The sequence below is a fragment of the Rhododendron vialii genome, chromosome 4a, assembly GCF_030253575.1.
Source record: "Rhododendron vialii isolate Sample 1 chromosome 4a, ASM3025357v1".
Classification (NCBI taxonomy): Eukaryota; Viridiplantae; Streptophyta; class Magnoliopsida; order Ericales; family Ericaceae; genus Rhododendron; species Rhododendron vialii.
Window position 1 is genome coordinate 12644517 of NC_080560.1, and position 142120 is coordinate 12786636.

The following is a 142120-nucleotide window of genomic DNA, read 5'->3' on the forward strand; positions in this document are numbered from 1 at the left end:
GTTCTTCTATTTTAACATGTCTCCCTACATCAGTTAATAAGGGATGACCCACATTGATGTGATGTTTATGGAGGAAGGATTAAATAGGAGTTGGGGGAGCTGTTGTCCCTTTAAGGGACAGCAGCCTGCTGTCTCGGCCAAGGGGGCCGTGCTCCGGTCTTGCTCCAACAATTGGAAACGTTCACTTCGTAGAGCTCGTCAAGTTGAACTAGTATGTAAAAAATCAGTTCAATCGGATATCATTAAGTGCCTAATCGAAACCTTTTTGTTTTGAAAAGAATGGATCCAAAACACTGGATCAAATCTACTAGAACCCATTATTGGCAAGTTATATGTGTTCCGATCGGGCACTTAATGATATCCGATCAAACTGATTTTTTTGCATACTTGTTCAACTTGACGAGCTCTACGAAGTGAACGTTTTCGATCATCAGAGCAAGACCGGAGCAGGGCCCCCTCGGCCGGGACAGCACGCTACTATCCCTTCAAGGGACATCAGCTCCCCCCCCCCAGTCCGATTAAATAGTAGTTGGTTTGAATGAGGTATTAAAAATATGAGGGATAAATTAGTACTTGGTTTGGATGAGAGATAAAATAGAGGGATAAGGTTATTTTGTAGTTGAAATAGTGGAGGAGGGGGTATTATTTCGGCCTTATCAGGCGTATTAACTAATAACACCCCAAAACTCACCCATAAATAATCCCCCCCGCATGGGGTATTAGCTGGTACAAGAGAACAAAGGGAAAACCTAATACCCCTGTGTTTTTGGGTTGCCAAACCAAGTGATAAACCTGCTTTATGGGTTGCTGGATTTAGGTGTGATGATCTGTAGGTTTTTTGTTTTGTTGATGTTTTTTCAGTTCTTTCTGTTTTCTCCCTTGTTGAGGGGGCTTTCCTAACCCCTACGTGGGTTTTTTGTTGGTTGTTTGGCTAGTGTTGCACTAATCGGAGATGTTCTCCATCTGTTTTGCGCATTACATTGTGTGAGGTTCTGAAAGTTCGGCGTGGTGTTTAGGCCTCTATTGTGGTTGTTATATTCCCTCTTTTGGGATGACTGCCCTTTCATTGTTATCCTTTTGTTATCAATGAATATCATCCTATCGATTGAAAAAAAAAAAAAAACTAATACCCCTTTCAATACTCCATCCAAACGAGCCCATACAATTGGAATGACTTTTCTTTGTTGTGATGCCGTTGGGTTCTTGATTCCTTTAATTTTAAAAAATTTCTATTCAAAAACCAATAAATTTTTTTTGCCGATAAAAAAAGATTAAGAGAATTAGTTAAGGAATAAACTAATCAAATTAAGCACTTGTACCCATACTTCGTAGTATATTTTAATTTCATGCTTCAATTAGCAATTTTGGTATCGTTTGACAAAAAAAGAAAGAACCAAAAAGTTAACAAATCAATGAATAAAAATAAAGACCTTAATTTCTTAAGCAGAAAATTCATTTGTGTTAGGATCAAGCGCGTACATCTTACCATGATCTGCAGGTATTGATAAAGGCACAACTTTATTTCCTTATACTAAAGCGTAGCAAGCTCCAAGCCCCAGTAATCTTGGTTTGCCCATTCTTCCTTCACTCTGAGCCATGAGTGGTCAATTGAACACCCTTTCACCAAAAAAATTTCCTAGAATACATGTAATAATTTTGGTTTGCCCATTTTTTGAACACCCGGTCATAATAATCTTGAACACCCATCTCTAAAATAATTGAACGCCAGACCAAAAATAATTCAACACTCAGCCCACAACCCAATTAAGCCCAACAATCCAAGTAATTCATATTTGAACACTTATTATTCTAGTTCAAACAAAACTCACAATCATAATGAAAGAAATTAGAAAAATAAGAAAGGCATTTTTGTTGACAAATGTATATGAGTATATTTTTAAGTTTCTCATTTCGTGAGGTAGATAAAAAAATTTCCCAAATAGAGTTTTTTTTATTGCGCTATTTATGCTAATATATACAAGGTTTTGCACATATATTGGAGTAGATCAGCCAGTAAAGTTAAGGTATTTTCTTAACACCCTACTGTAAATTTCCGGAGCCGCCACTGCTTCAAGCGTCACAGTTCGATCCATGTGAACAGGATGCTGGCCCGCGACCAACAGTTTGATAGAAATTGAATGAGTCGAACCCAATGTCACATAATGAGCGCGAGCGTAAATACGTATCTCAAACTTAATACAGAACGTTTACCTTAATTGAGAGTGAGAGCGAAAACTATGCATACTGAAAAGATATGTGACTAAAGGCAAACCAAAGGTTGTATAGCGTGAATGAGTCCGCTCTCGGCTTCTGTTCCAATTACCCAATTAGAGATGGCAATGGGACGGATCGGAGGCGGATATTGCAATATCCGAATCTGAACCCTCCACCCGCCCCGAACTCCGAACGGATATGTTTTTGGTCCTCCATCCTTGCTCCGAATGAGAAACGGAGATCCGATCGGATATCCAAATCCGAATTTAAAAGAAAACATAGTGGAATTTCCAGAACAGATTGGTTCAGTTGGAGTCGGAGATCTCGTGCGAGAGAGAGATTAGTAGATTACAGAATGCAAATATATATATATATATATATATATATATATATAGAGAGAGAGAGAGAGAGAGAGAGAGAGAGAGAGATTACCCTGGTCGACACTCGACGGTGGACCATGGAGTTGAAGAACTGGGTGTGTTTTGTTTTTGTGGTTAGAATCCTAAAAGGTAAAAATAAGAGGTATTTTAAAATTGGGCATTTGGGGCGGATCGGAGGCAGACTTACCTCCAAATTCGAATCTGCTTCGATATCCAAAAAAATCTCTGAATATCCGATCCGTTCGGGGCAGATAACAGATCAGATTTGGACGGGTCGGCCGAGATGGGCATCCCTATACCCAATGGTCAAAACCTATATTTGTTTGAAAGAGTTTTTCAGTCACTAATAAATAATAAGAAATAATCAAACAAAAAATATACGTAATAAATGATCAAAGAGTCTTGCGCGTAAGAGTTGGCTGTGAACTGGTCTAAAAGGGTAATGTTGGAACAGAAAGTCTGTCCACACATACATTTTATTGCATAGATTGTGCATAGTTTTTTTTATGGGATTCACCACGGGTTTCACACAAACAATCTAAGTCATTTATTAAATGTAAAACACTTTTTCAAGGGTGTCTGTGAAAAATCAGCTCAATCCGATACTTATAGATGCTCGATTCAATTATTTAATTTTTCATTATCCTGAAATCTTAATGAAAAATTAGATAATTGGATCGAGAACTAGTATATATCAGATTAAGCTGATTTTTCACGGAGACCCTTGAAAAAGTGTTTTACATTTTATGTACGGCTTGGATTGGTTGTATGGGACCCTTGGTGGGCCCCATAAAAAAATCTGTGCACAATTGTGTGCTTTTGTCTGTGTGGGTACGTAGCAGCTTTCATGTTGGAATCTCTTTGGATGTGTGTTCGGCTTATCCAAACTTAATACAAGACGTTTACGTTAATTAAGTTTGGAGTTTAACATAAAAGTCTCTAGAAGAGGATATTTGTTTTTGTTTACTATGTTTACTAATTCTAACTCAGGTAAAATAGTCAAAGAAATAGGCTAGAAATATTATTTGTTGGGAAAATCTCACTTTAACCCCCTTGAGTTTGAGGACTGCTAGTGGTACCGACGAGTTTTATACCGATGGGTTACCAATGGCTCCGCGGGGCCTACTACGGATTCTACACGAATTATCCGAAATGCTCAATAATTAAAAAAAAAAACTAGTATCTTGAATGAAAAAATAGAAGATTAAATCGACCACCTATACATATATATCGTATTGAGATAATTTTTCTCGGGCCCACTCATTTTTTTTAAATTATTGAATATTTCGGATTATCCATGTGGAACCCGTAGTAGGCCCCGCAAGGCCGTCGGTACCCCATCGATAGTCATTTGGTCGGTACACTTATCATTTCACCTTGAGTTTTGGCACTTTAGGAGTCCATGTGTTTCTCTCCCCCTCCCTCCCTCTTTCTCTCTCTAAAACCCTAGCCACCCCCAATGTCCTTCTTCTCCCTTCCCCTCCCCCCAATGGTTCACACATTTAGACGGCGGTGGGAGGGAAAAGCCTCTGTATTTTTCTCTTTGTTTTGTTTTTTCTATTCTCTTGTTTGGATTCCTATAAAAAAAGAAGAAGGGAAAATAACAAAATGAATTTGATTTTCCTCCTATTTTCTCTCCAAATTTTCCTCTACTTTCTCTCTTAATTATTTTCTTTTCATTTCCACAAGTTTCAAGTAGAGCATAAAATTATTGTAGGAATATTGACTGGGATCGTGAATTTCTTATATGTATTCTACTCACACACACATATATAGATACATGTATTGATAACAAAATAGTGAGTACATAAATATACCATGTACATACATATCTGTATATATATAAGCCCGTGAGATCAAATCCACAATACAATGATATCAAGGTCATTGAAATTTTTTTGGCTATGGTTATTAGTTTTAAGATAGGTTTTTTAAAAGAAACAAATTTTATAGAGTTGAGTATTTTTTTGTCTTTCAGTCATTTTTTTTATTTTTTAATAATATTTTTAGTTTTTAAAAAAAGGTACGCTATATATATTTAAAAAGTAAAAAATAGATAAAAAATCATTTAATGCAAAAAAGCACGAACGAATAAATTTTTTTGAGAGGAGAGCCACTCGTCCACGAATGACAAGGGACTGTGTGGTAATAACTGAACATGAAGGATAATTCACACATTGCCCAAATTCCAGGGGTCAAAATGAAATTTTTTTGCCCACCGGTTTTTTTGGATTTCGTCTCCTTATTTTTCCCCAATTCCAGCACACACCCAATGGACGAAGGCAACACGGCTCATGAAATCGGTTCCCCGAAGCGTTCTTTTCTTGTCGGAAAAAACACAAATAACTTTCAATCCAAATCTTCTCAAACATCTCACAATTCTCTCTCCTTCACCTCTGAGTAATCTTTAACATCTCTCAATCATTAGTACTTTCCAGTTTTGATGACTTGTTTTAGGAAACAGCTGCTCTATTTTTGCATTTTCTGAGGAATTTAGTCACAAGTTCAGGTTTTTATCTTAATTTGATGGGTATTGAATGATGGGTATCTGCTTTTTCGGTCAAATAATGATGCGGGGTTGGGTATCTGAATTCTTTTTTCTGTACCAGAGCTTTGAACTTATGATGCTTTTGGATGAAAATTTGTGTGGGCATTGGAAGTAGATGATTCATTGATTAAGACTTCTGGTATTTCCATTAGCACTTTAATATATGTGAATACTGTTGCTAAGTTTTGCTATGAATCTAATCTGTACTCTTTCTTGATGTTTGACTTTTTCTGTTCCTTTATGTTTTTGTTTCATATGAATTATTTAATTGTGCTCTTCGTAGTTGAAAGAATTGATTTATTTGGTTCCTCTTTCTTGAATTTTACCTTAGGGTGGTATCTGCTGCTATTAAGCATTGATTTAATATGAATGAACACTATATCAACAAGAGCGCGAGTGCGAGTGCAAGTGCAAGTGCGAGCTCAAGTTCAAGTTTGAACAGTAGTTTCCAAGATACGGAGGATGACGAAGTAATTTCCAGAATACTAGCAGAAGAATCTCCGAGGAATGATGGCAGGCTTGGGAAAAGACTCTCCCATTTGGACTCGATCCCGGTATCTTACAATTTTAGACAAGCTTCTATATTATAGTTAAACCTTCCCAGAATTAATTAGTTGGAAATTCGTTTTTATAGTTAAACCTTCCCAGAGTTAATCTACTCCTGTACAGATTGAGTTTTTATCGCATTCATGGTATTTATATTACAAGTGCTAGTCCTCCATCATGATTTTTGTGTAATTTGTTTGGTTAGTTATTTGTCCATTTGTTGCTGATCCATGAAACTGAAGAAGCGTATGCCTAGTCCATCTAAGTAAGCCTTGTATCATGGAAATCTCTCTTTTATCTTTATTTTCCACCGATGTACACCTGAGACTGAACAACTTGTCCTAACTAGGCATCACTCAACTGAACTTTGGATTTTGGACATTTCTAGTTCAGCCATAAGCCATATATTTCATGAACATAGGTCTGAACTTCCCAACATCTGGCCTTACCACATGTTTCTACATAATACAGCAATTGTAATATCACCTTTGTTTTTGTGAACTCATGCGTATCCTTAGCGTTACTATGTTTTCTGAATGGAAACTCTTAGACTACTTGTGTGGTCAGCAATGAAAACAAAAAACATATGGAAAACGAATTCAAGGATACAGCGTTGTTAACTTGCCAACTAGGTACCTCTGTCGTGATTCACCCAAGGCAATATCAACTTCACTTAAATGTGGATATCATGGTAACATGGATTGTCCTATACACAAACCTTGAAAGATCTAATAGCAACCCCACAAATCGAGAGTCTCATAGCAAACTGTGGGTTTGGTCAGTCTAGCATGGATGGTGGTTGGTGGGAGTGGTGGCCGTTGGGTGGTAGTGGCAAGGAGGAGGTGGTGATGGTGATGGTGGAAGAGGATGGGGCAAAGGAGTAAAGAGGAAGACAACTAGGTGTAAGAAGACAACGGAGAGAACTTGGACAGAGACTGAAAGAAATGGGAAAGGAGTAAAGATGAACACAACTAGGTGCACAAGGCAGCATGTCAGATCTCAAAATTGCTGGGGAGTCATGTCGGTGGGCAGGCCTGCACCAACACAAGTGCTGGATAAAGTCAATCTTGTCCATTTTTAAAATTGTTTTTTGCGGGACCATTATGGTTGTTATATTAACCTAGGTGTGTATGGACGAGTAGAAGGAAAACAGCCGACCAAATCTTCCTTCAGCAGTTCAGTGTGTGGTGTGACTGTCATTCTTTCATGGTGTAGCTGTACAATTATTCTAAACACCAATAACCGTTATGGAGATGAGTATCTGGCATATATTAACAAATGAACCTTCTTTTATCTTTTTTGTTTTCTGGATATTAAAACATTGCATTAGCTATCTGGAGTGTATGTCCTGATTAGTTCATTGCTTTGGCAGCTCACTCCTCGCATTAATGGGGAAATACCTGACGTGAGTGATGCAACATTAGACCATGAGCGGCTCTCCGAAAGGTTATGATTTATCTCTATTTCTCTTATGCATTTAGTCACGATTGTTAGGAGAACTCCTAAATTCCTAGTTAAAACTTGAGGGTTATTAATAGACGCCGTAGATGCTTCTTCACTCCTTAGCTTTTCCTTGATTGGTTTTATGATTGACATGCTTGTGCATTCTTCAGAGTTTCTAGAATTGGTTTGAAATTCCTTGTAACACTTTGAATGTCATTGCCACTAGGTCTTCAAGTGCCCTTGTGCAAACAGTCTCATACTGTCTTATACTTGTGTTGCCAGTCTCTTCATTGACCTCCATTGCGCAGAGTACTATGTGCTAAGTGAAAAATTGTATATATGTTTGGGGTTTACTTGATGATTAAGATTCCTGGTGTTGACACAAAAGGTCAAATTGATGCCAAAGTTTTTGGAAAGACTCTCTCTCAAAGTGAATTCCACCATGGAGTAAGGAGCAACAATTTGGTGCCAGAAATCTAGCTCAAGTACAGCACCACACATTTAGCACATAACAAAAACCAACTGAAGGTCATTTTTCAGAAAGTTAAAGTTCGTAAATTGCAGTAATTGTGTTCCCTTAAAAAGTTTGATTCCTCCAAAAATTGACAAAGAAGTTGAAATGGAGGGAGTACTAACTGGCATAGTGGCATAATTGTCAGACTAACAGTCAGAGTTGGGATTTTGTGCTTCACATCCTATGCATATCTTTTTGATTTGACAGTAATACCCTTGCTGTCATTCAGATTGGCTACATATGGTTTAGCTGAACTGCAAATGGAGGGAGATGGCAATTGTCAGGTTGGCATCATACATTAGTTTCATATTAGTATTGACAGTAAACTGCATCAGTTGTGCATTGATTTACCTATGTCCATCATCTTTACATAGATAAATACCTTTATGTTCTTGCACCAATTTGTGCTTAGTTGCTTACTTCATTTTTTGTCGCAATCTACTACGTAATTTTTATGGTTGACTTATTGAACAGTTTCGAGCCCTCGCAGATCAGTTGTTTCGCAATCCAGATTATCACAAACATGTACGGAAGAAGGTTGTCAAGCAGGTGTTTCCAGGAAACTCTTTCATGTACTTGCGTCGCTAAATACTCATCTATGTACTGTGTAGTAAATGGGATACTGCTTGCTGATAAAAAAAAAATGGGATACTGCTGACAACAGGAGTTAAATAACTTAAATTTAGTGGTAGAGGTTGATACATTGCTCTGCCTACCCCGGGTTTGAGTACAACTTGAACTTTTTCTTTATATTTTCGTGATCTACAAATGCTCATTATGGGTATTCGTTTTTCTTGAGCAGTATTCGATGACTTTCATGTTAGAGTCGATTTCTTTGGATTGACTGTAGACCTATTCGTATTGATCTTATGTTGAAATGGGTTGGGATTTGGTATTTGCGACGTTCCAAAAGTTTTCCTCAACATCTTCCCATTATTTACTTCATGTTAGACATAACTTCACGTGCATTTTATAACATTACCATTTCTCTTCAAGCCATTTGTCCCAAGTAGTTGGGCTTGTCTATGTGGATTTTGATGATTTTATTCCTAATCATCCCCTCTATTTAGTTTAAGAAACCATGTCATGTTTTGTCACCTCAGCTGATGTCCTCCTTAACCCTCCTCTCTCTTTTACCACCTTCCATGTGTATCAAATCAATCCTCCTTACCGGTGCGTTAATTGGTCTATCTCTTGCCGACATATTTATGGGTTACTATGTATATTTATGCATTTGTATAGGTACGCTAGTTAACTTGTATAGACAAATTTGAGGTTACAAACACACACACTTAGCAATCTTTAATCTTTTAGTCAATTTTGCAGTGGCGGGAAGTTCATTGGTTTTGAGGTAAATACTAAATTCTTAAACTTTTTTCAGCTGAAGCATTTCAGAAAGTCTTATGAAGGTTATGTCCCAATGAAGTACAGAAGCTACGTCAAGAAGATGAAAAAGTCAGACATCTGGGTGATGCTAATTCTTTTCCTGGGAACTTATAGCATGTTTTCTTGATTATTGTTTGGTTTGTAATCTACTCCTTATTCAAATTCTTCTTTGGCTCTAGATTGGGAGAATGGGGGGATCATATTACTCTGCAAGGAGCTGCAGACTGTGTAAGTCAATTTTACAACTTCTCACATTATTTTCGAGTTTTAACTTTTAAGAGGCAATTTTTGTACCTATGGTTTCTGCTTCTCTCCACCATCATCATTTTAGTGTTTTCTTCATTGTTTGAACAATGTGGTGTTATGGCATACATGGAGAGAATAGATGATGGGATTGATGAGTTGATGACATGATTAAGCATTGGTTGTTTTGTAACACTCGGTGGTCGGCACTTGTTATGTACTGTTTCTACGTGTTCTTAAACCTTGGCAAGTGTACTTCAAACTTGCTCAAACTAGGTTCGTGTGCTTTTAAAAATTGTGTTGATGAGCATATCCTTTCGTGGTTTTAAATTGGGTGTTTTGGTAACCTGCAATAGATATTATACACTGCATTTTCTTCAAAATGATCATTCTATTTTACCTACAAGGCTGTTTCACTTTCGTACTACTTGGGCTACCTCCAAATAAAAGTTTCAACTCTTTTACCCTTAAAAATTGTTATGGACCTTTAATATGACCACGTTTAATATGACCACGTCAAGCAAATATACCCTTAGAAAATAAATATCCAAACTCCAAAGCAAACTTATATTTTTACGTGCAGTGAACTTACCTACGAAACACAAAATGAGCCTAGCAGATATCTTAATCAGATGAGATCCTGAGAGCTACATGAATCCTCTATTGTTGTGATTCTTTTCTAGTTCACATGCTCTCTAAAACTTTATATGTTGTATTGTACTTTCACAAGGACTACATTACTTAAATGTGTGCACTGTTGATTAGTGCATTTTTCTCTTATATAATGTCTGATTATTACTCTAGTGATCTCTAGCTCTTTCTTTGGATATTTTGCAGTTCGAAGTGAAAATTTGTTTGGTCACCTCTTTTCGAGATACCTGCTACATTGAGATCCTTCCCAAGGACAAGAATCCTTCCAGAGGTTCCATCTCATATTGTGTTTAAATTTTATGCCCATTTTCTGTGCATTATGTGAACTGGTTTTTGATCAATTTTTTTAACTTTTTGTGTATTGTTTGCTTCTACAACAAAACTTAGTTTTACCAAACGACATTGCTTTGTTATTGTCATTAAAATCTGGGTTTGAAAAACAAGTTTCTAAGTCAAAATAGTGCAATGAACCTCTGTTGCTCTGTTAATTAAACCAAGAGACTTTTTAATCCAAGCATATCTCAACCAAAAAATTTCAACTTTATTATTCAAAATTAATCTACGGAGATTAGTTTGCTCTGTTATTGCCTTTCCTTTTCTATTGAGTTGGATTAGTCATTTTATGTGCATATATCTGTATACGTACTTGTGTATGATTGGTCTTTTCTCTCTCCAGAGATATGGTTGAGCTTTTGGAGCGAAGTACACTACAATTCGTTGTATGGAGTCGGAGGTAATGAATGCACCTGCACGTTTTATTTCTCTTTCGCTCAGAAATTTCCAATGACAATGTGTAGTTCAGTTCAGCTGATTTATGACAATATTTAGTTCACTTCAGCTGACTTGGATTTTCCCCGCCATTTTACAGATGTTCCAACTAGAGCGCCGAGGAAAAAGCATTGGCTTTTCTAGGGCTTTCCGGCTTGTAATTAGTATGAAAGATCAACTTTTTGGATAGTCTACCTTCATCCAAATTTGGCAAGTCGAAATTACACACTACATGACATTCAATTGTTTTTCTTGCTTAATATATAAGGAGTTGGGTGTGCTGGGAAAATAGCTTTCCAGAACTTGTACATGAATAATTGCGTCTCACTTATCCTCTACAGCATTGTAACTTCCGGCGGTGGTAAATAGAAATAAATTCAGACTGCCACGCTCATTTGATTTTCCGGTGGAATAATATGTTCTCTCTTTTCCGTGCATGAACTGAGCCGCCATTTTGGCAACGGTCTTTAGTATTTAACGTTGCTGGTCCGCTAATCTCTTTTGACATTTTTTAAGAAGAACCCTTTAAGCATGTCAGTTTACAAATATTCGGAAGATTTCAGAACTTACAAATACATGAGAGTTTATATCCTTTGAAGGATCAGATTGAACAATATGCACCCTTTCACAGTCATAGTTGTCCTTCACTACTTGGACTAGCAAAAATTGTTCCCCGTCAATGGAAAGGTAATGCACAAAAGCTGATTGAGAAGATTGCTGCAGAAACATCAACAAACGCTTTTATTGAATCAGTTTTGGCTTCTATTTGGAGAATGCAAAATGAAATATTGCAGTAGTAGTTGAGGAAATGCAGGTACAGAAACAATTTAGGTATTGCAGGTTCATACCTATTGGTAGGGATGTCGATGGTGTCACGCACTCCTTTTCTAAGAGAGCAGTGAGAGGGTTGGGAATTGCGACGTGTGTTGTCCGGGCAAAACGACATTGTTTTGCTTCATTCACACCCATTCAACAAATTACCTACAATGTCGTTTGGCCTCCCTTTTTATGGGCAAGAAATTACCTACAAATTCTGAAATAGCTCTTACCGCTATTGCATTGTGCTAATTTGTTGAATAGGTGTGAATGAAGCAAAACAACATCGTGCTGTCCCTTAGGGGCAACAGGCTCCCCAGGTTGGAGGGTTGGCTACCTAGGATGACCACTTGAATCTTCCTATAATGGATGCAATCTCTTACTATCATCTTGGATAAGGGGGGGAAAAACCAACATCAGGACAATTCAATTCAATGCTATCCCATTATTCCTTTTCAGACATTTTAAACATTGTTAGAAATTTCCAGCAAAATTAAATGAACTTCCCTTGACGCCCAAAATATTTGCCGTGTAAATAAATTGGAACTAACTGTCAATCTAAAAACAAATATCCTGGAACTGATTCCTTCTGCCTTTTTGAATCCCAAAATGTTGAATGTGAAACAGACAGCATACAGAGGCCTCATCGGATTTTCAGATGATCAAGGAGTCACGATCTGGAATCAACCTCACACAAATGATCAAAATCCTAGCATACAGCAGACAGCAAAAGACGATCTATTTTCCATTGATGTGACATAAATTACATATAGGATACTTCTTACTGTATCTAATACTAAGCAGGAGACAATCTATATACACGCTCTCATAATGAGTACAAAAAAAATATAAGCAGCAGAGTCTGAAGTAGAGCACACAACCCCACCACACTCTCCAACTACCAGATTCCTAATTGCCTGCTTCAATCCTCGACGCAGACCTCTGTAGTTCTCATTTCTGAAACGGCAAGCCAGTACCATGTTAAAGCTAAAACAACAATTTCAAAACTCAAAACACTTAAAAACAGTCTACGTAAAAGATTGCCATATCAAGTGAGCATCTTCTTGATTTTATTCAGCTATTTTAATCTAAAAATTGCAGCAATGACATTTTTGTGCCCATTCACCACAGTTATCAGAAAATTCGCATTCAAAATAGGCTTCTCAAAATTTCCAAATTCAAAGTGCAATTCATAAGATGGGAAAGATAAAAGTAGGTTTATAAAAAGGTTCCTGCACCAATGACAGTACCAGCCTGAAATATAGTTGTTATCCAATTCTCACCCATTGTAAAACAAGCAATTAGATATTAGCATACGTTAGTTATAGGGTAATAAACAAAAGCTCCTAAAGGAGCTTTTGATGTTTCATTCTTTCAGAAAGGGAGGAAACAAGGATGAACTACATGACAAAAAGTACTAACAAGGACAACGTTGCTCATATAGCTATCTCAAGAGAAAGCAATATAAGCAAAGTTGCAAAGTCTACAAAACCCCCACGTGAAAAAAGCAAGTTACCAGTAAAACAAAAAACGACAGACTGCACTGCTGAAGAGATGAAATAAAACTTTTTCTCAAGGGAATCTCTCCTCCACCTCCAGCGCCCTAAGCCATTGCAGTGATAGCTTTCTACCTGGAAGGCCCTAAGACTTTCTTGTGGCGGAGCTGATTCTCAAAAATCTAAGCATTTGGGCTATTTACCAAGCTAAACCACCTCGTTCAACCTAGAGATACTAGCCTGCCTTGTTTCTACGACAGATGACATGAAATACTGATGTTCGTTACCATAGCTCTTTAGTGCTTTCTGCACAAGATGCATTACTATTTACTTAATTTGCGAATTAGTGTATCGCACTGTAAATATAGGTCACAACCAGAATTCCCAAAATAGAACCCCACACTTCGGGACATAGGTACCACAATATGGAAAAACCTGTCTCACGACACTAAATTTAGCTATGCAAAGATTGCTTCTAATTCTCTATTAGTACATTTAAATGATAAATATACAACTAATCTGCAATATCAGTATCAGGAATTATAGCACCACTATATATAGCATGAAGATACCACGAAACAAGTTTAAGCTCATTAAGCACTGGTGGAAGAGCAGCATAGACTTACCTCGCCATAAAGTTAGAACGACTTTTTCCTCCAAGTATTGTCATCACCAAAGCCACCACGACTAGAACGAGTATCACTAAAGTCACGACTGTCTCTGGTTGAGTGAACATCACCAAATAGACCAGAACGACCTGAGCCAAAGTCCCCACCACCACTTGACCGATCAGAGCCACCAAGGTTCCCAAATCTACTGGAACGGCCAGACCCATAACCACCAGAATTGCTTGAGCGGCTTGAGTCAAGTCCGCCATACCCACCACCCGATCGACCAGAACCAGATGCACCATAACCTGAACGATTGGAGCCAGGTTCACCAAAACCACCACCACGACCAGATGAGTGACCACCATAGCCGCCACCAGAACGACCAAAACCTGAATCACTAAATCGACTCCTGCCATTACCTCCATAAGAGCTGAAACGGCTTGAACCCATGTCACCGAACATGTTGCTGGGTCCACCCTCAACAGAAATCCTTGGAAGCTGATATTAAATGGAAATTAGTCAATATAGCTGTTAGAAGATACTCCTATCATTGGTGGAATTTAAGCCATTCACACACAAAAACTCAGAGCAATTATCAGTAGCGTAGTACAAGTCCAACCAACACCAGAAAAGCATAATGCCATAAGACCACCACCCCCACAGCATTAAGAAGCTTTGAATCGTCCAACCCACCCAAACTTCAGCCTTGTGACATTCTAGCTTCCAACCAGAACTCCACACTCCAGTTGGACTGAGTTTGTTCCAAACATGTTGGACGAATAGCTTAGCATATAAAAGTGCAGGACACCCAAGCATAAAATAGAAAAGTACCTCTATGAATTTACATCCAACATCCCGCTCGATCAACCTCACATCCCTTACTTGATTTGATGAGTAAATGAGAATCGCGTTTCCCTTCTTGCCAGCGCGTCCTGTTCTGCCAGATCGATGAACAAAGATCTCCGAAGTGCTTGGAAGTTCATAGTGTATAATCTGCCCAGCGAAAAAAGCAGGCTCTTAATAAACCACAGGAGAGAAGATACAGAACACTAGAGTGGCGATGACAACACTTGAAGTGCAAAACCACTAATGATCCTATGCACCAAAATATTGGACCAAAGATCTGAACACAATTTCAATTACAGAAAAATTATGCACCAAAAAAGCAAATTCAAGTTGAATTTTTCACAGGCTAAGTTGAGGCTCGCCTCAAGGCTCCAAATCAACACGAGGTGTCCAAAAAAAGCCTCAAGGCTTTCATTTACCATCCCAAGGTGTATGCCTTACCTTTGGGGCAATAGCACAAGGTGCCCTTTTTGAGCATTTTTATGCATTTCATGTGAGGCATACGCTTTTTTTGAAAAAGATGGTAGAGAGAGAGAGAGAGATTTTTTGAAAAAGATGGTAGAGAGAGAGAGTGAGAGAGAACCTGATAGCCTATGGCAATTAATGAGATAGATGACTAAAGTCATCAGGCAATGGCTATGCCTAGGAAGAGCACTAACATAAAGAAGAGCTATGTTCTTTTTTAATAAACATTGGCGTACTATTTAGAGATGACATATGAAGATAGATTTAGCTTGTTAGAGTAAATCAGCTTTAATTACATACATATACATGTATTTCTAAGTTTGGAGGAGGTCTTATAATTTTATTTAGCATCTTATTATTCCATCTCTGTTCCATAATTTTTAAATGCCATTCCAAACTTTTCAAAACTTAGGATTAACATTCTAAATCAGTGCCTCAAAGTTTACAACTCTCCGCATGAGGGATAAAATGCCTCGCATTGCGCATTCGCTTTTGAAAACACTGGCCACATCCACCATCTCCACAAACCAAAACTTCATCAGACCTTGCTCTATTGTTGCAGAGAAAACACCCCACAACCGCAAGGTGGGACCAAGGAGGCCACATCATGAATGTAAAATCAATTGATAAACTGAGGCACAATAACAATAGTACTAGCCTATGGAGCACGGGTACGGGTACGAAAAACGGCAAAACCTCAAAAAAGTAGGGTACGGGTACGGCGAATAGATATATAATTTTTTTCTATTTTTTATTGCTTTAAATGAAATATAAACCCATTTTACCAACAAAAAGTAACATAGATAAAAGTTCGAAGTTCATACATCAAGTTCAACATGCCTAGATCAAAGCTAGACGAGTTCCTTGTTCCTTACATACCAACAGTACTTACAAACATTGACTCAGTGTAAACGTGTATGTGTATATAAAAGAGAGAGAACTTACGTCTTCTGTTCCGATTTGGAGCCCTAGACCGCTGCCTCTCTCAGTGACTCAGTAAACGTGTATGTGTATATAAAAGACAAAAAAATTACACAATAAGCCCATATTTTATAATTATTTACAAAAAAATCCCTAAAATTTTGAAAAAAAAATCATTTTGGGCTAAAACGTACCCATGCCGTACCCATCCTGTACCCTTGCCGTACCCTTGCTGTACCCAAAATTATCAAAAATACCCGATCAAATTTTGCCGTACCGGCGCCGTACCCGTACCCGGTACGGGTACCGCGACATTTCTGAAGTACCCGTGCTTCATAGGTACTAGCAAATAAGTGGGGAAAGACAGAAGAGAACAACTGTGACAAGATACTAAAATACCAAAATCACGATACATTCACAGGGCACATCATATTGCTTCACCCGCACCATGGACTGCCAGATATACTTTTGGCACATCAAGAGGATAGTTTTCCAACTTCTAACTTTCTCTATCATGTAATTATTGGGTCTTTTCTTATTTCATTTTCTCCTGAGAAGAGAAGGGGCTAGCATGCAAGGTGGTTAAGATTGAGGAAACAAATATTAAGTCCCCTGTAAGACATCAGCTTCTCAACCTTTTGTACATGCTATAGCATTCCCATTAGAGTAACAAGGAACAACAAAGGAAATAAAATGCCAAACGCACCAGATCAACATTTGGTACATCAAGGCCGCGAGCAGCAACGTCAGTGGCCACTAAAACATTGAAGCGACCATCTCGAAATCCTGAAAGAGTTCTCTCCCTCTGATTTTGTGAAATATCGCCATGCAAAGCTTCACATTTGAAACTTCTTTGCATAGAATATGCTAATCTGTCAGCATCACGCTTTGTCTGTGTGAAAACAATGCATTTACCTCCTTTTGCATGTTCCTAAGGCACATATCAGAAGGGAAGGATGTTAATAAAGATAGAAGTCATTCAAAAGTTTAGTGTAGGGAGGAAAACAGATTAGATCTCAACACGGGGACAGGAATGGACATTACAAATTGGATTCATACCGTTATCAGAGGTCCAATGATTGATGATTTCTCAAACATCTCAGACACAATTGCATATAGAGAAATTCCATCTGGCAGCTTCTGATCAGAATCCCCTACCTACAGTTCACATTTAGCAGAAGCCGCGTTAGTAATCAAATTGTAGTGGACATGTTTTCCTCTTTGCAGCAGCTTAAGTATGCAACACATTACCATTACATATGTCAAATTACACAAGAAAAAATAAATAAAGAGCAAAATTTAACTACATTGCGCATTTGATACTAGGCGCATATTTCACTTAAATTTAGGCCTCAAGTTGGCAAGATAAGTACTAAATGCCTCGTGAAGAATTCAAAACCCTTTTCACTCTAGCTTTTGAATCTGTCAGACTCGCAAAATATGAGAAAGTGAAGCGAAAGCTAAGGTCAGATAATACGATGCTTTTAATAGCACAATAGGCATCTTCACAGTGACCAGTACAAAGATTATCTCAGTGAAGAAGGTTTTAAAACGACCAAAAAGAGGTTAATTCAAGAAGGAAAAGTTGAACAAACAATAAAGCAAACCCGCACACTTACAAGATCAATTGTTAATGGATCTTTTAGGTACTTTTGGGTAAGTTTCCTAATCCAACTTGGCATTGTTGCTGAGAACATCATGCTCTGACGTTTCTTTGGCAGATACTCTAAAATAGTCTCGACGTCGTCCGCAAAGCCGACATTAAGCATCTGATCAGCTTCATCAAGAACAAGAAACTGAATTTCCGATAAATTCAAAGCACCTCTCTTGATCAGATCTATAACCCGTCCAGGGGTGCCAACAACCACATCAACGCCATGGTCAAGCTTACTCATTTGCTGTGAGATGGGCACGCCGCCATAGACACATAGTGAATCCAACTTGGGAGCAGACTCATAAAATTCCTTGTCAACTTGGCGAGCAAGCTCTCTAGTTGGGGCCAAAAGTAACGCCAAAGGATTTCTTCCACATCTATAGCATATAAATAGAATTTTTTGAAGAGTGAAGCAGATGTCACAAAAATATGCAAACTCAAATCAAGGGAAAGAAGAAGAAAAGAAAAGGAAAGATCACACAACCAACTCTGGAACAAAATAAAATGAATATATGTGCAGGAAATTTTCAAGAACCAAGTTCATCAAAAGAGTCATTGAACAAACCCATGCTTTTCATTGAACCGAATGATCTTATCCATGATGGGAATGCCAAAAGCAAGGGTCTTCCCTGTTCCTGTCCTAGCGCGACCTACCATGTCACGTCCTTGCATTGCTGGTTCCAGCACAGCTTTCTGCTCAACGCAAAGATTACAACAATAAAAACAATGCTTCAGTATTTATACTCCCCAGAAGGGAAGGGTATGTTAAATGATGAATCTGAGCTACAAAAGTGATTGAATAATTTGTATGTTCTTGGTATTCGGGTGGTGGATAAATTACAAGTTGGACAAAGTCAAGGTTGTCTGCCAGCAACATCGGAAAGATGAAATAAGGCAAAACATACTGCACCATGGAAACCACAACCAAGATTTATAAATCAATCGCACTTGATTTAGACACAAGCCAAAACAGTGATTCATTAATTTTTCAACAAACATGCATTTTAAAGATAGAAAACATATTTTTTTGTTCTGTGCTGCTAAGAACTTCCCAATAACTAGAAGCTTCAACCTGTTTCTGACATTAATTAATTTTGGGTTTGGGGGACATGTGCCCTCAGTCTCTTGCTCTGTGACACTGCCATCGTAACTTTTACCTCTCTGTTTTACTTTTTAACAACTTCTGTGAAATGAACTCCATTATCATATTGAATTAATCAATAGAGAGATAACATTACATTACGGAGCCATTGCTCATTCTATTCATATACAAACTAACCGCCTCAACTGACCAATCACTTTACAGCTTAGAGTTCAGCTCAGCGTCAGTGCACTTTTTTTGAATAATCAGCTCAGCATAACTGCCCATCAAGCCTAAACTAACTAACTAACTTACATCTAACATATCAAAAGCTAATAACCAAGAGCAAGTCCGCGCTTGGGCCAAAAGGCCAAAACCAACATTTGGAATCAAGATTGGTAAAATCCCCAACACCCTTGTGCCAAATTCAATGCCAAATTTCGGCAATGCCATTCTTGATGTCAAATTTGGCAATTGCCAAACTTGCCAAAACACCCAAGCCATTTGATTTGCATCGAAAATGAGATGGGTTTAATGGAATGGTCAGAATTTGAGATTGGGCCAAAATGGCACCAAACTGGTGCAACGGCATTGCTATTTTATAGCTTTTTGACACTTTAGGAAGCTTAAAAATGACTTTGGCAATATTGTTTTGGCACCAACCGGCGAACTTGTTCTAAGCTATCTTCTACTTGAATCACTTCACAGCCCCGCGTAAAGTGTTCCAGCATTCGATTCATTCGCACTTGTTATACTTGACAATATTGTCCACCATTAAAGATCTCATAAGAACAATTGTACGAATAAGCTCATTTTGGCACAATCTCACTTTGATTTGCATAAAAAATGAGATGGGTTTCATCGAATGGTCAGAATTTGAGATTGTGCCAAAATGGCACCAAAACCGATGCAACAGCATTGCTATAGTTTAGCCTTTTGACACTATAGCAAGCTACAAAGTGACATTGGCAATAAAATTTCGCTCATTTCGGCGCCAATCGATGAACTTGCTCCAAGTTATCTTCTACTTGAACCACTTAAGCCCCGCGTGAACTGTTTCAGCATTCGACTCATTTGCACTTGGTATACTCGACAATATTGTCCACCATTAAAGATCTAATAAGAACAAGTGTAAGGATACGCTCATGAGCAACAAAGTTACCAAAAATCAAGTTCTTACAAAGAGTACAATACTGGGTTTTGTGAAGCCACATCCGGTCTAATTTCCCACTTTGCTGCCTATTTGAGCTATGGATGTATGCAATTACACAGTTAGGGAACCAAGTAAAAATCTCTCGTGTCGTGTGTGTTTATTGGCTCGGCCGATTTCCCAACATATAATATGTTGCATGGACTCGGGTGTGAGTATGGGGTGTATGGGTACGGGGACACGTCCTGAACAATTGTTTGTAGTATATACTGAATAATATTTTTAGATTATGTACCCTAAATTATATTTAGGAATGTTTTTAAAGGAGTTAAGAAAAATATGTTTTTGCTATTTCATGTCCACGTGAAATACTCGAAACATTACTTTTCTAGCTAATTTGATATTCCTTCTCCGTAAATATCATGACAATTAGAGGATCCGAGTGTACAAAATTGATACGGGTGATACTGTTGGGAATGCCTTGTATTCTTTAGTCCCACATTGGTTAATTATGTTGTTCCCGTTTTTGTAGCCTATTATAAATAGGGCTATTGGGGAACTTTTAAAGTATCTTTTGGGCTCTCATATTGTGGTCTTTCTAGAGTTACGGATTATAGCCGGCTCTTTGTATCTCTTCTTCACGTAGGTTAGTGAATCCTCTCTCTCCTCGCCCATGGACGTACCCATCTTGGGGAACCACGTATATCTTGTGTCTTTGTGATTTCTTGTTTAGTTTTCAATTTCTCGTTCTTAGCTTGCATTCATAGCGTTCGTTACAACAAACTGATATCAGAGCCGTTGGTTGACGATCTATGGGAAGACTCTCAGCGCACCATTGAATGGGTTTGCATAGAAGACACTCGTGGAGCGGTATAAAGTCCAAAAAGGTGACTCGGCTCGATGTTGGAGTGCTATATTGGATGGCTCATTGTCGATGGAGTTGACTTGTCGGGGAGCATGGTGCTGGTGAATGAGCACATTTGCTCTCAATGGAGTTCTTGTCGGGGAGCATGGTGCCGGTGACTAGGCACGTTGGCTCTCAATTGAGATGACTCTGAATTGAATCGATTGAGTGGGTGCAGAATAAGCCCAGTTCGGTTCGGGAGATAGGGTTGAGAGTATTAGATCAGAATCAAGGGGGAGCTTGGATGCATAGAGAGGTTAAGGCCCAATGTTTGGTTCACACATGAGAGGGAGATTTGTTAGAACATGTGTGAACGTTGAGTCCCACATCGGATAAACAGAAAAAGAGTTGGACCTTAATATACAATTGAATGGCTCACCACTTATAAGGCTTAGCCTTTTAAATGAATATGTGTCATTTAGTGTATATTGGATTCAAGTGATGTGGCGGACACTTTGTCGTTGCTCCCACACAAATTGGGCCACAAACTCCCAACAGACACATCCGGGTACTTGAGCTAAAACGAAGGACCCATGTAACATACTACTAGATAATACGTACTACAAGAAAATTAAAAGACATGGATACCTGAATTGGGAAGAGCTTAGTGATTCCCTTCTTGGCCAAAGCGGAAACGATATGCTCGGAGATCCCAAGCTTAGATATCTCCAGACCATCATCACTAGTACCAGTCCCGTGGCCTCTGGACTTGTCCTCGTCCGCCGCGAAATCATCCACAGCGAACTCGGGCCGCGACGCCGGGACCGAAGCCCTAAAATTGAAGGCGGGCCCGGCGTGAAAGCTCCTTCCGCTCAACGCTCCTCCGAAGCCGCCGCCGAGGCACCGCCCGATCGACGCGGAGTTCTGGACGATACGACCGCTGCCGGAGAGTGCATTTGCGGAGAGAGCGAGGTCAGGTTCGGGGGGCGAGAAATGAGAGCGGGGGCGAATGTGATGGTGAAGGAGAGATTCGAGGGAGAATGTTACGGCGGCAATCGTTGATCGAGTCGAAGCTGATTTTCTCAGAAGGACGAGACCACTCGTCATCTCTTTCTTCTTGTTCGACTTTGTGGTGGGTTTTAGTTAGAGAGAGAGAGAGAGAGAGAGAGAGAGAGAGAGAGTTTCTGGTAGGGTTTAGTGAAAGGGAGCGGAGGAGGTTGCAGCAGCAGCAGTTAAAACGGAGGCGGTTGAGTTATTAGGATTTAGGAGATATTTTTCGTTTTGCTATCAATAGTCAATCATTGACATTCCCATTTTGTTTATTTATGTAAAATTACTAAATTACTTTTACCTTAAAGTCATTATTTTCTGCAAGGACAATTCGGTACTTTAACGTGAATAAAAAAAAAATGTCAATGAACAAAAAGGGAGTGTTGAATTCATTTTCGTAAAAAAAACTTATTCACTTCATCCCATAAAGTTGGTCCCTTAGGAAATTACGTATCATTTTCAAATTTAAAAATTATGTATTTACAAAAATAATTTTTAAAATTTTTTTCAACCGTTCAAAAGATCTCATCGAAATCTATCAAATAAGATTCATATTGCATCGGAATTTTTCCCTTAATTTTTACTAAATTATGGAGTAGTATTATTTTATTAGTTCACATCTTTCGGTTTGACAAGAGAAATCAGGAAAATACTCAAATTTAAAAACAAATTAAGGAAAAAAATAACTAAAAAAAATAGTGTCAATAACTCAATGAAAAGTTAGTTCAAAGAGGTCCTAAAAATTCTTTTTACAAAATTTGAACCCGCAACACTTAGTGTTGCTATATATACAACCAGTAGGCCAACCTCATAGCGCTTGGTTCTAGTTAGGGTCTGATTGATCAAGTTGATTTAAAAGTTTAACAACTTGTAAAAAGTATAGTTAAATTAACTTAGTTACGAAACAACGAAATCTCAAGCGAATATTAATCAATCGATCTCAAGTAATTGGAAATTCTGAATAACAGTTCGTTTGAACTTAATTTAAAAGCTTAGTAAGTTGGGTATAAATAAATAAATAAAAATTAACAAGCAAATAAGAGTTCGAACTCGAAAATTTTAATTTGGTTATCCACCTAGTTCCAGTACCCTCTTCAGCCATCTTTACAATTCACGCCCAACTTTTGTCTTGTTAATTGATCGAGTGGTAAAAAACAAGTTTGCTAATTGTAGCTAAGGGCAAGATGTGTTTGTCTTTTCTTCTCTATCTGTGGTAAATGTAACAATTTTTCCATGAGCCCCTCCAGATGGGAGAGGATCCGAATCCATTTAAACATCATCAAAAGAAAAATTAGTAAACGGTAAGCGAAAATTTAATTTGCCAAAACCGAAACGCCATTTGGCACAAGAAAATGAGTTTTGCCCAATTCAATGAAGCATATGCTTTTGGATTACTCTGGTCCGATTTTAGCAATGGCGAGAGTTTCGCCGATGCGCAAGTCCAATGGTGGTCAAATAGCTCGAGCTATTCTGAGAAAACGGCAAAATTTGCAAACTTGGTACAGTTTACGTTCTTACTACTTCGTCGTGCTTTGTGAACGAGGTTTAGGTTTGAGCACTTTGTCTCTCAAGTTGCCAACATGACTACAGAGTATTCACAATGCCATGCATGCAGGGAGTAACACCACCTTTATGAAACCATGCCAATTGGTCTAACTCCGCGGATCAAAAAAAAAAAAAATGGTCTTACTCCAAAATAGTATTTCCTCCGTCCCTTCTTAAATGTCCTACTTCGTAACTCCAACTTATTAAAAAAACATCATCATTATACCTTTCACGTCAACTTTTTCCTTCACTTTCCCTACTTACCCATCATCATTACACTTTTTACTCACTAACTTTTCAAAATGAAATCTATTTTTAGGGACAAAATAGAATATACCAACTTTTACCCACTAACTTTACCAAATGGACACTTATTAAGGGACAGCCCAAAATGAAATACTGGACTATAATAAGGGGACGGAGGGAGTAATGATAATTCGTTTTGCTGTTCAAAGCATGACACAAATAAAACACAAAAATCGCATGTAATATTCATTACAGTAGATTGTCAACTAACCAACTAGGTCTAGCCCAATCGATGACTCAACCACCTTTGAATAGTCTCATCTGAAATCAACTCAGATTCTCGAACAGATGTTGGTTGAAGATCTTAGGACACATTCTTTTCTTGTGTTTACTTCGTTCGTAGTGTGCGGGGGGAGGGTGTGTGCGTGCGCAATTTTGGCGAATCGGGAATCACAGAAAAATACGAAGGAACTGAAACAACAACTGATTCCTCCCAGTGAAATGAATACATTATGGTCCTATTACACCAAATTCTCATCCAACGACGGCTGTGTTGGCAAAAATAACTAGTAATTCAAAGCATCAGTAAAAATAATAATCCGTGTTTCAAAATATTCATTCACATGGGACATTTTTTTTTTTTTTTCCCTCTTATCTACGAAGAAAGGGACAATTTGTAAATATTATCTTATAGTGACGAACATAATCATATAACCAGCTGATCACCCCCTCAGCAACTGCAAGCAACACCGATAGTCCAGAAATGTTCGTTTCAATTTTCAAAGCGGACTTCTATAGCTCTCATTCCCGAAACTGCAAGGGCATGAACGAGTACGTTAAACAACAACTTCAGAGAACAAATAATTCAAAGTTTGTCGTTCACCAGCTGATTGTGGTCAGTCCTTTTCTCTGAATAACACATTAACCATGGCCAGATTATTGCGCAATTGAATTGTAACGATCACTTGTGAAAGAGTAGAATGAACTTACCTCTGAGAAAAGTTAGAATGATTTCCTCCCATATTTATCATCGCCAAAGCCACCACTGGATCTGCTTGGGAGAAAATCGCCAAAACCGCTAGAACGACCTGAACCAGAGTTCCCAAAACCACCCGAACGACCAGACCCATAACCACCAGAGTTCCCTGAGCGGCTCGAGTTAAACCCACCAAACCCACCACCTGATCGACCAGAACCAGATCCACCGAATCCTGAACGACTGGAGCCATAATCACCAAAACCACCAGTTGAGGGACCACCGTAACGACCAGAACCTGAATCGCCAAATCGGCCGCCAGGCCCGCCACGGTTTGAACCCATGTCATTGAAGATGTTGCTTGTTCCACCCGCAACAGAAATCCTGGGGAGCTGAAATTAATATGCAAAATCAGTCTTCTATTCCTGATAAAGAATTAATGATACAAGTTCCTATAAAAGTGATAGAATTTGAAAACGCACACACCCACACAGATCCCCTCCTAAAACTATAAAGGGGGAAGCCGTCTAAGTTATTTCCATGAAGTTCCGAAATGATTATTTACTCCACGAAGCATAATGCTTTAGCTGAGATTTTGGCCGAAGTGATCCAAAAATAAACCCAATGATGCTACTTCAAACCAGATTCACATTAGTGCAGGAACATGTTCGCGAAAAATACAGAGGATATTAAAGGGGTGTTTGTGTAATTGTTGACCTCGTATCATCACAAGCTTAAAGACCAGAAGCTCCAAAGCATTTTCTCAAGCTTTCAATTGTCCAACCCAGTAAGAGACTCGGAGCATTAAACATTCAACACTCCAATAGGTTTGACGAAGTTCAAAGCAGTCGGTCAAAGGAATAGCTTAACATGTATACAAGGGTACAAAGATAGTATTCCTCGTAAGAATAATTGCATATTGCAAGTGGAGTGAAGTGCAGTTGGTGCCTCCCTTATATTCTCATGCACGTGGGTAGGTTCAATTCCCCTAAGCACCCCTCCCCCTTCCCCTCCCCAAGGATAGAGTAGATTAGGTTTAACGAATGACAAAAGAAAAAAAAAAAGAATTATTGCATACCTCTGTAAATCTGCACCCTACATCTCGCTCAATACTCTTGACATCCCTCATTTGATTTGATGTGTGAACCAGAATCGCAGTTCCCTTCTTCCCAGCACGTCCTGTTCGGCCAGATCGGTGAACAAAGATCTCTGAAGTGCTTGGAAGTTCATAATGTATGACCTGTGCAGTAAATAAAGAATGTTTAAGAGGACAGTCGAAGACAAGATACAGAACACTGCAGTGGAATTCGATTGTCGGAATAACTGATTTAGTATGCTTGAAACACAACATTTCTAAAATCTTGAAGATCACACGAGGATGAAAACTTGGTGAAAACCAATCTACATCCACATAAGTAGGAAAAGACAAAAATGAGGCAATATCAGAGAGATCAAAGTATGATAGAGGAAGATTGTTATTAGAGCCACATCATGAATAAACAACAGATGAATTGCAGGATGACCCCTTCACATTTTCATTTGTTTCAGTTTGTCACCTTGTCTTGTTGGGAAATGGGAGTGGCAGGCAGCATGTATTGAGAAAGAAATGAACTTAAGGTCACGTAGGACAAACAGGTTTTCATCTTTTTGCAAGTGTGACTAAAAAAAATACCCATTAGTACAGCACAACGATAAATTCATCAAAATAAAACTCACTAGATCAACGTTTGGTACATCAAGGCCACGAGCAGCAACATCAGTGGCCACTAAAACATTGAAGCGACCATCTCGAAAGCCTGAAAGAGTTATCTCTCTCTGATTTTGTGAAATATCTCCATGCAAAGCTTCACATTTGAAACTTCTTTGCATCGAATATGCCAATCTGTCAGCATCACGCTTCGTTTGCGTGAAAACAATGCATTTACCTCCTTTTGCATGTTCCTAGTGCCAAACAGGGAGGGAAGAGAAACGTCAGTCAAAGTCAAGGACTTATTCCTCCATTTTGCAAGGAAGAAAAAAAAACTGAAGGAAAAAAAATCGCCATATTAACCAGGCTGAATATCAAGATGAAACAGGAAAGGAATAAAGCATTGGATACATACTGTTATGAGAGGTCCAATAATTTGTGGTTTCTCAAACATCTCTGATGCAATTGCATATAACGAAATTCCGTCTGCCAACTTCTGAACAGAATCTCCTACCTGCAGTAAAGTTGAGCACAAGCAAGTTCTCAGTGCCTCAGTGGTAATTTCAGAGTACAAATTATAGGGAAATGCAGTGAAAATATAGCATAAGCAAGTTCGCAGTGGTAATTTCAGAACACAAATTATAGTCAAACGAGTTTCCTTTTGTGCAATAATAATACTATGGCTTAAGGGCAGTAAAAGTTACTGCCACAGATGTCAAATTACACATGAAAGAAAGATAAATATCCAAAAATCATCATTAAATTTCACAACCAACTGAAAATAGCTAGTTTTTACTACCCAAGTTTAGGCACCAAGTTGTTGAGTAAGTACAGTCCATCATGAATAATTGAATGTAATCAGAGTTGCAAAAGAGTACATCTAAAGAACACTAAGCGAATACTAATCTTTTCAAAGAAAATGGCAACGTTAACCTGTGAAGAGGATAAACATGATGTAGTGAAGATGGACCAGATGGTAAATAATATGAAAGCAAAAAAAAAAAAACTCATCAACCGCCTAAAAAAAAGAAGCAAATTCACACACTTACAAGATCAATTGTTAGTGGATCTTTTAGGTACTTCTGGGTGAGTTTCCTTATCCAACTCGGCATTGTCGCGGAGAACATCATGCACTGACGTTTCGCTGGCACATGTTGTAAGATAGTCTCAACGTCATCCGCAAAACCCACATTAAGCATCTGATCAGCTTCATCGAGTACAAGGAACTGAATTTCAGATAATTTCAAAGCACCTCTCTTGATCAGATCTATAACCCGTCCCGGTGTACCAACAACCACATCAACACCATGGTCAAGCTGGCTCATTTGCCGCGAGATGGGCACACCTCCATAAACACACAGTGATTCCAACTTAGGAGCAGCCTCAGCGAATTCCTTGTCAACTTGTTTAGCAAGCTCTCTAGTTGGCGCCAAAACCATAGCCAAAGGATATCTTCCACATCTATATGGCAGGAAACAAACTAAATAACCGTGTCAAAGAACTATATATCAAAACTCAAATTAGCAACAAAAACTAGTTAAGAAACAAGCACTAATAATACCACAAAAATCCACACCACTCTGCCTAGCAAAAACAAAAACAAAACAAAATATACTTGTGAAAGAAGCGAAAAGAGGAAATTATGGTAATATATGAATAAAATTCATCAAAAAGTGATTTTAAGGTAGCAAACCCATGTTTTTCATTGAACCGGAGGATTTTATCCATGATGGGAATGCCAAAAGCAAGGGTCTTCCCAGTTCCTGTCCTAGCACGACCAATCATGTCACATCCCTTCATGGCTGGTTCCAGCACAGCTTTCTGTATACACAAAAAAATGCTTCGGTAGTGATACCCTGTATACGCAATGTCAAATAATGAAGCGGAACTAAAAAGAATAGATGGTTTTTATATTATGATTTCAAAGTAAGAGACCAAGAGAGAAACCTCTCTCTCTCTCTCTCTCTCTCTCTCTCTCTCTCTACTGTCTGAGCCAAAAGGATACATGGTTTTTCAATAGAGAAAGTCTGCAAACACAACAACGTGTGCAACAATGCACGCAACACATGTTGATGTAGCACTGCAGGATTAACGATTCGATAGACCACTACTTTGCAATCACGAATCATTCAGTGCCACATCTAAATGTCGTGTAAATTGTTTGCTTGTGAATTTAACTCACAGATACCCAAACCGTGACCCCATTTTCTTTGTCCAAGGATTACATGATCATTATTAAATAGAAAATTAGTCTTAGGTCCATTATGTGAACTTCACAAGCCCACAAGTCCACTTATTAATTTTGTAAGGTCTCAAGTCCATTTAGGGTACCCTAGAGTAGAGTAGGGTACCATAGGGTTTAAACACTTTCATAAGATTTTAGGATGCACTTTTTTGGGTTTAGTCACTTTTTTGGGTTTAGTCACTTTTATAGGGTTTTAGGGTGCACTTTCCTATTATAAGGTTTTAGAGGGTTAGGCACTTTCATAAGGTTTAGGGTTTTAGGCACTTCTATAGGATACCCTAGGGTTTAGGTTGTGTGGACTTGTGGCTTCACAAAATGTGGGCTTATGAAATGTCTACAGTGGACCTATCACTAAATCTCCCATTATTAAATCCCCGTACACTCGTCCCAAGAATCAGGATACCAAGATAACTACCTACTCGTATCGCAAAAATTCAGGATGAAAAATTGCTGATTTTGACCATGAATACGAATATGATTCCTTAAAAGGATCCTCAGGCATACATCATGTTGTGGAAAATGATATATTCGAACTACGGAAATCAAAACGAAATGAAATGGTGTGGATACCTGAATAGGGAAGAGCTTAGTGATTCCCTTGCCAGCCAAAGCAGAAACAATATGCTCCGATATCCCAAGCTTAGATATCTCAAGCCCGACATCACTAGCACCACCACTACTACCCCCCTGACCTCTGGTCTGGTCCTCGTCGGAGAAGTCAGCCGCCGCCGCGTACCCTGCGTTCGACGCCGGGACCGAAGCCCTAAAACTCAAACCGGCCGCCCCGTGAAAACCTCTCCTACCCGCCACTCCATATACCCCACTGAGCCACCCAATTGAAAATTTTCCATTTTGACCATTTCCAGAGGATTCGTTTGTGGATTTGGCGAGGTCGGTGCTGGGTTTTGAGAAATGGGAGTGGTTGTGGCGGCGGTGGAGGAGGGAATCGACGGAGGACGTTAAAGCGGCGAGTGCCGATCGAGTGGAGGGTGATTTCCTCAGAAGGACGAGACCAGTAGCCATTTTCCTCCTCGTGGTTGTTCTTGATGGTGGGATTGGAGCTTTGTTTGGGTTCCACAGCGAGAAACCCTAGTAGCGAGGTTTTATTAGGGTTTTAGCAAACGGAGGAATTTGACGGAAATGGAATGTGAAGGGAAAATTACATAACAGCCCACCATTTGATGGAAAGGCCCCGAATCTCTCGTCCTCCGGCCCTAAATAAATGTTCAGCGCACACATCTAAGTCTTTATGCATTTTTGCAAGGGATATGGTGGGCCAAAGAGAATAAATTTTATCCACTGCCGGTATAAAACCTTACTTTTTCACTATCGCCTATTATGGGCCCCACTGAGTCTCTATTGTTGTGATCTAAATTGTTTGTATTTTAAGACCCGAAATATAGTATTGTTATGCAAAAAATCAGTTTGATCGGAAGTCGATAGATATATCAAAATTTGAATTTTGGTTTATAAAATGGTCAATCTGATTTTTGTCAATAATAATAAAAATAAACTATTCATTTTACAAAGCAAAATTCAATTTTTGATACTCCTATCGATATCTGATTAAGTTTATTTTTTGCATGGATACACTAGTATGTGAGGTCTACAAGATGAACGGTTCATATGAACAATAAACACGCGGTAGGACCAAAAAAACTGGTGATGAAAAAGTAGGATTTTCCTCCGCTGGTAGAAAGAATTTAATCTCTATGCCAAAATAGGAAGTGGGTTAGATAAATAAATGTTCAGAGCACAAATATAAGGTTTAGTTTTTGAAAAGTTTTTTGAAAAATAGTAGGGGTAATAAGTAGAGAGAGATAGAGAGAGAAATGTTTGAAGTATGAGAAATCTAGAGAGAATTTTTTGAAAAATTTCTTTTTGAAAATGGAAGAGCACATGGCATAAGTTTTTATGCATTTTTGCGAGGGATATGGTATTAGGCCAAAAAGGGAGTGGGTTGGGTTTGGGTATAGGCCCGAATACAAATGTGGCCTTAAGTCGCCCGAATGTGGCTATATAAATTATGGACTTGTTACAAGTAGGAGGGTCAAACGAATGGGTTCCGATTCGGGTGATTTTTTGGATAATTCGATTCTCGGGCCAATTAACGTGCTTTTCAACTAATTTCGAGCCCTGAAGTTAACGACCGAATAAACTTCCATTTACACCTTGACTAATTCCCATTTGGTGAATTTGAGCGAGTTGTTAATGAATTTGGCTCTTTTAATGGGTCACATCTATTACAATTCAATTAGCCATAGAATTGTTAGTCTTCTGAAACCCAACCCATTTAGAAGGGGAGCGAAATTTAACCAGCCCATCGACCTAATTATATAGTATATTCACATTTATAATTACATATCCCACATGGTTACACATGGGAAAAGGAGTTAGGACAATAATAATTTCGGTGTAATTAGTAAATTTGGTATGGCTTAGTGAGTTTTAGTTTGATTTTAATCTATTTTATCTCATCATACCTTTTTGTCGATGATATCTCTACCGTTTCGCGATTCAACTGGTTTGGTTGCATGAGTCATTTTGTGTCTTGATGTTGTAAATTAACTCGACTTTTTTTTTTCTGCTCAGCGAATTAACTCGACTTGTTTGGGAGTCTGATGTTCCGATAAAATTTTCTTTTATTAATTAACTTGACCTTTTCTTTTTGTGTCTTGATGTTGTGAATTATCTCATCTTACCTTTTCTTAAAATTATATCAAGAGACAAGAAAAAAAAGTTCCATAGACAAGCTTCAAGGGAAACATATTTTCCAAATCTTGAAATTGGCACAGATTCTCATCCTGCCCTCCATTATTGTCTTTGAAATGTTTGCTTCCACAACAAAAGAGTTAACACTTTAATTTTGTGTGAAGCATTGATTCTCAATTGGCAAAGCAGACACATCTCATCAACTAACATAATCAGAATATCTTTATTTAGGTGTTTTCACTAACTAACAAGTCTGAAAGTATTGCCACGTGATACTCGGAACACTTAACAATCATATATTTTTGTGGGGGCAACGACTAAGTCTTTGTGTCTCATGAGCATCACGTGGCAGTGCTCCTGTACTCCCCCGAAGACTGGATTATTTCTCATAGACAAGTATAAAAAACTAGAGACCACTCGACGACCACGTGGCAGTGCTCCTGTACTCCCCCGAAGACTGGATTATTTCTCATAGACAAGTATAAAAAACTAGAGACCACTCGACGACCCCTACTGATACTCCTCACCAATCAGTTTCCCTTGCCTAGCATGAGACTTTCGTCTTTGGATTTGTTGGGTAAGTCACTCCCTCCAGCAAAATCCAATCTCCGGCCACTGTAAGAGAGAGAGAGATGGGGGCGATAACAGCCGCGATAGGGGACGCGGTGTTCACTTCGATGTGGGTGTTCTGCACTTCGGCACTGGAGGCACTGACATCAGTCATAGCCTCTGCAATTGGGGAGCAAGGGATGGCGGCGCTCTTCATCACCACCGTCCTTAACTTCATTCTCCTCTCTGTTTTCAGCGTAATCGGCGACGCCTTGGGCGGGGCCAACTCCAATCCCACTGGTATGGCCGCCTTTTACATCGCCGGCATCGGCCATGACTCCTTGTACTCCATGGCTCTCCGCTTCCCTGCTCAGGTCTGCTTCTATATTCTATTTTCTTCTCAGTTTTAATCTCCCGCTAATAACTATCGCATACGTTAAAAATCATACTAACGTATGCGTATCTTTTTGGGGTAAGTTAAACCTTATAAAGCAAACCAACCAAAACTAACAATAGGTCAAAACCACAGTATAATCAGAGCATACTATCAAGCTAGGGGATGGGCAAGCATTATGCATCCGGTGATAGCTTACACTAAGGTATTTCAATCAAAACCTGAGTTCTCTATAGCTTTTTTCAATAGCCTTTTTTTTCTCTCAATCCGAACTAATTTTTTGTTTACTCTTTATATGGTTAGTTTATGACATTTGATAACTATTAGTGATTGAAGTTCCATTGAGGTTTTTGATTTCTGGTTTCTAATATGTTCTTTTCATTTCTGCAAATATGTTTAATGTATGTGATGGAGGATCTATAGTAGAGCTATTTTAACTTTTTTATTTGGTATTTACTGGGATTTCATAAGCAAATTAATTGTTCATTGTCGATAGTTTAAAAGTTTAGTTGGGAGAGTGCCATAAGCACTGGTAATTCTCTTTCGTGTTACTAAGAAGAGGATCACATATTACATACTAATAAATTGATTTAGTATTTGAGCCACATACAAGCTAGCAAGTGCCATAGACACGGGCAATTCCAATTGGGATGCGTAGTGCCATAGGCATAGATAAACACTAGTTTCTATTATAAAATAGAAGGGTGTGAGGACAAGTTGTTGCAACGGCTCAGATTTGTTTGATCCAAGAGTTGATGTGTGTTTTCTAACTCTCTTAAGAAAGTGCCCACAATTTTTCAACTATTTCACAAAAATATCATCTCTTCTTTTTACCCAGTTTCTGTCATTGGCATAATAAGTAAAAAAAATAATAATACAGCTCTTGTCATTTAGGCTCTCTCTCTCTCTCTCTCTCTCTCTCTCTCTCTCTCTTTCTCTCTCTCTCTCTCTCTCTCGAATCCCCACTGAGGTTTAAAAATCCTGTCGGAAGCTATGCCAAGAAACATTCCTTTCGATTATCAAAAAAGAAAAAAGAAACATTCTTTTGGAATTTTTGATTTATTCTGGCGAAACTGGTTGAAGAAAGCTGGGCCAAGAAAGCTCCATGAAAGCAAAGGTAATGGGTCTAACAAAGAAACCATTTTTTGAAAGCCGTGTGAAACATTCCTTTGGGAGTTTTTTGTGTCTATTTCTTTCCAGGGTGTAAGTCGTGTTTAAATTTCAATCTAGCTATTGTTCTGGGTGGAATTTGTGCCTGTTCCGAGTGTTCAAGAAATTTTGGTGATTTTTTTGGTGTGGGTGGGTTGTTAAATGTTACACATAATTGAGTTTTGTTATTTTGACTCCTCTTGACGTTCCGTTTTGAATGATAGTTTAGTAGTGTGGTCCGTGCCCAGGTCCATGTGTTTTCAGACCCTTCTTTTCCTTTTTCTCCCTTCCTTTTTCTGTTATCATTGGATTGCCCGTACCTACATGGGTAGAAATTGATGCAAATCTTGACAGAAATTGAACTTCAGAATAGTAACTTCATGGGTACATAATTTTTAGCAAATTGAGCCAATTACATAAGACAAAATATCCTAGGACTAAGGTTCCAGGAAGTAAAAAAAAAAAAAAACCATTTTGCATTGCTGCGCTAGCTTAACATTTCTCCACAAGCATAAACGGCCTCAAACTTGCTCAATAATCTGGGTCCTCAAAGTTTGAGCAGACACACCAATCCCTTGAAAAATGCCTTCGATTACGTTCCCTCCAAATCTAGGAAGTCGGGGCAGCCATGGAAAGTTTACAGATATGATTAGGACAGAAATCAAAAGAGGAATACTACATACACTACACACTTCCACTACACCATCCACTACACCATCCACTAAAATATCTGTGAGCATACATTCAATTCAGTTCACTAGCCAAACCAACACAGGGGTGTTGAATGTTATTCTTGTAAAGCAATATCTGTCAAACCACTTGAGAATATGAGCTTTCAAAAAACAAATGCTCATGAGATTAATTCCTCCACATATTGGCAAATTAAGCAGACACATTCCATCAACTAACATAATCAGAATATCTTTTATATAGGTGTTTTCACTAACTAACAAGTTGTGGACTACCATTTTTTTATTTTGCCCTTGTTCAAATTTGTTCATGTTTGTTAGTTTTTCGCCAAACTTTTATGTAATATTGGTTCGTCTTGTCGAGACAAATCGAAAAAGTAAAAAAATTATGAATTTTACACAAGTATTTTGGAAAATATTCAACAAACAGCTCCAGTAAAAAATTATAACTTTTACACAAAGTATTTTGAAAAATATCCAAGAAAAAACTCAAAAAGTTCAAACTAACAAACACGGAAAAATTTGAACAAAGACAAAATAAAGAATTTGTAGTCCACAACTTGTTGTTCAGTAGAAACACCCCATAAATTAACGTGTTTTGTGTATCATAAGATTTTCTACTGTTGCTTTCATATTATCAACTGATCAGAATCGGAAGGTTTAATTATTTTTTTTTATAACAAAAGCCGTTGAAGATGTGTATGTAACTGTGATAATCGGTCAAAAACTTCCCAGTATTTCTAATTTTGAGGAAGTGCTACAATACACACTTTTTATTTGGGTGTGTATTATATGCATTCTCATTGAAACACACCAAAATGATATGATTCTCAAAATGTTATGAATGTATTGCTAAAAAGTTACGAATTATATTGATAAAAAGTTACGAATTTTTAATATAAAAGTTGCGATGCGAAATAAAATGTTATGAATAACCTGTCCTACAAGTAATTTTTTATGAGGAGGCACAATATGAATCACACAATAAGCGTATATGATACACACTTTAAAGGGGTGTGTATGGAAGACTTTCCCCTAATTTTGCTTTGTTCTTATTTTATTGGATTTGTGACATACAATGACAGTTTGGAACTGTAGATTAATCGCGAACCGTAAGTCCGTTGATTGATTCCGTTCAATCCATAAGACATTTGGTACGGATTTAACGGTTTGTTTTTTTTAAAATTTTGAACATATTAGGCCCCGTTTGATAAGGCTCTTACCTCTGGCGATGGGATAACCAATCCTATCTATACTAAACAAATGTAGTTTTCAAAAATAAAATCAAGCTTTCTTCTTAATTCTCTCTCCTATGTGTCATTCTCCTAATAAAATGAATTTTCTTTCTTTTTCCCTACACTTTTGAAATGTCAAAAGTTAAATATAAAATTTTGAAAAAAAAAAACTTTCAAACTTTCTTTTCATGCTCAAACATTCTCATTAAAACTTTTACATATTTAATGTTACATCATAAATGAATAATGAGAGGTAAATAATATTTTAAAAAACTTTACCTGCAACAAAAAATAACATTAAACATAACAAAAAAAAATTTTGTTCCCCGTGCCTAGCACGGGTAAAACACTTGTGGGACTATGAAGCCATTGTGGGCCTCTTTAATAGCAGGTTTCATTTCGAGGGGATTGGTAATAAGGTGAGATTAGTAATTTGCATATTTGTTTTGCATGCAATTAAACGATAGGATTATTATCTAAAATGTTTTTTTTATATGGATAGGATTAGATTGAAACTGTCTATTTTCATTTTTATCCGTGTGTCAAATTGAAATAAAAATGAAGTAAACATTAAAAAAATATGATTAAAAGATTAATTATACAAAATTAATTTTCTTAGATTGTTTATATATTAAAAATTATGGTTAAAAAATTAAGTACTTCAATTTTCAATTTGTTTGAATCAGTGCGAAGATCTTATTTTTTTGATTATTTTATCCTAAAGGGTTATGATTATTTTTTGTCTCTAGGACTTTAATAATCAAGTATCTGTTTTACAGGGTCCTAAATAAAAGCCCTAGAAACAAAAATTATTTATGACCCTTTAGTATAATATAACCAGAATAATAAGATCTTGGTACCGATTCAAACGTATTGAAAATCAGAACAATTAATTTTTAACCATTTTAATACATAAACTGTATAAAAAAAAGTTGATCAAAATAATAAGATCTTGGTACCAATTCAAACGGATTGAAAATCAGAGCACTTAAATTTTTAACCATTTTTTAATATATATAAAATTGTATCAAAAATAAAATGCTAGTATAATTTTCTCAAAAAATTAATTGCTCTAATTTTTCAATCCATTTGAACTGATTCGAAGCCTTATTATTCTAATCATATTATTTTAAAAGGTCATAATTTTAATTTTTTCTTTAGGATTTTAATAATCAAGTATATGCTTTTTAGGGTTCTAAATGAAAGCCCTAGAAACAAAAATTATTTATGATTCTTTATAATAAAATGATAAATAAAAATAAGATTTTTGCATCGGTTTAAACGAATTAAAAATTGGTGCACTTAATAATTAAAAAATAAAGTGTTCTAATTTTCAATCCATTTGAACCAGTGCGAAAATATTATTTTTCTGATCATTTTATCCTAAAGGATTATGATTAATTTTTTGTCTATAAGGCTCTTATAATTAAGTATCTATTCATTATTTGAAACCCTATAAAACAAATATTTGATCATAAAAGGATATTTTAGTCGGCCATCGCCAATCCGGGACCGGATTAGTAATAACACACCCCCTCTTGGGTTGGCTAATCCCATCAATCGGGGAGATTGAGTATCCCACAATACCTAATCTGGGCTCACATAAATCAAGCCGAACACGTTATTGAAGAATCAGATCACTTTGACAATTCCATCCCATGGCCCAAGCGGGCTATCAAACAGGGCCTGTTTGTAAACCAAAAGTCGTCCGGACTACTAGTCCTATAGGATGAATAATCCAGGTTACAGGGGTATTGCTAGTACCCTCCCGGAGATAGTATTGGTAATTCCCTCGGCCAGGACAGCACGTTGCAGTGTAGTGTCTTGACCGAGGGAATCCTGCTCTGGTCTCGCTTCGATGATCGAAAATGTTTATTTCGTAAAGCTTGTCAAATAAGTATGTGAAAAATCAGCTTAATCGGATATTATTAAATGTCTGTTCGGAACACATATAACTTGCCAATAATGGATTTTAGTAGATTTGATCCAATGTTTCGAATCCATTCTTTTCAAGACAAAAAGATTTTAATTAGGCATTTAATGATATCTGATCAATTTGATTTTTTGCATAATTGTTCAACTTGACGAGCTCTAGAAATGAACGTTTTTGATCATTGGAGTGAGGTGAGACCGGAGCGGGGCCCCCTTGGCTGGGACAGTATGCTGCTGCCCCTTAAAGGGACATCATCTCCCCCAACCCCGTAATTCAATCCCTTAACGATGCAATGACCAAATTGTCTCTTTGTTTGGGACCCCTATAGAGCATATTCTTGATTATGAAAGTTTTAGAGTCAAAAATTAATTATGACACTTTACGATAAAGTGATCAGAAAAATAAAAATCTTCGCATTGATTCAAATGATTTGAAAATTGAAGCTCTTAATTTTTTAACCATATTTTTTAATTAATAAACAGTATTCCCAAAATTAAATGCTCTAATTTTTAATATGTTTGAGCCTATACGAAGATCTTATTTTTTGATCATATTATTATTAAGGGTCATAAGTAATTTTTGTCCCTAAAGCTCTCATAAGTATTTGCTCTTCATTTAGTTATATGGCTATCTTAGGGTTTGTACATGAGAGCCTTAGAGCAAAAAAATACTTATGATTTCCTTTAAGATAAAATAATTAGAAAAATAAGATTTTCGCACCGATTCAAATGAATTAAAAAATTAATAGCACTTAATTTTGGAAAGATTGTTTATTATAATTGAAAAATATGGTTAAAAAATTAAGTTCTCTAATTTTTAATCCGTTTGCACCGCTGTGAAGATTTTATTTTTCTGGTAATTTTATTCTAAAGTATCATAATTTTTTTTTTGTGTATACTATCAATCCAATCATATTCCATATGGAACAAACATGATATTAATAATCTATCTAAAACAAACAAGCAAATTATCAATCTCATCTTACATCAATCTCATTTCATTACCAATTCTAATATCAATATCATCTCTTTACGAATTTCATCCATCTATCCTCGTTAATAGGACCAATCGTCCCATGTGGTGTGCACCCCTATTGCTCCCACAAATGTGAAATTATACAATAGTTTAGAAGTATTACCATGTGATGTTCTGGACTATTCAACAATCACATATTCTCGTGAGATCGACAATAAGCGTATGGGTCTCGTGAGCACCAAGTAATGGTGCTCCCGTACACTCTGAATACTGGAATATTTCTCATACGTAGTACTACAAAACTATAAAAAACGAGAGACCACGCGACAACCAATGAATCAACTCCTCAACAATCAGGCAATCAGTTCCCCTCGCCTACCACGAGGCATTCGTCTTTGGGTTTGTTAGGTAAGTCACTCCCTCCTTCCCTCTATCAAAATCCAATCTCCGGCCACTAAGAGAGAGAGAGAGAGAGAGAGAGAGAGATGGGGGCGATAAAAGCGGCGGTAGGGGACGCGGTGTTGACTGCGATGTGGGTGTTCTGCGCGTCGACACTGGGGGCACTGACATCGGTCATAGCCTCTGCAATTGGGGTGCAAGGGATGTCGGCGCTCTTCATCACCACCGTCCTCATCTTCTTTCTCGTCACCGTCTTCGGCGTAATCGGCGACGCCTTGGGTGGGGCCAGCTTCAATCCCACCGGCACCGCCGCCTTTTACGCCGCCGGCATCGGCGGCGACTCCTTGTACGCCATGGCTCTCCGCTTCCCGGCTCAGGTCTGCTTCTCTATTCTATTTTCTTCCCGGTTTCAATCCCCCCATTTATTTAGGCTGGGCTTAGATTTTTCGTCCTAATTTTTACTTCACATCGTTGGACGAGGAGAATCAGAAAAATTTATATATGACGACGCGAAATTCACTGGAAGAAAATTTCCTAAATTTCCAAATATTCTCACGTATTTTACCAATTTTCATGTTAATTAAGAAAAATTCTATGGGATTGTGAAAAAAATTCTTACAAATTCTATATTTGTGGGGTAAAAATTCCTAAAATTTCAAGTTATCAATCATTCTTTAGGTTGCAAACTGGTAGTATAGTGTTAATTTCGTAAGCAGGGCCGCCTCATACTTTTTAGGAGCCCAAAGGGATCTTAACAACAGGACCTTTAATGCAGTTTTATGAAAAAAATTTACGGAGATAAGTCAACTTGGAAAGCGAAATTATTTGTATTAAACAGGTAAAGTTTCACAGTTTGTTGTAAAGTTTGTCATTATCTGTTCAAGATAACTTTTTTGTGTGTGCATTTTTAACAATAAATGTACATAATTTGGATGTATATTTTTTTGTCAACTATAATGAAGATCACACAAATTTTTCTTGGAAAATTTTCAAGTCAAAAAGCTTGCTCACCTTTTTGTAAAGCATTGTTGAATCAAAGAACGTCAAAGAGTCAAAGAAAATAACCAAAAGTCCGAACTTGTGTTTTCCTTTCATAATAATATAGTACTTCTGATGTTTACTGATTTTACTCTTGAAGAATCCTCTACGGAACTGCCTAGTGGAGCCTTGAAAAAGGCTGAGATTCTAGATAACAACTTCACTTGGGGGGCAGATGTTTTGGTTGACTTTTCCTCGTTTGTTTGATAATATTGATTGATAGTTCTTCCCGAGAGTTTGCCTTCAACCATTGATCATCGTCGTTGTCGCTAAGAAATCTCCTTTCCAAGTTAGTGTATCTGCTTCTAATGCGAGTGGAATTAACTGTCACCACGTGGTGTGACACTGTATATCGCCTGTATTGTTAAAAATTTAATAAGATGTGCTATTAAGCATACTGAAAGTTGAAGAGAGAAACAGATGAAAATACGACCACTTGAAATGTTCAGAACTCATGATTACTTTGTAGGTAACTAGCCTCCTTATTGGTAACTTTATTCTCCTTTTATAACCATCGGCATTTGCATCTTTCCATAGACCCGATGGCGATCCTGTTTTTTGATATACTACGCCTTATAGAGATTTGAAAATCCTTCAATTGTCAACGATAATGACTTGCAGTAACGGGAGTAAATCAGAGTATAATTTTCTAAGCATGTCATTTATTGAATGCTTTTAGAGGTAGATTAGAAACCTCTAACTCATGGTACAATAAGGTTGATGCAAATGATCATGTGCCGAAGAATGAACATGAGATGAAAATCTTACTTTGTTTTTCACAACAATTAGTGATTGCTCTTTTGTTTCCTTGGCAGGCAGCTGGTGCAGTGGGTGGTGCCTTGGCAATTGTTGAAGTGATGCCCATGCAGTACAAACATATGCTTGGGGGACCGTCTTTAAAAGTTGACTTGCATACTGGGGCCTTGGCGGAGGGGGTTTTAACCTTCCTAATTACGTTTGCTGTCCTTTTTATTGTGCTCAAGGGTCCCAGAAGCCCATTGTTGAAGACATGGTTAATTTCAATCTCAACTGTAGTGATGGTTGTTACTGGCTCCAGTTATACCGGACCTTCCATGAACCCTGCCAATGTGAGTACTGCCACATAATTTTGTTCATAAGGTTCTTTGAGGACTAAACAAACCATGAAAGTTCATTACATGACATTGCCTTGCATCAACTGATGGTTCGCTAATGCCTTTTTGTGTCCCATTAGCTCTTTTTTTCCTTTGTTTCATTTTTGATGGCACTAATTGAGTCACAATGACTCTCTGCCAGACTTTTGTGGCATTGGTCCTCACCTTTTTTTTAAGTGTCAATCATGAGATAAGATGCTATACAAATGCGTATATACTTTTGACGAGATGTCTGTATACAAATGTCAATCATTTAAGAATTTTTTTGTATGTTTTCTGTTTCTCGTCAACTGCATATTACCTTGCAATTTGTTTGTTTTGCATTATTCCTTTTGGACTCTCTCTCTCTCTCTCTCTCTCTCTCTCTCTCTCACACACACACACACACACACATTTCCTACCCCTTTAGTCATAGGCGCAAAGGATTTATCTACCACATGTAGGTAGAGTATGTTTTGATACTGCTTTTGATCTTTGGATGCCCATTTTGTAGTGTTTCCTACCCCCTTAGTCATAGCACCCGGATTTTATCTACCAGAGACTCTTAGAATATGTTTCTATACAACTTTTGATCTTTGAAGGCCCATTGTGGATAGTGAACTTCACAAGTTACTTGGAACTTCAAAGAAGTAAACATCTTCTGAAATAGAAATATGAGTGTGTGTGTGTGTGTGTGTGTGTGTGTGTAAGAGATAGAGATAGAGAGAGAGGAAGAGTAATAGTTTATTCAATGTTAGTTCATCATGCTTGGTTGGGAGTGAGGGCGAGAGGAGTGAGTTTTGTTAGAATTTTCTAGCGGAAGCCCGAGAAGCTACAGATTGAAAGATGGGAAAAGAAAAAGAGTGTACCACAAAACTATTACTGCAACTCTATTGAAGAAAACATGGAATGTCTCTAACTGGCCATAAAAGGTTGCTTCATGCCCCTTCAGTGGCCAATCATCTTACTGGCGGGCTTTATTTTCTTTTGGAAGCTAGGGTGCCAAGGTTGAGTTAAGGGAATAGGTACTTGAGGTATGAATATGGGATAAGTCGGATCTGGTTTTGTAGGTTTAGAGGCTGAAAAGTTCCCTAAACTAAAGAAAGACAGACAATAACTTGGAAAGTATTCTGGGGGAACAATAGAAAGCTTCATTCTGGGGCCAGTCTATTCTTTGGTGTCAACTGGAGCCTTTTTAACAACATTGTGGGGAACACTTGCAGTGCATTTACCTCAAGACTTGCATCTTTTTCCTTAATTAGACGATTTCTTTTGCCTCAGCTTTTGATCTTGTCCTTTCACCTACACACTTTGCTGTTGCACTTCTCTCTTTGTAGCGAGCTCCTAAACAGCTTTAAATTCATTGTTTTCTGGGCATGAGATTTCTACAACTCTACTTGGAGTGCTAGGTGCCTCAAGTCTTTGCATATACTCTTCAACAAATGTACTTGCTCACACGGCTTTACATCATAATTTGAGGGCATATACTTCTTTGGGAGCTCAGCTTTAATAGCTTCCTAGGTGCTTATTGGCGGTGAATCCAATCTTTTAAATCCCCTACAACATGATACAACTCCAACAATTACCATCTTATACAATCGAACTTTTCTATCATTGGTTATGTTATTTCAATAGAAAAACTCGTTCATTAAAGCAAGCCAATCGGAGGACACCATAGGATCATCCCTTACTTGGAAATCCGGATTTCTTTCTTATAGGTATGACGTATTGTGCCATAGGATCTCCCACTTAGGAAGAACAGGGTGGCAAGCTTAATACTAATACCAAAACAGTTGTAGGAGAAGTATGGGGCTGTTCTTGGTGCTGCAAATAGGGGATAATTATGATTGTGTTTTTCTTTTTTTTTTCTTTTTTTATGTGTTTACAGGCTGAAAAGTGAAAAAGTGCAGAAAATTTAAAGCAAGAGAATAAGAAAAGAATTCTAGTAATTACTCCTAGAACCCTTAGGCAAAGGGCATATGGCCAAACTTGTTTCTAATACTTAGGGAATAAGGCGGCTTGGTTTGTGTCTCTGTTGTGCATACCCCGCAGGTTGCATCTCCCTTTCAGATGCATTGTTTACTTGGTCCTTCGTCTTTCTAAAATCTGAAGGTACTAGGTCCTAGTTTGAGTTCAGTACAAGTCCCAGATTGTTGGTTGTGTCAGTTAGGATAGTATCATTTTGCTACTTTTGCTTCCCAGCTATATAGATTTTAGTTGACCACCCATCTTATTAGTTCATTTGGATATTTGGGTCCTTTTCATGTCGGTTCAAATTGGGATTTCAGTATGTGTCACTTTTATAATATGATTATCCAGGATCATATGGCTTTATTCACTTCAAGAACATTCTAAGCGGTGTGTTCAATAGCATATGGCTATTGGAAACTCAAGTGAAAAATATGCCAGTTTGCACACATCAAAGTGATAATGCAAGGGTATTCCTCTCATGCTCTATTTTTTATGTATCAATCTGGTATGCTTTTATCAGCAACTTACACACTCAACAACAAAATGGAGTAGCCAAGACAAAGAACATCTACTCGAAGTTGCTCAAACCCTTTTCTTCAAGTGGAAGTTCCCTTTCCCACCAAGTGTTCTTCTTACTAAGGGTTGTTATGTAAATTATCACAGTCTTCTATTCTCAATGGTCAGAGTCAGACAACTCACTCTATTCTTTATTATCTGCCTGACCCTCTCTCTGTTATACTTTACCAACCTGATTTTTTGGGTACGTTTGTTTTGTCCATCAACCTGCACCAGATGGTGACAAGTTAGATCCTCGTGTGGGTAAGTGCATATCTCTTGTACTCAGAAGGTTATCGGTGTCGTAGTCCTGTTCTACACCTGCTCTATCTTTGGAAATAGGTTACTTCTTCTAGGGTTTACCCCTGATTACTCAATTTCATGTCTGTCCATTTGCAGTATCAGAAATAGATGGTTGTTTCAATTTGCTCCCTTTGGGGACTTTAAGTTCCTAAATAAGTATGGTATTTCATTATACTCCAGACCATTGGGTACTAATATTGTGACTAACTCCATAATAACCCCCGTTCAAATGTTTCTGCAGGCCTTTGGCTGGGCGTATGTAAACAATCAGCACAACACGTGGGAGCAGTTTTATGTTTACTGGATTTGCCCTTTCATAGGAGCAATATTGGCTGCCTTTGTTTTCCGTACTGTGTTTCCTCCCCCAGCGAAGCAGAAGAAAGCCTGAAGAGGGCCCAAAATAAACTCCTGCATCTCATATCTGCTGGCAATTGTAGTTCTTGCTCTCTCCTCTAGTTTTTCTTCTTCTTCTTCTTCTTCTTTTTTTTTTCCATTCAGGGATACCTTTATAATGGTTGGAACTTAGAATGATTTCTTGGATTTTATTTTGGATGAAGACCTATATTTATGTTTCCCTTGTTCATAGTTATTGTAACCTGCATTTCATTGATAGACTTCCCCATATGGTTCAAGACCCAACACTAAAATTATGGGACCTGTTTGTTCGACGAGATTGATAGTGAGGGAATAAGTAATTTCACGCCCCTCGTAGCTCACATTCTGTGGGATCACACATCCAATATGTAGAATTTTAGCCAAAGTATGTAGTCCAATCCAATTTACATATCCAGTAAACTTAGCGGCTCATTGAGTATTGGCTTTCAGGTGGAAGCTAAGAGCTCAGAATCCCTCCCTTGTGTGCTGCTGAAGATTGTATTGAACACATGGCTATGAGATTCATTATGATTTCCTATCATATAGTCCAATAGATTCATTCAGTGTGCCTACAGAGTCAGTCCCCTAGCCTTAAACTGGACCATCTCATCAATTGGTAGCAAAGCTGGGTCGTGCAAATTCGTCCATGCATGCTACAAAAAAAACATTAACATTATCGACCACTCTAATTCGTTACCGCACGAGGGTCTACTGATTTAAGTCGGCTCCAACGCATTGAATTCAATGTATTAACGACTGAAAGCGCGGGGTAATATTCGGTCTCTGAAACCGAGAAAACAAATTTGTGATTCAATCAGAGAGTATTTTTTTTTTAAATTCACTTTTTATGCCTTAATGTCATTGTTTTATGTAGGGGGTGGAGATTTAATTATGAATGCTTGAATTCTATATGTTTCCTTCCATTGTTGACCTTTTTAAAATGATTGCAAAAGTGATGTAGGACATAATGCTATTATTACAATCACAAGAAATGTGTGATTGATTGGTGAATGATTGGTGATTGATTGGATATCTAGGTGATTGATTGGTAATAAATGGAGGGGTATTAGAATTTTCCTTTTCTATTTTAGTAACATGTTCTGCCATAATCTTAGGCAGATTTAGATTTTTGATTGTTTTCCTTTTTGGTTAAGATCCTAGTAGTTTAATCAAAAATGGATAATCAAAAGTTGACACATCAGCTAGGCTTGTCAATGGACCGGATCCAATCCAGATCCGAGCCGAAAAATCCAATCCGGATCCGATAACGTCGATCCGATAATCCGAATCCGGTAATTCAATACGGATCCGGATCGGATCAGATTAAATCCGTTATCAATCCGAATCCGAACTTTATTTTTAAAATTTTTTTAAATTTTTTTTAAAAAATAGTATTTTTTTTTTTGAAAAAAAAAATGTTTAAGAAGTTGTATTTTTATTTTTATTTTTTATTTTTTTAAATTTTTTTCGGAAAATATTTTTTTTTGAAAAAAAAAATATTTTTTTGAATTTTTTTTGCTAAAATTTTTGAAGTAAAAAAAGTTTTTGGATTCGGATTTTCGGATCGGATCCGGATTACCACTATCGGATTTGAGTATTATCGGATCTGGATCGGATTGGGTTTTATCGGATCCGGATCTGTCGGATCCGGATTGGATCCGGTCCATTAACAGGCCTAACATCAACTTTTGATTATTCACTTAAAAGATGGCTAAGCTTAACAATGTTGAGGTTCACAATGGTCACTTCTAGTTCATAACCAAAATAAGGGGTCTACTACAATTTCACACAATCTCTCTCTCCCCTTTTGTTTCCCGCCATTCATTTCCCTTCATTATGTTTTTTTTTTTGGCAAAAATATATCGAATATATGGTGTTCTTCCTAGTGCTATCTATCAAAACAACACCGATTTTTTTTTCTCCCTATTCCTATAGCCTATATCACAAATCCACCACTCTCTTAATCTTTTAAAAAAAAATATCAGATGTGTTCTTAAATTTGGAAAAGAATGCAAGGTTCTTCCTCTCTTTTTTTTGCAAGGTTCTTTGTTTACTCAACCATAGGGGGAGGAACAAAAAATTGAATAACCACTTTTTAGTCGAAAAAATCAATTTTTTTTGCTAAAAAGTGATTATTTATCAAAATACTTGGGTAAAAGTAAAAAAAAAAAAAAACACTTTTCCCGATTCCTCTCGTTGAGATCAATAACCTATAAAAGTTTGGCGCAAAACTAAAAAATGCGAAAAAAATTCAAATAAAGACAATTTTCAAATTTAAGTTAAGTTTAAGTTAAATTCATAAGAATGCAGCCTAAAATAGAGACGTAACAGAAGAGTAAAATACCTTAATCTAGCAACGATAAGTCAAATTATAAATGATCGAGAAATATGAGCTTTACTTTTAGAGGAAAAGAAAAAGAAACAGTTTGTGGTTGAAGTGAAGAAGATATAAAGCAAGTGAAGAAGAGGAGAATAAAGTAGTAGTTGAAATACGTGTGTATATAAATTTTAGAACTAGTTAACTTATGTAGTGTGGGGCTCACAAATTTGGATTATTGAAAAAGGTTGCTAGTTTTGATTATCCAAAACTTAAAATTTGATTATTTCTAAGGATATTGCTAAGTTTGATTATACCATTGTGAGCCATTTTTTGCACAAATATTGTTAACTTTAACAACAATTGTCTTTTGGTTATACCACTGTGGATGGCCTAAGGTCAAGGCACTTAATTTTCCATCTTCAATAATATTTCTCTTGAGAGTCATTTCTCATTCTGGTGGATTTCAATCCCGTGGACTCGAGAATTAAAGAACTCGCTTCTGACCTGCGTCAGTTGGTATCAGAGCAGCTACGCTCCTTATAGTGATGACTAATGGCGTTGAAGGAAGCAACCATCCCAATGACGAAGAACGTGGGGTGCCGGCCCTTTGGGCATATGTGCGTGCTCAAGAGGCAGTTGTCCAAGAACAACAGCGGACGAATGAGCAGAACCAACAACAGTTCGATGAAGTTCGACGTATGCTGACGGAGATGCAACAATCATTCGCACGCCTACACCTTGGCGGCCACCAGGATCGGGGTCTCGGATGGGTGCGTGTTAACGAGAATCTGCCTCGTGACCGCCCGGATGGTGGTAACGATCCTATCAATCTGTGTAGGCAACCAACCTATGTAGATGATTCCAGTGATGAGGAACTTGGCAATGTGCTTGTTGAACGGTGTCGGGACTACCCCAAGCGCAACAGCCGTGGCCATGGCCCATGGGTTCTCTGATTTCAAGGTTAAAGTGGACCTCCAAAATTTTCATGGCCATCTCATGTCGAGGGTTTCCTTGACTGGTTATCTGAAGTTGAGAATTTTTCTGAGTATATGAAGATCCGGAGGAAAGGCAGGTAAAGTTGGTGGCTTATAAACTTAAGGGAGGTGCCTCTTCTTGGTGGGAGCAGATGCAACATAATCGCAGAAAGCAAGGGAAACAACTTGTCCGTACGTGGAACAAGATGAGGCAGTTGATGCGAGAAAGGTTTCTCCCTCCAGATTATGAACAAATGTTATACCAGCAGTACCAAAACTGCAAGCAGGGGTACAAGTCAATCAACGACTATACCGAGGAGCTTTATCGTCTGAATGCTTGTAACAACTTATTGGAAACAGAAAATCAGCAGGTGATGAGGTATATTGGAGCTCTAGGCCTTCCAATACAAGATCAGATTGTGTTTCATACTGTTTGGAATTTGTCCGAGGCTGTAAACTTGGCTTACAAGGTGAAGTCTCAATTATCGAGGGCACCAGCCAAGACTCCATCCACTAGCAAGTCTGTTTCTGATTCAAATCGAGCTGCACTTGATTGGGGCAGGCAATTCAACCCACAAGTAGTTCAGCATCAACAAGCATCTCAACGCATCAACCAACGTGATCCTATTCAGAGCAAACAACCAGTGATTTCTCAACATCATCGCAACAATAATCCTTATCAATGTCCAACCATTGATAAGTGTTATCGCTGCAACCAACTTGGGCATAGTTCCAGCACGTGTCCAAACCGAAGACAGGCTAATTTGGTTAATGCAACTGAGGATGATCCTGCAGATTTTGGGAATGAAGGAAGTGATGACCACGGAGATCAGAATGATGATGAAAAGGTCGAAGTTGTAGAGGGGGATCATGGAGATCGAGTTGTTTGTGTTGTGCAGAGACTTTTGTATGCACCAAAGCATGAGTTTGACCTACAACGACATAACATCTTCAGAACTAGCTGTACCATCAATGATAAGGTGTCACGCCCCGCCCCGCAAAACGACACCCATTGTGGACCCGAGTCGGCGCGGCCACATGGCATTCTCAAACGCCAACCAAACAATCACTTAACAACAGATATTAACTCAGAATAAACCAGCGGAAGACTTAACATTAATATTATTAAAAGAGTCGACGTTATACCCATAACTTTACATACTTGGCAAACTAAAGTGCAAAACATCCTTTACAAAATGAGTCGATTATATATACATGACAACTCACTACCACCGACACAATCAACATCCTCAAAGCCAACCCCAAAACGCCAACTGGTAGTGGACCATCCTACAAACCCCTGCTATCTGGCAATCCAAAAGAAAACCAGGAGTGTGTAAGAAATGGAATAAATCCAATAAAACTCAACATAAACAACTAACTGAACAATTACAATTTATGTTCACAACACATGCAGTGACACATCTACCACATCCCATGTACCCAAGGTATTGTGTCCCGCACACCAAGCTCCCATTCACCGTAAATAGAACGGCACGGGCCACGACAAGGTGTGACTCACTCCACAAACCTTATACGGGTACAATCAACATACACCAATCATGCACGCCAGTAACTAAACCAACCATAGCATGATGCACAACCAACATGTTAACATCTCATTGAAGATATAAGATATCAAACACACTCACCTGTGAGTCGACCGAAGTATGCCAACTTACGGTTTTGGCACCTCCCGATTACTCAGCTCGTTACATAACCACACGTTTAACCGTATTAGTAATAAGTTCAACGAACGATCAACACAAGAATAATAAGCTCATAAGGAACTAAACAATGGCCAAAGAATAACACACATGAAGTTCAAACACAACAACACTCCCAAAATAACAAGACATCCTACAACCAGCCTGTCTTTAAAAGACTGTAGCATTTTATAGGATCAAAGTTGGGTCATGAAACCACCACCATTAGAAAGTAGACTTTCAGTACACCAATATCGATATAGAGTTTGTCCTAAATAGATTTCGAATGACAAAGTTACGACTGTCCAAAGATGCACACTTAAAAACACAACTCTGTAGTTTCTGCAGAACAGCCTGTGATCGAATGCTCATTAAAAATCACATACTCAATCTTTTCCATTAATTCTAACACCAAAACATCACCAATTGATCAGTGTTTAAGACTCATGAGAACCCATAGCCAATAAGTACATTTAACTATGACAACATCGATGAATAACATAGCTCCAAAACCTGCCCAGATTTCCAGAGTTAACAAACCATTAACTTCAGAACCGAAACTGAGTTTTCCTAGAAGTAACTAAGGCACAAACCTTACATGTTCAGAAAGGTATGTAAGTCTAGTTTTAGAATCAAGAAACAGTGTGTAAAACCGACACCCGAACAAGAAGTTATGCCCATTTTTCCAACACGTGTCTGTGCTGTCTGCACAGACGCGAATCAGACACCAGTTCAGTCCACGAATTTTGTAGGCCAGAACACTTCGAGTTATTTTCTGAAAATTTAACACGATGCAATAGACTCACAAATGAACCTTCAGGATTGTTTTCAAGAATTTAGAAGATTTCTAGTTACCTTGAATAAATTCGTCAAAACATGACAGATTATGAACTTGTTCAAACACATTTATGTATGTTCATCATATACACGAATTCTCTGAAATAAAAACTCAATTCCAACCTCAAAAACCCTCTCCCATGGCTTCAATTTAGAGCATATTAGATGCAGAACATGAAATCTAGCATGGAAACATGAATTTCAGCACTTAAGAAGATGAAACTCACCTAATTAAACTTCAATTCAAGGCTAGCTAAATCTTCTCTAAGTTTTTCCCTATTCTTCTCTTCTTCCTCCTGTCGTTCCTCTCTCTCTCTCTACGTGTATCAACGAAGAAAAGAAAAAATAGAACACGTAATCCAGTTTGATAAACTCTAAGGAAGATTATTGTGTGCCAACAAGACCACATGCTATCATGTTCCAATTCACAAATCACACACAAGCCCTCGCACTTCTAATGTATGCAATTTAACCCCGTGACGTATAATTTAATTAAATACGTGAATTAAAATACCAAATATCCGAGACGGGTGCGACATAAGGTGTATGATGTCATCATTGATAGCGGTAGCAGCGAGAATATTGTGTTGAGGGCTCTCGTCGACAAGTTACAATTGAGGACCAAGCCTCATCCTTCTCCTTACAAGATCAGATGGATCAAGAGGGGTACAGAGATCAAGGTAATAGAAGTTTGTTGTATTCCTCTTTCAATTGGTAAAAGTTATAGAGATGCAATAACTTATGATGTAGTAGACATGGATGCATGTCATATGCTGCTAGGGAGACCTTGGTAGTATGATGTTGATATAGTTCATAATGGGAGGGACAATACATATGAGTTTAGTTGGAACAAGAAGAAAATTAAACTAGTTCCATTGTAAGGACTACCTAAAGCTTCTAAAGTGGAGGGGAAATCATTTTGTTGTAGTTCCTGCATTTGATTTTGTTGACGATATGAAAAAGGCAGGCGAACTTCTTGTTTTAGTTGTCAAGGGACCAGAACTAGTGATTGCAGATTCTAACATTTCTGGGGAGCTTTAACCTTTGTTGGAAGAATTTTCAGACATCATTCCTCATGGACTTCCTGATGGTTTACCACCCATGACGAACATACAATACGGCATTGACTTGGTACCTGGTGCAAGCCTCCTGAATCTTCCACACTACAAAATGAGTCCTGCAGAGAGTGCAGAATTGCGAAGGCAAGTTGCTGAGTTGAATCAGAAGGGGCTTATTAGAGAGAGTATGAGTCCTTGTGCTGTACCGGCATTACTTACACCAAAGAAAGATGGGAGTTGGAGGATGTGTGTTGATAGCAGGGCAATCAACAAGATTACGGTAAAGAACAGGTTTCCAATACCGCGCTTGAGTGACATGTTAGACATGCTTGCAGGCTCTAAAATATTTTCGAAGATCAACTTGCTTAGTGGCTACCACCAGATAAGAGTTAGGTTTGGGGATGAGTGGAAGACTGCCTTCAAGACAAAAGAAGGACTATACGAGTGGTTAGTTATGCCATTTGGGTTGTCTAATGCACCAAGCACCTTTATGAAGGTGATGAATCAGGTTTTAAAACCTTTCATTGGCAGATTTCTTGTGGTGTATTTCGATGATATCTTATTTTACAGCCAGTTAGAAGTTGATCATATGAGCCACTTGCAAAAAGTTCTTCACGTCCTTCGGGAAAACAACTTATATGTCAATCTAAAGAAGTGCTATTTTATGGCAAAAAAGTTGTTGTTCTTGGGATTTGTTGGAGCAAATGGCATTCAAGTGGATGAAAAGAAGGTCAGGGTAATCCGGGATTGGCTAACTCCAACAAATGTTAGTCATGTTAGAAGCTTCCATGGCTTAGCTACTTTTTATAGGAGGTTTATTCGGAACTTCAGTTGTATCGTGGCACCTATCACCGAGTGTATGAAGAAAGGAAAGTTTCAGTAGGGAATTGAGCAAGAGGAAAGTTTTGCGCTGATCAAAGAGAAGTTGTGCAGTGCTCCAGTTTTGGCATTGCCAAACTTTGACAAGCTATTTCAAGTTGAATGTGATGCCTCTATTGTGGGTTTCGAGGCTGTCTTATCTAAAGAAGGTCGACTAGTGGAATATTTCAGTGAGAAGCTTAGCGAGGCACAACAGAAATGGACTACCTATGAGCAGGAATTCTATGCAGCACTTCAGGCTTTCAAGCATTGGGAGCATTATCTTGTTCAGCGAGAGTTTGTGCTGTATAGTGATCACCAAGTACTGAAGTTCGTAAATACACAGGGCAGCTTGAACAGAATGCATGCCAGATGGATTTCTTTCATTCAACGGTTCACTTTTGTTTTAAAACATAGGACCGGGCAACAAAACAAAGTGGCTGATGCATTGAGTCGGCGAGCAGCTTTACTTACAACTCTTAGTTCGGAAATTGTTGGTTTTGAATTCATCAAGGAATTGTATGAAGAAGATGAAGATTTGAGTAATGTTTGGAGGAAGTGTCAACTGAAACAGGATACTGGAAATTATTATGTGCAGGATGGCTATCTCTATTATGGTAACCAATTATGTATTCCAAGGGCATTTCTAAGGGAGAAGATCATCCTGGACTTGCATGGTGGTGGCCTAGGAGGTCATGTGGGACGTGACAGAGAGCGATATCATTGGCCACAAATGAAGAGGGATGTTGGCAAGTTCATGCAAAAGTGCCTTGTTTGTCAAAAGGCAAAGGGGCAATCATAAAACACAGGCCTATGCACTCCATTACCCATACCAGAAAATATATGGGAGGATCTTTCCATGAATTTTGTCTTGGGACTTCCAAGGACTCAACGAGGTATGGATTCTGTTTTTGTTGTAGTTAACAGATTCTCCAAAATGGCGCACTTCGTTCTTTGCAGAAAGACATCAGATGCAACTCATGTGACAAACCTCTTCTTTCGAGAAATTGTTCGATTGCATGGAGTTCCAAAAACTATTACTTCAGATCGCGACGTCAAGTTTCTCAGCCATTTTTGGAGAACATTGTGGAGGAGATTCGATACGAGTTTGAATTATAGTAGCACAAGCCATCCGCAGACTGATGGGCAGACCGAAGTAACAAATAGATCATTGGGGAACATGATCAGATGTGTCTCGAGAGATAAACCAAAACAGTGGGATGCAGCTCTTGATGAGCACCCAATATTGTAGATATTTGGTGTGACTAGTCCCGTTTTATATTGCTTTAACTTGCGTTTGTTTAGCTTTTATAACGATATTGCACGTAAGGTGTGTTTTTAGTGTTTTCAGGTAAACCGTGCAAATAAAGCGCATTTCAACGCCAGGAATGCTCCAGATGCTTCCAAATACCCAAAGATCCTGTCGGCCCTTTAAAATCTGTCTAAATATGGAAAAATGACTTTCAGGAAAAGTATCGATTCTCGAGATTAAAAATGGCGGTAATTGATCCTTGAATTTTTGTAAGAGTAACTACAAAGTTACAAGGTTTTATTTGAAGAGCAAGGTCATGTTTTGAGCCATTTTCGCTTGAGAAAAATGCGCAGTTTTTCATTTTACACTAAAAGTGGGGGGTTGACATTTTGATATAATTGGAATCTTGAAATTCTGGTAATGCCATTGTTTCCAAATGGGGGTTACTTTCTTATTTTCATTAAATAAATTAAAGTAAAGAAAAGGTAAAAGAAAGGTTTAAAATGTAGTCGAGAAAAATAAATTAAAGTAAAGAAAAGGTAAAAGAAAGGTTTAAAATGTAGTCGAGAATGAAAATAAGATGTCGTGGAGCTCCGGGGCCGTCGGGTGTCAAGTCTTGGAGGCTGGCCTGAAGACTGGAGATAAGCTCTCCGTATCGATACAGCCTTAAGCTGTATCGATACGCGTTTGCTTAGTGGGAAGACAGGTTTTGTTGTATCGATACGACCTTAATCCGTATCGATACGGGATCGTTACGGGGAAATGACCCTTTTCAACTTAGCAGCGTGGTATCGATACTTTGCATAATCAGTATCGATACTATGAGCTTTCGGTCAGATATTTGCTGCTTTTTGGACCTTCCATTAATGGAATAGTTGATACTTTTGGTATGTTTTTAGGATATTTTGTAGAGAGTGGATTTGTTTGTTTAAATAGGTTGGAAGTCTTTCTCTCTCACATATGTAATTTTAGGCTTAAGTTCCTAGTTTTCTCTATAGGTTTTTCCATTGTTAGTCTTTCAAGTTTTTCAAGTTATTTCCTTAAGAACTCAAGTAAGTATTTGTCTTATGTTAATTTCTCACTTATTAATGTTGTAGCTACTAGTTGGATTTTCATATAAATCAAGTTTATTTCCGTTTCTATCGGTTAATCATGTTTTCAATTCTTAGCATAATTTCTAGTCTTTTCAATATGTGTGAGTAGTATCTTGGCTAAGTCTTGGGCAACTCTTTCCCAATGACTTAGGTGGTTATTTGGTTCTCAAACCTTCGGGCTTAAAATCATGGTTTTTGGGAATTTCATTAACCTAGCCATTTTGGTCTAAGCGAGAGGTGTTAACTCCTTAGTATGTCGTTTAGTCAAGCGGTCTTGGCAAGTGGCATATTGAGGGCTCGTGGCCTCCTACGTGTTAGATACATTAGCAAGAATAGGTTGATTTAATTCTGGTTAATCACATCTTTTGATAACACATAGTCTTTTAAAGCTAAATCTTCTGAGTGTAAGCGCGCGGTCGTGACTCTCGCTTGAGTTATAATTGAGAACCGGTAACAGCTTAAGTCAAGGTTTAGACGATCCCTAGACTTGCCTCTTTTAGTTTATTAATCTCTTATCTAATTTGTTGCTTTAGCCTTTCCACCGTTAAAAGCAAAATCAAGTTGGCCGTCTTAAACGCCACAAGTCACCATATAAAACCTACATTCCGAATAAGCTATTTTCGATTCTCTGTGGGTACGATCCCGGACTTTCCGGTTATTATGCTACCGACGACCTAGCCCTACGCTTGGGGTTTTTCTCAACCTTATTTGAAGGCGAGGTTTGAAGGCTAAGAAGCTCTTCCTCAAATCGAGTTTGCATTCAATAGCACAGTGAATAGGTCAACGGGAAAGACCCCTTTAGAAGTTGTCTACACTAATCCTCCACAGTTTGCACTTGATTTGGCTCCTTTACCAACGCTTCTATGTTAGAGCGTCGCAGTAGAGAACATGGCACAACGGGTTCAGAATATTCTTGTTGAGGTGAAACAGAGCTTAGAAGAGGCCAACAAAAAGCATAAAGCAGCGGCGACAAACATTGTCGAGCTAAAGTGTTCAAAGAGGGTGATCAAATGATGGTTTATCTACGCAAGAGTAGGCTCCCTATAGCAACTTACAGCAAGTTAGCGGACAGGAAGTATGGTCCTTTTCTAGTCAAGATGAAAATTAATGACAACGCTTATATCATTGATCTTCCAGAGCATATGCAGATTTCTTCTACCTTCAACGTTGCAGATTTGTTCGAGTACTATCCATATAAGCCATTATATCCTGAGAGTAACTCGAAGGCGAGTTCTCCTGCAGTGGAGGTGACTGATGCAGGACATAATGCTATTATTACAATCATAAAAAATGTGTGATTGATTGGTGAATGATTGGATATCTAGATGATTGATTGGTAATAGATGGAAGGGTATTAGAATTTTCCTTTTCTATTTTAGTAACATGTTCTGCCATAATCTTTGGCTGATTTAGATTTTTGATTGCTTTCCTTTTTGGTTAAGATCCTAGTAGTAGTATTCTTGTAAGGTAAGGCATAAAGTCAAGGCTTGTAAGGCATAAGGTCAAGGCACTTAATTTTTCATCTTCAATAATATTTCTCTTGAGAGTTATTTCTTATTCTAGTGGATTCCAGTCCTGTGGACTCGGGAATTAAAGAACTCGCTTCTGCCTGCGTCAAAAAGCAACTTCCCCAAGTCCAGGAGCACCATTGTAAATTCATATAGATTAAAACAATAAAAAATTGTGGATCGTAAAAAAGCAAGCGTGAAAATTATTTCTTTTTTTTCATCCACAGAACATGAAGCCCAATGAAACCCAAAGGGCAAATAAGTGCTTCCCAAACCTAAGGGCCACTTCAAGTCCCTGTAATTAATCGATGTGCACGCAAACAAACTTGAACATCTATTTTATAAGAAAAACAGAAGTGCTACGATCATCGCATCATTTCCACCACTCCGGCCCCACAAAAGTACAAAAAAAATACCATTAAATTTTAAAAGATTATTTATGGGATCCTATAAAAATCAACTTAGTCGCATATCAGCAGATACGTTTTCTAGATTTGTACGGACGAAACGACAATTTCGCCTTACAAATTCAAAAAATATATTTACTATACGCGGTTGAGTTAATTTTCAGCTCCATACAAAATTTATAAATATTCTTTTTCGTACATTTGTGGGGCCGGGGGTGGGCTCCACATGAAACGGTGAAGATGGTGAGGTGATCCTAGAGAAGGAAAAAAAAAAAAAACGCGTACTAGTGTTGAAAAACGCACGATCTGGTTGGAGTAAAATACAAGAGGGGGATCGGATCAGTTTTGAAATCCGCCGTGTGGAGCTGCGGGGAGGGAGGGAGGGAGGGAAGGAAGCGTGACTATGAAAAAAAGAAAGCGAAGGAAATATACACTACCCCAGTCACCGTCTCAGTAAAAAACCTTTCTTCTTCTGCTTCCAATTCCACCCCCTCCACCCTCTATAAAACCTGGAGTCAGCCGACGATCTGGAGTCCGCTCACCAGGACTCGTCCTCCCACCCCTTCCCCGCCGCCGCAACCGGCCAGATCCGCTACAGATCCCCGTCCGCCGCAGAGCTCCTCCCCGCGGATCAGCCCGACAAGATGCCGCCCTCGAAGCGCAGCAGCAACAACAGCAACGGCGGCAGGCAGTACTACGGCGAGTCCCTGCCCGAGAAGATGCGCCGGCTGAGAAAGCCTGTCCTCGTGGCCTCCACGCTCGTGCTCCTCGTCTGCCTGCTTTCGTTCCTCTGCTCTTCTCCGTCGTCCGATTCGGTTGATTCTCTCGCCAACCGTAAATACGCTCCCGGTGGTAGTAAGAGCTACGTGGTTATCTTTGATGCGGGGAGTTCCGGGAGCCGTGTGCACGTGTTTTGCTTCGATCGGAACTTGGATCTCGTTCACATTGGGGAAGATCTCGAGCTCTTCGTTCAGGTAAAACCGCTTTTCGTTTCGTCTTGTTGGTATTTCTGTGTTTTTATGGAGTTGTTTGGTGTTGGTCCTGTTGGATCAGGGACGGATCAAGGATTCTTGCTTCGCGCGAGACCGTAACTTACCAAATGGCTGAGATATTCTAAGTACAAAATCAATTTCGGCCTAAGTGACACAATGTGCGAGCGTGAGCTTGAAAGTGTTTTTGAAAATATCCCAGACTACTAAAATTCGCTAGGGTGGGGATTGAGAGCGGGACTATTAACTCTTTTAAGGGCACACTTTTTTTTATTAGGCCTTGGGCACTAAAAACCCTTTGAGCCAGTCCTGAGGGGGAGCGGAGGTAATAGATACGAAAGAGGCAAAATGAATAATAGACAAACAAAATGGGACAGAGGGAGTACGTTTTAATGTGGAATACTATGTGTGTATGCCTCAATGAATTGAAGTAAGGCATGCGAAGTAGTAAGTAGTGCTTGACAGTCATCTTCGTGTTTTATCTGTGTTATCATAAATCTTGAAACTTTGAGTATGCCAATCTGAATATGTGTGATCACGTAACTAGCTGGAACATTGTCTTGGATCTTGTTTATTGTTGCTCAATTTCTTTATAATAACTTTTATAGTGGAATATGTGTGTACTATGTTCCAATGTCTCAGTTGATATAGGAGAAAGCCAAACAGAAGCAGCGATCTGTCAATTAGAATCAATCTTTCAACAAGAAGATAATTTGTTGCCTTTTCTGTTTTGACCAACACTAGGAGCACAATACAGAAATTTATGACCACTTTTGAAACTTGTAAATATCAAACTTATAGTTTTCCATCCCGTACTTTAATTTGCAAGCCTGCAACTATCAATCTTTGGCCATTGCCATAAGTTGAGCTAATAATGAGCAATCCGTCACATCTTTGTGAAATTCGTTCAATTTTTGCAACTGAGAATCAATCATAACCATCAAATTATCATCCCGAAATTGATGCTATATGATAAACAGTTTAACTATACGAAATTCCAAAATCAATATAATATCGAGGCCAATACGTTAATTTATCAGCATACTTGCTGATGACAGAAAACACAGTTTGACTTAACAAATTAAGAGCCCCTTTGGGCTAACTTTTCAAGACTTTTAGTGTCTTGTTGGTCTTCTTTATTGTTTTTTTTTTTTTCAACTTTGGGCTATATTTTTATATCTTTCCAGTTTCTCTTTTCTCGAGACTAATGATGTGACGCAAAATCTAATAAAAATTAGAGAAAACAACAAAAAATACTTGAAAGTTAGTAAAGTGCTAATGGGATGTGCAATTTACCACGTTGTTGCTCTGGATTATGAATGAAGGAAGCATGGTAATGTGCACAGAAATTGATTTGGGTCTCTAGGCTTGTCTTCTCTAATGCCTTTCAGCTTTGATTTGGGGGCATGGTTCCGTAGCAAAACGTCCCTTTAGCTCCTCGGTTCTTGGAGGTATAGGGGGCTCTTGTTTCAGTGGTATTCCGAGAGCAGCCACTTTGTGCATATATTGCCAAAGGTTAGGTCTGACTCCAATTCTCCCCCGCCCATGCCACCAATGATTAGAGGACTGGATGGGTTTTGTTATTGTTGTTGTTGTAGTAAAGTGCTAATGGGAGTTAGAAATTTGCTCGCAGTCTCGCAGTTTCTCGTAACCTGTTTACACTTACAGGATATCAAGAATACACCAATAGGGGTGCATACCATTATGATTTTGGGATTATGTAGAAACTTAATAAACTAGGACAATTTTTGTCTAAGTTTTGGCACAGTCGCCCCTTGGATCCATCATTGTTTGCTATGCAACTATGTATAACGGTATTCTGGGAGTGTTTGTTTAACGGCACTTTTATTGTAGAAAAAACCAGGGCTGAGTTCATACGCAAAAGATCCCAAGGCTGCTGCACTTTCTCTATTGTCCCTTTTGGAGCAAGCCAAAAGTGTTGTTCCACAGGAGTTGCAGCAAAAGACGCCAGTTAGAGTTGGGGTGAGTAATTTGTATAGCTGCTAAAGCTTTTTGTGACATGATCTTACTAAAAGGCTGTTACGGGTGACTTTATGCTTCTTCATGCACCCAATTCTAATGTTGAAGTCTACTCAGGCAACTGCAGGTCTGAGGCTGTTGCAAGGTGATGCATCTGATCAAATTTTGCAAGCGGTAATGTCAAACTCCTTTCTGCTCTTTGTTCAAAGTTTCCTTGAGCATTTTATTCACCAGTGGATTTCAATTCTATATTCAATAGGTCAGAGATTTTTTAAAGGATGACAGCACCTTTGTATCTAAGGCTGATTGGGTCACAGTATTGGATGGAACTCAAGAAGGTGCTTATCTGTGGGTATGTTTATCAAACTTAACATGCTGTGTATGTAAACTCGTTTGTGGAGTGGCAGATTAGGACTCCTCTTTAGATGTTTCCTCTTTTTTTCCATTTTCATAGCTAGTGTTTAGGTGAAAGTACATAAACACCCCCTCAACTATCACTGTTTCTCGTAAACGCCCCCTCACATTTAAAAGCGCCCATGGAGACCCCCTCAACTACTGGAAACGAAATAATGACAAACTCCGTTAACGGAATGGATAAATTGACGAATATACCCCTATTATATTATACTCTTACATGATAATTTCAAAAAAACCCTGAAATTATTTTCCCCACCCCTCCCTAGTTCTGGTTCGGAGAGAGAGAGAGAGAGAGAGAGAGAGAGAGAGAGGAGGAGGAGGAGAGTGATCGGCGACCACCACCACCGCCACTGGCAGTGCCACCAACAGCAAAGCTTCGACCCCGGCCATCCCCACTCTCTCTGTACTTATTAATCTCTCCTCTCCTTGCATTGAACAACCGTCCTCCGACCACCCCCTGGCACACCTCCAACCCCTGCCGCCAAGCCGTTCCGCCAAACCACCATTCATACCACCACGACTCAAAACCCCCATCGCGACTGGCCTCCTCGCCGCCAAGCCACAGATCCCTCTTCACCGTCAAGCTCCGCTTCTACAATCGAAAATTTCCCAAATTCGACCCCGACGACATCGTTTCCCTGTTTGCACTTCGATTGGGTCCGGCTTCATTGCTTGTGTTTCTCTAACCAACTGGTAGAGTTTGCCACTTCATGTTGCTCTGTAAAATTGATTTTGAGTTTTGTATGATGATGATGAATTATTGGGAGAGAGTTGTGTTTTCTCTGTTTGAATCAGGCACCAATTGCAAACCCTATACGACTCTGCTTTTGGATATTGGTTGCTACAGTACCTGAAAAAATTGGATAGCCCCAAAAGCAAAAATTGTCAATTTTTTTTGGTAATTTGAGGTGAAATCTGAAAACCCAGATAAGAAAACTGAGGAATCAAAGGAATTCGGGGATTTGGATTTGAATCTATTCAAGATTTAGAAAATCGAAGATACTATTTGTTGGGTTGTTACCTGTGCTCAAGGCCATAATCTCCATACATGCAGCACTCAAGACCAGGTGCAGGACCTGCCTTGCCTGTTGTCATCTTGTACCATGTACCATGTAGTTTTTAGAGAGAGAGAGAGAGATGAACTGGCATAACAAAATGGTTCTTTATGAGAGGGCATTTTTGTCCAAAAAGGCCCAAATTACTGACATGTGACCTTCTAGCAAACAGTTCTAAGAAGGAAGGGTGTCACTTGGGTAACGGGAATAGTTGAGGGGGTCTCCGTGGGCGCTTTTAAATGTGAGGGGGTGTTTACAAGAAATAGTGATAGTTGAGGGGGTGTTTATGTACTTTCACCTTATTTCAATATAGCTAGTGCAAAACAGAGGCAAATGTCAACAAGAATAGCGGTTGTTTGCTTTCAATATAGAAAAACTTCAATCATAACAACAAGAATAGCAGTTGTTTTATGATGTATCCATGCAATCTTTACTAGTGAGCAGGCATATTTAGGACAAAAGGCGCGGTTTAGTTTTGGCATATTTGGGAATTGGGACTGTCTGATGTTGCATATGGTTATACAGGTAACGGTAAACTATCTACTGGGGAGTTTGGGTAAGAAATACTCAGATACAGTTGGAGTAGTTGACCTTGGAGGTGGATCAGTACAAATGGCATATGCTATCTCAGAGACAGATGCTGCAAATGCTCCAAGGATATCCAATGGGGAGGATACATATGTGAAGAAAATGCATCTCAAAGGAAAAAATTATTACCTCTATGTTCACAGGTTTGTTTCTCCTTTGTTGTAACGATTGCTATATTCAAGACTGATGATTTCCTTACCCTGGACAGGGCATTGCCTTATACTACCTATATATACTATCCAGACATACTTCAGTTCACATAGCTTAAGCTACTCAATGTCTATGAACAGTGTTGTATTTGCATTTTTGTGAACAAAACTTTTGATTTTATGGTAACATCCTAATTTTGCTATGCTGATAAAAAATAGAATTGTTAAATAGATCAATTAATACAACTTCCACATGTGGTGTTCAGTTACTTGAACTATGGTTTATTAGCCGCTCGGGCTGAGATCTTGAAGGTTGGATACTCTGGAAGCCCCTGTATCTTGGTTGGATATGATGGTACGCCCAATTCTTTCAATTTTGTAAGGCTTGAAGTTGTCTTGACATCGGTACTACTATTCATGTTGCACATTGTTCTTTTCTCTAAGATTCTTGTGATGTAGAGATGCATCGCATGACATACTAAAGCTTAATATTGTTTATAGCAACAAATATGTTCACGAGTTTCTGTGCAATTCTAGATAAGTGACATAGACATCATGACAAGTGAACTAGTGGCTTTGTATGAGTCGGTATGACCATGTCATGAGACTGATAAATAAACAAAATTTTGTACTTCCTGTGTTTGAATTTGGAGCACTCAAGAAGAGCAAAGTACACTTTTGGTCAACAGTAATGATTGTTATAACTCAAACCACTGTTTGAGTCAAGATTTTAACGGGAATCTGGGAAAAGCCTTGAGAGAAGGTAATTCAAACGTTGGAACCTAGAAGCTACATTTAGCTTGACAAACAACATTGTATCTTATTTGGAAAATTATTTTACACCTCCAGAGCTCTTTCTCTCAAGTCTCCAAATGACGCATCCTAAAACTGATGTGTACTTTTGCTCCAAATGAGATGGTTTGCAATGTGTCCGAACCCAATTGGACTCATCTTGAACGAGTCTTAAATGGATGTAAATGGATCCAATGGGTCAAACTATAGTTTTATCCATTAATAGCACAAACTACTACTGCTAGTCCGCTGCGTGACATTCAATATTACCACACCTTATTTACTACTCCACACCCTAAAACCCACAATTGCCACAACAAAATCAGTAATACCACTCCAAATTTTACTAATGTCACACAAAATTGCTAACACTCTGCAAAAATTTATTAATGCCACACCCCTTTTTTTTTTCCTGGACATAGACATATATTTGATATGTAATTGGAAATATGGATATGCAATTGGGTTAAGGGGCTGGTTGGTCTCACTATAAATAAATGGTTTGGGTTGGTTATGTGTAACAATTAGCTAGCTAACTAGGTTGTAAACGGGAAAGCAACCCATTTACAACCCGCTCAAATTCACCGAAGGTCCCAAACCCATCCTTTTGACACCCCTAGTTATGTGGATTCTTAATGAATTTGTTAAGTCTCCTATCGGCCACTTGAACTTTGTGAGGATTTGCGATGCTAGTTGGGCATCTGCTACTTACAATGGAATGGAATTGGAGGAAATGAGATTGGAATATCCTTTCCATTCCAAGTTTGGTTGTACTTAGGAATAGCCATTCTCATCCACAATGGAATCGTGTGGCAATAGTAATTTTTGGAGAGGAAGTAATAATTTTGGAGTGACAATAGTAATTTTGGAGTGGCCATAGTAAATTTTGGGTTGGCAATAGTAATTTTGGAGTGGCAATAGTAATTTTTGGTGTGGCAATAGTGAATCTTAGAGTGACATTAATAATTTTGGTGTGGCAAAGAAATGGAATGACAATTCCTTTACTAGGATGAACGGTGATTCCATTTGGATTGATCATTCCATCATTTAATGGTGAACCAAACATGGGAATAAGTATTCCATGGAATGACCATTCCTTTCCAACGTTGATTCCATCAAACCAAACATACCCTTAGTGTAATAGAGGTTGTCATTTTGTTCAATTTCTTTGCTTTTTATTGGTAGGAAATATAATAAACCACTGTTAATTATGTATGTTTTCCATTCAAGGGCACTACAACTATGGAGGAGAATCTTATCCTGCATCAGCTTCTTCCTCTGGTTCAAGCATGGAAAAATGTAGGGGAGTAGCTACTAAAATTCTCAGAGTTAACGAACCAACATGTACGCATATGAAATGCACGTTTGGTGGGATATGGAATGGTGGAGGTGGGGATGGACAGACGAATTTATTTGTTGCCTCATTTTTCTTTGACAGGGCTGCTGAGGTACTAATCATTCCTGCTCTAGATGTGTTCAGTAATATAATCTATTTCACTTTTTTGTTATGTGGCAAAAGGAATGCTGAATAAAGTTATTTCCCATATAGGCTGGCTTTGTAGATCCAAATCAGCCTGTTGCCAAAGTTCGTCCTATGTATTTTGCGAATGAAGCTAAACATGCTTGTGAAACAAGTCTCGAGGATGCCAAATCAAGATATCCACTCGTAGAGGAGGATAACCTGCCATACTTATGCATGGATCTTGTGTACGAGTTCACATTGCTTGTAGATGGGTTTGGTAAGTTCTCCCCACATTTTGCGCTTCGTTTGTTACGAGTAAAAATGAAAAATGTGTTAGCTGATTACGTTAATTGCGTCTTCTGGAGTTAGGATGTTAACTTGGGAATAAAGCCATTTCCTGCTGTGTACGCGTAAAATAGTTTACGGGCAAAACACTCTACCTGAATCATACGGCCAATTATTGAAAGCAAGGAAAATGCTTTCCAAGAGAATGTGTTACAGTGAAACAAACAGAGCCGTAGTCTTCTGCCAAGTTAATGTTGTCGTAATTCCTGACGTCATATTAATATTTTGCTCTTGGAAACTGAATGCTGCTTCTTTTGTACAGGTCTAGATCCAGACCAGGAGATAACATTGGTAAAGAGAGTTGAGTACCAAAATTCCAAAGTTGAGGCAGCATGGCCATTAGGCAGTGCAATTGAGGCTGTTTCATCGTTGACATAACCAGTGATCGCATTGGTCGCTTATTTGATTGATCCAATTTTTGGTTCCACTGCTTCCTATGGTCATGTAATGGCCTTATTTGCTAGCAGAGATGTTATCCTGTTTGAGCTCAGCAGTGTCCAGTTGACCAGGTAAAAATGAATTTGGGGTTATTTGCAAGGAACAACTAGAAATCACATTATCATTTGTTTTATTTGTAATCAAGTTACATAAATTTTGCTAATTCACAACTTGAGAAAGGATTATTGGAGGCATTTAAATTCATTTTTATTCGCCTTACCAGTGAACTTTTGATGTTATTAATATTTCTATCGTTTGAAAATCTTGCTTTACGTCATGTTTGGTAGGAAAGACTAAAAAGTAGAAGTTAGCCAAGAGGCCAAATTTGGTTGTTGAATGGGATTGGAAGACTGTTATTTTTTTCTTCTCCCGCCCCTCGAAATGCTTAGTCGCGTAATCTTTTAAAATGCCTCGCGCTCTCACTTTTAAACCTTGCAATGCGCTCAAGCTCTCAATTCTAGCTCTCGCGAATTTTAGTAGTTTGAGATTTTTTTCTTCTCCTGCCCCTCGAAATGCTTAGTCACGTAATCTTTTAAAATGCCTCGCGCTCTCACTTTTAAACCTTGCAATGCGCTTAAGCTCTCAATTCTAGCTCTTGCGAATTTTAGTAGTTTGAGATGTGTTTCAAAGACGCTTTTTTGATCGCGCCTCTGCTCATGCACGGACACGCGAATTATGTGATTTGGGCTTGAAGTAAGTGATCTAGTTTTCCCTTCACATTAGGGCACAATGATTGGCTGTGTGGAAGTGAAATTTTTGTTACTTTACCACTACCAGGATTGTATTGGTTGAAGGCTCATGATATTGATCCGGAGTACTATTGTGCTCTCGAAATTTGCGTCATCTCGAGCCTGGTATTATGATCCAAAGCGTTTACTTTTAGTAGAAAGTATACATGTGAAAAAAATTTCAAGTTGATTGGACATCCGTCTATAAATATTTCTTATTTCTCCTGCCGGATTAAGAGACTATGATTTGCGAGTCACATTCCTGTCGTGTCCAGATAAGAGAATTTGGATTCTAAAGAGATGTTTCATTTGCCTTTGAAATTTCTGACATCCAAACAGTCTTCAATTTTCTTTGTACAATCAATATGAAGCACAATCAATTTCAAACCAATCTAGATTAGACTATAGACCACAGACCTCGAATCACAGGTCGCGAGCCCACGAATCCTGAGTTTCGGCTCCGGCCCCGGTCTAATTTAGGTGTTTGGTAACGGCGCGCACACATGTCATTTGGCTTTTCCAATTTTCATAATGAGACAATTTCTCATTCATCTCTTAATGGAATTTGTTCATTGTTGTTGGACTCATCTCACACAGTATGAGTCCCACCAAATTCTCTTTGATAAAATTTTATTTTTCAACACATTTTTCAATTTTGGTTTATATTTCTATATTTTTTCAAATCCTCTCGTCGAGACAAAAACATGACGTAAAAATTTGACCTAAAAACTGTAAGAATTAAAAGAAGACAACTAAAAGACGTGCCAAAAAGCCGGGGAAGACTTTTTCTTACTTCGTTGGTTGTCGGCGAGGAAATCTGTCACAGCGGTATTGGGTGAAGAGGGGTTAGCCTCAAACGAAAAACGTTTTGCCAAACCCCAAAAGACAAAGTCAAAATTTTGGACTTTTCACTCAAACAAAACCCGAGTTCATTAACTAATCTTGAAAGGATTAACAGACTATAAGTTAACAAATTAAGGGTGAAATCCCATCTGTCCCTTAATAGCCAACTGTCTCTCCTCTTGAAACTGTGGGAATTGGATTTATTTACAATTTGATTTTGTAATAGCTTGGAATTAAATTGAGTAATTACATATTAATCTATGGTCGTTTCACTATAAAAGCGTAATGGTTAGATACTTTGGTACTAGAGCGGTAGCTAGATTGATCATCTAAGATTAGTCGAGGTGTATGTAAGTAGGCTCGGGCACCTGAATTATCCAAAAACTAGTGCTAGCCCGTGCCTACGGCATTACGCATCCCGATTGAAAGGGGATGGCAGTTGTGTGATTTAGGTGAAAACCGTTGACACTTAACCAGAAAGTGGGAGGATGCACTACAGCCTTTGGATCAAATGAATCTAAGCCGTTCCAACAACTTGTTTCCACACCTTTCTGTTTTATAATAGAGATAAATAAACAAATAGAGCGGGTGAGTTGTGATTAGTTAGAAAGTCCAAGGTTTAAATAGTCCAAAAAAAAAAAAGAACTATGGGTTTGATTTTTGAAACACGTCAAACACTAGGGTTTGGTACGTATGTGATTATCTCTAGAACTTTTACCAAACCCATATGAGTCAAAATTTTGACTTTTAATCTAACAAAATTATTGAAAGGATTAATCGATTAACTTAACAATTGAAGGGTTAAAGTATAATGGATAAAACCTTATCTGTCCCTTTATATCCAACTGTCTTGCTTCTTGATTCTTGAAACATGGATTTAGTCTCAAGTCTAAACAACTATATATATGCTTTTTGAGATTAAATTCCTTCCGTTAGTGGCGGAAACTATGGGTTTTACACCATCATTTTGGGACCTATGGTGCGTTAATTTTCAATCTAAATTGTTTGTTTTGTAGGACCCGCAGAGTAGTATTCTCATTCAAAAAATTAGATTTACTGGACATCGATGGGTATATCAAAATTTTAAAATTTTGTTTATAAAATGGATGGTCATGGACAGTTTAACTTGATAGGATCAGATCATCGTGTATTTTATAAACTAAAATTCATCTTTTGATTGATCTATTGATATCCAATCAAGCTGATTTTTCTTTTTTTGAACAGCAAAGAAAATTTATTAATCTTTGAAAATAGATTACAAAAATTAAAAGGATCCAAATCACGAGACATCAAACAGAGCAAGAAGAACTCCAACAATTATATGCTGCTAGGAACCAGAAGGGAAAAATAACCACCCCTAGATGGCAAGAAGCTAACCCGGCCAAAAATCCAAAGAAGAGACAAAACACACCCAAGACCCAACCACCTGCCCTTGAGATGACAAATGATCAATCATGAATTTACTTAAAGCTTCCTCATCAACACCCAAATAATCTTCGCCCAAGATTTTCTCAATAGACCGAGTAGCCTTTGCATCATCAAGGTGTAACATGTTAGTGTCTCTGAAAAAAGCGGATATAATGCCGCAGCAGCAATCGCAGATCTAAACACAGCGCATTTTTTCTTCTTTCTTCTTAGATTTAGGAGCACCCAACATTTTTTCAATCGACTTATGCTTCCAATTTCCTTTCCCCATTTCTTTAGTCTTAATTGGGTCGAGGTCCACAACTAACTGGATACCATCAATAGATTTAGCATGGGCCGGGTTAAGTTCAACCATTTTCATATCTGCTTGATTTAAAAAACCCACTTTTGATAGATTCCAAAATCCTTTGTCAAACACCCTAACATCCGAAACCGGATCATGAATCAATAATGGGGTCATCTTCTCAGTTGCAATTTTGCCATCTTCCAAGACCAAATTGCTAGAATCACCCACCACTGATTTCACAACCTTGGGACTAGAGTCAACCCCAATGAGCCTAGAGTCAGTCCCACCACTTGCTAAAGAGTTTTTACAATGGGTTCCACTCTCTTGGACAACATTAAGCTCCACATCAGAAGATGACCCCTTGGTTTCACTAACTTGTGATTCCATCAGAGAGAGCTCACAACCTGAAAAAGAACCGTCACTCTTAGATACATCACTATCCTCTTTATCAACACTAGTGTTCTGACCAGACCTACTCCGAACCTCAACACCAAACGCAAGAGGTTCTTCCCTAACCTTGACTTTGTAGAGAATACCATCAATGTTGAGTTGAATAGAATCGTCAATAGTGGACATGATCTCGGTGGCAACCACAACCCTACCATTTGTAAATGACAGACAATGAATAGTGGAGTCATCAACCTTCATGAATGCACCCCAGCTGATTTTTTGCGTCAATATACTACACTATGTGCCTTATAAGATGAGCGGTTTGGATTATTACAATAAATGCATGATGGGGTCCACAATGGGAGGCGGTGGAAAACCCACCGTTTCTATCGCCGGTAGAAAGAATTTAATCTCTTGGTTTTATAATAACCTTAAATTAATTAAGTTAAAGAATTGATCTCCAAATTAAAGTTCAGAGTAATTTTCCTAAATTAAGCTTTTACCAAAGGGCCAAACCCGGAAAAGAAAGTCAAATTTTTTACTATTACTTAATCAAACGAAAGCCCAGTTATTTTACTAATAGTATTGAAATGAAAAACCTATCGAATCGGATAGGATAGAATCTTATGTGTAGATCAAATATTGTATTAGCATAATCTGGAATATAATAAAGCTAAAGAATTTCATCATCCATGGTTGTAATTTGGCTATGAGAAGGTAATGATTTGATCCTTAATTTGGAACCAGTACAGTATTCATGAATACTCTAAGCACCGCTTGTGGTGCTCCATAGTTCATTGCCACCGAAAGGTGAGAGCCATACACTTTTTGCTGAAACTCACACTATGTGGTGGGAAAACGCTTTGGAACAGTGCAACTATTTATGTGTTCCTTAGCGGAACGACTTGTTTTGTAAAACAGAAAATAAGTACTTACAAAATACTCGTAAAACCTTAGCGGAATGGGTTAGGTACACAATTTTACAACACTCTCTCGACCACACATTACCACTTGCTTAGCATGCAGAAGTTTAAATAGGTCCAATAATGTAAAGTTTGTATACATAGACTTCGGTGCATAGATCTAGATTCCAAACACAAATTTGGAACCATTCGATGTATGTGAGCTCTATGAATATTAATGAGGGATTCACGGACATCGAAGAATTTCAGATACATCTGTCATCCAAAATTTGTGTACCTAACATTTACTCTAAAAGAGACTTCCGTCTCTATCTCTGCTTCTCTCACTACTCGATCAGCCCGATATAGAGTATTGAAAACCCTCGGAGGATTTGTGTTTCTATGAATCATCTTTTATTCATAGTTGAGCTAATAGGTCTCAATTGGGCTAGCTGGTGTGGGCAATCACAGTGGGCAATCACAGATTCAGGTTGGGTTTCTCCTATTGTTTAAACGGACTAAACGAGCTAAAAAATAAAACCCACGAATTTTGAGGAATTCATTCTTCTCATTTGTATCATCTGAAAGTTTATTTAGCGGAAACAACTTATCTATTGATATTGCCGTAAGACAAACTTTTTTTGGCGGAAACTCCTCAGTGATTGTTAAGAGCAACTTTAATCATGATGTCAAATCCTTGTGGGAAACTAGTTGGAATATGGCCATTACAAAATTCTCCAACTATAAAAAAAAAATAATAATAATAATAAAAAAAGAGGTCAAATTCTTGTTAGCAAGTGGCAGGAAGCTGCCTCGTATGTCAAAGATTTAAATAAAAGTGATGCCATAAAATATTATTAGATCAAGATTTTGAAAATGATGTCATTGGGATATACTTCTTTCATATCCAATAGAAAGATGAAATACCAAGATTTGATACCGTGGTTGGAGATTGAGAGTTTATTTTATATTAAAAATGTTAAATTTAGAGATAGTCAAATTGCCATGTAAACATTTTGTAAATATGATTGACATACATGAATTTAAAGAGAGGTAGAGATGCTGCAAGTAGTACCATTATTAAATTACTGTGTTTGCAATTTCATCAGGTTCCGTTCTGCTAAAATTCTTACAATTTTTTAAGTATTTATTTTTCTCTTCACGAGACAAGTCATTCTCTCATAATACATCATATTTAATTCAAAAAAAAGAGAGTACTTATTCAAAAAATACTTATTTTAATTAGTGGAATACTTAAAAAGGCAGAACTTTCAGTAATAGGATTTTTTATTTGATAACTCATGAGAGGCAATCCTTTCAGTAAAAAATTTAAATTTTTTTTGAGGATTGCATATAACTTTCACTAATACTGTAGATTTGAACCAAAAGGAAGGTAGTTGGCATTGTATCACTCAGTCTTTCGAGGAGTATTGTCAAAAAAGGTAGGCTTCTCATGGAGAGGATTATGTTATTTCCAGTGGGGTAGTAGAAATAGTTGAAGGGCTACCTAGGCAAAATTCTAGAGATGCTTGGGAGCAACATTTCCGGAGATAGATATATTGTCTTATGATGCCAAATCTGGAACTGGATATTTGGTTGCCGGACTTGTTTATAAATAGAGATGAGATGAACCGCATGATGGAAAATCAAAAAATCACCTTTTATAGGAGTTTTTATTTATTTATTTATTTATTTATTTATAAATTTCAGACTATATTTTCACTCACAAAATCCTTTAAATTTTTATTTTATTTTATTTGCATATGTCGTGCAAACATTACAGTTTCTCATATATAATAGTTCAAAAATCTACAATCTCCAATGTAAAAACAAGAAAATAACTGGATCCCAAGCATCCCCGGAGATGGGGAGCTCCGGAGCTATCGGAGAGAAGCGGCCGGCATCTCCTTAAATGCTAAAATTCTGCCCGTAACTAATCAACCAGCTAATTAATTAATAACACAAATTAATTAAGAATGAGAAAACAATAAAAGAATCCGGCAGTAATAATTACTCCATACCTTAGGGTTTGGAATAAATTTCTAACCAAAGCGCGTCTGACCCGTCAAAAATTGGGAAAATGACGGCCCATGACGTAATTAATACCCTCCAAAGACATGCTAAGAACAATTGTTAATGCTGAAAATGTCCTTGATGGGTATTAATTATCAAAACCATGTCATTGGCCATCATTTTCCCTCAAAAATTAGCTTTGCGTGTGTCCAGTCCAACCCAACCCAACCCAAAAACCTGCTTACTTGTAAAACAGAAATGCTGCTGGTACAGCAAAAGTGACACAAACAGAGCATACAGAGTGCGTTTGGGCCCGTTTCGGGTCCAACAAAAATAATCGGAGCCGCTCATTTTGTTCAATATTTTTTTTTAAGGTTTCCGTAAAAAATCAGCCCCATCCGACATCGATAAGGGCGTTTACGAAGCGTCAAAAATTGATTTAGAAATTTTCATAAGCAATTTAGGATGCTTCGTAAATGTTTTTATCGATATCGGATGGAGCTGATTTTTTACGGAGATGTTAAGCAAAATATATTGAACAAAATGAGCGGCTCAGATTATTTTTGTTAGATCCAAAACGGGCTCAAACGCGCGATGTACGCGCTGTTTGTGCCCACTTCTGCTGTACCATTAGCATTGCTCCTTGTAAAAGGGATGGTACGAATTGGTTTGACTCAGTGTAGGTCGGTCGGTGGACGCTTTTTTTCACAACCCTAGCTAGTTACTTTTGTTAGGTATGAGAAAAGTTGCCCCTAATGATATTCAATGAACCATGAATCATTTGGCTCCCCTTAAATGTATCCTATGCTAATCAAGGCTAGCACAATTAGGTTATCTTTCTAGTAGTAATAAATTTTTAACCTAATTCATGAAGGAGAATGAAAATGGTGTAGAGAGAGAGGGGGTCCGGTATGATGATGAGGTGGGAGTGACGTCACATATTAGCTATTAGTGGGAGGGCCGCGGTTGATGGAGAAATTTCTCGTACACTAAAACTTTTTTCCACATTCATTCTGCCTTTGAAATCTTGAAATCTTCCCTCCATTTCTCATGTATCATCTTTAAGTTATAGTTTCATAGAAACAGTTTGAGTACAAAGTATTAAATTACAAGAAAGTAGTACTAGTTCATAACTTTAAGCTTAGCAAAAACGTCCCCAAAGCGTGTGGACCACACATACATAAATTGATCTTCTTCTATTATTCGTCAAGGTTTGAAGACCCTCACTTACAACAAAAAAAAGAGGTTGCTATGCGGGTTGCTCTATTCTCCACCCTTCTTGTTGAGCAAGGAAAGAAAAGAGGCCGGTCAATTACCGCAGTTGATTTTCGCCACTCCATGCATTAATGGATCCATTTAAAATAAATTAAAAGAGGAATGGATAATATTCACCGACATTTTTTTTATAAGCATAATCGCAAAAAATTAAGTTATACTCCATGGTAGCAAAAACGTACTGTAATATTCATCCAGCACTTTCGCTTGATGGACTTCCCCTCTACTTAAGCCTATGAGTTCCTCTTAGATCTAGTATTGATTTTTTCTCGATGCATCATTTATCGAGTTCTATTAATAATAATATTTTTTTTTGTTGCCGATCAAAAAAATAATCGGGCGGCGCCGCCACAACAAATATGTCAAAGGCGAGACTGAACTTGATTGGCTTTCGCCAGCTATTAGTAGCATCGGATAGAAGCGATACATTACTGATCTCGACTTGATAATAATAATAAAACGTAAATAGAATATGAATAATGAGGAAACTATTGAGTCATGATCATTGTGAGGCATGTTGTCATCAAAAAATTACAACAAATAGAAACAGATACGGAATCAGGATTTCTTAAACGTGGGGGCCGAACTATGAACAACAAATTTTGAAATTTTATGGTTCAGGAATTTGATAGTTTATTTGGTTTGGGTTTTCTAGGAGATTTTTTTTGGGTAATGAGTGGAGAGACAGAAAGAAAAACGAGAGTAATAATTGAAGAAAAAACTGATTGAAGACAATGCGCAGAGAGAGAAGTTGGGACTCAAAATGAACATAGTCTAAAGTATTTAAATGTCTAAATAACACCTAATACAAAAAATATAGATATATAGTTGCTCTTACCAAACAAATAACAAATAACAAATAACCTTAATATTATTTTATAAAAAAATTCTCTGGAACCACACGGGGGCCATGGCCCCCATAAGCCTCCCATATGGCTCCGTCTTTGAATAGAATACAAACATTGTGATACAGCTCTAAAAACATACTTGTAAGTGTGATGTCGAATGTCATAAAAGACTTAAATTGAAGCTAACTAGCCCTCCTAACACTAATTGATTTTAGGAGATAATGGAAAATCGGTTCGATAATTATACTTAATTGAGATCGATCGTAAAGACGATCTCTTACCGTCTACCTTAATCTCCTTGTGGTTCAACGCTCACCTTACGTTATGATAGCTCACGCTCCTTGCAAAGTTGGTGATCCATCGCATGTCTCTCTCCAAGCGATATTATTCGCCAAGTCTAGCCCAGTTAACCGTCATGGTACAGCTCAATGTCTCAGTTTGGCTGGCTCATATATATACCCATGCATACTACTTGTCGATCATATATATACTACTTGTCGATCATATATAAAGCTCGGCCATATATACTACTTGTCGATCATATATATATGGCCTCGTGTGATGTTCGCGGGGTGGCCGGCCTTGACTTGGCGGAGACCTAGCACAAGATGCTTGATGCCCGGCCGGCGTATATATATGTTCGGCCTGATTCTTTCACGGATTGTATTTTGTATTTTATCCCCACACACCAGGTATAAAGAAGCAAAAACAGTGACATTTTCCATAATTAAACTATCAACCGTAGCAGTTTTTCTTGCTATCCCTCCTATCTATTCCCATCCCTCTTCGTATTGAACTGTTTGGATCATCAGTGTAAACAACCTTTATAAATTTCAAAAAAAGAAGAAAAAAAGTTAGACTGGCATAAGGAGATGGAAGAATATACATTTTTACAACAGTCTCGTATATGCACAACCACCAACCACAACACGCTGTGGACCTTATGCGTACGAAAATGGTGCCTACATGCATGTGAGAGAATTGTGGTTTGAGCAGGAGTCGGTGGATGCGTACATAACGTTTGGAGGGCGTGTGTTAATTAATAAGCGTAATCCTAAGGGGACTGACAGAATTCATACCGATGGGGTACCGACGAGCACGCAGGGCTCATTCCGAGTCCCGCATGGATGATCCAAGCCATTCAAAAAAAATTCTTAGAAAACCGAGTAGGCCCGTAAAAACCAACTCAATCCGATATGTGTAGGTACTCGATCCAATTTTTTATCTTTTAGTTTAGATTTTAGAATCTTTTTTTAAAATTATTAAACGCCTCGAATCATCCGTGCGGAATCTAAAATGGGTCCCGTGTGCTCTTTAGTACCCCCACCTGTACATGACTTCTATCGGTAGCTTAGACGGGTTCGTGTTAATAATGCTTCACGTGAGACGGCTTCTCTTTCTCATTCGGGTTAGCGCCGCACCACTTTCTACGATTATAGGAGTACGCGCGTAGTAATGACTGCGGGCCGGCACCAAGTTAATTATTGAGAGCCTCCGTATATGGTATAACCAATTAACGCTTATTAATTAAATTATATTAAATTAAATACTATGTTTAAAATAGCCTCAACTACTACTTGAGGAAACTCAGCTTCCTTTTCTAGCTTTCTGACGTAACTCAATTTCTCTCTCTGCCTTGTGACCAATAAATCGCTGCCAAGTTAAGTTAGCTTAATTACCAAGAGAGTTAAGAGTGAGAGATTATCCAACAATTTTGGAGTATTGTTTTCCCTCTCTTCTAAATAATAGCGTGCGGGATTCATATACATACTTAGCGGTGAAGTAATACATCTGAAGCACGAAATACTGTTCAATTAATGGAAATTAAGGCGGTTCTTGGCCTTCGCATAGAACCTAAGGATGGGTTAAAACTTTGATATTATTGGTTCTTAGTCAATTTTGATTAGTTTTACATTTAGATCTTTGAAATGAATCATTTGTTTTGACGAGAAAAATATATGAAAAACATATAAAAGCGAACAACGATTAAAAAAACTCCTACAAAACGAACAAAAAGACAGTAAAAATGTCATTTTTAATTTCTTCTGTCTTCGGTGAATTTTCAGTCATAATTTAATTTGTAATTTTCAACGCGGATCTACAGAAATCAAAAACTAGTAATAAAAAAAGACGAGAATAAATTTTTTGGCCAAACTATCTCTATCTCAGGGTAAAGGACTGCGTTGATCAGGAGGCAGAATATTCGAGACTGACTATTTCCAGTAATATTTTCTTTTTTTGATTAAGAAAGAGACCGAATCAAATTAAACTTTAACTATCACAAGACTGTTTAATTAATTAATTATTAAATATGTTGGCATATCTTCAAACCAAAGGACTTCTGTGTGGTTTCCGTGCGTAGGCACTTATGTATTGTATGCTTCTGAGAAACTACTACTAATTATACTGTACTAATTAAGTTATTAATTAATGAGTTGCTCGGCCGTTTCCAACTATTCTGAAATTGACAAAGTCATGATCTGTTTTTGGTTATGGAATATTAGGTTCCATTTACATATATTTTCCTAATTCCAAGAGCAAGACTTTTGCGGCACTTAAATAATTTCCTACTTATTAAACTGATTATTTTAACCCCAAGGTTGGCCTAATTAATTGTCAATGCTTGTGATTTAGAGGTTTGCTCCATCTAAAGATCTCAGATTCGAATATTCTCAGGTGTTATTAATTTCTTTAATTGAGACTCTCGCAAGTGAATAATGGGTAGAGTTGTAAACGAGCTGAGCTTGACTAATTTACTTAATGAGCCATTTTAAACGAGCAAAGCTTTTGCGAGCCAAGCCGAAATTTTGAGTGTCAAGCTTAGCTTGTTTATAGTAAACGCACCAAAAACTCGAGCTTGAGTTCGGCTCGATTACTAAATGAGTCGAGCCGAACACCAAGTTACTCGCGAGCAGCTTGGTTAGTTTGCAACCCCGACGGTGGGAAAAAAAAAAATCTAGGGGCTTGTAATCTTGTTCGGGCATCGGAATGGTTAAAAAAAAAAACTGAATAATTATTGGACTAATGAGTTGTTAGGTATGTTCGGTTTAAGCTTTATGGAGCAGTTATTTTTATCATATCATAACAAAAGGGTGACGCAATCCCATGAATACCACGCATAATAGTGACGAAAATACTCCCCAGAAAGCATGGTCCCATCCACCGGCCCCCACCCAACAACGGAGAAATTATAAAATCATTTCTCCTTTTTCACACTAGCCTTTTTTTCCAAAACCACTGGTTGAGACGTGGAGCTCATATGAGGGAAAATTCTATGTGTACCGACCATTTTTGGACCGAAACCGTACCGACGGCCGCGCGCGGCCGTCTCCGGCCACCGGACGGCCGATCCGAGCCGTCCAAAAATTTTTAAAAAAAAAACCGAGGGGCCCAACGCGGGAATCAACGTCATCCGATGTGTGTAGGGTGCTTGATCTAAACACCCTATTTTTCGTGTATATATGTATACACGAAAAATAGGGTGTTTAGATCAAGCACCCTACACACATCGGATGACGTTGATTCCCGCGTTGGGCCCCTCGGTTTTTTTTTTAAAAATTTTTGGACGGCTCGGATCGGCCGTCCGGTGGCCGGAGACGGCCGCGCGCGGCCGTCGGTACGGTTTCGGTCCAAAATGGTCGGTGTATATAGCAGTACTCATGATGATGAGAGAGAACAGAGGCGATCGAGCTAAGGATCCCCACTGGCCCACAGGCCCAAACACACAAAAGCACCGTCACGCGGTGGTCGACAGCGTTTCGCAATTACACATTCTTTTCGTGTTAGTTTGTTTGTTTACGAGTATTTTTTTTAATGTTAGACTTCTCGAAATTTTTGTCTAGTTTGGCAAATTAATGAACCAAATTCTATGCCATTTACTTTTTTGCCCCTTCTCTCTTCAATCTTAGTGACTATCTATAAACGCCTACGTTTGTGTGAACGGCTTGCTGATCTGTGTGAACCAAATTCTATGCTATTTACTTTTTTGCCTTTTCTCTTTTCGAAAAGTTGAAGGAAATTTCTTTTGAAACTTCTGCGCTTTAAAAGTGCAGTGCAATCTCCCCCTAAAAAGTTGAATTTTCCAAAATGAACAACTAAATGGGATGGATGGAGTATTTATGTGGAGCCTAGGGGCATGTTCTTCAATTTTTTTTGCACCAGTATTTGTTATTTTTTGTAATTTTTTATTTAAGTTTTCGTTGTAAATTTTAAGATTAATCATTCACCTTGATGAATATATCAGAAAAGTATAAAATTGGTATTTTTTGTATTTAGTGATTTTTCGCTGTTGCTTTTGGTCGTAATCTTTTGCTTTTTAGACTTTTCACTTCTAGACAAATGATTAATTTAAAAAATAAAATATAAAAAATTCAGAAAAAAGGAAAAAAAATACCAATACAAAAATTTAGAAAGAACAAATACAAAAGCCTCAGCTAAATGTGTTTGATAACTCCATAGATTAATTAAGATGTGTATAAATTGACTGAAATTCTTTTAGCGGAACGGAGTATGAGACTTTCTAAAATACCAAAATTTAGACACCTTTGACAGTATTCTTAAACCACTTTGAATCCCCGTTCCGGATGCTCAAATACGCGGTGGACGCAGTAAAACATACTCCGTACAAATGAGCAAATAAACAACTCATAAGCACGAGGCTTACTCCAGAAGCGGCTTGCAGGCTACGGATCTTAACCCCCCCTTCTCTCTCTCTCTCTCTCTCTCTCTCTCTCTCTCTCTATTTAAGCTCTTTCTCCTCCTCCTTTTTCTTCTTTGTTAGCTATCGTCTTCAAAAAAAAAAGCGCAAAAAAGTCTCCCTTCTCATCCCCAAGCAGGTAGCTGGATATTTTCTCTCTCTTCCCCGCTCTCTCTCTCTCTCTCTCTCTCTCTCTCTCTCTCTCTCTCTCTCATAGTTTGAGCAATCCAGGAAGGTGGTGCAAGTTTAATAGCTAGGCATGGAAGGACCTTCTTCGATGATATTGCAGAACGTCGTCGGCGACGATCAAGAGGACTATAACATGGATTTGCCGCCGGGTTTTCGATTCCACCCCACCGACGAGGAAATCATTTCTCACTACCTCACGCCGAAGGTGAAGAACGGCAGCTTCAGTGCAGTAGCCGTCGGAGAAGTCGATCTCAATAAGTGCGAACCGTGGGATTTACCTAGTAAGTTCTGAATTATCAACTTCTATTACAAGGTTTCGTGTTTTTTTTTTTTCGTCTGAATTTTCATGGTCTTTTAGATCTATTTTTTTTCTGAATTTTTGTCAGATTTGCCTTCAATTTTTTTTTTTTGAATGATTATTCGTTTTGATAAATGAAACTTAGAACGTCCATAATTATCACCAGTAATCGTAAAAACAAAAAAATTTAGAAAATTTATAGTTCTTTATGTCCTTTAGAGCCATCTTATCTAAACTTTTTTAAACTTAAAAAGTAGATAATTATGACAAGTAATTCTAAAAGCAAAAAAGTTTTAAAAGAATACAGTTCTTTGTGTTCTTTAGAATCGCTTTATCTGAACTTTTTTCATCCTTTTTTTTAACTTAATTCATTTCGTATCTTTTAGCTTTTTCAATTAATATGGGCTAGACGATTAATGCTCAATTCCAATAATTCTGACAAAAAACTAAACAAAAAATTAGTAAACTATCGACTAAAAAAATTAAAAGTTAGGGCCTTACCTTAATTAATTTTTTTAATTGAAGAAATGTGTGTGTGCAGAGAAAGCGAAGATGGGGGAGAAGGAATGGTACTTCTTTTGCCAGAGAGACCGGAAGTATCCGACGGGGATGAGGACGAACAGGGCGACGGAATCCGGGTATTGGAAGGCCACCGGAAAAGACAAGGAGATTTACAAAAAGGGTAGAGGTGGTTCTCTGGTCGGAATGAAGAAGACTCTTGTTTTCTACAAAGGGAGAGCTCCCAAAGGAGAGAAAACCAATTGGGTCATGCATGAATACAGGCTTGAAGGCCAATTCTCTTACTACAACTTCCCTAAACCTGCAAAGGTATGCCAAAAGATCGATGATCCTCTTTACTTAATTATCATCTTCTTTTTCTTTTTTCCTCTATAGTTGCTTTTCTTTTTTATTTTTACGAGAAGTTTTTAGCATCTGTTTGATTCGCCAGCTTAATCGCATACTTGGTTATATTTAAGCAACAAGCAAGGAAAATAGTTTGTCTTAAGCTATTGGAGCCTATTTGTTTATCCTGTGCGGTTCCCGATAAGAATAAAAGTAGAAAGCACGTCAAAAAGAGAAATGATTTTAGCACTGTATTTTTATTTTTATGTAGCTGCTCTTTTTTTTTCTTTATTCACGCAAAATTATAAAATTCTCTTTCATAAATTATTTTTCTACAAATAAAGGGTAGAATATTGTAACTGTATATGAATAAAAAAGAAAAAAGAAGAAATATATGGTTGGATAAAAAAGAGAGCGTTAAAATCAATTCCCAATTAATCAAACAAACAAGAATATTGTTTATTCTTCACATTAATCGATCATAATTTTATTTATTTTTGCTTGCAGGATGAATGGGTGGTGTGCAGGATTTTCCACAAGAACTCAGGAATCAAAAGGAGTCCACCAGGACACAGCCTGTTAACAAGAATGAATTCCTCAAGCTTCGTGGATGATCTGCTAATGGATTATCCAAACAGCTCACTCCCACCTCTCATCGACCAACAACCCGCCGGTAACAACTCGAGCTTCACCGACGGGACTACCGAAGACGAATACACGACGATCAAGGGAAAAGTCACTGCATCCTCGTCGTCGCCGAGATCCTCCGACGGAGGAGTAGACCATGGCAATTACGACCTCTCCTACTTCTCCGCAGACCACTTGCTCAACGACGTCAAAAATCATGTTATGCCATATAGTAGCAACTACTACATGAGTAGTAGCAGCAACCCAATGTCTGACTTCCAATTCTACCCTCAGATCCCACACCCAAATCCTGTCTTTCCTTTCAAGCAAGCCTCTACGAACCTAGGCTACTACGATTCCGGCTTGATCAAGGCGGCCGACATTGACAACGATCGAGCCATGTTGTCAGGAGCTCCAGCGACGAAAAACGAATCGAGAACGATGAGCGTTTCCCAGGACACGGGAGTCAGCACCGACGCGACCACGACCGAGACGTCCTCGGTGATTTCGAAGAAGGACTTGGGAAGCAACAGCAACATGTCGAACTATCACGACCAAGACCTCGATCAGGATCCTTCGGTCGGCCCGGTTTCGGACGATCTTGATTACCTTTGGACCTATTGAATTATACAGGAATGGACTGACAGATTAATTGATCGATGGAGCCAATCACACAGGCGTATTTGCTTTGCAAGACTGATCAAAATTATACTGCACCCTAGAGATTTTAGTTAGTTTGAAGTTGAAGGTTTAATGATCAAAAAAAAAAAAAAAAAGTTGAAGGTTCTTGAATTTAACAATACTGTACAGATTCATGATTGTCCAGAGGCTTTTTTTTTTTTTTTTAATTTTTTAGTGTAGGTTTAGATTTGATCTGTAGTGATTTAGACAGATTGATCCAATCAACAAACACTTCATGTTAACATTATCCATTAATTCTTTCCTTCAGCTACTACATTTATTCATTCAATTTTTTCCCTTTTCTTTTTTTATGACCTTGGTATGATTCGATTCGATTTGTTTTACATTGCATTGATATTCTTGAATTCGAATCTTCTTCTTTTTCTTATTCTTTTTCAAATTTCGATGTTCTAAAGTATTTTCGGTCACTAGTCTCGTAAAGATTCTCAAACCAATGACCGAAAATCTATTGGAACACTGGAACATGGAGATTTTTACACACAATCCAAAATTGATCTCTTGCTTGAATTAATTAATTAATGCTTCATATGAAACGGGAGTGACGTCACAAGTAGCTAGAAGACGTTTATTGTAAGAAGTGACATATATATATATATATATATATATGTATGTATGTATACATATATAGTAGCTTCTTTGAGATGATGATGATGATAGATTATATACGATGAGTACTGAGTAGTGGTGGTGTTGATGTTCATGAATTCTGGGCGGAATTGAAGCAACAGATTCCGGCGGGGGTTCAGAGAAGTAACCCATATAACAGACGTAACTTCCTTTCTTTTGATTGACTACTGCTTTACTCCATCCATCCATCTCATCATTATTATAGTATCATATGTAAAATGCTTTGGATGTGACGTCCGCGTCGGGTTTGTGACCCCTGATTCTATTTGATTTACGCTTTGTAAGATATTCGGAGTACCTGGACTTATGCGGATGGGTTGCAGGGATTCGGGCAAAAGCGCCCCGAAAATCTATATGGTGGTAGGAAGTGGAGTAGTATCGGTAGCTAAGTTTCATGTACTCTCATGCATTTAATAAAAGTTCAAAACTCACTTACTACATCTAAGAATACTGTTTACTTTTCCTGAGCAAAAAAAATCTAGATTGAGGTATTACGGAAAGGTAAGCGATTATGGAAATCCCGAATTAGCTAGAAGCTTGTTGTTATATGCAGCAGCAAATTTAACTCGTGCATTCTCTTCAGACAATACGTATCGAATTGCCCGTCTGGGTAATCATCACGTGAAATCTCTGTGTCCAGTGTTCTATTTGATTTTACTTTGCGCGCGGTGCGTGACGTAATTCGGCCGATTTCTCGACAAACCCATCGTTAATCTAGGCACAAACCAATCCGTAAACGGGTTCGATGTATGTGAATTTCATGTGCATCGCGTGAGACCCAAGTGCATCGAACGCGGTGAAAGGGCCAAAGAGATGAGCTGTCAGGATATTCCTCCCATATGTTCCACATTAGGAATCAACAACTTGCACGTTTTCATCTCTCTCTCTCTCTCTCTCTCTCTCTCTCTCCTTGTAATAAGGAGGGGAGCATTTTCAGAATCTTTTTTGTGCGTCCAAACCGAAGCATATGCCCTTTGATGATCATGAAAGAAAGTCTTCTGGGTTTTCTGCGTGGGGGGAGAAAAGCCATAGAGGAGAATTGAAAGGGGTTTGTTTGATTTTGATCGATCATTTGCTTGTGGAACTAGGCATTAGCTAATCTTTGCTTTCTTTTCAAACCAATCAAGTAAAGCGTCAGTTGGTTTCATACTTGCACGGAACATTATCCTAGCTAGCTCTGTGACATTTAATTTAATTTAATTTAATTTACTCTTGCATTTTTTTACTAATTAATAATTATAGCATCTGTTTAATTGGGGATGGCAATAGTGACATACGTACTCGAATGTTCAAAGCACTTAAAGAATGAAAAAAGGTACATTCCCAAATACCCAATTATGGTTTTATCCTGATTAATTAGTTTTTTTTTGCATGGAAACATGGGGTTGTATCCATTCATGGGCCAGCACCCCATTTTTTTTTTATACTAATAATAATATTGTAGATATAAGTTGGGGTTAGCATGAAAGTTAGCAGTTAGTCCACTGGGAGTTCAAAAACTGTCCATAGTCTTGAACCTCGAACGCCTCTGTTGAGGCTCGAACCCTAGTCTCCCTAGCGGGAGTACCCCATATCTTCATGGGGCTGACTGTAAAGATTGTGTTTACACAGATAAAATAAGGGGAGTGATTTTGCCACTTTTTTTTTTATTAATGTCACTCCCCTTTGTGTCTATATATATTAGATGATTTATTTTTTGAGAGAATGAGAGTGACATTAACAAAAAAGAAAGTGGCAAAATCAATTCCCTAAAATAAATCAGAATTATTGTCAGTATTTTTTGGTCTTTTTTTTTTTTTTTTGCTTTTTCCGGTGGTGTTTTCACTAAACTAAAAGAACTGGACAAGTTGAAGAAGTTTGTAGAGAGAAAATGGAGGGAAATTCTCTTTTTGTTAATGACACTCCCCTTTGTGTCTATATATATTACTTCCTCCGTCCCTAAATAAGTATCCGGCGCGCAAACTTATGCATTACAAAAAATGTATATTTTTCGTTAAAAAATCTAAAGTTTTTTCACAATCTAATAGAACTTATTGCTATTTATTCATTTGTGAAAAAAAATTGATTTTTTTAACAAAACAAATGTATTTTTTTAAAGACCTAAGTTTGCGTGCCGGACACTTATTTAGGGATGGAGGGAGTAGATGATTTATTTTTTGAGAGAATGAGAGTAACAAAATCAATTCCCTAAAATAAATTAGAATTATTGTCAGTATTTTTTGGTCTTTTTTTTTTTTTTTTTTGCTTTTTCCGGTGGTGTTTTCACTAAACTAAAAGAACCGGACAAGTTGTAGAAGTTTGTAGAGAGAAAATGGAGGGAAACAAAAAAAATTTGGGTTACAAAGTTTATCAGAATTAACTTTGCTAAAGTCAAAGAAGTTGTAGAGAAAAAATTTAAGGGAAACCACGCCTCAAAATCGCGACAAATTATTTGGATTAACCATTTTGCATTTGACACGCGCAATCTAAAAAATAAAGAAATGACCTAAAGCCCCAAAAATTTCACTATTAGAAAATGAAAGTTTAATTTTCTCTATTCTTAGAGTTGTCTTAACTGGATTTTTTCAATTTCAGTTCTTATTTTGATACTTTTTTTATTCCCATGGCTGAGAGAATGATTAATCTAAAAATTTGATTAAAAAACCAAAAAAATCACTACACATCAATATAATACTCTCGTCTTTAGGAAAAATAATTTTTTTCCAACACACCCTAATTGAAGAAGTGAATTGTTACCTAAGCTCTTCCCAACTATCTCTATAGAGCATCTCAAGGGCAAGGAACAAAATCTAATACCATATTAAAAAAAAAAATTGCTAATTTATATAGCAAGTTGAAAAGCTATTGAAACAAGTCCTCTTCAAGATACATATATATAACTTTCGAAAATGACTCCAAGAGAATCTCCAAATTATAATGGAGTATTTCTTTTATGGTCTTTCTATTCTTAGCCGACAGTTAGCACACAAAAGATAAGAAAAAAACACGTATTCTTATATGCTTATTACACCTTTTAATACACATTTGTTAGTGTCAGTCTATTGGGCTGATTTTAGAATTTTTCTTTCTTTATTATCGAATAGTACTGTAGTATCCTTGTTTCTTCCACTCGAGAACCTTTTATTGACATGACTCTTCCGGATTTTAATTTTGCTTTCTCCTTTGGTGATGCTTTAAGATTATTTGTTTTATTTTTTATTTTTTGGTAACGGAGGAACAACCCTATAGTCAGGCCACTATATGAACCCGACCGTGCAATCCAGACCTCCGGGGGCACTAGCGCGGCCACACCAATCACGGCCTCTTACTAACTTCAGGATACTCATCCGGTGGGGAATCGAACCCTAGACTTTGAGGAGTACTCCCAAAGCCTGAGCATCCGTCCGAACCACTGAGGCAACCCGTGAGTGTGTAGATTATTTTATCTTGGGAGACTAAAAGTGTCACATTAGTCGTATTAGGATGAGTGATTCACTACTATCCTATTCATATATGACTTCAGTGGTTAGGCTAATCTAGATTATCAACTACTCATTTGTCATTGTCTTAGCTTAGGTTTCATTGATAGTAGAAGAAAACTCAACTATTATATTTTACAAGAAAACTAAACAATTTGACAATTTGTTAAAGGAGAATTATGAGTCCTAGCTAGCTTCCTTGCATCCCTACATAGCATTTCATACAGTCAAAATCATGGTTACTCAAATTAAACGAAATTAGTTAGAGCTAAGTACGATTTAATTTTGTTGCGTATTAGTCATAATTAGAGAAGCCTCTCCGACGGCTTGTCAAAACCGAAAGGGATGTCAAAAATATGGTAATGCTAAATTTGTCACCTCACTCTCTTGCCACGAGTTCCACAAATGACACGTGTTAAACATTTCGTGAAGAAAGCATCAAGATTATTTCATGTGACGAACTTACGATTCTCGTGTAATTTCTCATTCGGCACAGACTCATAGTCTCATTTTATATCTGAGCTGTTACTTTGTACGCCCAATGTCTTGAAAAAACTTAGATTGATAGACATTTGTAAAGGCTCAATCAAATCATATTTGACAGCAAAAAAAGTTAATGGTCACGTCTGCCGGTTGCAAGAGAGGAAGGGTTTTACGCCCCCTCGCCCGACACGAGGTCAGTCTCTACTCAATGCTTGTGGGATTTTGTCGAAAATATTTTATTTCATGAAAACAATTAGCATGTATTCACAGGTACAACAAATAACAGTGTATGCATGTGCAATGTGTACAACATGTGATAATGAGGCGATACAAGATGAACAATAACAGAAAATGAAACTAATGCTACTGGAATCACTCTTGGGTGCCCAATAGTGATCTTGGGTCTTGTTACAAAATATACTTTCTTCTGATGGATATCGATATCTCTGATCAACTCGATTTTTTTATCTGACAATCAAATTAATCAGACAAAAAAAAAAATCATAATATGCGGAAGAATTTGATTAGATTCGTGAAAAAAATTGTGAAAGGGACTAAAAAAGGGACAAAAAAGGTAGATGGTTGAGTTGAAAGCATGAAAATTGATTAGGTATTTTCAAAGACTTTTGCTGATTAAAAGTGCTAATTTTATACTGTATTTTAAAAATGTGGTAATCTCCACGTCTGTAGTTTTTACCCGTACTCCACTTCTCCACAGGTCATTCTTTCCATAATTACGCGAAAAATCTGGTTGTTTGGACATCGCTCACTACACAATCATAATTCAAAGATTAATAGAATTTCTTTGCCGTTCCAAAAAAAAAAACTCATAATTCAATGGGTTAAAAGAAATGAATGTTACGCTTTGAAATTTATCTTCGTCGTTCAAACAAATGCGATCTGTCATATTGTAAACCGACATTCGATCATTTTACTTTTTGTACGAATGGTGTTCTGAACAAACTCTAGAAGGCGAACAATTCAAACACCCCAGAAACAGAAAGCTATGGACCCATAAAGTCGAACTTTACTGAAAAGATCATGCCATCAAATTCAGAGAACCTGTCATATTAATACACAGGAAGCTTCTGGTTTTTTGTCATTGATTATCTATGTAACAAATTTCAACATGGATTTATGCTTCCAGGGTCCATGTAACACGGTTTCGATGACATTGACATGAAGCGACATTTTGTTGGTACTAACCTTGACCTAATTCCCCTGGGCCACTGGAGAGCTAGGCGAGGGGCACACAAGCTAGACCTCATTTCGTACCCTTGTACACGTGTACGGGTGAGAATATGCCCTTAAATGTGGACTGTTATGCATTATCGGGAAATACGGGGACTTTCTGTATGACCGACACAATATCCAAAACCAGAAACTTCCTCTCATAGGTCCCTCCAAAGTTTGAAAAAATTGGAGCTTCTGGACCTTAATTAGCAAGGACTGGAAAACATGGGCTTACCATTTCCATATTGTTAACAAGTTTCACATGGTATTTCGTCTGTATCCTTGCATAAGTCCCCCGGTCCCATCCCCACACCGCCCCCCCCCCCCCCCCCCCCCCCCGCGACGCATCCCGATCACCAAGTGGGACGAAATTGCAAAAGAAGACTCTCCATGTACAAGCACGAGTCACAATAACAATCGCGCAAGGGAACGTTCATCAAACTTACACCGGCGGTTTGACACAGTGAGATCTCTTCTTTTCTTCAGTGGTATTTGCTGGGCAAAATCAAACAAAGAGGGATGAGATTCTCCATCAAGTCCGGTACATACTGAACCTGCTAACAGAAATCCACTTTTAAGATAGTAAAGCTCGTGATCATTTGGCAATACATGGGCAGATTCAATCCTGTATTTAGCAACCGAGTACAACTCCATGAAAAGAAAAGAAAAAAGCTAAAAACAACTGAATGCTAGTTACTAAAGGCATGGATTTCTTCTTCCAGGAAACAAGAAACAGAGTGCATTTACAAAATCAAGCACGGAAGTTCAAATCAAAGTAGGGCTTTTTTGTATCACAGGTCAAGAACCTAAATAGCCTACACCAAAGTATCAGAGTCTACACTCAAAGATGCCATAAAAATATTTGCAGCAACCCTCAATACGACTATAACAAGTTAACAACCTGTTTGAGGATCTACAAACGAATGAAGGCATTATTAAATTAGGAATGCCTGTAAAATCCATGTTTAAAATTTCCTGATAATCAATCGTAGACATCTCTGAATAGAAGTTTGAGGAGTCGAGTTGAATTACTGAGATCACTAGTTTGACTTTTTAACCAAATGAGGATAAATATTAGGGGTACCTTATGCCGCCAAAAGAATAGTCTTATCGTTGGATGGTGCTGCTACCCGTCTAATGCCAAATACTTAATATGACTGCAATGCTAAACAGAAGTACAAGTGCACCTTTTCCCCCAGGTAGAATGGATGATCTGCAGAAGTAAAGCATGTAGATCAGACATGTAACATGTCTTGCGGTGCATAATAAAAGTCACATTGAGTAAAACTCATTAAGACGCATTTGACATTATAGAATGAAATCCGCAACCTCGTCATGAACGGTGGGAGATAATCAAGTTTAACAGCATGCCAGACTGTTCAGTAAACGATTTTTTTCCTTTATTTTTTTTTGTTTTCGTTTTGGAATGGTCTTTCCAGTGATTCTGTCACAGTTGCGACTTTGAACTTCAGAAACCTTCTATACTAAAAGTACGGACACTTAAAAGTGTTACATGGTATTGGGTAAAACTCGATCCCAAATGCTAGTTATTGAAGTGGGAGTGTCCTCACTCCTCACGCTTATACACTTCATATTACTTTGGTACCCAGGCAATGTGGGACTTCGCTTCACAAAAAGGTGGTGTGTCTGCGTTCAACACGTGTTGGAGACCGATACTCCTTGCACACTCTCGTGTCTGATACTCTTTTTTCGTGTCCATTCATCATAAAATAAAAACCTCAGTTCAGACATATGTCCAACACACTTTTTGTAACATGTCCGACACTTTTTTGGTGTCTATAAACCAAGAAATAAAGGTGATTGACATGTGCTAACATGTGATTATCAAAGGTTTCGGAATTTGAAATATCACTATGATATGCAAAGTAAGAAAAATAGTAATTCTTACGGCTAATTATGTTTAAATCCAATTGGATAATTTCAAGGATTTCTTGATGATTCCTAACTATAACCATGTCTTACTTTTATAAGATTTCTTCAGTCCAATGTCAATCTGGATTCTTGATAGCTAATTGTATCTCATATATATACTATAATTTGGAACGTATGACCATGTGATATACATACATGACAATATATATGATTGAAGGTATCCCTAACGCGAATGCTCTGTGTCCAGGGGCGGAGCTATGTTGGGGCCAGGGGAGCCCCAACCCCGAGTTTTAAATTTTAAAATTTTAATATACCTGATTTTGAATGCAAAAATGATATACGTACCGACTGGGGGGAGAGAAATCATACTGACAGCCGCCGGCGGGCCGTCTCCGGCCACCGGACGGCCGATCCGAGCCGTCCAAAAATTCTAAAAAAAAAAACCGATGGGGCCTACGCGGGAATCAACGAAATCCGAGGTGTGTAAGGTGTTTGATCCGAGCACCCCTTTTTCCCGTATATATGTATATACGTGTATATACACGAAAAAAGGGTGCTCGGATCAAGCAACCTACACACCCCAGATGCTGTTGATTCCCACGCGGGCCCCATCGGTTTTTTAAAAAAAAAATTTGGACGGCTTAGATTGGCCATCTGGTGGCCGGAGACGGCCTGCCGGCGGCCGTCGGTACGATTTCCCTCCCCTCCCCATCGGTACATATAGCATTACTCTCTTGAATATTATCGATAATTATTCATGTATAGCTACTTATAATCTTAAAAAATTTGGTTTGATTTGACAAAAAATCGGTTATTTTACATTCTCATTTCTCAATTTCTTTCATAGATAAAAAAATAAACACATGACTGTTGAAGTAGCCTAAAGAAAAAGCAAAATGATTGGTATAGTTAATTGCTTTAGGCTAGAATCATTTCAATATATAAATTTAATGTATTGGAAAGCAAAAACTTTATGATATAATAACTATACATTCCAATAAAAAATACATGCCTCTTAAGCCGTCCCCCCTAGGATCAAAATCCAGGCTCCGCCACTGTCCGTGTCCTACATTTTAGAGAAATACGGATACACATGTCCGCATCGTGTCGTATGTGTCCCGTGTCCGTATCCGTGTTTCCTACAATGTCATGGGGTCCGGAAAAAACATCCATAGAGCTTCAACAAGAACTTAGATTTTAGTGAAAAAAATGTTGATATATAATGTGCATCAACATAGCAAATTCAGTGTGCCTTTCCAAAATGCTAATTGCACACCCAAATTCAAGTTATCAACGGATTAAAAATGCAATACCTTCTCGGATTTGGAAGGTACAAACAATATCAAAAAATTGATGAACATGCAATGAAAAGTGTGCATGAGTCATGAATTTATCTTCGAAGTAGCTGGAGTTTGGGACCTGTTGACATACCTAATTTGTTTCCTGGATTGATAAATATACACCATTATCGGAGGAAGGATGCCGAATAGAAAGCAATTTGCATATATTCCAGCAAAATCAAGAGCTCTGGAAAATGTTGAGCGGAAGAAAGACGCTATGAGAACTGGAAGGCCGAGTACAAGTGGCACCATAATGTACTGTAAGGAGCCAAAAGCAAGTACAGATTTAGATTCCGGAAAAGCACTTCTTGACCGATTATGGGAAACCTTGCCCATATTGCTTCTATCATGACCACCTGAATAAGTGGCAAACCCAACTTTTCCACCTTCATCGTCAATAGAACGTATTGGAGATGGATCTCGTTGTGTTGAGTTGGGTTTTCCGAGAATCAACTCCAGGGTATCAAATACTTGTTTTGGGAAACTAACAGCATACCCTATTAAACTAGTTGCCAAAGCCGAAAATGCAAAACCTTGAACAGCTGATAAAGCAGATGGATTAACAGATAACAGGAGTGAGATAGGATCTCTTGACGATGGGGCTTTGTTGGTGCCAGCAAGCCCCAAAACTATGAGATTCCACAACAAAACCATGACTAATGGAACAACCCCACCAAACAGTATGGCTCTCCGGGCCTCGTTTATGGAATTCCCAGCAATCTTACAAATGAAAGGGGTGATTACATGGAACCCCAATGTGAGTACAGTAACGGGTATGGCAGGTAACACTGAAGAAAGATCCCATGAGGCATGGCTGAAGGAAGCCAGTATGTTCGTTCGTCCCACTAATAATCCAACTGCCACAAGTGCAGATATGGAGACAAGCATGACAAAACATAGAAACCTGTTGGTGGCATCAATCACTTTAAAAGGAAAGAAGCAGAGTATGATTCCAACAACCAATGGAAACAAGGCATTGGCTATTATGGGATTTATCAATGGAAACCACTGAGAAATAATAGTACCAATGCCCGAAACGCATGCCACCAACAAAGAAAAACTCAGTGAGGCATAGACCAGAGCGACCAAAGCGCCAACATGACTTCCCAATGCTTTTGTTGCAAGCCCCGTGAAGCTCACCTCAGAGACATTGTCTTCTTCCATAGCCGCGAAGCTGAGCTCTGCTACAAGTATGATAGAGGATATAACATAGACCCATGAGAGGAGAATGGTAACCGTTGATGGAAGAGGACCGGATCTTAGCATTGCAGCAGGCAAACCGAGCATTCCAGGCCCAACAGCGGTGCCAATGATCAGACCAACGGCACCCCAGAAGCTCTTGTCCTGAGCTTCTTCTTGAGCTTTAAGGTGACCTTTGAAGCTACTACTACTGTCATCGGTGTGGACTGAAGTGATTGAAACATTCAAGGTATCATGGTTTCTGCATCTAGTATTATAGCGTGTTAACCGGTGGTTGAACTTATTGAGTTTTAGGTTATGGGGGTTCCATGGCAGTCTATGAACTTGAGTGATGGGATAACAAAAAGGCTTGGTATTTAAAGGCGAATGAGCAACCGATTGGTGTAGAGAAGCAAGCTGATATTGACGAATCCTCATGCTTTCGATTACCTTTCTTCACCCATATAATCAGGGAATGGGTTGCGAGTTTAACTTAAGAGAGTGCTTGGAAGTGTTTGTTGCAACTCCTGTGTCAATAACAAATTCTTGGTAAGTTAACATGATTAAAAAGGTTCCTTCCACGAGATCAAAAAAGAATAAGTAATCTGGAAGGTGTAAATCACTTGAACTATGTGGTTCCTTTAGAAATAGAACCTGTATAGAAATGTAGAATGTTTGTTCGCTATTCATTTAGATTGCTTAAGTGTTACTCTCATTCTGTTGAGAATTCTTTTACCTGAGTGCACGACAAAGTACTTAACGGGCACAACAAAGACAAAACAAAGAGATATTTAGGTGGTCAGCACAAATATGCCTACGTTCACTTGCAAGAGAGGTCATCCAATATACACCACATTGACCACAACAAATATTTGGACCAAACGACCTACAACATTGACACCAATACCTGAGCCCTGAAACAATTCCTATTTCTCTGCTCAAGAGTTACGCTGTGAGGTATTCTTTCATCTCCCCTACATTTCTGCCTTAAGTTCCCTATTTGTACCAAATCGCACCGAACTCTAGCCTAGACAATCGAACACAGAACATAAGGGATTCCAAATGGATCAGGAGAGCGCAGGTTACTAACAGCAACTGTGCATCGGCTGGGGCAGCAGGTGGCCAGTGAGGATGATCACATGAGCAGTGAGCAATCCTTAGTCTCGTATTCCTTAGTCCTAAATGAAATAAAATGAAAGTAGAAAACTAGGGGAAATAAAACAAAAGTGGCGAGAAAGAAAGAGAGAAGGGCAACCTTTAATCACAAACATATGAAATAAATAGCTAGTAGCAGTGACAAACATAGTATTTCTAATGGTAACATTGCGATCACGTAAATGCAAAACGCATAAAAGTCAGAAGAGTCGCTGGCAATTTGTTTTGTTCAAGGAACAAAATGCTAACTTAGGATGAACAGAAGATTACTAAGTTCACCACCTAAAAGGCTATGTCTGAAACCTCCATCTGTGAAAGAGGAAAATGCAAATTAATCACAACACACATCTATACACGGTCACATGTATGTTGACATTTAAGCTCAAATAATTTGAGGATTACATGCTGACCCAAGTCCAAGTGAAGGGGTAATGAGCGCAACACAACCTACAAACATGTGAAATCTAGCAAAATAATCCAAACTTGTGAAACCTAGCAATGTTGTACACCAAAACTATTTAGAGAGAGAATCTGGCTAGGAGTTACTACCACATTCGAGTGCGTCAAATAATCTCGCATTTAAGCTTTTGAATTTGTTGTAAAGTTTCTTCATGGTATAAGGGTCAAGCTTTCCACCTAATTAATAAGTATTAGCCCAACTTGAGAGAGCACGCATCCAAAACTAATGCAGCTAGAGAAATAGGACTGCAAGCCCAAGACTGTTGTAGAAATCAAGATCCACACAAGTAAAACAAATGGGAAACAACACTCATCAAAGTGACAAAAACTCAATTTTGGAAACTGAATTTCAGCACTCTATTTCATCACAATTGTCTACCATACACTACCTCAATGGCCATGCACCTAGCCAAGTTCATGAACATAGGCAGCACTGGAGGCAATCATAACTCCTGAACTAAATAGATGAACGACTCAACTATGTACATGTACTACGTGTGCATCTAGAATTACCTTAATACTACTACTAGGAAATCATAGTTATCTAAGTCGGCACAAATTTCTACAGCCCCCACACTAAATAGATGAACGACTCAACTATATATCTTCAACAAAAGCTGGGTATTAGAGAATCCTAAATCCATTTTGGGGTTAGAGTGTTATGGCTTAGTGCCAGATGTTCATTTTCTCCACCTGCGAATCTAAGATTTTTTATTGGATATATCTGCAGATAATCGGAATGTAATTCTTTTCTTTACCATTTACTTCTAAAGGCTCATAATCAAGAGCAAAGCAAGCAAATCAGATTGAGGATTATTCAAGTGAACCCTTACCGTTCGGTGGTTATCCAAGGGCGGAGGCAAAGGAGGAATTGCGGCGGCGATGCGGCAGTGCTCCAGAAAACGAGGAGATGAGAGAGAGTTGTTTCGTTTAGTCTCCTGGAATCTTTACGGAATCTTGACGAATCCGATTTTGTTACAGAGGACACACGCTCCATTGGAACAGGGTAGATTACACTTTAAGCCCCTGAACTTTACATCGAATTTATGAACTTACCCTCTCACTTCAAATTGGAACAGTCAAAATCCCGTACTTTCCGTCAAGTATCACTTTTCCACTTTGCCCCTTGCATTTTTATTTTTTTTTCAGTTCTCCCTTGCACGGTCTAAAGCCATAACATACGGATTTTGAGACAGGTCATCTCTTTACGTACATCAATTAAAAGTCAAAATAGTGGAAACAACTTATCTAAAGACCATAAGCTATAAATGGGCTTTCAGACTTTTTATCGAAAACTCACCGTAAAGCTTCGAAGAGGAAGTTTGCCATATCATGTTTTTAGATGAAACCTTTCATTTTAAATTTGGGAAGAGGAGATTGGTTCCTCTTTGAAAATGGTTTTAAAGCCATGAGATAATTCAAGGACAAATGATAAATGAAATCTCACTCTGTCCACCATTGAGATTCAATTTAAGAGGATAAACGAACCGAATAAGCTGAACAAATAATTGTTTAAGATTGTTATAAAAACTTAACAAATATTTAGAATATATTCAAGATTGGCTTGTCTATGACAGTTGATTTTCAAAGAGTTTTTTTAATCGAGTCGATCATGAACGACTTGATCTCAAGTACGTAGCTTGAATTTTTTAAACATCATAAGCTTAATAGTTACTAGTTTGAACTTGGTTTGAAAGTATAATGAGCTTAAAAAAAGAAAAAGTTAAGCTTTAAACACGTGAAGTTGGCCTTGTGGTTAAAGACCGTGACTTAAGTGACTTAAGAGTTGCTCTCTCATAATATTTCATCAGAGGTCGGGGCACACGCAATACGTGTGCAACTCAGATTTTGCGTATTTACCAAGTCCTATTATGCACAATAGCTTCCCCCTTTTTCTTCACACGCACTGCGTGTGCCCCGGCCTCTAGTCTATGGAGTATTATATTCTTAAACTGGTTCAATTTATATAGAATAAGATGCCGAGGCACACACAATGCATGTGGAAAAAAATGGGGAAAAGAACTATAAATACTAGAAAAAGGATAATTGTAAATCTAAAATTAGGGAAATTAAACGAAAATTAGGTTAACTCTACGCGAAAACTAAAATGGGTTGGATTGTTTTGCTTTTATTGGCTAAACGGAATAACCAAAATCCAACCAATCTAACAGGCCCTTGGATCGTTGTAGATCCTGGAAGTTCGCCATAAAGTATACGCACATAAAAGTAGACACGCACTCCATTCCAAAAAGAAGAAGAAGATACTCATTTGATTACTGCTCCTATTGAAATGGAGGGGGAGGGAGAGAGAGTGTGTGTACCTTGGAACATATGTAGCTTTTACATGGATTTGTGCTTCGGAACAGTGCTTTTACATGGATTTGAAGCAGATGTCAGAAGGTTTTGCAATTGAACAGCCGAAAGGGTTTTGAATAGGAGGCCTGTTTTTCTTACCTTGAGAGAAAACAGAGCGAAGAAGTGTTCCAGATTCGATAACTGCTAGCAGTTTTGTTCATGGGTGGGTTGTCACTTTGGTATTTTACCCTTTTGTTTGTGTGGCATTTTTGAAAGATCAAAATGTGAGCGCGCAAAAGGTGTTCCCCTTTATCTATTAGAATAGATGTTCAAAACTCCCATATGCTATCAACTTATTTGGAGTCAGTTCATTCACTCTGTGCGAATAAATGTGTGGTGGGGAGAGAATTGAGACATCACTTGCCAATGTCTTTAATTTAAGGAATTGAATAATCACTCTTTTCTTTCTGTTTTTGGATCCGCCAGTAGACGTGCACATCTCTAGTTTGATTATTGCAAAAAAAATATTATCCAATTTCGATTTTTCCTCTCTCTCAAGGGAAAAAAAGAAAGAAAAAGAAACAAGGACGTTAATGGTGCAACATGTTGAATAGGGGGATGTTTATTTTCCGCTTGACCAAAAAAAAGAATAGGGGGATGTTCACGCGCATCCCATCCTCTTCAGAAAAATCTTCACTGCAACGATTATTTATAACGCTCTATCACATGATGTGAGCTTTATGTATGTATGAGTTTTACATACACCATGTCAGAGAGGCGTTATTATATTGAAAAATTTCTCCTCTTTCAACAGAAACCGGCTTCCAACGAGAAAAATATACCCCATATAATAAGCCTATCAGATATACCGATCATATCCACTTCTCTCTACGCAGTGAAAGCATGTGGTATATGTTTGTTTAGCATTTCAATGTTTTTTCCCGATAACCAAATGCAATAAATATATTTTATATACAGTAGGTATTTGATCCCACTGGCTTCTGGAGTATTAGCTATTGACTAAAGGTTGGCCGATTAAGTCTTGGGCAAATCTTGTATGGATTGGCCTCACAAGATTGAAAGAACCTAGGAGGTTTCGTATTTAACAACTAAGAGGGGAAAAGCCCTAAGTTCTAACCACGTGGCGAATCCCTTATGTATGACTAATGGTCAATTTGGAGCATGGTCCCTATCCACAGCAGGATTACTAAAATCTGCTTGGTTAAAAGACTTTTTAAGATCCACACAAAATTAAACTCATAAAGACCAAGGCAGCATACATTCAGTTTCAGTAGAAAGGAAGATGCAATGCATACATCAAGTAATCCAGAAAACCATGCCTAAATCTAGCCAAGGGGTCCTGTGATTGTGCTTTCAATCTCCTTAGTTGCCTGTCTAAAACCATATGCTGTAGCGGCACATCCGTCAATTTTAGCCTCTCTGAGGAAAGATTCCAGATTCAGGAATAGTTCTAGCTACATTACAATTTTTTATTACGATATCCCTGACATTTGATCACCATCAAAGTTTCCAAGTCTTGCGTCGTGTTCGTTCTATGCACATACAACAACAGAAGGCATAATCGAGTTTTCAAGCTGAAGCAGCAGCCTTGCAAGTTGGCAGGTCTTTGTCCACGTTAGGAGGCATCCTGAGGATAGGATTGTTCTCAAAGAAGTTTACCGGTTTTAGATCGAAGCTCGATGACACAGTTGGCATGATTGGGAAATCCTCTTGGCATGGTATGTGATGGAAGCCTAAGGTGTACCACACCACGATGTCCTTGTTCTCAATCGCCCGATCCCTGCATAATAAATTTGAAAAAAATAGTATTACATGATGTCTGTTGCAGCTTGTTTTAAGTTGCGTTACGCAGCCTGAAAAGTTCCAAAAAAATCCCGATAGTAAATTGGTATGGAAAGAACGAAAAGCTTTGCGAGTTCACACCTTTCAGACCACACAGCAAGAGTGTCTTCGCCTTGGCTTTGGGACACGAACAACCCACCGGCCCATTGCTCAGTCTCGTTATAGGGACTGACCCATATCTGGTTATTCGTAAACGCACCTCTCTTCTGAGGCGGATCATCAAGATCAAGCAAACTAGCAGCCGTGCCACCCGGAACCACCTTATAACCGACCGGATTACCAACCCTAGTCTTTTTACTCGGGTTGATAACGTGGAATTCGGACGGGTCATAGAGCTTGAGCTTAACCTGTGCATCTTTCTCGGTCTTGGCCACATTTCTCACAGCCTTCAAGTAACTCTGACGTGGCGCATTGTCAGGGGAGTCGTGCTCCCTCTGGAGATTCACCTTCACGAAGGAGTTATCAGAGCCGTCGACGTCCATGTCAAGGTGGAATGTGACGTAGTGGTCGTGAATTACGCCGATCACGTTTTCCGATAAAAGGGTGCCGTAGAGGTTTTCTTGTTCTTTCACTTGGTTCATGTTCACAAAAGGGGACCCTTTCACCATGAGGATGCCACTTAGCCCCACCTGCCATTTTATTTTTTCCGATGAACAATTCAAACGCAACTTATATTGATAATAGCGGATCGTTACATGAATTAAAGATTAGATCGTTACGAGATCAATAATGGTCGATCATTTCCCATATCAGAGCATCAACATGTCCATTCAGTGACGATGTTATCAGAAGATTAGTATCAACGATTCGTCACTAGATGCAAGATTAACCTAATTAAGAACGATTCAAAGTACGGAGTAATTTTGGAAAATGACACTTTGAAATTACATGTTATTGTATCCATTACATGTACTTTTAAAACGTTGGAATCCCACCAACCCACTCATTAAAGACTATATTTTCCACGCTTTATGATGAGCAATGGTAAAAAAATATGCTCCAAAATTTTAGTACTCTATTTTTTTATAAATACACTCCAAAATTTGTCTTCTATTTTCTATTATGCTCTGAAAAAATGTGTTTTATGTATTCTCTTCGTTCTATATTGAGGTACCACTACTTTCACTTTTTTCTGTTATTTTTATCTTGTTTATATATTTTAATTTATAATATTTTTTTATGATTTCAAAATTTGTGTATAGTAAAATTAATAAAGATTTATTAAACTAGATCCATATTAAATTTTTTTATCATTATAGATTGAAAGATATAAAAAAAAATTTAAAAATGTTCGATATAGTAACATGAACACCCAAATATGGAATAGAGAGAGTATTTTAAAACACTATACAAGACAACTATTGAAGTGCATTTATTACTATTTATAAGTACTAAAAAGTACTAGAGTGCTAAAATTAATTTCTTATTTTTAGATGACCGGCCCCATGGAGTCTGAGTCATTGAGCACTAACCTTAACTCTGATTAGTCCATCCGTTTGGAACTCCCAATCCACAATGTAATCGTAGTTGGCGACTGATGCTGCCATTCTCACCACTAATGTCACCTTCGGCCTCACCTCTCTAATCTGACCACAAAAAGTCAAAATATGCAATCCATCAAAATTAGCCCCACATTTGAAAATTACATGATCAGATGGACCAACAAGATGAAAGTCCTTCTAAGAAATTTCAATCCAAACAAACAGTGAAATCAAAATTTCAATTTTTTTTTTTTAACGGCAGAAGAAATATTCGTTACCTCCATGTCAGTAATGGGACACTCCGAATGGCGCCAGGCGATATCGCCCGCATAGCTCTCGAAGACGCAAACCATGTTGGACCGAACATACGGAATTCCATCGGCTGCGGGGAACACCGCATCCATATAATGCGCGTTCCTCGGGCAGTCGTTGAGCGGGTCAAGCGGCATGGCCTGGAGCCCGAACCCGTATTCCCCCGCGTCCATATACGTCTTGAAGTACCACGCGTCCGTGGGGTCCATGTACGGCACGAACAGCTCCGAGGCAAACCCCTTGTACATCACACTCCTCATCTCCCCCGTCCCAGGGTCCCGCACCACGGCCTGAGAGACGATAACGCCAGCTCTCGGGTCGGGTTTCAAGTGGAACTCCCAGTTGGCCCACTTCACCGTGTGCTCGTCCTCTACGGTGAAGCTCGGGCCCTCGGGTTGCTCCAGGGAAATCGGGTTCACTATCCTTTTCACTTGTTTTTTGTTTAACGCGGAGAAGCGGTAGTCTGTGTTGGCAGCGGCGGGGATCGGTATGTCCCTCCCGTTATCTGAGACCTCCAAGACCTCCTTCGTGTCCAAATCCACGAGCACCGTGAGCCCTTCGATGGGCCTCATGTAGAAGTTGGCAGTGCCCTTCGTGGAGTAGCACTGCACCTTGATCAATCTCCGGCTCTCCTCGCTCTTACCGAACCACCCCGTGGAAATCGGCAAGCACGCGAGGTCCGCCAGATCGATCCCCCGCTCGGCGATCGTGCGGTTGAAACTGGCGTTCGAGAGCGGGGCCCACATGGCCGAGGTCATGTCCTCTATGGTCATCGTCGGGAAGCCGGAGAGGGAAGCGGCCTCCTTGTCGTGCTGGGACTGAGTCACCTCGCCGGCGTCGATGTCCACGGTCAGCACGTGCGAGTCGCCGTCGACGCGGGCGACGACGGAGGCTTTTCTCGTGGGGAGGGGGTCGCCCTTCCGCCAGGCGAGGACGAGCGGCTTGGGCGGTTCCTGGAGGACGACGGAGTGGAGCGCGTAGGGGGAGGATTTGAAGAGCGGGTGGGCGGAGAGGACGGCTCGGATCTTGTTGAACTCTTGCACGGTGAGCGGGTCAAGCGGGTGGCGGGGAACGTCGGAGGAGTGGTGGCGCGTGGGGATGGGCGGTGGTTTTTTCTTGAGGATCGTCTTTTGCTGGATGCGGTTCTTGGAGGTGCACCACGGGGAGTAGGTGGCGCAGTCGAGTTGCGCCTCCGGCTGGTTGGCGCCGTAGGGCAGATTGATTAAAGTCAAGAAGAGGAGGAGGACGGTGCTTAAGATGACGAAGACTAAGCGTAGGAGCCTCTTTGCTTCCATCTCGATCTCTTTCACTCACTCCCTCACTGAGTGATACTGCGTGTATTATGGATCTTAATTGTTTGTTTTGTGCAGTTCATATACTTGGCGAAAAGGTAAGGTATTTCGAATATACGAATCTAGCTTCAGGGACTATTTAATTTCACGAGGAAGGGAATAATCTTAAAGGGGTTTGAATCTCTGTGCACAAGGGTATCACTCAGGAACTTTGTCTCTTAACTCTTGAGTAGTTATTCAGTATTCTCGGACAACTGAGATACCATAACGTGGTGCTCTGGACGATTTCAAAATCACACATTTATGTGTGTTTTATACACTCAATTAAGATATTTAATAAAATTATGTAATTATAAAATGATTTAAACTATCACATCACTGTGCTCCCGAACTATTCTATCAATTCACCTTTGTCTTGACTTTGACTTATAGTGCCGTGTGAGCAAATACAAAAGGCGAGTGGGTGGCCCCGTGCCGTGAGAGACCACTTGAACTTGGTGCTTTTTCTGATCTGATAAAAAAAAAAAAATGGTGCTTTTAGATTCTTGAGTACCCCATTTCAAAAAATAATACAAGGAATTGATCTTGAATAAAGCAAAAAAACTGTATTTAATACCAGCAGAAGTATATAGATATCAGTAAAAATGCATTGATATTTACAAATGCTATGTGAAAATTTTAACTGTTTTTTTTTTTTTCCTAATATCATCCCGTTCTCGATGTGCTCACGTCAGCCCGACCCAATAATACAAAAGGCGAGTGGGTGGCCACGTGACAGACCACTTGAACTTTGTCTTTTTAGATTCCTGAGAGTAACCCATTCAGAGAATCTTCCCTATTGTAAAGTGTTTGGTCCCCGGATTGAACGGTGGTTATTTGGTCATGTGGTTAAAAAGGGATCCAGCTGAAGTCAAATTTCTCCGTCCAGTTCGGGATCCTGTTTTAGGTCTTTCACAACAATGATCAAAATCGTTCACATTGTAAAGCTCAGCGAGTTTGTCATTCAAGTGAAAAATCAGTTTGACCAAATATTGACAAGTACATGATCGAAACGGATTTGTTGAAGAACAGAATGGGACATTTAAGTTTTCAAATTTTTTTCGTCCTATTTTTCTTGTACTAATCTATTTCGATTACGTATCTACTGATGTTCGATCAAGCTAAATTTTGTAAGATGAATAACAAGTTCGATGATCTCTACAAAGTGAACTATTGCGATCACTTTTGTGGGCCTGGAAGTGGCCCAAAACTGAAATAGGAGCAGGATCCATTAAACAGTGCTTTGGATAACTATCTAGTACTGGATTACAAGTGTCCTATTCTTGCCCTCCCTCACTTTTGACGAATCCGATTTTGTTACAGGGGACACACGCTCCATTGGAACAGGGTAGATTACACTTTAAGCCCCTGAACTTTACATCGAATTTATGAACTTACCCTCTCACTTCAAATTGGAACAGTCAAAATCCCATACTTTCCGTCAAGTATCACTTTTCCACTTTGCCCCTTGCACTTTTTTTTTTTTTTTTCGGTTCTCCCTTGCACGGTCTAAAGCCATAACATACGAATTTTGAGACAGGTCATCTCTTTACATACATCAATTAAAAGTCAAAATAGTGGAAACAACTTATCTAAAGACCATAAGCTATAAATGGGCTTTCAGACTTTTTATCGAAAACTCACCCTAAAGCTTCGAAGATGAAGTTTGCCATATCATGTTTTTAGATGAAACCTTTCATTTTAAATTTGGGAAGAGGAGATTGGTTCCTCTTTGAAAATGGTTTTAAAGCCATGAGAAAATTCAAGGACAAATGATGAATGAAATCTCACTCAATCCACCATTGAGATTCAATTTAAGAGGATAAACGAACCAAATAAGCTGAACAAATAATTGTTTAAGATTGTTATAAAAACTTAACAAATATTTAGAATATATTCAAGATTGGCTTGTCTATGACAGTTGATTTTCAAAGAGTTTTTTTAATCGAGTCGATCATGAACGACTGGATCTCAAGTAAGTAGCTTGAATTTTTTAAACATCATAAGCTTAATAGTAACTAGTTTGAACTTGGTTTGAAAGTTTAATGAGCTTAAAAAAAGAAAAAGTTAAGCTTTAAACACATGAAGTTGGCCTTGTGATTAAAGACCGTGACCTAAGAGTTGCTCTCTCATAATATCTCATCAGAGGTCGGGGCACACGCGATGTGTGTGCAACTCAGATTTTGCGCATTTAGCAAGTCATATTATGCGCAATAGCTTCCCTCTTTTTCTTCACACGCAACGCGTGTGCCCCGGCCTCTAGTCTATATTATATTCTTAAACTGGTTCAATTTATATAGAATAAGATGCCGAGGCACACACAATGCATGTGGAAAAAAATGGGGAAAAGAACTCTAAATACTAGAAAAAGGATAATTGTAAATCTAAAATTAGGGAAATTAAACGAAAATTAGGTTAACTCTACGCGAAAACTAAAATGGGTTGGATTGTTTTGCTTTTATTGGCTGGACGGAATAACCAATCTAACAGGCCCTTGGATCGTTGTAGATGCCTGGAAGTTCGCCATAAAGTATACGCACATGAAAGTAGACACGCACTCCATTCCAAAAAGAAGAAGAAGATACTCATTTGATTACTGCTCCTATTGAAATGGAGGGGGAGGGAGAGAAAGTGTGTGTACCTTGGAACATACGTAGCTTTTACATGGATTTGTGCTTTGGAACAGTGCTTTTACATGGATTTGAAAGCAGATGTCAGAAGGTTTTGCAATTGAACAGCCGAAAGGGTTTTGAATAGGAGGCCTGTTTTTCTTACCTTGAGAGAAAACAGAGCGAAGAAGTGTTCCAGATTCGATAACTGCTAGCAGTTTTGTTCGTGGGTGGGTTGTCACTTTTGTATTTTACCCTTTTGTTTGTGTGGCATTTTTGAAAGATCAAAATGTGAGCGCGCAAAAGGTGTTCCCCTTTATCTATTAGAATAGATGTTCAAAACTCCCATGTGCTATCAACTTATTTGGAGTCAGTTCATTCACTCTGTGCGAATAAATGTGTGGTGGGGAGAGAATTGAGACATCACTTGCCAATGTCTTTAATTTAAGGAATTGAATAATCACTCTTTTCTTTCTGTTTTTGGATCCGCCAGTAGACGTGCACATCTCTAGTTTGATTCTTGCAAAAAAAATATTATCCAATTTCGATTTTTCCTCTCTCTCAAAGGAAAAAAAGAAAGAAAAAGAAACAAGGACGTTAATGGTGCCACATGTTGAATAGGGGGATGTTTATTTTCCGCTTGACCAAAAAAAAGAATAGGGGGATGTTCACGCGCATCCCATCCTCTTCGGAAAAATCTTCACTGCAACGATTATTTATGACGCTCTATCACATGATGTGAGCTTTATGCATGTATGAGTTTTACATACACCATGTCAGAGAGGCGTTATTATATTGAAAAATTTCTCCTCTCTCAACAGAAACCGGCTTCCAACGAGAAAAATATACTCCATATAATAAGCCTATCAGATATACCGATCATATCCACTTCTCTCTACGCAGTGAAAGCATGTGGTATATGTTTGTTTATCATTTCAGTGTTTTTTCCCGATAACCAAATGCAATAAATATATTTTATATAGAGTAGGTATTTGATCCCACTGGCTTCCGGAGTATTAGCTATTGACTAAAGGTCGGCCGATTAAATCTTGGGCAAATCTTGTATGGATTGGCCTCACAAGATTGAAAGAACCTAGGAGGTTTCGTATCCACGTGGCAAATCCCTTATGTATGACTAATGGTCAATTTGGAGCATGGTCCCTATCCACAGCAGGCACTACAAGAAAAAACACCATTCCCGACTAACAGTTTAGTCGGCAAAAGGTAGGAATTTAGTCGGCAATAGTCATTCCCGACTAAAAAATTTAGTCTGCAATTTAGTCGGGGTATTGCGGTCGGCAAAGGTAATCACCGACTAAAACACATTTAGTCGGAAAATTGTTGTTTTTGCCGACTAATTATTTAGTCGGCCAATATGAATTATTTTCGACAAAGTATTTAGTCAGAAAAATTATTTAGTCGGAAAATATTTGATCAATTACCGACTAATTATTTAGTCGGAAAATATTTGATAAATTACCGACTAATTATTTAGTCGATAAATATTTAATAAATTCGGCAAATATTGCATAAATTACTGACTAATTATTTAGTCGAAAAATATTATATAAATTACCGACTAAATATTTAGTCGGCAAATGTTTAATAAATCACGGAAAATATTTGACAAATTACCGACTAATTATTTAGTCGGAAAATGTGTAGTAAATTGCCGACTAATTATTTAGTCGGAAAATGTTATATAAATTACCGACTAAATATTTAGTCGGCAAATGTTTAATAAATCACTGAAAATATTTGACAAATTACCGACTAATTATTTAGTCGGAAAATGTGTAATAAATTGCCGACTAATTATTTAGTCGGGAAATGTAACATTTGTTTTAAATATAATATTACAAATTTTAAAATTAATTCTAAAATCTGCTGAGATTTTTTTTTGGTGATTCACAATAAATTAAATTGAACATCTATTCACCAATATACTGTAATCAAGTATTGAAATTCAAGAACAATTCATTCATAATTTCCATAAATAAAAAGTGTTCACAAAATACTTAACATACGGTATCCGAATTCGCAAAAGTACAAAATAACGAAAAATCGTACCACAAAAGTGCTACCATCAAACATATCATATCCATGCCCTAGAGCGCAAAATAATACAAAAGTTCAACAAAACTAAATTACGATAGAATCCAAGGTAAAAATCCAACTTTTTCATATATATAGTCCTTAACGAGATGCCAAATACTCCAATATCTGTGGAAATAACAAAACACAATAATTAGACCCAAAATCGAGATCTTTCTTCTAATAGCTATTAGCTGAAAATAATCTAAAAGCAGAAACAAAAAAATTCATTCATCCCAAAATCAGTAAGAAAGTCTCAGAAAATTAATTATCCAGAAGGCAAAAACTTCCAAATTTTACACATGAAATAGTTTACACTTAGAACACCTGGTCGTCCATGGCCTCTGGAATCAACATGATAATGCAAGTAAATAAGCCAACTCGCAACAATTTAGCATTCAGACCATGATGGAAAACCGAGGAGTAGAATTTGTTACTGGTAACTTGATTCCCGCAAAATAGGAACTGAAATTAGAATTGCAAGTCTTTTCAGACCACGTGATCTCAATCAAAAACACATCTTCACTCATTCCAGTATAAGTTGGAATGTTGAGACATAACTAATAGAATGCTTAGCTTTAAGTATAACAAACTTTAGCATCTCAAGTACCTCACAGTCAACCATCTTTGGAATACAAATTATAATCCAAGGCATGTACCATTAGCTAGTCATGAACTCATGATTATGAGCAACAAGCCAAAAAGAAAGAGCGCCGAGCTGATGTGAATACTGGTAATCACCAGCCTATAGGCAGTGTGACATGTTCATAAAACCAGCCCAAAAAGAAATGCACCTAATAAAAAAAAAACAGAATGAGTTGTTCCTCTTCCATTAGCATATCAGTGCTAATATAGGATTTAATGAGTGGAAGACAGAATTATTGCTAAAGGAAAATTGTAAAACAACTACAGTTCTTGGCTCTGTGTATGCTACAATGACACTAAGCTTGCATTGCATAGTCTCACTGCCTGGTTGGAGACTTTTGCACACATGCAGCACAAGATGGAACCATGTCACAAGAGTCCAATAATGCTTAGCTTAGCATACACGAGCACGCAAACAAACTACTACTACTACTACTCCGTAGATTTGCCTTGCTTCTCGTCCAAAAAAAAAGAAAAAGAAGAAGAATGGGAGTGAATTGATAAAGGGAGCATCACTTCTCTCGCTTTGCGAAATTTACTACTCCAATCATTAATGCCCATGATTATTTACTTACCAGCTACACCAGTAAACATAAAAAGGGATAAGATACACACAAAAACTTCTCGTCCAAAAAAAAAGAAAAAGAAGAAGAATGGGAGTGAATTGATAAAGGGAGTATCACTTCTCTCGCTTTGTGAAATTTACTACTCCAATCATTAATGCCCATGATTATTTACTTACCAGCTACACCAGTAAACATAAAAAGGGATAAGATACACACAAAAAAAAAAAAACAAGTTTATTCCTATATGTCATTATTATCCGGAGGAATTGACCTTACTTTTTAGGGTTTGGTCTCATACCTTTAGCCTTGGTTGGTTACGGTGCCTATCTCTTACTTAGACCTATGGCTTGTGTTGGCTTTGTTTTAATGTTATTTTTATTGTGTGCTTGCAGTTTTTTCACTTAGTAACCGGGCCTCTTGCCTCAGTAAGCAGTGAATGGGAGTAAATTGATTATCTATGCTTGGTTTCTGTGCTAAATCGATTAGTAACTCCAAATTTATGGCCTATTAAATTTGCTTCGTTGGCACTAAGGTATCTTAGCAGATTGGTTAATGAATTATAATTTGGACTGTTAGTTTATTGCTCTACCTGCATTATCATTAGTTTGACTGCTGTACTATTTTTGTTTTCTTCAGGACTGTTGGCATTTCCCTAGCCTAACCATGATTTTTGGTGGAGAAAGAGCTAAGAAAAATGGGAGAAGCAGTCAATACTACCGAGAAAACAGAGCAAGAGAGATGCTGCTCTCTGGAAAGCAGGGGAAAAAGAAACGTGAAATGACGAATTTTTATCATCAACATGCCGACCATGTGATTTTCTGGTAATTTTACAACAGATGCCTCTGTGTGTGTAGCTTATGCTGTAAAAATTTCAGAATTTTCTGATAAGTGTGGAAAAAGATAAAAATCATAAACCGAGCTGCTGTCAGATTCGCATATGTGCTGACAGCACAGACACATCTTGAAGAAACGGTCATATCTTCTAGCTCGGGTATCGGTTTTACAAACCGTTTCTTGATTCTAAAACTAGACTTACATACCTTTCTGAAAATGTAAGGTTTGTGCCTTAGTTCCTTTTAGGCAAAATCAGTTTTTGTTCCGAAGTTGATGGTTTGGTAATTCTGGAATTCTGGGCAGCTTTTGGAGTTGTGTTTTTCATCAAATTTATCATAGTTGATTGTGTTACTGACTATGGGTTCACATGAGTCTTAAACATTGATCAATTGGTGATGTTTTGGTGTTGGAATCATTGGAAAATATTGAGTAGGTGATTTTTAATGAGCTTTCGAGTGCTCATTTGAGTGCTGGCCGGGGTGGGGTGTGACACTTATTAAAACGTCTCTCTCGTTTGGTAACTTCAAATACTTTCTTCTTTTTTATCAGCAAAAAAAATTATTAACCAAAGGAAATGAGTCAAGTAGAATGATTAAAAGGACCATGCGAGCGGAGGACTATGTTGGCACATATGTCAAGGACATTCAGAAGCCTCTTATAATCTCAAAGGAAGAAGGATAGCAAGATACCAACCTAAAACCTAAAGAGGAGCAAAAACATTCTTGTCCAAAACATAAAAACATAACAACTTATAATCCTAGAAACATGCCAGAGTCAACACTGAGATACAAAAGCATAAGTAATAGCAGCAGCTAGCTAAAAGGATGGCCTAAGCTTGCATGATTGTTAGCACTAGCATACAAGGATGGCCTAACAACAGAAGCAAAAAAAACATACGAGATCATTGCATTCAAGGTATTTCACTCTCAGAGCTCTGGCCATCTGATTCTTCTTCTTGACTATTATTGCATAAATCATAATGGTTCTAGCTGGTTGTATTGTTATTGCAGGTTCCTAGCACAGAGATTGACAAATCCACTCGCAAGTTCTTCTCACGAGGATTACTAGTTTACCAAAAAAAAAACTAGTTGCATGTAGATTGAAAGCAAAACATAAAAGTAGCAATGCAAATGTAATTCCCAGAACTAATCAAGTTAGCGCTCAAAATCCAAATCTCAGTACGAGATTATCCTAGCATTATTGCTATTTTATAATCTTGAAACTCCAAAAAATCTTTAAAAACACACCTATAAATTGGCAGCTATAAAGAGCAAAGTTTCGTCCACGCGCCCTAGGATCATCTATTCATGCATCTACTCTTCGAGAATCTTGACTCTATATCATCCCCTATTCATGCATCTACTCTTCGAGAATCTTGACTCTATATCATCAACGCCCTTAAATTTTAACCCAATTTCTTTTGAATCCCACATAATACTCCACGATCTTTAAACCCGTTTTAATTTTCATGTGATATTTATCTTCTTTAATTTCACTCAATCTCAAAATGCACAATAACGAATGACTCAGGTCTCACATTTACTCTCAGAGTCACCATAACAAAAGTGAAAAAACCAAATACAACAATAATGCATTTTCTTCTTCTCCACCTTCAACCCTCCCAGGGTTTCAATTCTTTCGAAACCCTGTTCATCCTGTCACTGCAACAAAAACACCCAACAGAGCATCGTCCGCTTCCCCAACCCAAAATTCAACCAATTTCAGCAAATGGGTCGCCGATTTTCGATCCAAATCTTGCAATTTCGCATTGAAAATTAAGGGACAAAATTAATTCACATTGAAAACGAGTTTTTCGAGTTGAAAAGATGGAACCCTATTTACCTTATCAAAGCTCCGTTCTCGGTAGAAGGGAGAAGTTTTGATTCTCTGAACTGCACAGTAGATTTTGAATGTGAAAAATTCTATAGCCACCATTGCAATACCCTTGCAGGAAACGAGAGAGAGAGAGAGAGAGAGAGAGAGAGAGAGAGAGAGAGAGAGAGAGTTAAGAGGTAGACCTGAGATGTGAAGGCACGGCCGGACTCCTCCACGCTCAAATTCACTTCTTCTTAAGGGGAGAGCCGGAGAGGGAGGCGATGATGGCAGGGGTCAGGTGTGGAAACTGAGATGGTAATGGTGGGCAGCGAGAGAGAGCTGGGTAAATGACGAAGTGAGGCGCAGGGGGGAATGTAAGGGGGGGCGGGGGGGGGGTTGGGGGGGTTTAGATCAGGTGTGGAAAACGGTGTCGGGAAGTAAAAACCCCGCCTTTTTTTTTCGTGAAAATTGAAATCCGCGGAATTTTAATCTTCTCCGACCAAAATTGATTTGATCGGCAAATGTCTTATTCCAGAATTTAGGAAGAAATATTTAGTGTGCTCTAATTGAGTCAATATTGCATAAAAACTCTAAAATTTATCACCATGGATGTTTTTACAATGCTCAATCCGAATCGTTAGAATTTTACATCTTATCGATTATAGCATTGCCACCAAAATCGGAGATCTTTTAATATCAGCAACCACGTGATTGGAAGACTTCTGCTGCGTCGAGAATCATTAAAGTCTTATAGCACACCACCCGAGTCCCACTTGTGGTATTTTTTCGCGATCAGAAGCATCTATTTTTTATTGATTATAGGTTCAATCATTCTTACCCAAATTATAGTTGATCACTTTTCGTTAGACAATTGATCAAATGAAAAATGCTACGTTTCTAATGAGTTCATGTCTCGATAAAGGAACTTTTTTAAACCTGATCGAATCGCAAATTTACAAGAATGAGCTAACCAACAAGTACAACAATATCAACGGTATCGATCATCACGATTGTCTCACGATCATGTGGCTACTGCAACAATGAATACAACACAAGACTTAGTTGGCTATATCAAGTATATTACAAGTTTAGATTTTAAAGCTAGATGCCAAGTCATTTTTTATATTGCTCCATCTGAACCGTTAGGATTTAACGTTTTACTGATTATAGTATTACCACCAAAATCAGAGATCATTTGATACCACCCGCCGTGTGATCGAAAGACATTTAATGCATTCAGAGGCGTTTTAAGTGTTACAGTGTACTTCTCGACTCCGCCTGAGGTCTTTTCTGGCAATCGAAACCATCTATCTTTGAGGTAATACAAAATAGATCATTCGTACTAAGAATGAAGTTTACCGTATATGGATAGACACTAGATCAACCAACAAAATTCTTCTTATTTTGAAATTTGTGTGTCGATGAAGAGCTTTCTAAACCCGCTCGAGCCAAACTTTCATGAGAATCTTTTGATTACGAAGGGAAAAAAAGAAGAACGGTTTCGATCGAAAAGTTTGCATAGTGCTCAATGTATTCGGAACAAATATTGATATCTTAACCGATTGGCAAAAAAATTAATTTCCTTTATTGACTTTTTTAAGGAAATTTTTTGTCCCGAACCAAACTATTGCTTTGTCAAAAATCGTGGTCAATGTACCCCGACTAAATATAATTTTAGCCGGCATTTAATAGAATTTACTGACTAAAATATTTAATCGGCATATTTATTTCATTTATTGGTTTTTTAAGTTTTTGGAAAAATAGATATTCCCCGACTAAATATTATTTTAGTCGGTATTTATTACATTTCCCGACTAAAATATTAAGTCGGTAAAATCATTTCATTTATTGGTTTTTAATTTCGGGGAAAAATAGATATTCCCCGACTAATTATGGTTTTAGTCGGTATTTATTAAAATTTCCCGACTAAAATATTTAGTTGGCACATTTATTTCATTTATTAGTTTTTAAAATTTTTGGAAAAATAAATATTCCCCAACTAAATTTTTTTTAGTCGGAATTTATTAATATTTCCCGACTAAAATTTATTTAGTCGGTGTTAGAATTTACATTTACCAACTAAAACAAGTTTAGTCGATAATGGTTCGACCATTTCCGACTAAATTTGATTTAGTCGGGAATGTTAGTCGGCAATTGTGTAATTTTTTGTAGTGAGGATTACTAAATCTGCTTGGTTAAAAGACTTTTTAAGATCCACACAAAATTAAACTCATAAAGACCAAGGCAGCAAACATTCAGTTTCAGTAGAAAGGAAGATGCAATGCATACATCAAGTAATCCAGAAAACCCTGCCTAAACCGAGCCAAGGGGTCCTGTGATTGTGCTTTCAATCTCCTTAGTTGCCTGTCTAAAACCATATGCTGTAGCGGCACATCCGTCAATTTTAGGCTCTCTGAGGAAAGATTCCAGATTCAGGAACAGTTCTAGCTACATTACAATTTTTTATTACGATATCCCTGAGATTTGATCACCATCAGAGTTTCCAAGTCTTGCGTCGTGTTCGTTCTATGCACATACAACAACAGAAGGCATAATCGAGTTTTCAAGCTGAAGCAGCAGCCTTGCAAGTTGGCAGGTCTTTGTCTACGTTAGGAGGCATCCTGAGGATAGGATTATTCTCAAAGAAGTTTACCGGTTTTAGATCGAAGCTCGATGACACAGTCGGCATGATTGGGAAATCCTCTTGGCATGGTATGTGATGGAAGCCTAAGGTGTACCACACCACGATGTCCTTGTTCTCAATCGCCGGATCCCTGCATAATAAATTTGAAAAAAATAGTATTACATGATGTCTGTTGCAGCTTAGTTTTGGTAAAACTTGATTCTACTGTAGTGCAGCTTGTTTTAAGTTGCGTTACGCAGCCTGAAAAGTTGCAAAAAAATCCCGATAGTAAATTGGTATGGGAAGAACGAAAAGCTTTGCGAGTTCACACCTTTCAGACCACACAGCAAGAGTGTCTTCACCTTGGCTTTAGGACACGAACAACCCACCGGCCCATTGCTCGATCTCGTTATAGGGACTGACCCATATCTGGTTATTCGTAAACGCACCTCTCTTCTGAGGCGGATCATCAAGATCAAGCAAACTAGCAGCCGTGCCACCCGGAACCACCTTATAACCGACCGGATTACCAACCCTAGTCTTTTTACTCGGGTTGATAACGTGGAATTCGGACGGGTCATAGAGCTTAAGCTTAACCTGTGCATCTTTCTCGGTCTTGGCCACATTTCTCACAGCCTTCAAGTAACTCCGACGTGGCGCATTGTCAGGGGAGTTGTGGTCCCTCTGGAGATTCACCTTCACGAAGGAGTTATCGGAGCCGTCGAAGTCCATGTCAAGGTGGAATGTGACGTAGTGGTCGTGAATTACGCCGATCACGTTTTCCGATAAAAGGGTGCCGTAGAGGTTTTCTTGTTCTTTCACTTGGTTCATGTTCACAAAAGGGGACCCTTTCACCATGAGGATGCCACTTAGCCCCACCTGCCATTTTATTTTTTCCGATGAACAATTCAAACGCAACTTATATTGATAATAGCGGATCGTTACATGAATTAAAGATTAGATCGTTACGAGATCAATAATGGTCGATCATTTCCCATATCAGAGCATCAACATGTCCATTCAGTGACGATGTTATCAGAAGATTAGTATCAACGATTCGTCACTAGATGCAAGATTAACCTAATTAAGAACGATTCAAAGTACGGAGTAATTTTGGAAAATGACACTTTGAGATTACATGTTATTAGCCCTGTCAATGGACCGGATTCGATCCGGATCCGTTCCGAAAAATCCGATCCGGATCCGGATCCGAATCCGATAACATCGATCCGATAATCCGATAATCCGAATTCGGTAATTCAATACGGATCCGGATCGGATCGGATTAAATCCGTTATCAATCCGAATCCGAACTTTATTTTTTTTAAAAATTTTAATTTTTTTTAAAAAAAATAGTAAAATTTTTATTTTGAAAAAAAAATGTTTAAGAAGTTGTATTTTTATTTTTATTTTCTATTTTAAATTTTTTAAATTTTTTTTCGGAAAATGATTTTTTTTTGAAAAAAAAAATTGTATTTTTTTGAAATTTTTTTTTTTTTTTGCTAAAATTTTTGAAGTAAAAAAAGTTTCCGGATCGGATCCGGATTACCACTATTGAATTTGAGTCTTATCGGATCAGGATCAAATTGTGTCTTATCGGATCCGGATCCGGATCTGTTGGATCAGGATCAGATCCGGCCCATTGACAGGCCTACATGTTATTGTATCCATTACATGTACTTTTAAAACGTTGAAATCCCACCAACCCACTCATTAAAGACTATTTTCCACGATGAGCAATGGTAAAAAAATATGCTCCAAAATTTGTCTTCTATTGTGCTATGAAAAAATGTGTTTTATGTACTCTCTTCATTCTATATTGAGGTACCACTACTTTCACTTTTTTCTATTATTTTTATCTTGTTTATATATTTTAATTTATAATATTTTTATGATTTCAAAATTTTTTATAATAAAATTAATCAAGATTTATTAAACTAGATCCATATTGAATTTTTTTAGCATTATAAATTGAAAGATATAAAAAAAATTCTAGAAATGTTCGAAATAGTAACATGAACACCCAATGGAATAGAGAGAGTATTTTAAAACACTATACAAGACAAGTATTGAAGTGCATTTATTACTATTCCTTCCGTCCCAATTTGTTTGTCCAATTTCGACGCACGTGTCTTTTAAAAAATTGTCTATATCTCACAATCTATAATATTTTACATAATTTCGAAAACAACATATTTTAGATCTAATTGAGATTTATCAAACAAGATCCATATTGCATATAAAAAAATTTATAAATTAAAACATATAGACAATTTTGTAAGAGGTCCCAAATAGTGAAAATGAACAAACAAATTGAAACGGAAAGAGTATTTATTTCTAAAAAGTACTAGAGTGATAAAATTAATTTTTTATTTTTAGATGACCGGCCCCATGGAGTCTGAGTCATTGAGCACTAACCTTAACTCTGATTAGTCCATCCGTTTGGAACTCCCAATCCACAATGTAATCGTAGTTGGCGACTGATGCTGCCATTCTCACCACTAATGTCACCTTCGGCCTCACCTCTCTAATCTGACCACAAAAAGTGAAAGGGCAAATTTCACTGACCTCCCCTGAGGTTTCTGACACGAACAGAAACCTCCCCTGAGGTTCCTGAAGTAACACTGCCCTCCCTCCTTTACTTGAAAATACCAAGGGACCCCCCTCTCCGTTAATTGGACGTTAGAAAACGGATGGAAAAGATTATTTCTCTCTCCACCCACTACTAAAACTAAACTAAACTCCCAACCAAACAAAATCGATGTCATTGTACTATATTTTTTACAATACCTATACTACCCTCACCAAACTCTTTACCCCTTTTATTTATAAAATATAAAATACAAAAATCACTACACTTTGTACGCGTTTCACTTTGAGATTTTGTCCTTATTTAAAAGGTTTCACATTTGCTAATTTTCTATCAAACTTTTTTGAATTATTTGTTCGTCTCGATAAGAGGAATTGAAAAAGTAAAAAATTAAGACTTTTACTAAATATTTTGAGAAATTCAATATTTTGGATAAAAGTAATAATTTTATATTCTTTTGATTCCTCTCGTTGAGACAAACTAATGATCCACAAAAATTAACACAAAACTAGTAAATACAAAAAAAATTCAAATATGGACAAAAATAAAAAAGCCTAAAAATCCCACAAACAAGTCCGCATGAAAAAAATTCGAATATGAACAAAAACTAAAAAGGCTAAAAATTTCACAAACAAATCTCGTAAAAACCAAAAAACAAACTATTGGCAATGGAGGGTACGGGCTTGTTGGTGGGATTTTTAGGCTTTTTGATTTTTACGGGGTTTGTTTGTAGGATTTTTAGGCTTTTTGATTTTTGTTCATATTTGAATTTTTTCGTATTTACAAATTTTGCGTTAAATTTTTGTGGATTATTAGCTTATCTCAACAAGAGGAATTAAAAGAGTACAAAATTATTATTTTTACCCAAAATATTGAATTTCTCAAAATATTTGGTAAAAATCTTAATTTTTTACTTTTTCAATTCCTCTTATCGAGACGAACTAATAATTCACAAAAATTTGATAGCAGATTAACAAATGTGAATCTTTTTAAATAAGGACAAAATTTCAAAGTGAAACGGGTACAAAGTATAGTGATGTTTGTATTTTATATTTTATAAATAAGAGGGGTAAAGAGTCTAGTGAGAATAGTATAGGTATTGTAAAAATTATAGTACAATGACATGGTTTTATTTGGTTGGGATTTTAGTTTAGTTTTAGTAGTGGGTGGAGAGAGAAATAATCTTTTCCATCCGTTTTCTAACGTCCAATTAACGGAGAGGGGGGTCCCTTGGTATTTTCAGGTAAAGAAAGGGAGGGCAGTGTTATTTCAGAAACCTCAAGGGAGGTTTCTGTTCGTGTCAGAAACCTCAGGGGAGGTCAGTGAAATTTGCCCAAAGTTAAAATATGCAACCCATCAAAATTAGCCCCACATTTGAAAATTACATGATCAGATGGACCAACAAGATGAAAGTCCCTCTTAAGAAATTTCAATCCAAACAAACAGTGAAAGCAAATTTTCATTTTTTTTTTTTTTAACGGCAGAAGAAATATTCGTTACCTCCATGTCAGTAATGGGACACTCCGAATGGCGCCAGGCGATATCGCCCGCATAGCTCTCGAAGACGCAAACCATGTTGGACCGAACATACGCCATTCCATCGGCTGCGGGGAACACCGCATCCATATAATGCGCGTTCCTCGGGCAGTCGTTGAGCGGGTCAAGCGGCATGGCCTGGAGCCCGAACCCGTATTCCCCCGCGTCCATATACGTCTTGAAGTACCACACGTCCGTGGGGTCCATGTACGGCACGAACAGCTCCGAGGCAAACCGCTTGTACATCACACTCCTCATCTCCCCCGTCCCCGGGTCCTGCACCACGGCCCGAGAGACGATAATTCCGGCTCTCGGGTCGGGTTTCAAGTGGAACTCCCAGTTGGCCCACTTCACCGTGTGCTCGTCCTCTACGGTGAAGCTCGGGCCCTCGGGTTGCTCCAGGGAAATCGGGTTCACTATCCTTTTCACTTGTTTTTTGTTTAACGCGGAGAAGCGGTAGTCTGTGTTGGCAGCGGCGGGGATCGGTATGTCCCTACCGTTATCCGAGACCTCCAAGACCTCCTTCGTGTCCAAATCCACGAGCACCGTGAGCCCTTCGATGGGCCTCATGTAGAAGTTGGCAGTGCCCTTCGTGGAGTAGCACTGCACCTTGATCAATCTCCGGCTCTCCTCGCTCTTACCGAACCACCCCGTGGAAATCGGCAAGCACGCGAGGTCCGCCAGATCGATCCCCCGCTCGGCGATCGTGCGGTTGAAACCGGCGTTCGAGAGCGGGGCCCACATGGCCGAGGTCATGTCCTCTATGGTCATCGTCGGGTAGCCGGAGAGGGAAGCGGCCTCCTTGTCGTGCTGGGACTGAGTCACCTCGCCGGCGTCGATGTCCACGGTCAGCACGTGCGAGTCGCCGTCGACGCGGGCGACGACGGAGGCTTTTCTCGTGGGGAGGGGGTCGCCCTTCCGCCAGGCGAGGACGAGCGGCTTGGGCGGTTCCTGGAGGACGACGGAGTGGAGCGCGTAGGGGGAGGATTTGAAGAGCGGGTGGGCGGAGAGGACGGCTCGGATCTTGTTGAACTCTTGCACGGTGAGCGGGTCAAGCGGGTGGCGGGGAACGTCGGAGGAGTGGTGGCGCGTGGGGATGGGTGGTGGTTTTTTCTTGAGGATCGTCTTTTGCTGGATGCGGTTCTTGGAGGTGCACCACGGGGAGTAGGTGGCGCAGTCGAGTTGCGCCTCCGGCTGGTTGGCGCCGTAGGGCAGATTGATTAAAGTCAAGAAGAGGAGGAGGACGGTGCTTAAGATGACGAAGAGTAAGCGTAGGAGCCTCTTTGCTTACATCTCGATCTCTTTCACTCACTCCCTCACTGAGTGATACTGCGTGTATTATGGATCTTAATTGTTTGTTTTGTGCAGTTCATACACTTAGCGAAAAGGCAAGTATTTCAAATATACGAATCTAGCTTCAGGGACGGGTGTTCGGCCAAATAAGCCAAAGTGACTTATTTTTTGTTCTTATTCAAATTTTTTTCGTATCACTTGATTTATTCTCATTTTTTTTGGGATTATTGCATCTTCATGACGAGAGAAATCTAAAAAGTATAAAATTTTGATCGAAATTCAATATTTTTTGAATAAAGACTAAAAAAGTGGCTTATTATCTTATTTTTATTTTTATGTGAGTTTGTTTGACTTATTTTTTACGGGAAAGCCAATAGCTTTCTTGTCCGAACAAGCCCTTAATTTCACAGAGGAAGGGAATAATAATCTTAGAGGGGTTTGAATCTTTGTGCACAAGGGTATCACTGGGGGACTTTGTCTCTGACTCTCGAGTAGTTATTCAGCATTCTCAGACAACCGCAGTGATAGAATTGGTGGTATAGACTGAACAAGAAATAAGAAATAAGAAATAAGAACAAATGAAAAAAAAAAAGGGGAGAGTTAATTGATAGATGAGGAATTGACAGATTGAGAGCTCTCGTCTCAACTGCTTTTGGTTACACTTTTCAACATGCCCTTCACAGCTTCTTCTTCCCCTCTTTATACACGAAACCAAAACAAGGAAAAATTGACTCAACTAACCCAGCTCAACTAATCCCTCACTTTACTTAACTAATTAAATTATGATGATTACGAACTAAACGGCTTAAGCTTTACTCAGTTGCGCTGCACGTGTTCTCCCAGTCCAATTAGGCCCAAGACATTGCGGGCTTTGCCAAATTCAGTCCAGCAAATCTACCTTTATTCGGTAGTGTATCACGCGGTATTGTCACGTAGTGCTCAGAACGATTTCAAGACCATACATTTATGCATAATTCATACACTCAATTGAGGAACTAAATGAAATTATATTGTTGTAGATTGGTTCAAACTATTACATTACGATGCTCCCGAATTATTGAATCATTTCACCTTTGTCCTGGCTTGACTTATGGTGCCGTGTGAGCAAATACAAAAGGCGAGTGGGTGGCCCCGTGAGAGACCACTTGAACTTGGTGCTTTTAGATTCTTGAGAACCCCATTTCAGAAAATAGAGTGATGCTACGTACCAGGACATCAGCCCATGCCCCGATTCATGATCACTGTGATTGGTTCAAATTATTATCTTGTGTGGTGTAGCCTAGGTACACGTGGTGCATCTATATGTACAAATTACTCTTTTTTCCCTTCTACTTCTTATAGTTATAGTTTAATTCTAGTTCTGGAATGGTTTTGCTTTATGATACTGATCTTGTTCTTCGGCTAACTGTTGTTCTAAGTCTCTAAGCTTATCCTGTTCTTTCTTTATGAATCTAATAAGAGTGGTACTATATTGAGGTCTGTTGATATATAAAGGTGTATTAAAAAGTCTATTTACCAAAAGATTCTGAGTAAATATTTCTTCTTCTAATCTGTGAATTAAAATTAAAATATTCTCCTTCTTGTTCATTCATGCAAAGATATAAACTTGTAATCAATTATTTGTAAATCCTACTCGGTACTTACCACTACATGATCCAAATAAACTGTTTAAAATAAATTGGATATTGTAAATGGAATGATATATCTGATTACCCATTAAGTAATCTTTTCTTTTTATTACCACTCTATTTTATGTGCCAAAATCTCTTCAAAGGAATTCCTTACTTTCCTTCTTAACCTACCTCCGAATACTATGTTCCCTCAACGCCACTCTCTGGCAAAAATGGGTTTAAGACTCAAGAAGGCTTTATGATTTAAAGGCCTGAAGTCATTACTTCTTTAAAATTTTAGATTTTAAAATATTGGTATAATAAAAACTGGATTAAAATCTTTGGGTAATTCAAACATATAACTCATACAATATTCACTTTATTTATGATCATGGGGGTGTTCCCTTTCGGGAGTCCCTAAAGAACAATAAAGAACTGGAGTATTACTGGAAAGAAACTTACTATATTACAGACTGCTGATTACGAAGCTGGAGATTGACTCGACCAATTACAATTGCCACAAATGCTTACAGATAGCAAGTGTTCAAATGCTAGGAGAGTCGTGTTTACAACTGAAGAGTTCTATCCTATTTATAGACTGACTTGAAATTAAAATGACTGGCAACCTATTAAGAAAAGAGATCCGATTTTCAAAGAGAATAGTAGATGCCGCGTGATCACTGGCCCGCATCGTCACATCTTTCAACTTTTCTTTTTGAAAAAAGAGGACCCTTCATCATTATTGCACACAGATGTCCAAAGTAGCTGATCTTTGGTTGGTGAAGAGTGGTTGAAACAGTAAAAGTGGTTGATTATTTCTCTAGTTGGTGCGGAGTGGTTTAGACTGTTTGTCAAAGGGTAGCAAAAGTATTCTGCTTTTGGTGAATACTTCCAAATCACTTAAAGTATCGACCCATGTGATGACAGGATTGCTGTCTATCATGGTGGGATACTTTTGTCTTTGCTTCTTATCCTTCCATGGTATTATTGAGATTGTGGATGGCTTCGTCATCAAAATCATAATCTTCTTCTTTTCCATGATCGGATGGAATGGATAAATCTTCTCCTGTTAGCATGGCTCTTTGCTGGTCTTTTTGCTTCAAATAATACCTGACTAAATTATCATGTCCTGTTTCAAAGTGAAATTTTAGTTCTGGAATGTGATCATTGGACCTAATTTTTTGAAATAGGTCTTCACATATTAATGGTGCCTTCCCATAATCATATAAACTATCATAAGAAAATCCTTCGGCTATGGTGAAGGCAATGGCATGCCTGATCTGTTTTCTTATAGAATTTGCTTCGCAAATCCATGGATTATCATTGTCACAATGATAAATTCTTCTGAGGATGGTATTTGCAAGATTTGTGTTGATGTGAATATTGTGGTAGGCAGGGATAAGTTGTCCCGTAGAAGTCCATTCTGGAAGTTTTGATTCCACCACGGCTTCAACTGCTGTACCTTGTTCTGCCATAGAATTGAGAACACATGCTGCAATTTTCCTTCCAAATCTGTTAATATCTTCTGGGTCGTGGAATATAATTTGTTGAATATATCCAAAATCCAAAAGAGTTGCTTCTGTGATTTCTACCCTTTTATCTTTGAAATTAAGATAAAAAGGTTTGAAGTGTTTCATGTTTATGTTGGCCATAGGGATGCTGTAAATGAGTTCACACGTACAGGTCATCCGTTCCAAAGGTGTCTGAATGCAAGTTGGTTTGATCTTTGGACATGGGACAACATCTTCTTCTTGTAAATAAAGGGTTTTCCAGGAAATAGTGAATCCCGGAATACAACCTTCATTCTGGTTAATCTTGATCAGCTCTGAGAATAAGAATTCCTGGAAATGAGCTTTATCTTGCCTGGCTAAGTGCTGGATGTGGTGGATAACATCTGGGGGAAATTTTGAAAGAAAAGTGGTTGCTTTTGGTTGTAAAAGCTCTATTGGATCATATTCCTTACTCCACTCACTCTTTTCTTCATCTTCCAGTGGGGAAGATTGCTTTCTCACTTTTACCAGTGGGGTAAAATGGCTTTTAATTTTCTTGAGCTCCTTTTCTGACTCTAACAACTTCCTTTTGAGAGTTGTTATTTCTTCTTCAAGCCTTCGTTGATTATTGATCAACTGTTGATTGGTCTACTCCAAATCTTGGTTTCTTTTATTTAAAAGTCTAAAATTTCTAGTCATTGTTTCGCAATGACCACAAAATCTTATTTGCTAAGAAAATGGCTGATTAGAAGATGGTGGATTGAAAACCTGGTTATTTTCAAAACCTGCAATCTCAAGGGCTGCTTGAGTATTTAATCTCCTGGAAGACTCTGAAATATAAAAATTATTTCCAATGGCGCGATTTGCCCATTGATTTGCTTCTGCAAAAGTATGAAAACATTTCCATGTTGAGGAAGGGATTCCATCTACCTGCTTTAAAACTTCTGGCCAATAAGAATAAATTCCTGGGACACGACCTATGGCTACACAATAAAACGAAAATCTTTTTGTTGGGTTTGACCCATTTTGTTGATTAAAGAAAATATTTAATGCATTTAAACAGGCTAAGAATCTAGGGACATCTTTGTGAGAATCCCAAAGATTATCTAAAAGACACTTCTGTTCCTCACTGATATTATGGATGAGGTACCTGAATTTAGATCTGGATTGTTCAGGAAAAACTCTGAGAGTCACACTCCCAAAAGTTAAGAACTTCTGATCTGTTCTGGTTGAACTAGTTATGTTGCTGGAAGATGCCATCTGAAAAATCAGAAATATTAGTCCTTATTTCTTTGGATAAATAATCTGCTAAAGTGTTTTCTTTTCTTTTAATATGTTCAAATTCTACTGTGTAACCGTTACCTGTTATTGTATCAACAAAATTAAACCATCTACGAGTACTAATCTTTTTCTCATTGAGAAGCTTATGAAATTTAACAATTGCTTCACAATCTGTTCTAACTGTAAAGGGTTTAAATAACCATAATTTGAAGCTATTAATGGCGTTAATAACTCCTAATATTTCACAATCTATACTGGCTAAATTTCCTTTTTCTTTATATTTTCCACTGGAGTATCTGCAAATCTTTTCTGTGGATTTTGCTGAATACTTTGTAGGTTTACTGAGGAGTATTGCTCCCCATCTTTTCTCACTTGCATCTACTTCTATTACTATGTAGTCTGATTCTAATGGTAATTCTAGCTCTGGTAGATTTCTACAAATCTCCTTGATTTTTCTGACAAGATCAATATCTTGCTGGTTGAAGTATTTTTGACCGGTGGGGGTCGTTTTACTATACAAGGGACCTATGATTTTGCTAAGATCTTTTATGTACGGTCTGGCATAATTCAAGGTTCCTAAAAATGACTGGAGCTTTTTCTTGTCTTCTATTTTGTCGGAAAACTCTAATATCTTCTGTGCAATGTGTGGTTGTAACTGGATTTTTCCCTTTCCTATTCTTACTCCTAGATATTCTATATATTCCTTATTTAATTCCATTTTCTTTTTACTAATGATTAGACCACTATCAATAAAGGATTTAAAAGCTATCCTAAGATGCCTGTAATGTTCTTCTTGTGTTTTACTGAAAACAAGAATGTCATCAATGTAAACAAGAATAAAAGAATTATAATTTTTAAATATGCTATCCATTTTTCTTTGAAAAATACTGGGGGCTGTTTTCAAGCCGAAAGGCATGACAATCCATTCATAACATTCTTGAGGACATGTGAATGCTGTCCATGGTCTGCTGGACTGATCTAACATAATCTGCCAAAATCTTGATTTACAATCAAACTTATTAAAAATTGTTGCATCTTGGATACTATTTATGAGCTGTTCTTTACTGGGTATATCATAACTATCTAACTGAATATTGTCATTAGGGCGTTTATAGTTTATGACCATTCGTGCCTTGTCTCGTTTTATTTCTGCATGGTTTCTTACCATAAAAGCTGCGCTTCTGTGGGGATTGATACTCTCTGTTATTATCTTAAGATCTAATAATTCATTAATCTGTTTCTCAAATTCTTTTATATCTAAAGGACTGTATACTATTTTCTGGGTACTAATCTTAAAGTCTGGATTAATGATTTCTAAGTGTGCTAAAGTCTTGGTTTTATTCCAATGTTTGATTGAATTTTCTCCTAAAATCTGGGTTTCATCTGCTAACCTGATTAATTCATCTAACAGATTTTTATCTGTTCTTTTTCTCTTTTTGCGATCAAGAACTGATAAAGAATGTTCTATCTGACAAAAATCTATTATATCATGGTCTATCTGGATTAATTGTTCTTCTAACTGTTCTTCCATTAACCATTCAGATTCTGTTTCGACAGTATCATTTATGGTTTCTTCATATAAATGTAAGTGTGTATCTGAAAAGGGTACATCTCTTAATGCTTCTGCTATTTTTCCTAACCTATTTTCGTCTGCATTTACTAACCTATTTTCGTCTGCTATTTTGTCTATGGTTCCACCACGCTTAGCTAACAATTCTGATTCTAAATGCTGAGCAAGTAATGTTTCTACCTGTAAACTACGTTTATGAAACGTCACAAAGTGTTTGCTAAATGTGATGCTTCCATTCATGCTATCTATAAAGTTTAATCCTAAGATAAACTTATAGATGTGATTAATATCTCCTATCCATACCATGGGTAATGGGTAGGTATACTGCTGTTGAAGTCTATTGGTAAACCTGATATTGCTATTCATAAGACATGTATCATAAATAATACTGGTATTATTCATGAGATCTGCTCTAGCTATGTAACCTGGTTTAGTAAAATATTCAACTGGTATAAGGTTACGACTAATGTGACTTTTGCTGGCTCCTGTATCTACCATAGCTTTGGTTTCTATGATCTTTCCTGGATTTTTTCCTCTAGCTGGTAATAAAATCTCACAATTTATCTCTATAAGACTGTTTTCTCCTATTCTATTGACCGACTCAACAATGTTACAGTGATCTTTTATAGTTTCAAATATCTCAACTGGTTTTAAGGGTTTTTTCTCATGTAACTGGCTTCTTAGTCTACTATTTTCTATTCTATATGTCTCTATTTCTATAGATAAAATTTCTATTTTCTTTTCTAACTCACTTACGTTCTTTTCAAATTGAAATTTGGTTCTATCTAAATCTAACCTGACCGTGGCTGCTTCTAACTTGGCTTCTTGGAGTGCTAATTTTGAGTTCTGGTTCAACACTGGTTGCTGTATGCTACCACTTAAATCTATCAAATCTCTATCTATCTGATGGTTCTTCTTGAGACAAAATTTGCAAACATTTTTCTTACAATATTCACATATGCTTCTAAATAACCTAAAAGGATAACCATTGTATTCTGAGCAAGGTTCATTATCTTGGCCTATATTATGTTGCCACTGGTGTATACATTCTATACTACTTTTAATCATAAAAGTATATTCTGGTAGATAGCTGGGAAGTTCATCTTCTGAACTACTACTGCTACTGCTATCATTAACTTCTAAGAAATTTATTTCTTCCGATTCTGTACTGATCAAACTGTATATTGATTCAGTATCACTTTCTTCTAACTTTATTTCTATAAATTCAATATTATCAAAGTCTTCTAATTCTACTATGAGATTCGCTTTTTCTGTGTTTTTCTGATTTTTCCCTTTATTAGGGCACCTGTTTGCTAGGTGATCTTCTGAATTACATATAAAGCATTTACATTTACGGTTCTGAGTTGGTTGAATTCTTTTTCTAAAATGTTTCTTAGGTCTTGGTCTAAACTGTTGTTTACTGGGTGCTTGCCTGTAAGACTGACTTTTCCGATATCTCTTTCTAGGATAATAACCATGTTTTTGATATCCATAATTATATTTTCCTGTCTGTGTTATTTTCTTATGGTATTTACTAGCTTTCTTCTGATATTTATAGAATTTATCTTTTCTTTTCTTTCTCTTTTCTTTACCATATCCATACTGCTGTGGAGTATATATAACTTGACTACAAAAATTGAACTTGTTTTTCTTTATTCCTTTCTGAATTTCAAGTGTGGTGCACTTGTCTCTTAGGACTGCAAAAACAAACTGAATTCTAGGACCTATTCCTAAATGCTGGTTTTCATCTCCATTAGTAACCTTCCATTTTTCCCATATTTCTTCTCCTAATGGTCCTGGAAGTTTTCTAAAGAATTTATTACTAATTTCTGGATCGAGTGCTCTTCCTGTCTGGGATGCAAGGGCTATGAAGTCATTACAAAAACTGACTATATATTTCCATTTATGTAACTTAAGCTGTTCTAACTGTCTTATAGCTACATTCTGGTAGGTGGTATTTCCTCTATTAGGATCTGCTCCTATGATTAAAGTTTTGACTAAACTGGTGAAATTGTAAACATTTGGTCCTTGGGCTATTAAAGCCGCATACTGGGTTTCAAAGTCTCTTTTGTAGGCTTCTACAATTCCTTTTGCTGTGTCTCCTAAAAATGATTCACAATATGACCACATCTCTGCTGAAGAGTGCCAATTGGTCATTTCTAAAAGTTTTCTGACTAAGGCCTGTTCCCATCTGTCTATTACTGCTTTGTGAAACTAAGGATCAAATGCTGCAATGTCTAGCATTAATCCTGTACCTGCTTGGGCCATAAGAGTTATGTCTCTATCGACTGGTAACCTTTTCCCATAGGTTCTGAATTCTAATTCTTGGGCTGATGGCTCTATTCTAGACCTACTGATTGGAATATTTTCCATCTCATATACTTGATTTGGGAGTACAGGCGGAGTATTATCATATGTTTCCATTTTCACTTCTGCCATATGACTTTCTGTATTTTCAATTGGTGGTTGATAGTATCTGGATCTAGGGTCTGAATGGCAAAACATATCTTCAACTGAAAGATTGTTTTTTCTACTTGAATCATATTCCAAGAATTTTTCTTCTAGGACAAATATATTATTTTGCAATAAATATTGTCTCTGGAATTTTGAATCATCATCTAATTCTGGATGCTCATACTCAAGTTTTTGGGTATAATATCCTTCTAAAATCTGGTAGTCATAATAATCTAAATCTGGCCTATAGACTGGTTCTAAGAGTTCCTTTAATCTGATTATATCAGATTCACTAAATTTGAATAATTGTTCTAAGGTGAACTAGGGCTGTTCATATGGCTGTTCATATGCCATATAAATATGTTCTGTTTCTATAGCTGAATTTTTTGCAAATTCAGTGTGAATAGAACTGCTTACATCTGAATGCCTTCCTGCTGAAACGTAATTACTAAATCTAAGATTAACTTCTCCTAAGCTATTGGTGTAAAAACTGTTATTACTGGGTTTGAGCTGTTGTTTGGGAACTAAATTTGTGACCTTCCATTCAAGTCATGATAACATCTCAGAGTCTCGTTTTTTGGCTTCAATGACTTGAATACCTTTAGTACCTAAAGCTTTCAAAGCTTGATCTGTTCTAAGCTTATATTTAGTGCTACTGTGATTGCTTAGCTTTCCTACAAAACTTACACATGCTAAAAGGTTTTGTGCATCAGGGATCATATGATATCCTCTTGCCTTAATTCCTATTCTTATATGTTGGTAGAATTCATCTATCGTCACCTGGAAATCTGGTATGCAATAAACAATCTGGCAATTATTATTCATATCTAATTCCATGCTTCCTATCAAGGCTTGCTCTTGATTTGTAAACCTATTGTCAAAGATCATAACCAAAACTTTGGTTCCTAAATCTTGTCTAGCTAATCCTTTGATTCCTATGGTAATTAATCCTAAGTGCATAAGACCTAATCTTAACTTCTTAAGCTTATTGAAACTCTCTTGAGTAATCATTTCTAAAACTTCTAACTGATCTTCAGTTATCACACTGATTGGTTTTTCCTGATAACTGGTATAAGTTCTAGCTCCTCTATTGAAGAAATTCTGTGATTTATATAATACCGCTGGGTCTAGTAACTCTAGACTGTGATTTCTGAATCTATCTAGCTGCATCTTTGGATCTATGATTCCTTCTATTCTATTCTCTTCAACTGGCTGTTTTCCAAATACTCTATTTAGCAAAGAAATTCCACTAACCTTGGTTTTACTGCTAGATGCCATTACTGAGTCCCTGAAGATTGAGGGATTTCTGGTTTCTTTCCTTTGTTTGGATCTGGGGTGCCAAATATATTGTAATAAAAGGTATGGTTCTGCAAAGATCTATTGGATCTTTTAGGTTCTAGATGTCCGGTTGAGGCTGAAATACTAATCTGGTTTATTTTGGAGGTTAAAGCTTCTAAAACTTTTCCTTCCTGAAGTTTGTCTACTCTAATAGACAATTGGTCTAACTTTTCTGATGTTTCTATCAATCTATGGCTAAGGCTGATCAAAAGTTCAATAATTGTATTATTCTGCTTAATAATAGTCTCGTCTGTCTTGCCTGTTGGCTTGAAACTGGATAATCCGATAGGATCTGGTTGAACTTTTCTCGAATTTTCTAATGCTATTTGATAAAATAAGCTATCACAACTATTCATTCTCCATTAGCTAATTTTTTAACTTCTTCTAAAAGAATCTCTATTTTCTGGAGTTTACTATCTAATTCTGTCTTGACCTGGACTGAATTTTGCTTAATTTTGTTTACTTCTATCTTAAGACTTTCAACTAAATTTCTAGTTTCTGTTTCAATATCTTTAGGCTGGGTAGTATCTAACTTACTAGTTAGATCTATTATATCCTGTTTGCAGGGTAATTTGTCTGATATCACTAGATGTTTTTCTTCTAATTTACTAATTCTTCTGAGTATTTCTGAATGTAATTCCTTGAAATAATCTAAATTTTCTACCTGTCTACTAAATCTAGGTCTGTTAATCTTTTCCAAGATCTGGGTAGTCTGTTCAAGTGATTTTACTGAAAACTCTTCAAACTGATTTCTGGTTACTATATTACCTTTAACTTCTAAGCTAAATTTTTTTTATCTAGGTTATTGCTAAGTTGCTCTATTAGCTGAAAACCTGCTTTAATCTGAATATTTTGTTTAGACTGTTGAGATCTAATTTCACTTAAACTAGGACTAATTGCCTTAATTAATTCATCAATCATAACAAACTAAACAATAAAAGTAAACAATAATAAAAGATAATTAACTAAAACAATAAAAGTAAACAATAATAAAAGATAATAAACTAAAACAATAAAAGGATCTATGATCTGGCTACTTGAATTAACAAATAGTACTGTAGGCTCTGATACCAATTTTAGCTGGGGGTACTGTGTTAATAAAAGGTGGAAATACGAATAATAGAAAGTGGAACTACAAAGGGGTTCTAACTGTGAATATCTGAAAATTCTGGTGAACTACATAAAAGGTACTGTAATTTGTCTTAAAACTTCTAAAAAATATTGGTCTGTGCTGTAATTATCTTAAAGTTTTACACGTAGCTGTTTCTTCTGCACCTGATTATTTTCTGGCCTGTCCTGTTTTGTTGTGTCGTGGGTTAGCTGTCCTGCTTCCTAGATTTTCTGCAGAAAATAATACTACAAGGAATTGATCTTGAATAATAGCAAAAAACTGTATTTAATTTCAGCAGAAGTATATAGATATATATCAGTAAGAGTGCATTGATATTTATAAAGAGATTAAATTCTTTACACCGTGGTATAAATATTTATTTCTTTCAAATTAATTACATTGCGTCACGTCATCATGTTCAAATAATTGAGACCACTGTTTTGACGACGTGGCGCAATATAATTGATTTGGAGAAGATAAATATTTACACCGGTGGTGTGATAAGTTTAGAGTCTATTCCAGAAACCTTCTTAAGAAGTAAGCAGCTTAGTATTTTCAAATTCAAAAATAATGTAAATAAAAAATAATTTTTTTAATTTTTTTTGCATCGTATTCAAATAAGATTCATATAACATATTTTTAGATTTTAATAAGTCCATAACTTTTTAGTTTAAAATTACCTTCTTAAAAAATAAATTTTTTTTTTACGTTACGGAACGAGTTCTTAATCTCATTTATAAAAGTTATGTTGCAATTTTAACTTTTTTTTTTTTTTTTTTTGAATATCATCCCGTTCTCAATGTGCTCGCGTCAGCTCGACCCAATAATAATACAAAAGGCGAGTGGGTGGCCACGTGAGAGACCACTTGAACTTTGTCTTTTTGGATTCTTGCCATTTCAGAGAATCTTCCCTATCCTATAGTAAAAGGAAAAGGGTTTGGTCCCCGGATTGAACAGTGATTAGAATGGGTCCAGCTGAAGTCAAATTTCTCCGTCCAGTTCGGGCTTCTGTATCAGGTCTTTACAACAATGATCAAAATCGTTCATATTGTAAATCTCAGCGAATTTGTCATTCAAGTAAAAAATCAGCTTGATCGAGTATTGATAAGTACATGATCGAAACGGATTTGTATAAAAACAGAACGGGACATTTATAAATTTTTTTCGTCCTATTTTTTTTTGTACTAAACTATTTCGATTATGTATCTACCGATGTTCGATCAAGCTAATCTTTTAAGATGAATAACAAGTTGGATGAGCTCTACAAAGTGAACGATCGCGATCATCATTTTTGTGGGCCTGGAAGTGGCCCAAAACTGGAATAGGAGCTTGATCGATTAAACAGTGGTTTGGATAACTATCTAGTACTGTATTAAAGTGTCCTACTGATCTTTTGTTTCCTGTGAAAGTAAAAAATAGGGTAAATTATAGTTAACCCCCTCTAACTAAGCCTCACTTGCACTTTTTTTCTTTTAACTTTTTTTTTGGCACTCAATCCCCTCTAACTAACTGAAAATCAAACGGTCATAACTTCAAACGGTCATAACTTCTTCGTCCGAAATCGAAATCATGCAAATTATATATCGATTTCGAGGTCTTGAAGTCAGCTTTCTAATGACACCAAAATCAAATCACGATTCAAAGCACACAGAAAGTTATGATCAAAAGAGTAAGGGCTGGTAGACAGAAAGACCGTTTTAATCATAACTTTTTGTGTGCTTTGAATCGTGATGTAATTTTGGTGTCATTGGAAAGCTGACTTCAAGATCTCGAAATCAATATATAATTTGCATGTTTTCGATTTCAGACAAAGAAGTTATGATCATTTGAAGTTATGACTGTTTGAATTTCAGTTAGTTAGAAGGGGTTGAGTGTCAAAAAAAAAGTTAGAGGGGGCAAAGTGCACGTGAGGCTTATTTAGAGGGGGTTAACTATAGTTTACCCTAAAAAATAGCCCTTGGATATTCTTTTTCCAATATTCCCACCGTTTGTGCTGTAATTTTCTAGTAATAGGGACTTAAGGGCAAGAAAGAGAAAATTGGACAAAAAGCTCAATAAACTTTCAAAACTGAGCCCCAAACACCTTCTTTGTAGTTATGCCTTCATATATGCGTTTGTCTTCAAATAAATTCAAAAGTTTTTTCAATCTCCATAAAAAAAACAACTTATATATGCATATTTACTATCAAATGTATATATGTCATCTAAAAGTTTGAAAAGAAATTGGTTGGAGAAAAAAGATGTTTTGGCTCAAACTTTTAACATAAATTTTTTTTTTGGTATAAAGATGCATAGTGTAACTGTGTAGGGTTGGGAGAAAAAGTTTACTTTAGTTTAAAGCCATTTTTTAAGAAAATTTTGTTATTCTATGCAAAAAAAAAAGCTTTTGAAGTTTCATGATAAATGAAAGAAATTGTAATTCCTTTCTATATATGCCTACATAATTACATATGCATTTGACTTTAAAAAAAAGTCTAAGTTTCAAGTTTTCCAAAAAAAAAAAGAGGATTAAGGAAAGCAACTGTAATTCTTTTGTATTTATGACTACATATGAATTTGACTTCAAAAAATCAAAAGTTATTTCAAGTTTTGTTAAAAAAAAATGCTTATACATGTATATTTAAAATCAATGTGTATATGCGTTTGATTTTGAAGACACGCGTGCACGTAAGATATGTATAATAACTTGATCTTTGTTAAATAGTTTTGATTAGGAACATGAACGTGTTTTAAGTTGAGTCTAGAAGGGCATTCATGTCACAACATCATTTTAAAGGGGTAAAATTGGTAATGATATGAATTTGGCTGATGTATGCAATTTCCGTTACCTTATAATGGTCTTCTAACGACAAGGGGGGAATCTGCAGCCGAAAACTAAAGCAGAGGGAAGGTAAGTGCAATTTCAAAAATGTGAGGGGAGGTGTCTGTTATTGTAGAAACCTCAGGGGAGGTAAGTGAAATTTACCCTTCATCTAACTATCATATTTATTCATCTTCGTTTGATTAAGCTCACCCCTCGAGACCTTGGGCTCGGTCGAAGTGGTCTATCCGGGGGGGGGGGGGTTTGGTTTTCAATGGTGAGAAGTTATGGGGTGGGGTATGGAAGGACTGAATTAGGCAAAACATGTTTTCCTTACCTTTTTCTGCTTAATATTCAGTGTTTGGTGAACTGTGTTTGTCTTTCTGACACTATTTTTCGACAAAATTTTCTCAAAACAACCCACTTTCCATCGAACACCCAAACAGCGACTCCAAATTCCCAAAAATGGTTTCCACACAAAATTGGAATTGCAAATTATGTTTTCCAACTTTTCGTTGCTTTTGATTCCAAAAGCACCGACGACCAAAAACAAAATGAAAACAATTCCAAACAGCAATATCACATTTTTGTGTGTCGGCTTATTATTGTGAACAACTTGTTATGCAGGAGAACAACAAAAGAATAAAAGTTAATGCATCCTTTAACACTCTTTCCACTCTAGTCCAAATAAAACTGCTTTCTCAGCAGTTCAAACGGCGGGACCTACTATGCTGTCTTCACCTTGGTTCTTCTTCTTCTTCTCCTCCTCCCCACAAATTTGAGAAGCTCGTCAAGTAGAACCACAGGTGCCGAAACCAAGAGAACCAGAAGCCATTCATTCAAACTCAGTGGAACAATACCGAACACTTCTGCGAAGAAAGGTACATAAAGTATTAGGCAATGGAGCCCGAAAGAGACTGTCATGGCGACAAGAAGCCAAGGGTTCCTCCAAGGTGGCATTGTGATCAGGCTGTTGTCTTCAGAAAGAGCGTTGAGGGAATTGAACATCTCAATGGCCACCAAGACAGAGAGTGAAAGAGTCATTGCCTTCACTTTGCCAGAGGTAAAATAGTCACAAGGGTTAGAAAAAGTGATTAAACGACCTCCACCGACCGTGAATGGAGTCACTGAGAAATTTGACCATGAGTGGCATTCTCCCCAGTTCTGAAGCTGAGATAGCTCAACAAGTGAGTGGCCATCACTTGTGAGATCGATACCCATAAAGGAAACCTGAGTGTACCATAAGATGAAGATGCCAACAGTTGCAATGCCCACATAAGAACCTATAACCTGCAATTGCATGAACAGCACCTTAGAATACAATGAATATCTACTCCGACATTGAGGGGCAAAGTTAGTTATAGAAATGTTACCCAAATGTGGTAAAGTCTATTTTACTCGATACCTTTTCAAATTTGTGCATGGTTATCAATTTTATCCAAGTATAACTCATATAAGTTCAATATTAATGTTTCTTTGACCTTGAAATTGGAGCACATAACCTTACAAAAACAATTAGAATCATGAGCCCTTCTACTTCTCATCTTAATTAACAGCTCCACCGTCAAAATTCCAAAACAAATGACATGATACTACTTGCGACTTGTGAGATCATTAGGTTCCATTGACTATGAGACTAGGTAACTAATCCAACAGGCGATGAAGAACTATGAATTACAGGGCCACAATACTCTTTGACATGCTAGAATCAAATGAAAAGTGATACTGTATTAAAAAGAACTAACCAAATATCGGAAGAGGACCCAAGAGTTGATAAGAGCATCGTCACTTTTGCGTGGTGGTTTGCGCATAATATCAACATCAGCTGGGTTGAATCCAAGAGCCGTGGCAGGTAGTCCATCAGTAACCAAATTGACCCAAAGAAGCTGTACTGGTATCATACATTCTGGTATTCCCAGAGCAGCAGTCAAGAATATGGATATAACCTCCCCAACATTAGAAGATATCATGTACCTGCAGATTGAAAAACAGAAAAAGCGTAAGAAGTTTACTGTCCTAGATCGAAAGCTCATTAAGCAAAAGATATAGTATAATACTACCTTATAAAAGCTTTCATGTTGTCATAAATAGACCTGCCCTCTGCAACAGCGGATACAATAGTGCTGAAATTATCATCTGCTAGAACCATATCTGAAGCTTCTTTCGCAACCTGTTGTGTATGTGTTAGATATAACAGAAAAAGTGACCAACACTTGAGAAAGAATTATACAATCGATATCAAGAAAATCCAAAGAGAATAAAATAAAATTTTTGGTGGGGAAATGATTTTGCACTACCCTTCTTAGTGTCAACATTCCGTTTCTCCCCCTTGTTCATGTACATTTGCAGGATAATGCATTCACATGCATAAAGAAAAAAATGGAGTGAATATAAAAATGGGAGTGTAAAATTCACTACGTTTTCTGTGCATGAGGTCCCGGTGATAGATTGAGCATGTTACCTCTGTGCCAGTAATCCCCATGGCGATACCAATATCAGCAAGTTTCAGTGCGGGTGCATCATTCACACCGTCTCCAGTCATTGCAACAATTTCCCCCATCTCTTTTAGCATTCTTACGATCTCTTGCTTGTGTTTTGGCTCCGCACGTGAGAACACCTTTCCTCCAGGTTTAGACAAGATTTCAATTTGCTCGGAAGAGGAAATAGCCATGAATTCTTTACCTGTAAAACTCCTCCCCCTAAGATCATCGCCTGCGGAAAGCAATTGGATTTCCCGACAAATAGCCTCTGCCGTGGACTTATTATCGCCAGTTATCACCATGACTTTAATCCCAGCTTCTCTACAATCATCGATGGCTTTGTGAACTTCTTCACGAGGAGGATCCTGTTCAGCTAAGTATATTACAATTTTTTCTAATCAATTAACCAATGCCTGTGTTACATGGAATCGGTTACGGTGTTTTGGGTGTGAGTGTGTGTCTAACAATCTTGAGTGTCAAATTCATAGTTTCTATCTTGAGGACATGGGACAGGCCAAAATTTTCATATTACATTATATTGCTTTTATTTAAGATAAATGGTGTTTTCATACATAATATACGAGTTCTGTACATAGTTCGTTCAAATTCTAAGGACAAATTATAGTTGCCATGTGATTGTCTGACAAAACATGTTGGACACAAATCATATAACCGTACCAGTCTCGAGTGTCCGCCACCATTACTTTTTCCATTTAAAAGAGTCCATGTAACATATTTCAGTTCCAAACACAGAAAGAGCATGCATGTGACAAAAAAGTCACTTACCCTTAGAGCAACGACCCCCACAAACACTAGGTCACTTTCAATAGAGGAGTAGTAAGCCGGGTCAAGCAACTTCTTGTGGGCGGGATGACTCTCGCTATGGTAGTCTGAAAACTCTCCTAACTCATCCTTATATGCCACACCCAAGCACCGTAATCCCTTTGAACTCATCTCCAAGTGTCTCAACAACAGAAGCTGCCTACAAGGCTCATCGATTGGAACAAGTGATCCATCTGCAAGTTGAACGCGTGAACTGCGCTCCAATAGATTCTCGACAGCACCCTGCAGACCCCATTTTGTATTGCAGGATTAGTGGCCAATCATGAAAACCTTCAATTATGAATAAGCAACATATGCCAGTGACAACAACAAATGGGTATTGAGGGAAAGTACCAATAAAAAAGTAAAAAATATTCGGATATATGCATAGCAAAATCTGAAGTTGCAATTTCAAGTTCTTTGGTTCGGATAATATTAAGCTTAAACAAAGATAAGTGATAATCTTGGCTTTTTTAGAAGGTTGCATATAAAGCAGAATTACGGAAACATGCTTAAGCTACGAAGAAAATGCAAGTGAGTATGTGGCAGAAAAAAATGAAGACCACTAGATTGCAATACTAAGTCAGCATTTCTTCTCTCTCTCTTTTGCAATATCCTACAAGTACAGAAACTAACAATCACCTTGACAAGTAGTCGATTATTTCCAGTTGGCTCCCGGACAATAACACTCATTGACTTGCGAATGCGATCAAACTCCAATGTCGCAAGCTTCTTTGACCTCTTCGTCCACCATTCACAACAACCTATTAAAAAAATGAATTAAATGACATTTAAGATAGTAAATAGCAAGTAGATTTCAATCAAAGTGTCTCCTGCTTACCCAATTTAACAGTGTTGGAGTCAATCAAATACTTTGCAGCAAGTTGTGAGTCACGGATCTTGTTCCTAACCTTGCTATCTGGGACCCCCATCTTCTCAACTAAAACCTTAAGAGCAGCCTCAGTGGGCAAACCAGTTGCTCTAAACAGACGGCCATTGCAAAAGATATCAGCATCATTACAGACAGCACAAACTTCTGCCATTGCTTGCAGATTAGCATCCATATTGTAGCAATTCCAATCTACGATTCCCCCATCTTTAGGATCGTAGGTTGTGCCTTCAACATGGAATATTCGAGATGATGTTGTTTTTCCACCAAAAGTGAAAAACTCTATGACAGACATCTGATTCGTCGTTAGGGTCCCAGTTTTATCCGAACAAATCACAGTTGTACATCCCAAGGTCTCCACACTCGGAAGCTTCCGCACAATTGCATTCTTCTGTGCCATTCTCCTTGTTCCCAAAGCTAAACAAGTTGTGATTACAGCTGGAAGGCCTTCTGGGATTGCAGCAACAGCAAGGGCAACAGCTATCTTAAAATAATAAGTGCATTTCTCGAATGAAAATTGGAAATTTGTCGGCCATCCGTTCACAAGATCCCAAGTAAGGAAGTATTTATAGTTAATCACCCAAACAATGAGGCAAGCAAGGCCAATAGCAGTTGTTAGCCTGTTTCCAAATTCATCAAGCTTCTTCTTCAGAGGGGTGTCGCTTTCTTCTAACGAGGCCTCATGTATTTGTTTTTGTATCATGCCAATCTCAGTGTGCATTCCAGTGCTTGCGACTATACAAATGCAACTACCATTCACAACTGTTGTGCCAGAAAAAACCATGTTTTCTTTGGCTTGTAATTCACAGTCATCCATAAGGACTGGATTGGCGCCTTTTAAAACAGGCATTGCCTCTCCAGTCAATGAGCTTTGTTCCACTCTTAGGGTTGAAGTTTTCAGAACTGCAATTCTCATGTCAGCGGGGACTTTGTCACCTACCCGCAGTTCCACTATATCACCTGGGACAAGTTCTCTAGCTGGCAAATCCGGCACAAGATACCCATCCCTTAAAACTTTAGCAGATTCACATTGCATCTCTTTAAGGGCTTCAAGTGCCTTCTCAGCATTAGTCTCTTGCCAAACTCCGACGATGGCATTAAGTACCAAAATCAAGAAAATTACAAATGGCTCCACATAGGCTTCAAACCCGGACCCCCCAGTTTCATTCCTATGCAAGTATGCTAGAATGAAAGATATGAAGGCCGCAACGAGAAGAATCTTTACAAGCACGTCGTCAAACTGTTCGAATACGAGCTTCCATAGGGGCTTCCCCTTCTCTTTCTGAAGCTCATTCCAACCATACCTCTCGCGACGCTTCTCCAACTCGTAAGTGCTCAAGCCCTTGTCTAGTTTTGCTTTGTACTCTTTCAAACACTGCTCAACAGACCATGACCACGCATGGAACTGGTTTTCCCCCAACGATGTTTCCATCTGGCGATCAAAATATCCCTCCAACCAGAACCTTTTACCGAAAATGCTTTAAATCTCTTTGATCAGTCCTATACCAGAATTCATACAAGAGAAAATAATTGAGCAAAGCATATACACCGATATTGCATATTCTAGAGTAGATACAAGCAAACAAAGGTTCAAATACAAAAAATCAAACAAATACTAAGCGTTTGTTTATGATTTTTATTGAGCTTGTTAAAAAGTTGATCATATACAAAAACCTAGACTTGTTATCTACTATGTAGCACGGACATGGATACGAACACAGGACATTGCAATTCTAAAAAAATGGAGATACGGACACGGTGAGAGACACACCACGTGTATAAATACATATATATTTTTTCTTTTCTTCCATGTCTGTTGACGAAGACATATCCTATATGAATGTATGAGATTAACATGGTTCAAATAAATGCATAATTACAGTTTAACTCAAATGTTTTGAATAACTTCATATTAACCCCCCAAAATTGAAAAATATATTAAATTTTGACCCCCAGCTGTGTCCCCTATAAAAAAATAATAAAAATGGTGTGTCCAATACGTATTTTGGCGTATCCCTGTGTCCAATATGTGGACACGACGCCCTTTTGGAGTGTCGGTGCTTCATAAGTTATTTGACCATCAAACAAGACAAGTAAGTAACTACAATGCAAATGGTTAATGTAAGAAGATACTTTATATGTCACACTCACACTCATAATCTCCATCAAACTCTGGAATTTGTTATTCTCTTTTTCAACAATAGACACGAAACCAACTCAAAGAACAAGTCCTAATAACCAAAGTGCCTCATAATTCCAGCAATATACAAAACTAGTAAATCTTAACTACAAAGCGAATGCTAGATATACAAGGATGATACATATGTCACAATCAGTATCTCCATCAACATAATAGAATCTGTTATTTTTTTAAAGAATCCAAATGAAACTAACTCAAAGGAAAGCTACACCAGAACAACCGAATTGCCTTCTAAATCCCGGGGCATTCAAAACTAGTATATCATAAGGACCACATAAAAGAAAGGAAAAGGAGTAACAATCTAACAGATGCTCAAAATAAACAAAACCACCGAAAGCACTAAGCACATTTACCAAACAGATCTGAAAACTAATCACCAAATTATAGAAAAAATTACATAACAAAGACTAACGACTACATAACATCACGCATAGATGGAAAAAAATAAGTTTTGCCAATGGCAACCCAACTGAAAACTACTACCCCACGTGAATCCACTTCAAATTTTGCATGAATACGCAGCCGAAAATATGCAGAGACGAAACATACTTCTAATCTAGCAGGAGCGAATGATCTGAAAGGGGCAAAATTTACAAAACAAAATACTTAAGGTGCCGAACCTATTAATTCTCAATATTCAGGAAACGTACTTTTGTATAATGAAATTATGTCCACAGACACGGAACATGATATTCTAAAAAAAATGGGGACATAGATACAGAAAAAATAAAAAAAATAAATGAATAATATTTATTTTATACCCGTGGAAACACAGTGTTATATGCATCAAAATGTGTCCCTATATGTGCCGTGTCTATTACAAGAAGTACAAATTTACCCCCCAAAAAATTTAAAATTTTGCATGTTAACCCCCTGCCGTGTCCCTATATGTGCCCCTGCCGTGTCCCTCTATGTGCCCCTCTCATGTCCCTGTCGTGTCCTTCCCATGTCTTTGTTGTGTCCCCCTAAAAAAGTTAATTATCCCCTACGTATTTTTTCATGCCCACGCATGTAACGCCCTGAAAATTCGGAGACATTAATAAAATATTTAAAAGATTATTTTCACAAAAGAAATTTATAAATTTATTACGTCACTAGTTCAAAAGCATATGTCATTATATTACAACCGTTTTGAATAAATCAACATATTAAAATTTTCAAATAAACTTAGAAGCTTCCAAAATAAAGTCGACTTAAATTAATCAGAGCGACTATGCGCACGGAAACCAAGATTTTCAGCTTCTTTCTCAATAGGATTGAACTCGATCGAATCGTACGACACTTCTGCTCCGTCTTCGCTACCTGGCATTCGAGTTACCAGGGCAACATAGTACCGTAAGCGATGACGCTCAGTAGCCAAAACCCACCCGAACCCATAACTTACAAGCAATAGGATATACAATTGAAATGCATTAAAATAACATAAAAAGAGAACAATTAATCATTTCATTACTATCCTTTAACCTATGTGAAATCTCGGATCTTATCCACAGATCCGTTCCTACCCATAACCTCTGGCACAAACACTGGTGTGGTCCGACTCCCCTTTTTCAGATCCGGATGAAAGATACCTAAGTTATGTACTTGGGTATCCCATCCGCGACCATAAGTTCGGATAAAACTTCACCGGCAACGCTCAAGCGCCGTCTAGCCCGGGTTGTGACACAAGCACAATGCCTCCCTTATGTCCCGTCCCAGCATCCGAGAGCCGACCACCACCATGCCGTACCCAGGGTTTCGTAAATCAATACTTTCAATAAATCACCACCAATCATCCATCAACAATACATCACCGCGGGTTCCAAATCAAGATTGCCCGGAATCCAAAATCACAACCTCTCACATTATTCATTTTCCATTAAACCTACTTTCAACGTCTAAGAGGATAAGTCCGCACATCGCAACCAACCCAGGAGCCTATTTGTCCAATCTATCAGTACAACAACCTTTCACACAATTCCACATTTTTCTAAACATGCTAACATGCTAACAAGAATTAAATTCACGATATTAATAAATCATGCGATAAAACTAAACACGCGAATAATTTGTCATATGACAAAATTAATCATACGATTCAATAATCCAGCTAAACATACCCAACAGGCTAAAAATATTTAACCGTGCGATAATACTAATCATGCGATTAAAACAAATTAAGTTATTCCTTTTATTCTTTTTTTTTTTTAAAATTAAAGTCTACGATTTACTCTTAATCACTTCGGGACTTAAAATATCATTTACTTATTCACTAGGGTGGTTTGATGAGCTATTCAAATGTGCCGGGCTAAACTGCAATTATTCCATTTTCCATTTCAAATTCCAGTGGCCGTCATATTTCGGAAGAAAAACTGGGTTTCGGCCCGGACTTCGACCGGCGACGTGGGTTCAATTATTTTTATACTGAAATACAAAACAATCAATACGGAACATAATATATATTTAGGGAGGTGAGTTCGGACTACCTCTCGTCCGGCGAAACGATTTACCAAGTGATTTTGGCGGCGGTTCGGAACGGCGAGCTCTACCAAGTAATTTTGGCGGCGGTTCGGAACGGCGACAGAGCTCGGCTGGGAATGAGCTCGGCTGAGGGTAAGCACGGCAGTGGAGTATTCCGGTGGTGGAGGTGGTGGCTCCAGTTGGTTATGGAGGGAGGACGAGGTGATGATGGTTGTAATGGAGGAAGGAGGTGGTTCTCCGGAGTCCGGCAGTCACGGTGATAACCGGTGGTGGTGGAGAATGGAGGTGTCTTCTTCTTCTTCTTCTTCTTCTCTCTCTCTCTCTCTCGCCCTCTCTCTGCCGTGCATATTGATGCTGGGAACAAGAAATGGAAAAAGAAGGGAATATAATGGGTTTTGGATTTTTGGGGTAAAAATGAGTTGTCGAATTTTGATTGGAGGATGGGGAAATTTTTTTTTTCTATTTTTTTCTGTCTCAGCCGAAAGTACGAAATGGAAAAAGGGAGAAGAAATGGGTTTGGGTTGGAAAAATAATCCAGTGCAACACATGCACACTAGAAAAATTATTCACCGGATACGCGCGAGTGCATAATCGATTACGGAAATAAAATTGTTGTGACGACATAAATAATTTTTCGCATTTAATAAACTAACGAGCAAAAATAATATTTTTGTTTTGATGATTATTATTATTTATTAAAAATACCGGGTCTTTACAACGCATGTCCTTGTATCTGAAACAAGGACATGCGTCCTCTAGGAGTATTGGTGCTTCATAGGAGGGCACCAGTCACCACCGGCCACCCACTTAGGTCCGTCCTTGCAAATTTATGTCTCACAGTTAGAAGAATAAAGGGTCAAAAAACAAAAAGGCTAAAAACATGAAACAAAGAAAATAGTTTCATAGACCAGAATCATGCATCGATCCTTAACATTTTTGAAGAAAATATGGCAATGAAAGAAACATAAACAACAAATACATCATACATATCTCCATCGAACTGATAGAATTTCTTGTTCTTGAACAATACAAACGAAACAAACTCCACGAGAAGCAAACCCTAATAACCAATTGTCTTCTTACTCAAAGCAATATCCAGAACTAATAAATTCAAAACTATTAGACACCAAAAGTAAAAATAAAAGAGCCATGCAAATCATTAGGCACATAAAGAAACTAGACTAAAACTAGTTAGTCATAAGATTAACAGAAAAATACCCAAAAAAACAAACACTGAACACAACACAGATGAAGTCTTACCAGCATCAGCCCAAGTAAGTAACTGATGCACCCTCATGAACCCACTTCAGATTTTGCACAAATACACAAACGACAAATATAAATCTCACAATTGGAATAAAGGGTCAAAGGAAAAAAGGCTAAGAAACTGAAAGCAGAGAATAAAATAAGCAGGGGAGAAGAATTGTTGTACCTTCGAAGGAATAATAGAGATGGCTTAGGGACAAAGCAAAGAAAAAGAGAAAATTCTTTGGGGCCTCCTATGACTGGGAATTTTCTCACTTTCAAAGGCATTGACGTTCAACTGTAACTATGTTTTCGTTTATTCGTTGGCTCTCTTTGCTTTTAAAAATTTGTGAGTGCTGGTTTCCTTTTCAGACTCTCTCGTTAGTTTTCGGGAACTCGAGATCCTGTTTCACGGATTTGAAAATCCTGTTTCACGGTTTCTTTTTTTGAAATTTAAAGAGCAGAGGGAAGTTACAACGAACTCCCTAAAGTTTGTGTGTAATTATGTTTCCACCCGTATGGTCGACTTCAGCAGCCGTAATGTCGTGTGTCGGGACCGTACGCACTACAAGTTTGGTTTCCTCCTACCAGGGGAAAAAAAAAACTATGCGTACCATTTTGTGTACACTAAATGCATAACATGTTGTGTGAAACTCTTTTCGAAGCCATTTTTAAAGCTTTTTGAAAAAATCAACTCAACTGAATATCGGTAAAAGCTTGATCAGTTCTTTGCTCCAATGGAGCGAAAAATCAAATCCTATGGATATCCAACTGAGCTGATTTTTAATATGAATTCTTACAAATTATCTTAAACAAATTAAGCAAAATGAATTCTAGACTTTTTTGTTATTCTAAAACATATGACATCTTCTTAACCACCTAAATGTTATTCACACATAAACACCATTTGGTCCATGTTACTGCATACCCCCTCTGTTACTAATTGAGAGTCCATTATTCTATTTTAAATTGTTCCAAAAATGATAGGAGAAATTTGGTGATTTTCCAATAGTGTCTCTCACAAGTGAATATAGAGTGTTATAAACTAGATAGAATATAGAGGTAATGATGGAAATAATATTCATTAAATTTGAATGTAGGTATAATCATTGTATGTCCCCTTAAATATTTGAAATTTCCAAAAGAGACTCTCAATTAGAAACGGAGGGAGTAAAATTCAACCATCAATATTGACATTCAATAACTATTCTAACATATAAAACCCATTTTGGTGTGACCATTTTTTTAAGTTGTGTTATAAAAGTGTTTTCCATAAGTGTCCCGTCACAAAAACATTTTTACAGCAATATTTAATGTGATATATAACTCAACTGTGAAGACAAAAAGGTAAATTTGGTATACTGAACCCAACTGCATGCGCATGCCCCACAACCCCACGTTTCCCTCAGGTTTCATACAGGCCTAACATATGTTTTGGATTTCAAAAGGAAACACTCATAACCGCATGTTCTCAAGCATTTTTCATCTAATTAATCAATTTTTGTTCCCAATTGCATTTTGTTAAAATGTTGTGCACCCCTTGTTTAATGCTAAAATTGCATCCAACATAATTTGACTTGCACACGCATCGTCTGTGTCAACGAAATATAAGATAAAAAATTCACTTAAGAAGTTAAATAATTTGCTAAGAGTAAAAGTTTTTTTGTGACATATTGCAACCCTCGCTATATAAAGTTTATGTAATAAATTAATTTTTGCCATTTCAAGAGTTTGGCTAGCATCGTTTGCGAAAATTTTTTGTTTGGAAAATATATACTATGAGCCAATTCATAGCTAGGAATTCTCATATTGGGGTTTAGAACCAAATTTATTTTTCCATGCTTAGTTTAATGATGAAAATGAAGATAAACCAGAGTGTTAATAGAAACTGGAAAAAAAAAAAAAAAAGACGAGTAGCAAAGAAAGATGAAAAACTACAAACCTTATATCTTCTTTCTTTCTCCTCCTTTTTTTTTTATCTCTTAAAACAGTGTAAAAAAAAACTTGATTATCAATATGAATGTGATTACTCAACAAACGTGCATACAAACGTCTATTCAAACTTAATATATATACAATCTAGACGTACGTACGAACAAACATACGAATGTTCAGGGGTATACGTAATAAAAATTGATTTGAAATTAATTGGGTCAAATTGGGTTGAGGTCTTTTTAGACAGTGATGAGATGTCTTGTACTCTTTTTTTCGTTTGAACATGGATGTTTTGTACTTTATTACTAGGTTCTTCTAGTTATGAACATTGTTTGGAGTCTTTGGACCACTTTTCCACCCAATGTGCAATTTCTAAAATTTCCTCCTTTTGAGAGCACCCATTCTCGTGCCAGGAAATCTGCGTACATGGTGTGTGTGTAACATTCCAGGAAAGTTCCTTTACCTGCAACACACAGTCATTATATAAGATGTCTTTGTTTTTCCCCGGTGTATATATATTATTGCTACGGAGTCAAACCAACATTCCAGGAAAGTTCCTTTACCTGCAACACACAGTCATTATATAAGATGTCTTTGTTTTCCCCCCTTGACGGGTCAGGGATATTCTGACTAGTTTACGTGCATTTTGATCGATCATTCTCATTTCCGGTCAAGCTAAATACAGTTCATGCACGTCAAGACTAGGGACTTC

The 142120-nt window shown here is 37.8% G+C and overlaps 10 protein-coding genes, 2 long non-coding RNA genes and 1 other non-coding gene across 27 annotated transcripts; 5 read left to right on the forward strand and 8 right to left on the reverse strand.

The window, feature by feature from the left end:
• The first annotated feature begins 4826 nt into the window (after positions 1-4826).
• On the forward strand, positions 4827-11130 carry LOC131324387 (OVARIAN TUMOR DOMAIN-containing deubiquitinating enzyme 11). Of its 5 annotated transcripts, none has more exons than XM_058356332.1 (11): positions 4842-4994; positions 5204-5281; positions 5474-5696; positions 7061-7134; positions 7875-7929; positions 8120-8194; positions 9027-9100; positions 9211-9259; positions 10112-10196; positions 10602-10658; positions 10794-11130. In XM_058356332.1, the coding sequence occupies exons 3-11, from the start codon at positions 5508-5510 to the stop codon at positions 10835-10837; spliced, it is 702 nt and encodes a 233-aa protein (XP_058212315.1). In that variant the 5' UTR covers positions 4842-4994; positions 5204-5281; positions 5474-5507; the 3' UTR covers positions 10838-11130. The 5 variants fall into 5 exon arrangements, with proteins under 5 accessions (XP_058212314.1, XP_058212318.1, XP_058212315.1 ...); XM_058356334.1 differs by lacking the exon at positions 4842-4994 and adding an exon at positions 5061-5103; XM_058356331.1 differs by lacking the exon at positions 5204-5281 and having other exon boundaries at positions 4827-4994.
• A 1101-nt stretch (positions 11131-12231) lies between these two features.
• On the reverse strand, positions 12232-21817 carry LOC131324389 (DEAD-box ATP-dependent RNA helicase 53, mitochondrial-like). Its single transcript, XM_058356336.1, has 8 exons — positions 21226-21817; positions 18068-18195; positions 17468-17879; positions 16908-17006; positions 16555-16779; positions 14448-14609; positions 13632-14114; positions 12232-12466 (listed from the first exon to the last, which is right to left on the reverse strand). The coding sequence occupies exons 1-7, from the start codon at positions 21682-21684 to the stop codon at positions 13644-13646; spliced, it is 1956 nt and encodes a 651-aa protein (XP_058212319.1). The 5' UTR covers positions 21685-21817; the 3' UTR covers positions 12232-12466; positions 13632-13643.
• A 2069-nt stretch (positions 21818-23886) lies between these two features.
• LOC131324390 (DEAD-box ATP-dependent RNA helicase 9, mitochondrial-like) lies at positions 23887-29470 on the reverse strand. Its single transcript, XM_058356338.1, has 8 exons — positions 28897-29470; positions 27775-27902; positions 27131-27542; positions 26497-26595; positions 26111-26335; positions 25473-25634; positions 24409-24786; positions 23887-24231 (listed from the first exon to the last, which is right to left on the reverse strand). The coding sequence occupies exons 1-7, from the start codon at positions 29347-29349 to the stop codon at positions 24421-24423; spliced, it is 1845 nt and encodes a 614-aa protein (XP_058212321.1). The 5' UTR covers positions 29350-29470; the 3' UTR covers positions 23887-24231; positions 24409-24420.
• A 2185-nt stretch (positions 29471-31655) lies between these two features.
• LOC131324391 (aquaporin SIP1-2) lies at positions 31656-43950 on the forward strand. Of its 3 annotated transcripts, none has more exons than XM_058356340.1 (3): positions 31656-31961; positions 40215-40487; positions 43582-43950. In XM_058356340.1, exons 1-3 carry the CDS (start codon positions 31671-31673, stop codon positions 43726-43728), a joined length of 711 nt encoding a protein of 236 aa, XP_058212323.1. In that variant the 5' UTR covers positions 31656-31670; the 3' UTR covers positions 43729-43950. The 3 variants fall into 3 exon arrangements, 2 of the variants coding, with proteins under 2 accessions (XP_058212323.1, XP_058212322.1); XM_058356339.1 differs by lacking the exon at positions 31656-31961 and adding an exon at positions 38226-38738; XR_009199319.1 differs by lacking the exons at positions 31656-31961; positions 43582-43950 and adding exons at positions 38288-38738; positions 41582-42719 and having other exon boundaries at positions 40215-41510.
• A 4142-nt stretch (positions 43951-48092) lies between these two features.
• Positions 48093-49612, reverse strand: LOC131324392 (uncharacterized). The gene is made up of 2 exons (XR_009199320.1): positions 48662-49612; positions 48093-48316 (listed from the first exon to the last, which is right to left on the reverse strand). It is a non-coding gene; the product is annotated as an uncharacterized LOC131324392 (long non-coding RNA).
• Positions 49613-55995: 6383 nt separating this feature from the next.
• Positions 55996-64206, forward strand: LOC131324393 (apyrase 2-like). The gene is made up of 9 exons (XM_058356341.1): positions 55996-56703; positions 58573-58701; positions 58816-58872; positions 58958-59050; positions 60696-60901; positions 61174-61262; positions 62930-63147; positions 63249-63438; positions 63769-64206. Exons 1-9 carry the CDS (start codon positions 56374-56376, stop codon positions 63882-63884), a joined length of 1428 nt encoding a protein of 475 aa, XP_058212324.1. The 5' UTR covers positions 55996-56373; the 3' UTR covers positions 63885-64206.
• On the forward strand, positions 58036-58143 carry LOC131324937 (small nucleolar RNA snoR100). The gene has a single exon (XR_009199520.1). It is a non-coding gene; the product is annotated as a small nucleolar RNA snoR100 (small nucleolar RNA).
• A 13228-nt stretch (positions 64207-77434) lies between the features above and the next one.
• On the forward strand, positions 77435-80255 carry LOC131324394 (NAC domain-containing protein 92-like). 2 transcript variants are annotated; one of them, XR_009199321.1, is made up of 4 exons: positions 77435-77820; positions 78379-78665; positions 79188-80055; positions 80091-80255. XR_009199321.1 is itself a non-coding variant. In XM_058356342.1 (3 exons), the coding sequence occupies exons 1-3, from the start codon at positions 77610-77612 to the stop codon at positions 79929-79931; spliced, it is 1242 nt and encodes a 413-aa protein (XP_058212325.1). In that variant the 5' UTR covers positions 77435-77609; the 3' UTR covers positions 79932-80255. The 2 variants fall into 2 exon arrangements, 1 of the variants encoding a protein (XP_058212325.1); XM_058356342.1 differs by having other exon boundaries at positions 79188-80255.
• Positions 80256-85586: 5331 nt separating this feature from the next.
• Positions 85587-92788, reverse strand: LOC131324395 (uncharacterized). 5 transcript variants are annotated; one of them, XR_009199324.1, is made up of 4 exons: positions 92670-92788; positions 89135-90749; positions 86895-87023; positions 85587-86305 (listed from the first exon to the last, which is right to left on the reverse strand). XR_009199324.1 is itself a non-coding variant. In XM_058356345.1 (3 exons), exons 2-3 carry the CDS (start codon positions 90658-90660, stop codon positions 86945-86947), a joined length of 1605 nt encoding a protein of 534 aa, XP_058212328.1. In that variant the 5' UTR covers positions 90661-90749; positions 92670-92788; the 3' UTR covers positions 86519-86944. The 5 variants fall into 5 exon arrangements, 2 of the variants coding, with proteins under 2 accessions (XP_058212328.1, XP_058212327.1); XR_009199323.1 differs by having other exon boundaries at positions 89123-90749; XR_009199322.1 differs by having other exon boundaries at positions 86296-86435; positions 89123-90749.
• A 2594-nt stretch (positions 92789-95382) lies between these two features.
• On the reverse strand, positions 95383-99378 carry LOC131324396 (amine oxidase [copper-containing] gamma 2). Its single transcript, XM_058356346.1, has 4 exons — positions 97754-99378; positions 97467-97580; positions 96076-96623; positions 95383-95932 (listed from the first exon to the last, which is right to left on the reverse strand). The coding sequence occupies exons 1-4, from the start codon at positions 99080-99082 to the stop codon at positions 95722-95724; spliced, it is 2202 nt and encodes a 733-aa protein (XP_058212329.1). The 5' UTR covers positions 99083-99378; the 3' UTR covers positions 95383-95721.
• Positions 99379-107313: 7935 nt separating this feature from the next.
• Positions 107314-108061, reverse strand: LOC131324398 (uncharacterized). Its single transcript, XR_009199325.1, has 2 exons — positions 107885-108061; positions 107314-107758 (listed from the first exon to the last, which is right to left on the reverse strand). It is a non-coding gene; the product is annotated as an uncharacterized LOC131324398 (long non-coding RNA).
• A 1824-nt stretch (positions 108062-109885) lies between these two features.
• LOC131324397 (amine oxidase [copper-containing] gamma 1-like) lies at positions 109886-115832 on the reverse strand. The gene is made up of 4 exons (XM_058356348.1): positions 114395-115832; positions 112723-112836; positions 110636-111183; positions 109886-110455 (listed from the first exon to the last, which is right to left on the reverse strand). The coding sequence occupies exons 1-3, from the start codon at positions 115199-115201 to the stop codon at positions 110674-110676; spliced, it is 1431 nt and encodes a 476-aa protein (XP_058212331.1). The 5' UTR covers positions 115202-115832; the 3' UTR covers positions 109886-110455; positions 110636-110673.
• Positions 115833-129946: 14114 nt separating this feature from the next.
• On the reverse strand, positions 129947-139847 carry LOC131324399 (calcium-transporting ATPase, endoplasmic reticulum-type-like). Of its 4 annotated transcripts, none has more exons than XM_058356353.1 (9): positions 139661-139847; positions 139489-139532; positions 133521-135068; positions 133322-133443; positions 132644-132922; positions 131839-132222; positions 131438-131547; positions 131123-131351; positions 129947-130667 (listed from the first exon to the last, which is right to left on the reverse strand). In XM_058356353.1, exons 3-9 carry the CDS (start codon positions 134998-135000, stop codon positions 130104-130106), a joined length of 3168 nt encoding a protein of 1055 aa, XP_058212336.1. In that variant the 5' UTR covers positions 135001-135068; positions 139489-139532; positions 139661-139847; the 3' UTR covers positions 129947-130103. The 4 variants fall into 4 exon arrangements, with proteins under 4 accessions (XP_058212336.1, XP_058212333.1, XP_058212335.1 ...); XM_058356350.1 differs by lacking the exons at positions 139489-139532; positions 139661-139847 and adding exons at positions 138234-138290; positions 138330-138560; XM_058356352.1 differs by lacking the exon at positions 139489-139532.
• Positions 139848-142120: the final 2273 nt, after the last annotated feature.

Excerpts from the sequence above, each read along its gene's own strand:
- LOC131324387 (XM_058356331.1), top strand. The coding sequence starts at position 5,508 with ATGAATGAACACTATATCAACAAGAGCGCGAGTGCGAGTGCAAGTGCA. Across the intron at positions 8,195-9,026 it reads GGAAGAAGGTTGTCAAGCAG|CTGAAGCATTTCAGAAAGTC; the intron begins GTGTTTCCAGGA and ends AACTTTTTTCAG. Across the intron at positions 10,197-10,601 it reads GGACAAGAATCCTTCCAGAG|AGATATGGTTGAGCTTTTGG; the intron begins GTTCCATCTCAT and ends TTCTCTCTCCAG.
- LOC131324389 (XM_058356336.1), bottom strand. The coding sequence starts at position 21,684 with ATGACGAGTGGTCTCGTCCTTCTGAGAAAATCAGCTTCGACTCGATCA. Across the intron at positions 18,196-21,225 it reads CTAAGCTCTTCCCAATTCAG|AAAGCTGTGCTGGAACCAGC; the intron begins GTATCCATGTCT and ends TGCGTTGAGCAG. Across the intron at positions 16,780-16,907 it reads TCATTGGACCTCTGATAACG|GAACATGCAAAAGGAGGTAA; the intron begins GTATGAATCCAA and ends TATGTGCCTTAG.
- LOC131324390 (XM_058356338.1), bottom strand. The coding sequence starts at position 29,349 with ATGGCTACTGGTCTCGTCCTTCTGAGGAAATCACCCTCCACTCGATCG. Across the intron at positions 26,336-26,496 it reads TTATTGGACCTCTCATAACA|GAACATGCAAAAGGAGGTAA; the intron begins GTATGTATCCAA and ends GTTTGGCACTAG. Across the intron at positions 24,787-25,472 it reads TAGGGTGCAGATTTACAGAG|CTCCCCAGGATTTCTGTTGC; the intron begins GTATGCAATAAT and ends TATTAATTTCAG.
- LOC131324391 (XM_058356340.1), top strand. The coding sequence starts at position 31,671 with ATGGGGGCGATAACAGCCGCGATAGGGGACGCGGTGTTCACTTCGATG. Across the intron at positions 31,962-40,214 it reads CTCTCCGCTTCCCTGCTCAG|GCAGCTGGTGCAGTGGGTGG; the intron begins GTCTGCTTCTAT and ends TTTCCTTGGCAG. Across the intron at positions 40,488-43,581 it reads CTTCCATGAACCCTGCCAAT|GCCTTTGGCTGGGCGTATGT; the intron begins GTGAGTACTGCC and ends ATGTTTCTGCAG.
- LOC131324393 (XM_058356341.1), top strand. The coding sequence starts at position 56,374 with ATGCCGCCCTCGAAGCGCAGCAGCAACAACAGCAACGGCGGCAGGCAG. Across the intron at positions 58,873-58,957 it reads CTGATCAAATTTTGCAAGCG|GTCAGAGATTTTTTAAAGGA; the intron begins GTAATGTCAAAC and ends TATATTCAATAG. Across the intron at positions 63,148-63,248 it reads TCTTTGACAGGGCTGCTGAG|GCTGGCTTTGTAGATCCAAA; the intron begins GTACTAATCATT and ends TTTCCCATATAG.
- LOC131324394 (XM_058356342.1), top strand. The coding sequence starts at position 77,610 with ATGGAAGGACCTTCTTCGATGATATTGCAGAACGTCGTCGGCGACGAT. Across the intron at positions 77,821-78,378 it reads CGAACCGTGGGATTTACCTA|AGAAAGCGAAGATGGGGGAG; the intron begins GTAAGTTCTGAA and ends GTGTGTGTGCAG. Across the intron at positions 78,666-79,187 it reads ACTTCCCTAAACCTGCAAAG|GATGAATGGGTGGTGTGCAG; the intron begins GTATGCCAAAAG and ends TTTTGCTTGCAG.
- LOC131324395 (XM_058356344.1), bottom strand. The coding sequence starts at position 90,660 with ATGAGGATTCGTCAATATCAGCTTGCTTCTCTACACCAATCGGTTGCT. Across the intron at positions 87,024-89,122 it reads CAAATTAGGTATGTCAACAG|ATCATCCATTCTACCTGGGG; the intron begins GTCCCAAACTCC and ends TTACTTCTGCAG.
- LOC131324396 (XM_058356346.1), bottom strand. The coding sequence starts at position 99,082 with ATGGAAGCAAAGAGGCTCCTACGCTTAGTCTTCGTCATCTTAAGCACC. Across the intron at positions 97,581-97,753 it reads GTCCCATTACTGACATGGAG|ATTAGAGAGGTGAGGCCGAA; the intron begins GTAACGAATATT and ends TTTTGTGGTCAG. Across the intron at positions 96,624-97,466 it reads ATGGACTAATCAGAGTTAAG|GTGGGGCTAAGTGGCATCCT; the intron begins GTTAGTGCTCAA and ends ATAAAATGGCAG.
- LOC131324397 (XM_058356348.1), bottom strand. The coding sequence starts at position 115,201 with ATGACCATAGAGGACATGACCTCGGCCATGTGGGCCCCGCTCTCGAAC. Across the intron at positions 112,837-114,394 it reads GTCCCATTACTGACATGGAG|ATTAGAGAGGTGAGGCCGAA; the intron begins GTAACGAATATT and ends TTTTGTGGTCAG. Across the intron at positions 111,184-112,722 it reads ATGGACTAATCAGAGTTAAG|GTGGGGCTAAGTGGCATCCT; the intron begins GTTAGTGCTCAA and ends ATAAAATGGCAG.
- LOC131324399 (XM_058356352.1), bottom strand. The coding sequence starts at position 135,000 with ATGGAAACATCGTTGGGGGAAAACCAGTTCCATGCGTGGTCATGGTCT. Across the intron at positions 133,444-133,520 it reads CTCCAACACTGTTAAATTGG|GTTGTTGTGAATGGTGGACG; the intron begins GTAAGCAGGAGA and ends TTTTTTTAATAG. Across the intron at positions 131,352-131,437 it reads AACATGAAAGCTTTTATAAG|GTACATGATATCTTCTAATG; the intron begins GTAGTATTATAC and ends TTCAATCTGCAG.